Source organism: Adiantum capillus-veneris, chromosome 7, assembly GCF_014529385.1.
Source record: "Adiantum capillus-veneris isolate H3 chromosome 7, ASM1452938v2, whole genome shotgun sequence".
In the NCBI taxonomy this organism is placed as follows: domain Eukaryota; kingdom Viridiplantae; phylum Streptophyta; class Polypodiopsida; order Polypodiales; family Pteridaceae; genus Adiantum; species Adiantum capillus-veneris.
This window is the reverse complement of record NC_140937.1, coordinates 11927828-12072006: the sequence shown is the minus strand read 5'-3', so window position 1 is coordinate 12072006 and position 144179 is coordinate 11927828. Positions and strand designations below refer to the sequence as shown.

General features: G+C 44.2%; 1 protein-coding gene and 1 pseudogene across 1 annotated transcript; one reads left to right on the top strand and one right to left on the bottom strand.

Moving 5' to 3' along the window:
* The first annotated feature begins 28607 nt into the window (after positions 1-28607).
* Positions 28608-138625, top strand: GATB (GLU-ADT subunit B). The gene is made up of 9 exons (XM_086515621.1): positions 28608-28941; positions 29369-29892; positions 83572-83781; positions 83984-84124; positions 84208-84411; positions 84508-84705; positions 84787-84855; positions 137908-138024; positions 138107-138625. The coding sequence occupies exons 1-9, from the start codon at positions 28770-28772 to the stop codon at positions 138182-138184; spliced, it is 1713 nt and encodes a 570-aa protein (XP_086371747.1). The 5' UTR covers positions 28608-28769; the 3' UTR covers positions 138185-138625.
* On the bottom strand, positions 40452-43271 carry LOC147453442 (uncharacterized; annotated as a pseudogene).
* Positions 138626-144179: the final 5554 nt, after the last annotated feature.

Below are 144179 nucleotides of genomic sequence, written 5' to 3'. Positions count from 1 at the left end.
ATTTCTTGAATCTTCACTGAGGACTTATTCTTCTCACCATGGTCTTGAGCTTTCTCTTTGCCTTTTTCTGCTTTCCATTCTCTGCAGTCTCTTTTCATGTGACCCTTCTTGCCACAATGGTAGCATTCTATGTCACTCTTGCCTTTAGCACTGCGGGACTTGCTACGAGACTGATTCCTCTTTCCACCTTTGTACTTTTCTTTGGTCCTTCCCCTGACAGCTAAGGCTGTTCCTTTGCCTTTGTCCATTGTCTTTCTATTGGTTTCTTCAGTAAGCACACTTCCTTCTACACCTGCTATGTTCAAACCATCTGGAGGTGCAGAATTACTCAAAGCTGTGCGAAAAGTGTCCCAGCTTTCCGACAATGTGATCAACAGGAACATAGCTCTAACACGTTCATCAAACTTGACACCTTGAGCTGACAACTGACTATAGATTGTGTTGAATTCATTCAGATGATTGGACATAGGTGTCCCTTCTTTCATCTTCAAGTCAACAAGCTTCTTAAGCCAGTATACCTGTGAAGCTGCACTCTGCTTCTCATAAAGATCACTCAACTTTAACCATGCTTGATAAGCCGACATCTCGTCTGCTACATTGAAGTAAACGTTTTCTGCCAAAGTCAGCATAATGGTAGAAAGTTCCAATTCATCCATTTCGCTCCATTCATCTTCGTCCATATCTTCTGGTTTTATCCCTTTGAGCTTTATAGGTTTTATCTGCTTCTTTTGTACCAACACGTGCCAAATCTGCTTCTTCCACAATGGGAAATTGGTTCCATCCAGCTTCTTGATATTGTAAGAGCAGTGTCCTGTGATCCAGCCATAGCTACGCTTCACAGTGGTTTACTTTCCTGGGAAAAATTCGGCAGAGTTTCCCCTGTAAACTGACCTCTGAACCAATATCAACCTGTCAAATGAACCAAAAAAGCTTCAGATTCTGCATAAATTTTGGCAGAGTCTCCTTTGTAAAATGGCTCTGGTGTACTCAAAAACAGACCAAAAAACAGCTCAAAAACACTGTCTCTCTGACACTGTAAGCTGCGGGTAAACCTGTCCTGCACCTGTACTCTCTCTGACTGTCCTGTCACTGTCCTGTAAGCATAGACTACGACAATGCCTCAACGGTAGTAAAGCAAAGATGCAATCCCAACTGTCTAACTCACAGTCAATACATCCTAGTTGCCTATCTAAGGGTGCTCGAGGGATCGCTCCAAGACCTGTATCACCGAAAGGATCTCAACATTCGAGAATCCCCCAGCTCAATAAAACCTCACTCGACCCTCAACAAAGGCTGCAGTAAATCTGACAGTACATAGACTTCCCACAAAGTCATACATCCACAAATTTCCCACTGTATGATGTAACCGCTGTGGCGGTTGTTTGCTGCGTGACTCACAGCCAGCAAACCCTCAACAGACATACATCATCTCTGACAATACATCCCATGTGGAAGTACCTGCAATGTCAGGATGAAATCTGGAATATCAAGCAGCAAACACAAGCTACCTGATGAACTAGTGGATGTCGACTACAGTCTGTGTGTAGATGCGTCCGTGTCGTATGTGACACGCCTCCAAGAACTGTGAGCCGTCCTTTGATGTGTAGACAACTACAAATCAACACTCTGGGAGTGTTGATATCCTCAGCACCTGCAGTCGTAGGCCGAAAACCCCAAATTTGCAGAGTCGGACCTGCACCCGCCGAGACTACGTAGTCGAAAATGGCCTGCGCAGACCTTTGTCGAAGCCGAACGGTGATCGAGATGACCTCAGAATGAAATTCTGAGCACACCAAGGCCTTCGAGTCGTCCCACGAGATTTGGGGCCATGTCTTCGCCTGTCGAATTTCACTCCAATCTGAGTTGGTGACTCTAGCCTCCTGCAGTGCTGCCCCGAGCCTCGATCTGAGCTCTGATACCAGTTGAAGGAGTACGAGTGGAAGTGCGAGGCGAGAGAGAGAGTGCGAGAAGAAGAGCATGACGATATGGTGAACTCGCTCTTCTATAATGTGTAGAGCATAGTGAGTTCTTATTAGGTTTTTACAAAAGAATATGTGTACATACCTGGCGGCCCGCCCACTTACCTGGGCGACCACATTGGGCTTTATACCCCAACAAGAAACACGCCCACTAGAGGGAAGAGTGGGAGGAGAACCGGCGGCAATGGGCGGTGGTGGTAGGAGGACGAGTGGTAGATGGTGGTAGTGAGCTAACACCACCAACCACCGGTGGTGGACTAGGGTGTTGGTTGTCATGGGTGGTAAGGGGTGGCAATGGGCAGCAATGGGAGGTAGAGGTGGTGGAAAGGAAAAAACAAAAAGCTCGCTCCATAACCACCCCCCCATGATATCTAGGAGTAGAGTATCATGTTGCCCCAGCATTGACACATGCAAGGTCAAGCTCAATGATGGTATTGTGGAAGAGGGGGTCCCTAATGCATAGCAGCAAGCCTTGTATAAAGCAGGCTACATCATGTAGTCGATCAAAATACCCCAACCGCATGAGATCTTCATGCCAAGTAGCAACAATGTCCTGCATCATATGAGTCAAAGTATTTCAAGCACTCACCTTTTTAGAAAATTGATCTTGGTTAGCTTGTGAGCTGCCAAGACCATTAGTGTGTGTAGGTAACTTTCAATAGAGGGAGCATGCATTATGATATCCTTACAAAGTATAGTAAATGAATTCTCAAAGAAGAAGAGATACGTCCATTAAGGTTGGCAATTACAATAGAGTACTCTAAGAGAATTTGTGTGCAAAATATAGAAAGCTCCACAAATGATACATGCATCCATTATGCGACAAGGACATGTTAGTACTTAACTCATAGACCGTAGGTGTCTTGTAAGTGTTGAGATGTCGAGCTCTACATCTTGAGGTGGCATCCACTACGGGTCTTGGCCACTTACGGCATTTACTCACTGGCGCATTAGGTGACCGACACGGAGGGTCTCTGCCAGCGATTCTACAGTTGGACTACACTTATAGTGCCAGCCTAGTATGCTTCTAGCGAGTTCACACTTAGTGACCGCATGTACATATGTGCTACTTTTCAGCTTTAGCACTTAGTCATTTTGTACTCTCTTTTCTGTGAGAAGAAGAAGAAGCTTTCCATCTCTGTGTGCTTTGTGCTTGTCTTGTCTAGCTCTCTTGCATCCTCATTCTTTACATGGTATCAGAGCCTGGTGTAGGCAAGAGAGGCTAAGAGAGCAAGAGCAGTACACGGAGATTTACTGTACAAGTACAGTGGTTGTATGTACGCTTGATTGTGGACACTCGTTGAGTGTAGAAAGCGTTACAGGTACCACGATAGCAGGTTCAGCAGATTTGCAGGTTTTTGCAGATTGCAGCTATTTTGTCTTAGTGCTTCAAGATGTCTGACGGTTTCAATCAGATTTTTACTGAGAAGCTTGAGAAAAATAACTACCCTGCATGGAAGTTCAGAATAACTAATTTCCTAAAAGGAAAAGGTTATTGGGACTATGTAGAAGGAGACAATGAAAAGGAACCAGAGATTCCCGAGCCAAATGCTACAACAGAACAAAGAAAAGATTTGAGGGACTGGCAACAAGGCCAAAGCAAAGTGATGTATTGGCTTTCTATGAGCATCACAGATGGCATGATGGGCTACCTACAGGATGCTGAAACCCCCGCCATTGCATGGAAAAACTTAGGCAGAGTGTTCGAGGTGAACACCAAGGCCAGGAAGCTTCAACTAAAGTCGGAGCTAAATCAGGTTAAGAGGAACAACCTCTCCATCAATGATTATGCCTTGAAGATCAAGAGTATCATTGAGGCTCTTGGATCTATTAAAGTCTCAATGGAAGACGATGACATTGTCCGTGCATGCTTGGATGGCCTAGTAGATGAGTATGTACATTTCAGGTCTTCCATGAATACAAGAGACGACATCCCTGTGTTCCAAGATATGATTTCTATGCTTATTCTTGACGAGAAGAACCTTGACACATCTTCTTCTCATGGAAGAAATAATTCTGAACAAGCCTTCTATTCTAACTCCAACAGAGGTAGAGGTAGAGGTCATGGTCGAGGCCCAAGTGGTTGCAGGGGCCAATTTCGAGAAGGTCAATCAAATCAAAACAATACAGGTGGCAGGGGAAACCAGTCTCAAGGCAGGGGGAGTCAAAGAGGTCGTGGTGCAGGATCAAGCAGGCAGAAACATACTGCAGATAGCAGAGAATGTTGGACTTGTGGTGAAAGAGGTCACATGTCACGTGACTGTCCAAAGGGAAAAGCAAGTGGAAAGAGAGAATAGGGAAACTATGCATCTACTAGCAGAGATGCAGATGATAGCAAAAGCGAGCACATGTTTGTTATGCAGCATGTAATGAATACAATGACTGCAGAGAATTCCACCCAAGATGATGTTTGGTATGTGGATCCAGGTGCCTCTAATCACATGACATCTCATGGAGAGTGGTTTAGAGATATGCGCAAACAAGATGTGTCAGGCTATGTGCAGACAGGAGATGACACAGCTCACCCCATTGCTCATTTAGGGGACATATCCCTAAATACAAAGAGTGGGAAATCAAAGTACTTAGCAGATGTACTTCATGTCCCAAACATTACAAAGAATCTTGTTTCTGTTGGTGGACAAATGGTTGAGCAGGGTTTGCAGGTTCGCTTCAATCCGAATGGTTGTTATGTAGATGATTTCCAGAATGGTTGTAAGCTGATCACAGAGGGCAAATGTGTGGGCAGAATGTTTACGTTGAATGTAGACATGCCTGAGGTAAAAGCTGCATTATTTGCACAGGGCACAGGTGTTGTGGCTGATGTTGACATTTGGAACAAACGCATTGGCCATGTCAATGAGCAGAGATTACGCAACATGCAATCAAAAAAGATTGTAAAAGGTTTGTCCAAATTCAAGGTGGATGGTATGCATAAAGTGTGTGCAGCATGCCAGTTTGGAAAACAGTCAAAGGGCTCATTTCCACATGAGCGCAATGTATGTAAAAAGCCACTTGAGGTGGTGCACACAGATGTTTGGGGTCCAACCGATACTGCAAGTATACATGGTTGCAGGCATTATGTCTCTTTCATTGATGACCATACAAGGAAATTATGGGTCTACTTCATGCGTAACAAAAGTGAAGTGTTTGTTCACTTTCAGGACTTCAAAGTCATGAGAAGGAGACAGATATGCAAATCAAGACATTGAGGTCAGTATACGCAGGCAGTTTACATGCAGATATACTCCACGGCAGAATGGGGTCGCAGAAAGGAAAAACAGGCACATTGCAGAGGTTGCACGTGCATTGATGAATGAGAAGAACATGCCTCATCATTTCTGGGCTGAAGCTGTAAATACAGTTGTGTACATTATGAACAGGACACCTACAGCTGCGGTGCATGATTTAACACCTGAGGAAAAGTTTACAGGTACAAAGCCTGATTTGGCACACTTGAAAGTGTTTGGCTGCATAGCAGAGAAATGTATTCTTGTGGGATATTCCCTTGAACAAAAGGGGTACAGGTGCTACAATCCTACTACACGAGAATTACGAGTGAGCGAGATGTAGTCTTTGATGAGATGAGCAGCTGGTACAGTAATGCACCTGGCACTATTGGGGCTGATGTAAAAGATGATGTGGTTGTACAAAATGTGAGGCCACAGTTACAGGTTTTGAGTGGACCACAAGAGTCCTCTTCTCGTGGCTCTGTTGAGAAGCCATGGAATGGTAGACTACGTACGCACGTCACTCCACCAGTAGGTACAGGGAATGTATCACGAAAAGGGAAGGAAAAGGTTGATGAACCTCCCTTTATGGCTTATGCATCATCAGGTTTTTCACATGTAGACATGGATTCAGATGGTTCTGAACAAAGTCTTGATGAGGAATTTGGAATTCCGGCCGTCGAGACACCTGGTGTAAGGAAAGTACAAGAAGATGCTAGAGGGCAAAGGAGTGACCCAGGACCGCGCAGATCTAACAGAGTCAAAAATCCACTTCAGAAATTGACTTATGATTGGTATCTAGCGCATCACCAAGCCTACATGGCTAAGGTGATACAGGATGTGGAGCCCACATGTTTTGAGGATGCAGTTGGAAATGTGTATTGGGATTATGCAATGAATGAAGAGATGGCTGCATTGGAAGCAAACGACACATGGGAGTTGGTGCCATTGCCAAGTGGCAAGAAAGCTATTGGCTGTAAATGGGTGTATAAAACCAAGCATAAGGCTGATGGTAATATTGAGCGTCACAAGGCAAGACTGGTCACAAAGGGTTATGCACAGACATATGGCATAGACTATGAGGAGACCTTTGCTCCAGTGGCAAAGATGACGACTGTGAGAGCTGTCATAGCAGTGGCTGCATCTAGAGGATGGATTATGCATCAAATGGATGTAAAGAATGCCGTCTTGAATGGTGAGTTGCAAGAGGAAGTGTATATGGATCATCCACGTGGTTATGTCAATCCAGGTTACCCAGATTATGTATGCAAGCTTCTCAAAGCCTTGTATGGTTTGAAGCAGGGCTCTAGAGCATGGTATGACAGGATTGCCAAGTATCTTGTTAGTATTGGTTTTAGGAGAGCTCATGCTGATCATTCACTCTATGTACGTGAGAGTGATATGGGGATTGTGGTCATTACCATATATGTAGATGACCTTATTATTGTGGGTGACAATGCTATGGAGATTGACCATGTGAAGGGTCTTCTCAAACAGGAGTTTGAAATGAAAGATTTGGGCGAGTTGCGCTACTTTCTTGGCATTGAGGTGATCAGGACTCCAGAGGGTGTATGGCTGTCATCACAGAGACAGTATGCTTTGGACATGTTGTCAAAGTATGGTATGGATGATTGTAAGCCAATTTCTATTCCTTTGGATGTGAATGCAAAGCTGAGTGCAGAGAAGGGTGATGTTGTTGAGGATGTCAAGATGTACAGGAAGATTGTGGGTAGTCTAATCTACTTGACTATCACGAAGCCATACTTGAGCTACACAGTAGGCTTGGAGAGTCAGTTCATGCAGCTTCCGAGGAAGCCATATTTGGATGGAGTATGATGCACACTTCAGTATGTGCAAGGGACTCTTGATTACGCATTGTTCTATGCAGCAGATGCTCCATTAGCATTGTATGGGTATACAGATGCAGATTGGGCAAGTAGCATTGTTGATAGGAGATCTATGAGTGGCTTCATGTTCTCTTTTGGGAGTGTTGTTGTTAATTGAGCAGCAAAAATCAGCCTACGGTTGCTTTATCGAGCACAGAGGCCGAGTACAGAGGTGCAGCAGTTGCGGCGTGCGAGGTAGCTTGGCTACGCACATTACTTGAGGACTTGGGAGTGCAGGTGGACCAACAGATTGTCATCCATTGTGACAACCTCAGCAGCATGCAGTTGGCTAGGAACTCACTGTTCCATGCCAGGACCAAGCACATAGAGGTCCATTACCACTACGTTCGAGAGCGAGTGTTGGCGGGCGACATTGACTTGGTCTACGTCAGCACAGAGGAGCAGATAGCGGATATCTTTACCAAGGCCCTCGGAGCTGAGAAGCTTCGACGTTTTCGGACTATGCTTGGACTCTGCAACATGCACAGCTCGAGGGGGAGTGTTGAGATGTCGAGCTCTACATCTTGAGCTAGCATCCACTACGGGTCTTGGCCGCTTATTACGGCATTTACTCACTCGCGCGTTAGGTGACCGACACGGAGGATCTCTGCCAGTGATTCTACAGCTGGACTACACTTATAGTGCCAGCCTAGTATGCTTCTAGCGAGTTCACACTTAGTGACCGCATGTACATATGTGCTACTTTTCAGCTTTAGCAATTTTGTACTCTCTTTTCTGTGAGAAGAAGAAGAAGCTTTCCATCTCTGTGTGCTTTGTGCTTGTCCTATGTAGCTCTCTTGCGTCCTCATTCTTTACAGTAAGTGGGGCACTTGTTATTGATATCAACTATATGCCGTACACAAATAAAAGAAACAATACTCCTATGGCCCATAACCTGAGTGGAAAGGTCCATGTAAAACTGGTTGGTGCAGTATGGTGCAATGAGAAAGTCTTGCAAGTTGAAGGCCTCTAATTCAAAGACCACCACCTTCATATAAATTTGAAGGTGCTCCATGAGAGAGAGAGAGAGAGAGAGAGAGAGAGAGAAAGAGTAGGCGGGATTATTTTAGTATTCAAAGTGGGGTTGTGAGGGAGTGGGGAGGTGGGGAAGGTGGAGGGTCTACAAGAAGTTGTTTCTTGATAGCACACGCCATGCATGGCTTGAGTCAACTTAGTGGGATAGTAGACTCATGTAAGGCAATACATTGATATCGCCACCCACCTTTAATTGCACGAAAGTTTTCCGCGTCACAGTGTGTGGGAAAATCCTTGTTAATAAAAGTGTGTGCATTGTGAGTCAAAGGCTTTGCATGATTTCTTTTTAGCTCTATGTTTGTTGGAATTGCCATGGGAAGAATTTTGAGCATTGGTTTTCCCCTTTGCATCATTTTTATCTTTGTTTTCCATGGGCTTGACATTCCGTCTAGCCCCTTGTTGGAAATTGATGCAAGAAGCAACCATGGCATGGTGGATTACTTCGGTGATAGAACCAGGCCGTTGGGAGTTGACATACTCGGCCATCTCTTCAAGTAATCCCACACAAAATTGTTGCTTTTTTGTGGCAAAGTCTATCTTTTGGAAGACAGTAGCCTTGAGATGTAAGTCCCAAAACTTGTCCACATATTTATGAATAGACTCATGGGAGAGAAGCTTTAAACTGCGCCATTCGGTAAGCACTTTGTCCTTTGCATCGCTTGCAAGGAATTGCTTTATGATGGAAACTCGTAGAGTCTTCCATGTCTTTGGGGCTTCGTTGTTGCCACAAAGGCTAGCCCACCATTGACAAGCCAATTTCTAGAAGTGCATAGCTACATGGCGTAGCTTGGAGGACTCTGTGAAGCCCTCATCTCCAAAGGCCGCATCAAATTGTTGGATGAAGGCCAATACTTTGTTAGTGGCACCAAAGGTGCCATCATAGGTGAGAAAAGAGATACTCTTTCCTTTCTCTTTGAACTTCTTGAGCTTTTGTGAACTTCGCCATGCAAGGTATGATTTGTGATGTCCTCCCCTCTTGTATTCTCTAGGAGAATATCCATAGCTTTCGTCAGAAGAGGAGGAAGGTGAAGAAGAAGGAGAATAGGGTGACCTCTTTCTTGCCCTTTTTTTTCTTTGTTTCCTCTCTTCCCTTTCGGAATGACGAGGAGAAGGACCGTGGGTTGATCGTTTCCTCTTGGGAGGAGTTGGCGATCGTCTGGACCGCCATCTTCATGGAGCTACATCTTCAAAGGAACTTAAAGTTTCATTACTTTCTTGCTCTTTGGATTCCTCCACTCGTATGGGAGAGAGTCTTCTTTTGGGTGTCTCTTCAAGAGTCCTCCTAAGCTCTCTCTCTCTCTCCTCTTGGAGAGGAAGGGTAATCCTATAAGTGCGAAGTTGTTGAGTAACTTCGGCTTGCAAAGTAGGGTTGACCATAGCTTGCTGCAACCTAGTAACAAGATAATTGACAAACATGGGGGCATCATCATTAGCACATTCATGTGCAAAATCAAAGTTATAAATGTTCATTCTACTCTCTTCGTTATTGTCAGCCATGTTAACAAAATTTGTGTACTTACTTCGTGTATGCTTTGGCAATTTAAAACCTTAGTTGCTACTCCTCTCAGCCTTTGAAAATCATCACTTAAGTATCTACACCCACGGCTCGAATTGGTTAATTATAAAGAGTAGTATAGTGGGTCTAATATTGCAGAGTTGCCAAGGGATAGCTCCTTTCAGACTTCTTATGGCTCAATAATGGTAAAGCCGTAGGAAAGTCTAAAAAGACTCCATTATTAAGACCAAAGCCCCCGAGTTGTGCACCATATACCACATAGTGGACTCAACAAAACTGATAATAGATCCCACTCCCACTTACCATAATATAATAAACAAAATAAACCATTAATAGGCTACTTAAGGACCTCTTTTCTCAAGCAAGAAAAGAGAAACCAAATGCTATGATACCAATGTAATGGAAATGGCCTATGAACTTTGAGAGTAGAAAAATTAGAAATTAAAGGAAGCACTTTTGTGAGAATACTTTGAGATCATAGAGGGTGAACTTAATTGATGGTAGCAACATAAACATAGTATTTAGTTAACTTGACATGAACAATACTTTTGCAAGAGAGAGAGTTTAGAGAACATGACAACAATTGAGAATCGGATTTATGTGGAGCCGGTCCCCCCTCCAATAGGCATTTGTATTATAGTTTCTCCCATCAAGAGAGACTTGGTACAATACAATCTTTGTGTTCCTTGTGACCTAGGTGGTGCTATGAAGATGGAAAGCTTCATGCATCACAAGCTTACATGAACTTTGCAAAAAGCATTAACTATCCCAAGCCTCAGTCCCAAGGCCTCAAACACCTTCGAAGGTGGAGAGAGCTAGCTGGGAATGAGGGTAGGGAAGAGGAAGAAGAAACATTCCATAGGAGAAAGAAAAAGTTCACACAATGAGAGTGTGTGTGAGTGCGTGTGGAAGAGTATACCTCCAAGCTAGCCCCCCTCCTTGCTTTGGTCGACCCCCCCTTGTAGCTCAAGCTTGAATCTCATTGGACCCCTGCAAGACTAGCCAATCACATGCAGGATGCACTACAAGCAACAAGGGTACTCTTGCGACAAGTGTCCCCCTTTTCCCTTTGAGAGAGAGGACTTGATAAATGCAAAACAAATTTAATTAAATCTACTTAATTATCATTGGACCCCTTGGGAGGCTAACCAATAGGTTTTAGGTACACCATGAGGGAAACATGACGAGGAACTTGACAAGTGTCCTATATGCTTTCTTTGTACCAAGCTTGCCCTGTGTGAGAGTGAGTGTTCTCTCTCTAGCCCCCTCCTTGTAGGGATAGTTGTTGACTTTTTGGAACACCTTACCCTCAAGCACCTTAGTCAGCAAGCATGACAAAGCACCTCAATATTGGGTAATGTTCCCACAAGCATCTCAAGCTCCCTAGTCGGCAAGCACGACAAGCATCTCAAGCACCTTAGTCAACAAGCACGACAAGCACCTTAGTCATCAAGCATGACGACAAGCACCTCAAGCTTGGGCCGGGTTTCCACCTCAAGCTCATCCCTAGCTTACCTAAGGTCAAAGGACTTTTTAACACTAACCTTTGGAGGTCTTCAATGATGCTAACCCTAAGGTCTTTTAAGCTCCATTGGGTAGCTTTGCTCTTTGACATACCATCTCTGATTTGGACCCCTTTACCATTGGTCTCATGGTGAGATAGAGTTGTAAGCACATGTCTATATTCTAACCCTTGTTCTCGTTTATTCTCCCACATTAAATGATCAGTTTAATATGAGAAAATCATTTGGGTTGCTTAGATATTAGATTTTATGACATTACCTCTCTCTTGAAATCATAGTCGTCCTCGACTATTGGGTAGAAGAGATAAAGACTTAGTCATTATTCAATCTTGCTTAGCAGTTAGAGGATCCCTTTTTACCCTACAACATCTTTCCAAGATGGATGACTAATCCATTTGGTGCTTGGGAGACATAGCTACCGCAAGCATGTCTGCTCTTTAGTCCATTTCATTCTCCCAAGTAGTGACAAGTTATACTTGGTGTTTGAGAGACGTCGTCATCACAAACTTGATTCTAAGTATGTATACTACTTAAATTTGTGCACAATAAAAAGAGAGAACTAGTCTTATAAGACAAAAACATTGATCGTCCAAAAGAAATTTGTACATTTGCTTACTCTAATGTAGCATTGTAAGCATTGACAAGGTTCATACTATCCTTAAGCTGTATTCCTTGCATCCATCTAGCATCGTCAAAAGGATAATTTTTGAACTTAATAAGATACCGTCGGATAATCTTACCATGTCCTAATACCTTGTCTTCATACCGAAGGATAGCTTTGGGTTGTAGAACCTCTTCTTGGTCTTCAATTTCAGGAGGGTCTTCAATAATTGGTTCACTTGGTGGCTCTCCTTTGTAGGGCTTAAGTAGGATCACATGAAAAGCATTGCGTATGAGCCAATGGTTGGGCAACTTGAGTTTATAAGTCATCTCATTGATGAACTTCAAGATTTGGAAAGGACCATAGTATCTTTTTTCTAGCTTAGCATAATACTTTTGATGGCCCATAGGATTTTTGCTTGTTGTTTGCCTCAATCGAGCCTTGGGAAACTTAAGTGAGACCCAATCATTTTCTTTGAATGTTAAGGCCCTTATGTGCTTGTCAACGACATCTTTTTGCCTTTGTTGAGAGATGGATATAGCCTCTTGAATCTTTTGAAAAGATTCTTGTAGGTCACGGCTATACTCATCGGCAGTGAAGATCTTCCCATGTACTTTGAGTAACAAGGGACTTTTAGGTCTTCCCTCAATGATTTCAAAAGGTGCTTTTCCCATAGAAGTATGTACAATATTATTGTACGCAATTCTACAAGAGGTAAGTACTTTTCCTATTGTGAGCAATGATCCACTTTGCTAACATAAGTCTTTAGTAGATTGAGTATCGTAAGATTGGCTATCTCACTTTGGCCATCCGTTTGTGGGTGATAGGCCGAAGAGAAATTCAATCTTGTTTTGAGATTTTCAAAGAGACCTTTCCAGACATTACGGGTCATTCTAGGATCTCTATCTGATATGATGGATGTTGGCAATCCATGGTGTTTGAAAATCTATGATATGAAGAGAGTTGCCATTTGGTATGCTTTAATAGTCTTTTTGACAGGAATAAAGTGTGCTTGCTTGCTAAACGTGTCGACTATAGTCCATATTCCCATGGATAGACTTGGGTAATCCAAAGATGAAATCCATGGATATACTCTCCCATGGTGAATTTGGGATAGACAATGGCTGGAGTAATCTAGGTTGCTTCCCTCTATCATACTTGGTCTTTTGGCATACTACACATTTTTAAGTTCAACGGCAAGAACTACCAACACTGGAAGATGCAGATTGAAGGCTATCTCTACCAGAAGGACCTTTATTTGCCACTAGGCGGTCTTGCAAAGAAGCCCGCAACGATGTCAAATGAAGCCTGGATTGTCCTTGACCAAAAGGCACTGGGAACAATCTGGTTAAGATTGGCGTCAACGGTGGCCTTCAATGTTTTAGAGATGAAGACCACGGAGAACCTTATGAAGTCACTTGACGGCCTCTATGAGAAACCATCGACATCCAACAAGGTCGTTCTCATGAAGTGCTTGTTCAATTTAAAGATGGCAGAGAATGGTTCAGTTGTAGAACATCTAAATGACTTTAACACAAATATAAGTCAACTTCAATCGGTGAAAATCAATTTCGATAACGAAGTGCGAGCTCTCCTTATACTATCATCTCTACCAGATAGTTGGGATAGCCTTTTGATGGCTGTAAGTAATTCTTTCTCTGGCACAAATACTCTTAAGTTTGATGATGTTGTGGGTGTTCTCCTAAGCGAGGAAATGCAAACGAGAAGCACATGAGAATCATCAAGTGCTGCACTGTCAGTGGAAACAAGAGGAAGGCCTAAGGAGAGGTTCAAAAAAAATAAAATCGTGATCGCTCAAGGAGGAGCAAATCACACACAAAATCAATTCTCAAATGTTGGAACTGCGGCAAGAAGGGCCACATAAAGAAGGATTGCTGGTCCAAGAAGAAGAAGGAGTCAGAGTCTCAAGACAACAAGCCAATATTGGAGGCCATTGTGGAGGGTAAAATAAAGCAAGATGCTGTAATTCTCTCATTAGACAATGTGTCTAATTCCTGGATAGTCTTCATCAACATCGTAGAAGCAACATTTCCAAGATTACACCAAAGGTAATTTTGGATATGTATACTTGGGAGATGATGAAGCTTGTGAAATTGTTGGCAAAGGTACAACTTGTGTCAAAACTGCTAACGGATATGAATGGAAGCTTAAAGATGTAAGGAACGTTCCTTCTCTTTGCAAAAATTTGATCTCGACAAGACAATGGGGCGATGAAGGTCACAACATTGTGTTCGGAAACAAGCATTGGAAGATCTCAAAGGGATCTTTGGTGGTTGCCAAAGGAGAAAAGGTGTATACTGTTAGCACACTACTTTCAACTTGTGCAATGGCTATAGAAGTTGATAGTCCGGTGTGCAACTATCGGCTTGGGTATATGAGTGCCAAAGGAATGAAAATCCTTCAATGAAAAAATTAAAAAACTTGAGTTGGTTCATTCTGATGTTTGGGGTCTTGCAAGTACACCATCCCTTGGTGTACTTGCAAGTACACCATCCCTTGGTGGCTCATATGTAACATCCATAGATGATGCAACTAGGAAAACATGGGTTTAGGTGATGAAGAATAAATCCAATGTGTTTTCCATATTTCAAAGGTGGAAAGCCTTTGGGGAGAATGAAGCAGGTACCAAAGTTAAATTCCTCAGATCCGACAATGGAGGCGAGTATTGCAGCCAAGCTTTTGAAATCTTTTGTGCTAGCAATGGCATTTAGAGGCAAAGGACAACCCCAAGGACACCTTAACAAAATGGAATTTCCAAAAGGATGAAAAGAACAATCATGGAGCGAGCACAAAGCATGAGGCTACATGCAGGCTTATCACTTGAGCTTTGGGCAGAAGCAGTAAGTACGTCATTTCTCAAAGTGTTTGGGTGTGAGGCTTTCATGACATAGATAGAAGCCTAAGATCCAAGCTAGATGCAAAGTCCAAAAAGTGTTTTTTCATTGGCTATGGAGAAGGCGACTTTGGGTATTGCCTATAGAATCCTGAAGATGGTAAAATCTTTAGAAGTAGGGATGAGATTTTCAATGAACAAAATTTGTACAAAGATTACTTGGAAAGAAAACAAACAAAAGAAACAGGTGATGAGAGTACATGGAGCTTGAGGACGGTGAAGACTCAAGGAGTGCAAACAGTGACAACGTACAACAACGTCAACCAAGAGGAGCCTCAAGCTATTCCCCGAAGATCTACAAGAGCAGGTAGACCTCTAGAAAGGATTATTCCTTCATTCAACCATCTCTTGATCTTAGATTTTGGACAGCCAGAATCTTACGAAGAAGGTATGCATCACGATCCAAAGAAGAATGGATGAAGAGCATGCAAGTGGAAATGGACTCATTACGTTCGCAACCAATCATGGGAGTTGGTTGAGTTGCCTAAAGGTAAGCGGGCACTGCAAAACAAATGGGTGTATAAGCTGAAGGAAGAAGAAGGTGGGAAGAAAAGGTACAAGTCTAAGCTTGTGGTAAAAGGGTTTTCTCAAAAGAAAGGTATTGACTTAAATGAAATATTTTCTCCTGTTGTAAAAATGAGCTCAATTAGGCTTGTCTTAAGCCTTATAGCTGCTAATGATTTAAATCTTGAGCAAATGGATGTAAATACGGCATTCTCTCACGGTGACTTAGAGGAGAAAATTTACATGATTCAACCAAAGGGGTATGAAGTAAAAGGTAAGGATGTAGCAGGCTACAATGTCACTTTCACAGGACACACAGTCAGTACAGTTGGTCCGGTCTGGTTCACATTGGATGGACTCTCTGGGCTGGGGAGTGACACGTGGAAGGGATACGGACGGTGGTCTAGTGGACATCGTGGCTAGGTCACCACCACCAGTCAGTTTGGAGATAGACTTAGATGGCTAACATTTATGAGCCGTTGGTGGCTCTTATGGTGGGACACATGAGTAGTAGTTGTTGGGTCATCATTATCATCTTCTTCATATATGGTCCAGCGTCGTTGTCTAGAGTAGAGAGTCTATACACACAACAAGTCTGCACCATCCCTGCACATTTGAGCCTCGACACCCCCAATGTACCTGTGAGTTCTGGGCTGGAGCTGAGTGTGCTGTCATGCCAGAGTTTGTTCTCGCTCCTTTGAGATAGTTGAGTCCATATGTTCTGGTATGCTGCTGTGTCACTATGTTGATTTGTTGTTATCTCCTGTTTCCTGTGTTTTCATTCTGTTTTGAGTGAGATGTCACACACATTGCACTGAGGAGCACCCACTGTAGAGAGCACGACACACTATCTGTGCTACAAAGGAGAAAATGGTTTGCAGATTAAAGAAGAGCTTGTATGGTTTAAAGCAAGCATAAAGACAATGGCACTTGAAGTTTGATTGATGGATGTTGGATCATGGATTCACAAGATGCAACTCAGATCATTGCGTCTACACAAATAATTTAGTTCATCATCCTAATGTTGTATGTTGATGACATGATGATTGCAAGTGCTAACATGCAGGACATCAAAGACCTAAAAGAGGATTTTTCTTTAAAAAAATTAATGAAAGATTTAGGTACTGCAAAGTGGATACTTGGTATGAAGATATCAAGGGACAGGATGAAGAAGACAATAAAGATATCTCAAGAGGATTACATCAAGAAAGGTTTGCAATGCAAAATGCAAAAATGGTTTCTACACCTTTGGCTGATCACTTTAAAACTAACCAAGGATATGTGTCCAAAGACACAAGAGGAGATAGCCTATATGTCTAAAGTTCCATATGTTGCAACGGTAGGTTCTCTAATGTATGCTATCGTCTGGACAAGGCCAGATATTGCACATGCAGTGGGAGTTGTGAGTAGGTTCATGGACAAACCAGGTAAAGAGCATTGGCAAGTTGTGAAGTGGTTACTTAGGTATCTAAAAGGAACAACAACAAATGCTTTGTTTTTCGGAGGCAGTGATATTTTCTTGCAAGTGTATGCTGATGCAAATATGACAGGTGACAAAGATACTCGAAGGAGCACTACTGACTATGTATTCATAGTTGGAGGTACAACAATAAGTTGGGCTTCAAAGCTGGAGAAAGTGGTCTCACTTTCTACCACGGAAGTAGAATATGTAGCAATAACAGGGGCAAGCAAAGAAATTTTGTGGCTTCACAGATTCTTAGAAGATCTTGGATTCAAACAAAACAATTGTGTCTTGTACAGTGATAGCCAAAGTGCTATCCATCTTGCAAAGAACACAGCCTTTCATTCAAGGACAAAGCACATTGAGGTGAGATATCACTTCATACGTACACTTTTGGAAGAGCTTCCACCATCGAAGCTAGAGAGAGAGAGAGAGAGAGAGAGAGAGAGAGAGAGAGAGAGAGAGAGAGAGAGAGAGCACACGATATACGTGGTTCACCCAATGTGGGCTAAAATCCACGGGAAAGCAACCACTCAATGGCTTTAGTAATTCAAACAAGAAGTAGGTTACAAAGGGATTATACCCTTAATAGCGCTCCCTCCTTGCTTCACTCTCACCACCTCACACCCACCTTGTTGCATCAACTTCACACTGTAAAATGTGTGTAGTAAAGGCCTCCTTTTATAGGCCAAAAGCTGGGGTGAAAATGTATATATACATATAATACAGGTAGAAAATGACCATGATCATATACTTGATGCCCATGAGTGCCCGACAATGTGCAAACTGCTCTGAAGGTAATCCCTTTGTTAGAAGATCAGCAAGATTCTCAATGGTGTGAATCTTGGCAAGCTGCAATCACTTGTCCTCAAGCACCTCATGAATGAAGTGATACTTCACATCCACATGCTTTGTCTTTGCATGAAACACTGGATTCTTTGCCAATTGTATAGCTCTTTGGCTGTCACAATGTAACACAAGCATTTCAACATTATTCCCAAGTCTCCCACCAGCCGACCAAGCCATATAGCTTCCTTGCAAGCTTCTGAAGCTGCAACATATTCAGCCTCTGTAGTACACAAGGTAACACAATCTTGCAAACAAGATCGCCATGATACTACACCTCCAGTGAATTCAAAAACATAGCCTGAAGTGGACCTTCTCTTGTCAAAGTCTCCTGCATAATCTGCATCCGTGTAACCCATTACACATGCTTCCTTTCTTCCAAAGCAAATGCACATGTCTTTTGTACCATTCAAATATTGCATAACCCCTTTCACTGCCTCCCAATGTTTCTTACATGGATTTGACATATATCTGCTAACAACTCCCACTGCAAAAGCAATATCAGGACGTGTAGCAATCATAGCATACATCAAACTCCCAACTGCAGATGAATAAGGCACTTGTGCCATTTCAACCTTTTCCTCTTCAGACTTAGGGCAATCGTTTTAGAAAGTTTCACATATGAAGGCAATGGAGTACTCTATGCCTTCCCCCTCTCCATATTGAAACGCTTGAGCACTTAAGCAATATAATGTACTCAGATTGAGAAAAATAGACCAATTTCTTGCATTTGTCTCGCTTAATGTGCATGCCAAGGATATGGCTTGCTTCACCCATGTATTTCATTTCAAAGTTTGCATGTAACTCTAACTTCAAGGCTGAGATCTCATCCCTGCATTTCCTGGCAATTAACATATCATCCACATAAAGGACCAAAATCAGCAAACTACCATCTTTAGCTCGCTTAGTGTAGAGATAATGGTCCATATCGCTACGTTTGTAGCCTTGAGAGAGCATGAACGAGTAGACCTTATGATACCACTCCCTTGATGACTGTTTTAGACCATAAAGTGTCTTTTCTAATTGGCACATCAAGTCTTCATTGCCCTTCTCAACAAAACCTTCTGACTGCTACATATAAACTTCTTCTTGAAGATCACCATGCAAGAACGCCGTCTTGACATCCATCTGGTCAAGTTCCATGTCATCTTTAGCAACCAACACAAGTACACACCACAGAGTAGTCATCTTGACAACCGGAGAAAAGATCTCATCAAAGTCAATACTCTGATCCTGCTTAAATCCTTTAGCAACAAGTCGTGCCTTGTACTTGGGTTTATTATCATGAGGTATAATTTTCTGCTTGTACACCCGTTTGCATGGTAATGCCTTTTTACCTTTAGGCAACCTAACCAACTTCCAAGTTTAATTCTTATGCAATGAGTCCATTTCTAATTGCATAGCTTTCTCCCACTTCACCTTGTCATCCATTGACATGGCTTCCTTATATAGCAGGAAGGCTCTCCGCAATCTGTCAACATAATGTAGTCCACTGAGGGAGTAAATCTAAGAGGAGGCCTTGAAACTCTTGTAGACCTTTTAATAACTGCTTGAGCCGGTTGTCCCTCAGCAACACCTTGTATTATAGGAGGATTTTGTCCTTGTTGTCTGAATTAGGCACTTCATCCCTATTGTGGACAATTCCATCTTCTTGGAAGATAACTCCCTTCCCCCCTCCAATAGGCATTTGTATTATAGTTTCTCACATCAAGAGAGACTTTGCACAATACAATCTTTGTGTTCCTTGTAACCTAGGTGATGCTATGAAGATGGAAAGCTTCATGCATCACGAGCATAAATGAACTTTGAAAAAAGCATAAACTATCCCAAGCCTCACTCCCAAGGCCTCAAACACCTTCGAATGTGGAGAGAGCTAGCAGGGAATGAGGGTAGGGAAGAGGAAGAAGAAACATTCCATAGGAGAAAGAAATAGTTCCTCACTTATCATCACTCTTCTTGCTAGCATACTAAATAGCATAGTAATGAAGATGGAGAAGATGGCAAACTTAAGCATCGAAGCATGTCTCTTGGTTGGTTTTGCATTCCATAGCCAAGAGTGTTGGTGTAGGCTCTCAACTTCTCTACTAGCTTGGAGAAGGAGATGGAGCTCTTGCACCTTAGTCGGCAAGCACAACAAGCACCTTAGTCATCAAGCACGACAAGCACCTCAAGCTTGGGTCCGGTTCCCACCTCAAGCTCAGCCCTAGCTAACCTAAGGTTAAAGGACTTTTTAACACTAACCTTTGGAGGTCTTCGATGAAGCTAATCCTAAGGTCTTTTAAGCTCCATTGGGTAGCCTTGCTCTTTGACATACTATCTCTCATTTCAACCCCTTTATTATTGTCACCATGGTGAGATAGATCTGTAGGCACGTGTCTATATTATAACCCTTGTTCTTGTTAATTCTCTCACATCAAATGATTAGTTTAATATGAGAAAATCATTTGGGTTGGTTAGATATTAGAATCTATGACACATGGCATTTACTCGGGCTCATTTTCTTTTGTTGATTTCTGGCGACCGTAACGCAGCAGTGCTGCTTGCCTTTCTCTGCTTGTCGACCAACCCCGTAGAGTTGTCATTCTATTGATACCACATTGCTCATTGTATACTTCTCTATGCCTCTCCCCCATAACTTCTTCGTATGGGTCCGGTCTGCAGCTCTATAGTTCTCATGAGGCCTTTTGATCTCAATAAAAAACTTTTGAAATATTTATCTTTAAACCACTCACTTTTGAAAGGATAAATGAAAGATGGTGGGTTTACTTTTAAAGACACCTTATTGGGTTACTTCAGATTTTAAATAAGAATTAAAATTGATTCTAAATAAAGCTCTGTTTACACTTGGATTAGAAGGGGTGATGGCCTTCTTATCTTAAAACATTTGGGAAAGTATGGCTTTTAGGTTTCAAGCCACTTACTTCTGTAGGGTAGGGTATTGATCCTTGGCACTATGAGGCCCTCTAAGTTATTTAAAGGATGGTAGGTTTAAGTTAAAAAACAATTAAGTAGGACATTGATAACAATTGATGGGTTCGTTGACACCTGTAATACATATTCAAAGCTAACGAACGTGTTGTCTTGTTTATATGGATGCACGTGAGAATTCTATCTTTACTTAGAAAATTTGTTGGTTAGATATTGTTCGTCACTGAAGAACTAGGCCTCCTCTTCCTGGTGGACCTCCACAACTCATTAGCTTATTGTTTAAGATTATTGAAATCATGCCTCATTTTTATTATATTGTACAAAAATGAATCTAAGATTGAGTCGTTTTTGTACAAATCTCTATCAAGTTATCTAAATCCAGTTGTCTTTTGAACGTTATGTTCTTTTGTGTATACATATTAAGTTTAATACGACACACACATCCTAAACGTAAGGTCCTCCTAAGTTGTCGGGAGGACGGGGACGCTGACTTTAGATTAATTTTTGTATGTAGGGATTGATTGACCCATTGTCTATAATTCCTTGTTAGGTTGACAGGTGGTAGCGGTCTTTCATTGTCAAAGATTAGGTTCCTTCTCATAGCTAATGTAGTCTTTGACTGCAGATTAATCCAAAGTTACTTACCCATGTTTATTCGGTTTTTTTATATTTCAAGAACATATTACCTTTAAGCATATTGCTCTTGTGAGGGTTATCTCTGAACCTGAGAGACACGCAAAAAATATGAGAAACATCCACGATTGATTAATCTACACTAGTTTCTACTAGCTGGCAAAGCCTTAAGACTCCTATCGGAGTCCAACCTTCTCTAATGACATTATCACATATTATTCTGTTAAGATTTTCTTAACTTTGGACTTCTTGATGTGGTGCATAGCTTTGAAAAAATAAACTTTATTATTTTACTCTCATCAACTTGATGTGGTAGTACATCCATACTCACTGGGCCTACTATCTTTGCATTGAGTATGGTGCCTGGGTAAGGGTGGGCGCACACACACACACACACACACACACACACACACACACACACACACACACACACACATGCACATATTGGTGAGTGCTTATGAAGTATTTCCCCTAAAAATTCCTCTAGCGTCCACTTACACTTTTTGATATATTTTCATCTCACTGACTTCTTCCCTGTAATAGCTTAAATTTTTGAGATGGCACATATACACAGATAGTAACTATGTATCTTGCGGCTTGATGTGGGTCATATGCACCATGAGATTGATTGAGCAATATGCTCCTTCTCTTTTATCTCTGGTTTAATTAAACTATGGGGGGAATTGCCTTCTTTTACTTTAAATAGCTGGTCCTGACCTAAAACTATTGTCCTACAAAACTAGAGCTATCTATTGAGGATGATTTGTTGTAGTTCATTACTTTTTTAAAAAAACCTTGGAAAAATATTATTTTGACTTGTTTTGGCCCTTTGAAAATAGACACATTCTGCCATTTTTCATGATACAGACTATGCCCTATAAACGTGTGACATGTTCTACCTTGAGGTTGTTTAGGTTCTGGCCTTTTGGGTACACTTACTCCCATGAGTGATATTACTTGGGATGGCTGGCCTTCCTACGATAAACCTTTTTAACTGATAGCTTCAGCTCTTGGGCTTAAACCTACTTTATGTTAGATTTTGCACAGCCTGGTTGGTGCTAGTTTGTATCAAGGTAAGATAAATCTCTAACCTAATTCACAATGGTATCTTATAAACAAAGCCGTATCAAATGGGCTTCTAGAATTTTTAAGGTTGTGATTGTGTGGCACTTTTTAGATTAACTACTTATGTTGAATATTTGTTCAAAACACTTGCTTCAAATGGGGTAATGTCCTTTTGAAGTCCTTAAAGTGGGTGAATAATTAAAAAAGATACTTTTTATTTTGGCTAATTCACACTTCAAAAAAATAATGGGACAACACGTGGATGAGAAGGGGTGATGGCGTTCTGATCACAATAAAAAGCTTTTGAAATATTTATCTTTAAACCACTCACTTTTGAAAGGATAAATGAAAAATGGTGGGTTTACTTTTAAAGACACCTTATTGGGTTACTTCACATTTTAGATAAGAAGTAAAAATTAATTCTAAATAAAGCTACGTTTACACTTGGATTAGAAGGGGTGATGAACTTCTTATCTTAAACCATTTGGAAAAATATGTCTTTTAGGTTTCAAACCACTTACTTCTGCAAGGTATTGATACTTGGCACTATGAGACACTCTAAGTAATTTAAAGGATGGTAGATTTAAGTTTAAAACTTTTTAAGTAGGACATGTATAACAAATGATGGGTTCATTGACACCTATAATACGTACTCAAAGCTAATGAACATGTTGTCTTGTTTATCTGGATGCACGTGAGATTTTATCTTTACTTGGGAATTTTTTTTCTTAGTTAGTGTCAATCACTAAAGAACCAGGCTTCCTCTCTCTGGTGGACCTCCACAACTCATTAGTTTTTTGTATAAGATTATTGGAATGATGTCTCATTTTTATTATATTGTACAAAAATGAATCTAAGACTTAGTCGTTTTTGTACAAATCCCTATCCAGTTATCTAAAGCCAGTTGTCTTTTGAACATTATGTTCTTTAGTGTATACGTATTAAGTTTAATACAACAACACACATGTCCTAAACACAAGGTCCTCCTACGTTATTGGGAGAGCCGGAATGAATTTTTGTCTATAGGCTTTGATTGACCCACTATCTAACTCCTTGTTAGGTTGACAGGTGTTAGGTGGTCTTTCATTTTCTATAGATTGGGTTTTTGCTCATAGCTAATGTAGTCTTTGACTTTGTTGGTTTTAGGTTTCAAGTTAATCCAAAGTTACTTACCCATGTTAATTTGATTTTTTTAATTTCAGGAACATATTACCTTTAAACAGATCGCTCTTGTGAGGGTTATCCATGAACCTGAGAAACAAGAAAAAATTTATGAAAAACATCCATGATTGATTACGTGTGACATCTATACTAGTTTCTACTGGCTGACAAAGCCTTAAAACTCCAATCAAAGTACTTTAATGACATTATCAAATATTATTTTGTTAATGTTTGCTTAACTTTGGACTTCTTGATGTTATGTATAGCTGTGAAGTTTCATACTTGATTATTTTACTCTCATCAACTTGATGTGGCAATACGCCCATACTCAATGGGCATACTATCTTCACATTGAGTATGGTGCCTAGGTAAGGGTGGACACACACACACACACACACACACACACACACACACACACACACACACACACACACACACACTTTGTCACTTCAATCTAGACAAGGAAGGAGGACAATTGAACCCAAAGAAGTGTCAATTGGCACAACTGTGGGCTCAATTGTTGGGCCATGTGGATGAGTTTCCTCATCCAGCTACACACACACACACTCACATTTGTGACTGCTTATGATGTATTTCCTCTGAAAATTCCTCTATCTTCCACTTACATTTTTTGATATATTTGCACCTTATCTCATTAAATTCTTCCCTGTAATAGCTTAAGTTTTTGATTTGGCACATACACACACATAATAATGATTGGCAGGATCTATCTCACAAACTCATAAAAACACACACCGACACACACACACACACACACACACACATTGGTCACTTTGATGAGCCATTTCCTTGGAATAAATTCTCTTAAAACCGGGATTATCTAGGTTTTATAACTCCATACAATTTGTGGGAGTACTTAGGGTCTCTTACCCGATTTCATAAAAACCTTGGATCTTGAGTTTTTCCTCCCCTTATGTGTGACCCTCCCGTTAAAGTGTTTAATTATTCTGCTTGGCATGGCATTTACTCGGGCTCATTTCCTTTTGTTTATTTTTGGAAACCACAACATAGCAGCGCTACGTGCCCTTCTCTACTGGTCCGCCAACAATGTTGAGTTGTCATTCTACTGATACCCCCCCCCCCCCTTCCCCCTTTTCTGTCCCTCATTGTATCCTTTTATGTGCCTCTCCCCCTGTAAGTTCGTATGGGTCGGGGGTCTGCAGCTCTATGGTTCTTATGAGGCTCTAGCCCTTGTCGCCTGAGATTGCCTCGTGATTCTCTATTGAACGCAGTGATAACTTTGATAGGGGTGGATGTCGACGTGCTCTACCAATACCTATATAAACAGGTGAGGGTCGTTTCTTCCCTCGCTTAGCCTTGAATCACTGTATTATTTTTTCAATTATCAAAGAGGGTAGCTAAGTTTGCTTGTTGTCCTACAATAGTGAGCTGGTTGAGAAATCGCAAGCTTCATAGGTTGATGCCAAACCGCCTGTAGGGATTTTTTGTTTTAAAAAACTACTCTGGTTGTGTTGATTAATCTGGTATCTTTGATCATTTTCATATAAACCAATGTAGGGATTCGCCTGATATTTTTAACTATTTAAGTTAAAATACTTTGGGGGCTTTACTTGTAATTCTTTGAGGATTGACAATAGCATCTGCCTAATAAAGTCCTGGTGCTATAAATGATTGTTATCTCTGGCATAGCTATTTATTTGGTATCAAAGTGGTGAAATTATATCGGGAATCGATGAGGTGCATTGGGAGTCTAGAATATTGTAGTTTAGTCCCTCTATTGGCCTCGATATTGCGTCTATCTATCGTTATTGTGGACTCTACGTTACAGCTTTATTTGGGTCCTATGCACCATGAGATTGATTGAGCAACATGCTCCTTCTCTTTTATCTCTGATTTAATTAAACTCTGGGGGGAACTGCCTTCTTGTACTTTAAATCTACTGCTAACTTGTATAGCTGCGACGGCTTGGTGTGGTTGGTCCTGCCCTAACACTATTGTCCTATAGAACTAGAGCTATCTATTGAGGATGATTTCTTGCACTTCATTATTGGTTTTTCTCTTTTTTAACATATGAAAAATATTATTTTGACTTGTACTGGCCATTTGAAACTAGACACATTCTGGCATTTTTCATTATCAAAGTATGCATACACTTGTGACTGCTTATGAAGTATTTCCCATGAAAATTTCCTCTATCTTCCACTTTCATTTTTTGATATATTTGCACCTTATCTCATTAACTTCTTCCTTGTAATAGCTTAAATTTTTGATTTGGCACATACACACACATAGTAACTATTGGCATGATCTATCTCCCAAACTCTCTCTCTCTCTCTCTCTCTCTCTCTCTCTCACACACACACACACACACACACACACACACACACACACACACACACACACACACACACACACATTGGCCACTTTGATACGCCATTTCCTTGGGATAATTTCTCTTAACACCTGGATTATTGAGGTCTTGTAATTTTGGACCTTGCAAGCAATCATCATTAGGAAATAGTTGAAGGTAAATTCAACTCACCGAGAGGAGACATTCTAGAAATGCAAGATGTGATCATAGTATTTACTTGTGTTGATGAGCAAAGCCGCTCCTCAAGGATGTTGAAGCTATGGATCTTGCAAGTCTATGGGATACTAGAGACTCACAATGGAGAGAGAAGAGCATGTGAGGATATGGCATATGGAAACAAGAGGCAATAGATAGTGGCTTGTAGACCAGATTGCGCATAGCATGGGCTAGTAGGGAAACCATTACTTGCAGCTAAGAAGCCAACATTGACAACATTTTACTTGTGTTGAACATAATCTTGAGGTGTTAGACGCCTCCTCTTTTGTCCATAAGGAGGCCGATTGTTAGCATCATTGTCAATCAACACTGAGAGAGACCCTCCTATTGGATGGGAAGAACCTTTCTAGTGTCTCGTTTTCTTTTTAGCACTATGAGCTTTACTTGAAATTTTGTTTCTTTTTTTTTGTGGAGAGAGAGAGAGAGAGAGAGAGAGAGAGAGAGTATTCTCATCATCTTGTGATAGCTATTTGTATCACTTTTTAGCGAACTTTGTACGATGCTGATGGCTATTTTGTATAGGTTGAGAGAGATTGAAGAAATCCTTCATTGCTTCCCTTGTAAAATTCGAGTGCCAAAGTAGTAAAACATTTAATTAGCTAAAGCTTGGAGATTTGATGATCACAGTCATGGACCCCTCAAAAGTCTATATAGTCTTGAGGCAATCTTAACCATGGTGGAAATGCCAACCAAAATAATGAGAGTTCTCAGTTGATGGCTGAGCTTGCATGATGCTTCTGTAATAACTATTTTGTATAATGTTTTGATGACTTTTACGAGCTTTTTAACAAACTTTGTATAATGTCGATGGCTGTTTTGTATGGGTTGAGAGAGATGCTTCCCCTGTAAAATTTGAGTGGCGAAGTAGCAAAACATTTGCATTTAATTACACAAAGCTTGTAGCATTGGACTAGGGTAGAAGGGCCAATAGCGAGACATTTAACATGCGCACAACATATTTTCAACATCCATGGACAATTTTGGGGTGCAGGGGGCACAAAAGATACACAGTGAGCAATGCTTTCAAATGAGCGCACATCATATTTTCAACATCTATGGACAATTTTGGGTCGCAAGGGGCGCAAAGGATGCGCAGTGAGCAGTGCTTTCAAATGACATAGGGGTTATTGCAGCACAAAGCATGTGTGATAGGTTAGCATCTATATGTATTCTATAACAGTAGTCCGAGTATCCTTTACACGTGTCAACATTGCGAGCTGAAGGCTAAATGCCAAGCACATGAGAGAGAGAGAGAGAGAGAGAGAGAGAGAGAGAGAGAGAGAGAGGCCGCCTTTGGCAGAGAGAGAGAGAGAAAGAAAGAAAGAAAGAAAGATTTTTAACGTCTATGTCAGGCCGAAATCGGCCTATGAGACAAATCAAATGTACATTGTGTGTATGTCATCCGTCTATCGGAAAGACAAATGAAACCAAATTGATACAAAACTGAGCTGAAAGTAGGTAGTGGAGTATCTGAGGAGGGATGGAGCTCTATCTCTAGGGGTATATGCATGTCTGTATGCTCAAGGTAGTACAATCATGAGAATGCATCAAGCTATCTAGCTCCATCCTGTACTAATGGGGGGGTGTAAGATGTGGTACATGGGTGGGTCTGGTGCCAAGGCTACCCGGATGAAAGCGGTCGGGTCAGCCCTCATCTGAGCCACTCGCTCCTCAGTGGCACGGCGCTCCCGGGCTCGGATCTCCTCGATCTGTCGGTGGTGGGAGCTCGCGCCCCTGTAGCCTGTGACTCGTGGTCGTCGTCTAGCTCGGTTCACCTCCGCCTGTGGGAGTGTCACTCCCCTCTGAGTGTCTGGTGAGGGGGGGGCGGAAATCCTCTGAAAGAAGTCTGTGAGCTGCGATTGTCTCCCCTCTGTCTGTGTAGCTGTGTGTGGCTGTAGTAGTGTGTCCCGATGGCTCTGTATCTCTAGTAAGAAACGTCCGAGCTGTCTCTGATCTCGAGATTCCATGATCTCTCGGAGAGTGGGCTGTCCTCTAAATAGGGCCTCATACCTGCCTCTGATCTCAGTGTATGCTCTGCATCTACATACAAAGTGCTCCTCACTCTCCACCTCCTCTGTGCAGGCTCTGCAGATTCGCTCCCCCCTCGGAACACCAGTATGTCTCCCGATCTCAATCTCTAACCTGTGTGAAGCCACTCTCAGCTGACCAATCGCCACCCGTGAGCTATGTGGCATATATGTGTCCATGTAGCGTGGTCTCTGTATGAACCCCCCAGGTAATATGGTGAGAAACTGGTCTCTGTAATCTGACATCCTCGTCCCCAAGCTAGGTGCCGCCCAGACTCTCCTAGTGTATAGCTGCCACAGATCCTGTCTCAATACCAAGTTCCTCTCACTGCGAGAGAGGTGAACATATGGTGAGTGGGGGTCGTACTGGAATGGTGGTAGGCTCTCCATGTCAAGACCGTGTCCCTCAAACCATGCTCTGACCTGTGAGTACCATGCTCTCTCATGTCCACTCTCTGATAGCTGTATAGCTGCCTCAAATGCTCTACGGGTAAGTCTGTCAGGAGGTAGCTCTCTCATCCTCTGGATGAAGCAAACTGTCTGGAATAGTGCCTCTACAACCATAGGTGGTGTGGCGAGCTCGGCTCTAATAATGTCGTGTGGCACTGTGAGAGAGAGAGAGAGAGAGAGAGAGAGAGGCCGCCTTTGGCAGCTGGCCGTACTCGTGATATTCAACGCAAAGAGGGGTCATGAAGACAACAACAGGCCATTACCTCCGCAATCCAGATTTGAACAACAGGTTTCAACGAATGGTAGGGTCCCACGTCAGTTCCCGTAGGCCAACAATCCGAGCTGTTCCTGCCTAGTTGGGGGGTTCTACCTAGTTCATATAGGATCGAGGCACTCTTAACCATGATGGAAATGCCAACTAAAGTAACGAGAGCTCTCAGCTGATGGCTGAGCTTGCGAGATGCCTCTGCTCTTTGCCAGCCAACTTCAAAGCGAGGCATTCCTGGCACGCCGTGACGCGCTTGTCCCTCTCTTCTTTGCTAAAGCTAAGGAGTCCATCGTCTTCATGCTTTTCCTCGGGCTCATGCCTCCTATCCACCCTCAGCGCTGCGCCTGGTAAGCATATTTCTTACCTCATCCTACGTGTTGTTTTGAGTTTGAGTAGCACTGGATGCATTTACCAATGGATATTTGTGCTATGGTGCTACATCCTTTTAGCTGACAGCGGTTCAAGATAAAAACTACGGTGATGCAGTTGCAGTTGGAAATTTGCTTTAATGGGCATATTGTTTAGCTCAATGAAATTTCGAGGCTGATATACCCTCAACCTGCAGTTCTCAACAACGTTGCTATCTGCTCTTATTTTTATGGGATACCCCTCTTTTGATAACTTGGTCCATGCACACAGGGATCGTTCTGTACGACTTTATTTAAATGATATGTTGTGTGTTGCCAAGCAATTTGCACAGAAGTTGGTGCTGGGTTCAATCAAATTACAAGGTCAACAAATCATGTACTGAATGGTTGGACTTCAAAAATGCAGGAGGGAGGCAGCCAAAGGTTCGAGCACAAGTTTCCACAACTGATATTCGAAGGACAATTGCCGATGATGCTCTTTTGCAACAGTTTGAGGCAGTAATTGGCATCGAAACTCATGTGCAGCTTTCAACTGCAACTAAGGCCTTTTGTTCTTGTCCCTCGCGATATGGGGCTGATCCCAATGCAAATATTTGCCCTATTTGCATGGGCCTACCTGGGTGCTTGCCAGTGCTTAATGTCAAAGTTGTTGAGTGTGCTGTGAAGCTGGGACTTGCCTTGGGTGCAGATATAACTCTTAATTCTAAGTTCGATCGCAAGCAATATTTCTATGCAGACCTTCCGAAAGGTTACCAGATCTCGCAATTTGATATTCCAATCTTCAAGAATGGAGCCATTGATGTGGATTTGCCTGTGGAATTTGGTGGGGGGCATCGACGCTTTGGTATTACTAGAGTTCACATGGAGGAGGATGCTGGAAAACTTGTCCATGCAGGAGGGGACCGCTTGTCAGGATCGCCATATTCTCAGGTGCGATCGTGTATGTATAGTTGGTATGTAATAAAACTCATTACAAGCTTGTTTCAATAACTCATGAGACATGGTTTGAACATTGTAGAGGCATGTATTACATTGTTTAAACTTTAAATAACTCTTAATAGTTTTTTGTTTACACAAGGCCATTGGTTTTGGGAATGTTCGTTGCTCTTCTTTGTTGGAATTAGGATTTTCAAAATGGACACACAAAGCTTGAAGAAGAAGAAGAAGAAGAAGCTCAAGGACACACACCACATGAAGTTTTATTTCTTAGTGTGCAAGTACAAAAGATGACGAGCATATATACAACGCACCAGAAAAAAAATCTCTCGTAATGTGGGAAAAAAGTTCCTTGGTGTTCTTAATGTTATACACATCACCACCTAAGAAAGGTCATTGCTGCAAAAGCTACCTTATAATCTCCCTCACAACTAGAGTAGCCACATTATGCTGCTTGTGGCCCTCATGCTCCACCAATCCACCCCAAGTTCGCTCGCGCACCGTTCCAGCAGTTGCATCACATTTTGCCATGGACATAGATTTTTCCCCTCTGCAATCCTCGTTTGCACCTCCCTCACACACTCCTCCTCTCCCGCCTGCGTTGCGCTTGCATCTCTACTTGGTTCTCCTTCCCATCCGGTTGTTCCCTCTCCCATCTCCACCTTTACGTTATGCTTTGCCCTGCCCCAAGACGCACGTTCTTCGCTCATTCACTTTCTGCTGTTGCCTCTCCATCTCCACCTCTACTTTATGCTTTGTCACGCCCCAAGATGCACGTTCTTCGCTCTTTCATGGTTAACGTCCCTCCCACACGTCATTTCTTGCGTACAGAACACAGTGGGGATTGTTCTTGTCCTATGATGGTATATCGTGCGTAGAAGCCACAATCCTTGCTAGGTAGTTTATAGAGCCCCATGCTCTCTTTATTACTACCTTTCATGGGCTTAGAGACATGGGCAGAGATTTCAGTCATGGACTTTAGTGTTCACCATACTTTGGCCGGATAGATTCCTCCATGTCTTGTTACTGAGTTGGTTACATAGTGCAGGGGAGTAGTCCAATGGTTAGTGACAGAGAGCCGCTATTGTTTGCCGATTATTATTTTCGTGGATTGAACTGCATAGTTTCCTCGCACCATGGGAGTATGGTAGCAGTAGGCAGCTATTGAGGCTTTGTGCTATCCCGAGGACTAATATTGTTAGAGTATACTGCGACTTCATGTTTGGTCCAAGACACCGCCTTTGACCTTTACCTCTCGATGTAGGTTGTAACAACTGCTGACGTGGCAAAACCCTAAAGAATGGAGCCAACTTACATATGCCGGCCGAGGGGCCTAAACCCTAAGAAGAACAAGTAACAGAAGAAGTCCTACCGACTTATGGGGACCAGAGTTACCCGGAACACGGAACGGGAACGGCGACGAGGACCCCCGCGGAACGAGGGAACGGCCAGGGTCCGGAACGGGAACGATGCGGAACGGGAGGCATAAAAAACTCCCAAATAATGCAATTTTTAGCGTTTGAAATTTGAATACAAGTAGTATTAGAGTCCCTTGACTCTAATACTCACAAAAAACTCGATTTGAAGACCCTTAGGCCATGGATGGTGCGAGAGGGAGAGGGAGAGACTCGAGAGGGAGGGAGAGGAAGAGAGCTTGAGAGAGAGAGAGAGGGAGAGAGCTTAAGAGTGAGAGGGAGAGACTCAAGAGAGGGAGAGAGCTTATGAAAAGAGAGAGGGAGAGCTTGAGTCGAGAGAGCTTAAGGCTTAAGCCTTAGACCTTGAAAGTTGAGGGCATGTGGATTTGCTTGAGAAGGGAATGGGTGTGAGGGGGTGCATTTTGAGTCCTTGCACACTCAAAAAAACACCTAATGTTCACTACAAATTTGCAAAAAACTGCCTATTTCTTTCCATTTGAGAGTTGGCCGTTCCGGTATCAAGTGGTCACCCGGAACGGCAAAACGTTCCGGGACGTTCGATGGGGCCCCAAGTGACAAAGGATTAAAATAAAGCAAGATCCTGACACACGCCAAAAACTGATGACGTGGCAGATTTTCGAAAATTGCGCTAGCATGATGACGTGGCAGGCTGTATGGATTTTCGTAAATTGCATTGGCAGCTTTTGGCATTGCTTTTTGGACCAGAAGCTTTTGAGTTTTGAAGGCTTTTCACTGTAACTGCTTTTTAGGCCAAAGGCCTTTAAATATGAGGCTAGGGCTCATTCTCTGGCATGCTTCCTGGAGAAGGTGTAGAGTCTGGAGTACCGGCTTGTACTGTGTTGATACAATATAAAGAAATACCGAAAGGGGCGCCAAGGTTTGGGGCCAATACTCTCTGGGGTGGAATTCCGCCGCTCCGTGTCCCGTGTGGTCTCTCTCTTTCAGTTCAGTTGTTATCGAAGTGCTAAAAGTCTGTCCAGTCTGTTCTTTTCTATTGGCACGTGGTGCCCGTCTTGTGAAAGTGGTATCAGAGCATCAGGCGTGTGCTTTTCTGAAAGCATACCGGTCCTACAAAAGAGCAGGAGCAGACAGAGCTATTCGAATTTTTATTTGAGTTATCTTCGCACTCCAACCCGGACTTATTAGCCAGTCCCACCCTTACTTCATCGCGCATCGGGCGTGCTCCCGTCTTCACCGCTCATGTCTTACAAGGCATAAGCCAATTAAGATCACTTGCAAGAGAAGGATCCATATTTGTTTCAAGTCACTGTTTTTCTCAGAAGCAGTGCCATGGAGATGTTGATGTCTACAACTACCAAGCAACATACTCCAACGACTTGGCAAGCTTTCAAGAATTTTTTTGCCCGAAGTTGTATGGTTTCTAGCATCTTCCTTCGGAGTGCAACTTTTGGTAGAGTGGGGTATCCTGAAATGCTTGCCATTGAAACCTTAGCAGATTATATCTTGAAATTTCTCGACATCTCTCAGTAGATGTCTCTTCTCGAGTTGATAACCTTGGAAGTTTGGTGCGATTGCTATCTTGGGACTACCATCGCCGCCAAAGAAACATTGTCTGTCCAAGAGCTAATGGACCATGCTGTGCTCGGCTACGACCTTACGGAATGAACCTAACCCTAATTTTTGGTGCATGTTCTAGGATGGAAAGTCGGTCGACTTTTTGAGCTCGATCGATGTTGAGATTGCTTTTTAAGTTTGAGTTCTGTTTGATCTTGTTTGGTTATCCTGTTTGGAATTTCTTTGAAATGGATGGTATCTGTTTTGAACCTGTCTTGGTGCCGATTTGGATTGTTTGACTCTAGTTTTAATAGTGGTTTCAATGATTGGTGATTTTACTCTCGGGTGGAGTAGTGAGAAAAGATGTTTGAGAATGCTTGTTCATACTCATGGCCCGGACCCTTGTGGTTATTTGCGGGGGGAGTATTGAATGATTGAAAAGAGTTGTTTTTACTCATGGCCCGGACCCTTGTGGTTATTTATGGGGGGAGTATTGTTGTTGTTACTCATGGCCCGGACCTGCATGGTGATTTACGGGGTTAGTATTAAGAAGTCTGAGCAGTGGTTACTCTCAGCACCCCCAAACAACGCAGGCTGCGGTCTGGGGGCGTTCGGTTGTAAAAGGCCTCTATATCTCATGGCATGGACCTTTTTAGGTTATTTGCGGGAGGAGTGATGAGGGAGTCGTTGAACAGCTCATGGCCCGAACCTGGATGGTTACTTGCGGGGGGAGTGTTCATTGGCGGCTTTACGTTTCTATGTCTTGTAACATGCATATGTGAGCATTTGTGTTGCATTGTGATGTGCCAATTTCTGAATATTCTTGATTGGATGAGATTACCTGGGTATGTAATTTTTTAGTGCATCAAGACACCCGTGGAAGATCAGTACGGTCTTGGTGTGATGGCTAATTTTACTACGCCGGAATATCAAGAGTTCCGATCGGGACGAAAGGAGAAGCTAACTCCTTGATCAAAAGAGCAGAAAGGAGAAGCTAACTCCTTGATCAAAAGAGCAGAAAGGAGAAGCTAACTCCTTGATCAAAAGAGCAGAAAGGAGAAGCTAACTCCTAATAAAAAGAGCAAACTGATTGTCCCTCGGAATTTTTTTTTGAGCTAACTTGAGTTGTTTTGCAGATATGCTGTAATCGCGGACGATTACTCTCTTTCAAGAAGGGGAGATGTAACAAATTGCTGATGTGGCAAAACCCTAAAGAATGGAGCCAACTTACATATGCCGGCCGAGGGGCCTAAACCCTAAGAAGAACAAGTAACAGAAGAAGAAGTCCTACCGACTTATGGGGACCCCGTTCGATGGGGCCCCAAGTGACAAAGGATTAAAATAAAGCACGATCCGGACACACGTCAAAAACTGATGACGTGGCAGATTTCTGAAAATCGCGCTGGCAGCTTTTGGCATTGATTTTTGGACCAGAAGCGTTTGAATTTTGAAGGCTTTTCACTGTAACTGCTTTTCAGGCCAAGGGCCTTTAAATGTGAGGCTAGGGCTCATTCTCTGGCATGCTTCCTGGAGAAGGTGCAGAGTCTGGAGTATCGGCTTGTACTGCGTTGATGCAATATAAAGAAACACCGAAAGGGGCGCCAAGGTTTGGGGCCAATACTCTCTGGGGTGGAATTTCGCCGCTCCGTGTCCCGTGTCGTCTCTTTCTTTCAGTTCAGTTGTTATCGAAGTGCTAAAAGTCTGTTCAGTCTGCTCTTTTCTATTGGCACGTGGTGCACGTCTTGTGACATAGGTTCGCTTCGTTGGTTTCTTTGACCCTACGGCTTGGGGCCAAGCGACCTCTAGTCAGATGTATGACTGTGGTTCTCAGTTGATTGCCGGTGTATTACTTTGTGGTTGTTGGTCATTTTGGCTAGTTGATATTGATTTACACATTGTCACATGGAATGCCAATGGTTCATAGTAATAGGGAACGTACGGAACGGGGGTCAATGTACCGAAACGGCGTTCTAGCTGGCTTAACCTGTCGAAATGATGACGAGAATGTCGGAACGTTCCGGATGCGGAACGTAACATGGGAACGGGCGGCAGTTTGAAATATGAAAAAAAAAAAAAAACGGCTGGCTGCCGGAGCCGTTTCGCCACGCCGTTTGGGGGATTTTCAAAGTTTAATTTGAACTTCAAGTTTAGGGTTGCAAGACTCCCAAGGGGGGGGAGGGGGGTCCATTTTTCTTTAAAAGCTAACCCTCACCCTCACTTGACCATGTCCCTCTCTCTCTCAAGCTTGAGCCTTGAAGCCACTCTCACTCTCATTCTCACCCTCTCTCAAGCTTGAAGCTTGAAGCCTTCAAGCCACTCTCACCCTCTCTCTCAAGCTTGAAGCCACATTGCACAAGCTCTCAAGCTCCATCCCTCTCGCAAGGAACAGGGGGAGGATATACTCGTTCCAGATCAGATATTAGATAGAAAATTATGGATGAACTAGCATTATTTTCCTTTATGAACTTATGAAATAGGACTTTTTGAAGATGACTTTGATTTAAGTATGATCCAAATGTTTTATGAAAGATCGTGCTATTTGTAAACGGATAACAAGATTAAGAATGTGTAAGGTGTAGCGGAAGTGAATGTTGAACTTTGCTCAAGATGAGTGCTCCGAACTGTGCTCAAGGTTCCTTTTACTTAGGGAAGGGAGAGCCTTCCGTTCTTTAATGAGAGTACAATGGACACAAACAAAGTGAATGGACACTGTGCGTGAAGGTGCATGAGACCGAGAGATAGAGAGAGAAGAGAACACAACACCTGGAAGTTGTCAAACCCTCCTCCAAGGGCCCCACTCTCGATGACGAGAGTGGTCTACTGTTGATTGCACAATGTGGTACAATGGCTGATGCAACGAGTCTAAATGCTTGCTATGTCGAGGTCGACGGTGTGGACGACGAGGACGAGTCTAAGGCTGAAAACTGAGTGCTGTAAATCGGTAACCGTTGCACCAAGCAGGGGGCTGATCTGCTAACTTGTTGGCTGAAAGAAACGCTGGTTCATGCTACTACAAAAACGTTGGTCATAGGCTGAATTTGCTGCTGCCCAATCGCTGTTCTGCTACCATGTAAAACGCTGATCTATGGCTGTTTTCAAACGCTAGATCTGCTAGCAAAAATGCTGGCATGCACTGTTGGAAAACGCCAAGTAGGCTGGCGGAAAATCGCTGAGCAACAGGTCCAAAAACGCTGCCCTGCTGAGTCTTGCAAGGGATGAAAAACGCTGGCCTAGCTGAGGGAAAAAGGCCATGTTGAAGGGGTCCTTGTTCTTGCTTGAGAATTGGCCTGTTGAGCAATGCTCCTGTTGCCTCTTCTGCCAGAGAGTGCTAACTCTGGTTTGCTTTTATATTATCTTAGCAAAATTGCCCTACCTAGTTCTCAACAAAAGTCACTTATTAAATAAGTGAAAAATGTCAAAAATAGGGAAAATAGGTTTAATGCACTGGAAAATTCCCCCGATGGATTCCGATGGTAATGCTGATGATCATGCTGTGTGCAACCGGAAGATATGCATCTACTCTACTTGACTGGTCATGCACGGTCTGCGAACAGACTCACAAAAGTGTCAGATTACTTCCTATTCTAGATTGACTGAACCTTGGTCATGCTGTAGCTTTTCTACGGACACATAGGGTTGGATGTGTCACGTGACATCCCCTCCTTTTCAAAGTGAGGTATTGGTACCAAACTGTATGGTGTCGAGGGAGATCGCCATCTATAACCGGCCTGTACAACGTAGAGGGCGGTACTATTTCAATTACCTGTTATCTTTACACAGAGCACTGAGAAGGGAAGAGAACACAGTTGCGTCCAACGACTAGAATGTCACTGTGCACACGAGACCGACACCCTGCAGGCCCCAAAGACTGGCGCCCCTTTCGGTATTTCTTTATTCAAATTAAGATAAACGATCCGAACACTTCGCACAAGCTTTCACAAAGCTGTCCAAACCTGGCGAGGGCTGAAAACGCAGGTTTTCGACCTGATTTTGGCAGCATAATGACGCAAAAACCCTTGTAGGTCAAAAGCACCTGTCTAGGATGGATTCCCTCGCTATCTGGAAGCTTTCTGGTGAGCTGTCACAGAAATTCAGCGGACTGTAGTTCCCTGTTTTTCACTGCCGGGTGCCCAAAAGCCTGTACACGCATCCCATGGCTCTCACGAGGCTACCCCGGGGTTCCCTTGCAGTTTAGGTGCGAAACCCTAAACCTGCAGAAAAACACAGCAGGCTGTAATTCGCTGTTTCGGATCGTTTTTAGCGGAGCGAACACGCCTACGCGTGTCCCGAGGGCTCCCGCACACAATGGGACAGTTCCCTTGTGAATTGGACGAGTTTTCACGCGAGAAAACTCTCCGAACTCGCAATCTTTCGCGATGGAATTGTGCGTACCTGTGGGGGATTAGCAATTAGCTAATCCGGTTCCTGTTCAGAAGGCTCTTGCCTTGGCAAACGCGCATAAACCCCCAGAACTGTACATGTTCATCTGAGTAGCCCAACTAGTGGGGCATTACCATATGTGCCAAAGGGGAGAGAGAGATACACGAGAGCAAGTCATCGCGCTACATGAGACAGAGGAGAAGGCAAGCTTTCCATTAAAGCTGTAGACTTGCACCCACTACTCACACACACACTGTAGCTCACTTATCATAAAAAATCAGCCTCCTCTCTCAAACTGGGTGCCCCCTCTTCAGCTGGAAGTAGAAAACTCCCCAGAAGCCGCCATGTGTCCAGTTTGCCCCTTTTGAGTTAATTTTCTAGTTCCCACTGACTTATAAAGTTAAAAGTGACTTTCTGAGTGGCCCAGACTTCATTTGGCGCACATAGGCTTCCATACTCATCAGAATTCAATGCTAATTGGCCCGACCAGTCCCAGATTGACCGACCCAGACTCCTGCTGTGAGAAACCTATTCGGCCACAGCCGTTTCACACTGGCCATGCAATGTCCACTTGCTCCTTTTCAAGGGTTCTGGGGAAAACAAGTAAAAATAAAAATAAATAAAAATACCTAGTACTTATTTACGGAAGGCAACAGGAAAAATACACCTCCTGGTGACACCAACAACATCCGGAATCCTTGAAAGGACTCTTCGTCAGTCCACTCTGAGGTGTGGGTCGTGCGATACTTGAACTTCATAAAGGTCTGCAACGCTTGCTTCTTTGGGCCGCGCCGAAAGCGACACAAAGTCTGCTGTGGCTCCTTCAACGCTTCAACTTCGTCTAGAGTCATGCTTCTTCCTTCTTCAAGAATCTCCATGGCTGAAAATTCCTGAAACCACTTCCAACACAAAAACATGAACATACCTATTCCATGTAAAGTGACTGGAAAAAATATTATCTTTCTCAAAGACTGTGTATGCAATGCAGATGAACATAGAGACGGAGTGCCAAACCGTTCATCAAACACACGCAAACAATGGGGTCGAATCTTGACTTTTTGATCTAAATCAATCAACTGTGGCAAATCACAACGGAAATGCCCATGCTTGGTGCTCATACTTTCTTGTGCTCGTTCTATGAAGGTGTCATGCCAAGGAAGAGACATGGAATGTGACTTTTCCTTGAATGCATACTTTTCAGCTTTTCATGAATCCGCATACATCTGTGCTCATTCATGAGTGAAACGTGCTCAACGTACAATGTCATGCCTAGGAAAAGGGATCACATAAAGAAGCTGACTAAAATACAAGAAACAATCACGAATGAAACACTCGAACAATGCGTGTTGACTCATCAGTCGAACACATAGTACTTCTGTGAGGGTTCTTTGGACCTAGGCTCGAGAGTCAAGATCGGTTCGTCGTGTTTGATCAAATCTGCCTGGGGGGGCGCTATGGACCTCGAATCGAAAGCCAAGATCGATTCTTCGTGATTGATCGAATCTGCGATGAGGTTAGCTTCACTAGAAAAAGCATCAACTAACCCATCATCCTTGTGAACAATCACATCGTGATTATACAAATCATCATGCTTGTGAGAAATCACATCTTGATCATCATGCAAATCATCATGCTTGTCATTGTCATCCAAACCATCATGCTCATCGTTATCATTCAAATCATCATGCTCATCATTATCATGTAAATCCTGTGTGTCATGCTTGGGAGAGGAAGAGACTTAGAGAGTCTCCTTTTCTCGAATCTCTTGCATCTGTGCCTGAACTTGAGAAAAGAGTCGCAACATTTCTTTCACGTGTCGGTCGTTCATTGCTTGTCTTGCTTTGTTCTCGTGATCAAATGCTGCTTCGCGCTCACGTGCTATGGCTGCCATTCTGTCTTCGTATTAACGCTCAATTTTTGCTTTTCTTGCTTCGCGTTCTAACTTGCTGTCCATAAACATCTGCTCCAACTCCTCCATAGGAGTTAGTGCAATCCTTGGCGTAGATGGGGAAGGGGGAGGGTCAGAAAAACCTCCTAGTGGGGAAAATTCTTCTTCGCCTCTCTCATGCTCATCACCTCCAAGCAAAGTATCCATTCCGCTTCGAGCGATGACCATCCAGTGAAGTCGTGGGTTCTTGTGGTTTCGGGTTCTGAAGTTCACAAGGAATTTGGTTCTTGGGTTCTTGGTTCTTGGGGTTCTTGAGTGCTTGAGGTTCTTGAGAGTCTTGAGGTTCTTGCGGTTCTTCTTTCGCTTGCAATCTGTGTTAGAGAAGGATCTTCTCTTCATCGGAGTTGATTGGCTGGCTGCTAAGTGCACGGTCCGCTCTCAATGAGTGAGAAGAGGCACAAGGGGAGGCTGGACAAGCCCTTCTTTCTTGGGTTTCCTGTCACTCTTCAAAAACATGATGAGTAATCGACACGCCCAAGTGGACTTGGGTTACGTGCGACCGCAACAAGCAACGATGGATGAAGGTCGAATATGTTTTGACCTGGACAAAAGAACGCAAAGATTTTTCTCCACACTCATGCCGATTGCTTTTTTCAGAGGGCCTGTCAGGCGAGCTACCACCCGCTCGTCCTAAAGATCATACTATTGATCTGATACCAAGGTGGAAAGGTACGTAAGGTACGGTACGTGTTTGGTACGTACTGTACGTAGTACCGAATGGATTGAGTGGTAAGGTACGTAAAATTCGTAAGGTTTTTTTCGAAAACGTCAAAAACCTACAATACGGTCCGTACTTGATAATAAATTCATAAGTATCACTTCTAGGATATTAGCTCACTGTTCTACTATCCAAGGCTGTCATAAATAGACAATCCAAGGCGAGTCATGACCACTTTCTCGACATTCAATATTCACAAACAAATACAATTCAAAGCTTCAGTTCTCTCTCAAATATACTTCAACAAACTTCAAATTTCAAACTACAGAGAACTTCATATTCATCATGATTTGCACACTGTATAGTATTCGAAAAACGAGACTTGAAACTTGAGAGGCAATACAATTCATAAAGTACTGAAATGACACAGAATCATAGATGGTAGACCGTAATCTCATCAAAATACCAAGAAGAATCATGATAGAATCCATACAAAAAAAATGACATCTAATAAACCATAATCCACAAAGAAAGCCACAAGTCCCGACTCAACAAAACTACGAAGCATGCTAGCAGTTGCACTGCTGCAAAGTACATATTACTAACTGAATGAGAATCAAAAATCCACATCAGACTCTGAAGATGAGGAGTCCATGTTTCCATATGTCAAGACATTGCCCTCCTCATCAAACTCTGGCTCAGTAGTGGTGGGATCTCTTGAAGCACCCGGCTCCAGCTCAAGTGGGTCGTCCTCCTCTGAAGTCTGAATGAGACGCACTGCCTCATTTGCTCAAACACGGCTACTACGCACAGGCAGCTTCCCTCGCCGAATGCTCTCCCGTCGTGCTCTCTCTGGATCTCCAGTCTCCAGGCGAAGAGGGATGTTGTGAGATCGTGCTCGGGACCGAGTGACCCGCCGATCCACACTCTCAAGCTCTCTATGGAGCTCTCGTAGGATCTCCTCTTGCTCATCTCTGATCCGGCACTGCATCTCCTCCGCAGTAGGGTCTGGAACCATCTTGATTTCAGTCGGATCTACCTGCTCATAAGTACAAGTAGCCAAGCGTCAACTCACAAGTTGAGAGTCTACTAACCAAGTAACATCAATCTTTTAAAACTTACCTGCTTGGGTGATCCCAAAGCATGAAAGCTATGCACGAGCTTCATGTTCGCTCGGCAGTAGACCAACTTCTCCAATTGCGTAGTGCTCAAGCGGTTTCGAATCTTTGTGTGCACAAGAGAGTATGCGCTCCAATTGCGCTCACAAGCGCCAGCTGAGCAGTCCTATGGACAATGGACATTCACACGAGAAATGGGAACATTCAACATATGAACATTGCCAAATGAGCATTGAAAACCACGAAAACATCCAAGAGATTATAATACCTGTGAGAGAATGCGTAGTGCAAGCGTGGCCAAATTTGGATGACCGGCTCTTCCATAGTTTTGCCACCAACTGAGTGGAAGCTTGGTAGCTTCCCGTCTCAAGGACACACTCCTCAAGAAAGACGGTCCCAAATTGTTCATGTAGCTGCTCATCTCATTGTCGATCTCCAGTTGCTCATCTTCAGTGAACATAATGTCCATATACCCTGATCGTAATGTAAGCAAACTACTCTCTGTAAAAAGCTGTGGAGTCTTGTAGAGAGGATGGCGTATAGCAGCCATCCCATGAATGGGACGACGCATATATATCCATCGGGTCTCCACAATGGCAAGAATGTCATCCCGCCTGCAACTCAGAAGTGACAATACTTCAGAGTTAAGATTTAAAACAAATACTTGTTCCAAAGATCAAGGTTGAGCCAAAATATGATACATGACACGAAGACTTACCGCTCTGATGTCAAGGAGGCACATGCTGCTATGTGCTGCTTCATCTGCATAAACAGATGATACACAAGGCAAAGAGTGGATCCCTCCATGTCTGTCACACGCAAGAGAACGTAGAGAGGCTGGAGAGCCACTGCCAAGGAGTGCACCTGTGCCCAAAAGCTCTCATCCAGAACTTTCCTCTGTATGTACTTGGTAGGCTCAGTCTGTGAATGGTGCATCAATCGCCACTTAGGGTCCACGACTGTCTGCAACAGTGGATCCCTCAATCTGTAAAGCCTCTGAAGTACTAGGTACATGTATGCAAACCTAGTCCTCGAGGGACGCACCATGTCTAGTGTACTGTGACTCCTGAATATAGCAAGTGCCTGATGTTTTTTGCGAAAGAAAGTAGTCATCTTCGCCGCATCAAAAACAATAGGCTGTACCCAAGACAGCTTGCCAATATCCTCCATGAGCAAGTCGAGGCAATGTGCAGCACATGGAGTCCAAACTATGTGAGGGAACTCCGCCTCAACCATCTCCCCCATAGACTTGCAGTTGGACGCATTGTCCGTGACAACCTGCAAAACCATACGAACAAGGTGGCTTATTACTTACAAGATACAACTACTAAATAGTAAAAAGCAAAAGAGTGAAGACTGATTAGAGATAGCGTATACGAAGTGAGAGAGAGCCATGGATTGTGGAATACCTGCACCACATTATCCTTCCCGACCTCCTTGATGGCCGTCTGAATGTGCCCAAAAATGAACTCCGCATCAATGCGCTCACTAGCCTTGCCCGCGTCCACGGCACGTAGGAAGTATGTACCAAGGCAAGAGGAAACAAGAATGTTGATAATGTGGCGTCTGCGAATATCACTCCACCCGTCAGAGATGATGGTACAACCAAACTGCTACCACCCAGCTTTCACTGGGACCAATGCTCTGTCAATGATCTCTCGCTGCTCATCTAACATGGATGTGCGCATCTTTTGATAATCCAAGCCACTCCAAGAATCTGTGGCACCAACTTGTGCAATGGCTCGAACCATTCGCTTCCATTGCTCTGTCCGCAAGACATTAAATGCAATGTTGCACTCTATGAGAGTGCGAGCAATCTCTGTCTCTGCAATCTTTTGCCGCTCTTTTACCCAAGACTGTGCATGGACACGTGAAGGCAAAGTAGACTGTGTATACACACGCGTCTCTTGATCTGTATCCTCATCTACATCTTGAGAACAACGAGCCCTTTTCCTGCTAGTGTCCTTTTCTTGCTGTGTCCCTGTATCTGACAAATCTGTAAACAATGCATCCTGCAAGGCATCCTGTGTTGCCTGATTTGCTTTCTTACCCTTGGACGAGGGAAGACCCCCTCCCGGGAAGTGCTCCAACCTCAAAGCATCCTTTATCGCTGGCGGAATAAGCTTGCACCCTCCGCACTGGCCAGTAGTGCCGATGCCAGTAAGGTGCCTCAACACACGCGTCACCGTACTTGTCTTCTGTTTTCCACAATATTTGCAGGCCCAAGTACGTGTTCTTGATCCTGCTTGCCCTCCTGTATTTACCACCGCAATGACAGTGGTGTGTGCGCTCCAGACCGGGTTGGGTTTGCGAGGCATGGTGTACCTACAGATTGGTGAACAAAAACATTGATGCTATCGCGAGAAACACACAAGGTATGCGCGAGGGAGACGGGAGAGACTCGCGAGGACGAGCACTTACCTTTACCGCGCACAAGGTTGCTCTGCAGGTGAGTTTGCAGAGCTCTGTCTGCAATAAACAGGCGCCCAAACTCTCTCTGTAGTACTTTGTAGTCAATAGTTTGCAATAAACAGGCGCCCAAACTCACTCTGTCTCAATAACAAGGCGGCCAAACCCCCAAAACAGAGGCGAAATTAAATCAGAAAACGTGAAGGGGAAATTCGTTTTTTTTTTTTTTTTGGTTACAGTACGGATCCGTACGGTACCGTACCGTACTGTACGGACGTATGGTACCGTACGGATCCTACCTTATCTGATACCATGAAGCACACCACCGAACCGGCCACCTTATCGTGTGAGCTGAGGCGAGAACGAAGAGATTATGAACCAATTGAAAGACCTCTTGGAAAAGGGTCTTGTCCAGCCTAGTACTTCATCGTATTGCTCTCCAGTGTTGTTGGTTTTGAAGAAAGACGGATCTTGGAGAATGTGCATCGATTATAGAGCCCTAAACAAAATCACCATCAAGAACAGATTTCCGATTCCTATGATCGATGATATACTCGACAGATTACAGGGATCCTCGTGCTTTAGCAGGATTGATTTGACGAGTGGATATCATCCGATCCGAATCACGTCGGGAGACGTCTATAAGACAGCTTTTCGGACGACTTCTGGGTTATTTGAGTTTTTGGTGATGCCTTTTGGCTTAACCAATGCTCCTGCGACACTTAACCGGATGATGGACATGATTTTTTGAGAGTACAGGCTATTTGTTGGCACTTTCTTTGACGATATCATTGATTTCTCCAAGAATGAGGCTGAACATAGAGATCATCTGCTTCAGGTCTTTCAAGCATTACGAGATCACAAGTTGGTGATTAATGCAAAGAAAAGTGAATTTTTCCTACCAAATACACTTTTTGGGACACATTGTGTCAGCAGCACAGCAGGAGTGCAAATAGATCCGGCCAAGATAGAGACTATCCGTGATTGGCCCAATTTGAAGAATGTCCATGAAGTTAGAAGCTTCTTGGGACTGTGTTCGTACTATAGGCATTCGAAAGTTTGCAGAGGTTGCTTCCCCTTTGCATGTCTTGACAGAGAAAGGAGTCCTTTTCTCGTGGGGACCCACAGAAGTGACTGCCTTTCAGGAATTGAAACAAAATTTGACTATAGGACCAGTTATTGACTTTGCCAGATTTACAGAAGTCGTTTGAAGTGTATTGTGATACTTGTGGTCGTAGTCTGGATGCGGTCCTAATGCAAGAAGGTCAATGCCATTGCCTATAAGAGCCGATTGTTTTCAAGGCCGGAATTGACAGTACAGATGTAACAAACTTGGACACTCCATGTCAAGAATCAACCGCGACAGCACCAAATAACCACTTCAAAACAATTCACAGATCACAATAGATTTGCACTGGCCCGGCGGAGTTCCGTGCCTAGAGATATTGGCCCCAAAGACTGGCGCCCCTTTCGGTATTTCTTTTTGTATTAATCAATCATCAAAGTACAAGAGAGCGGTTAGGGTTTCACTCTCAGACTCTGCGTCCAGATGCTCTGAGAAGTGAGGCCCTCACCACTAATTTAAAGGTTACAAGGGATGCCCAAAAGCAGAGCCCCAAAAGCTTTTAAAATCAAAAGCATCAGTTCTCTCTCTCTCTCTTGAGAGTCTTTTCTCTTTTGTTATATAAAAAAAAAGCAAAAGCAAAATTCGCGTCGCTCATCATTTTCCAAAAAAATAAAATAAAAATATTTTTATTTATTTTTAATAATCCGCCTCCGCGATTTCCGGAATTTAGGGTTTTTGGCAAAAATTAGGGTTTGCAGGAATTTTAGGGTTTTTGGCAGAAATTAGGGTTTCTGTTGTCCGCCACGTCATCACTTTGTGACATACCCCCCTCTTGAAAGCATTGTAATCGACCGCGATTACGCCTGCAAAACCGACAAAAGCCATAAACTGTCTTAGCAGACACTGACTGTTAGTACCTACGTACTAGGAACACACATCTAGCACATGTACAAAATCGACAGTCACATCACACGACATCACAGGACATCGCCAGACATCATAGGACATCACATGACTTTCAACATTCATTCGGATCTTAGACCATGATTTATCGGCAATGTAGCTAGCAATCACATCTAGGTCCAATCGGGACCTCATCGATGTCCGATTGACTAACCCCTATTGCAACCATGTCTATTCGAGATCAATCAGACCAAAATGCTGCAGTCATTTCGGCTATCAGTTCCTGCACTCACAAGAAGTCAAGAACAAATCAGTATCATAATCAGGAATTCGATTTCATAAAGTCATCCAGCAGAATACTGTCAGCTCTCAGTATCCCTGAAGCTCAAAGAGACATCAGTGACTTTAGTATCAAAATCGAGGCATCTGTTGACAAAGGAGTGGAGTGACTCCCCTCTTGTGCATCCCACTGCACCAGATCTCCGGCCAAGCTGAATTCTGGGTTCCGTTTGGAGTAGACTATGCTAAACCAAAACATCGAGGTAAAGTTTCACAATCCGAGGAGTATCTGCTAGGTCCTCCTCCTCCATCCACTTCGCATCAAATGCAGGAAAGTTCTTGAACTTAACCAAGAACCGCCTTTGGACTTTACCTTTCTTCGTATCATTATGTGCCAAAATCTGTTCAGGAACAAGGATCTCCTCGTTTTCTTCCACTTTGGGTTGCTCATCAGGCTCCCCATCATCAGGCACATCACCCTTAACAGGTTTCAAGAGACTCACATGCAATGCATTGTGAATCCTCTGGCAGTTTCAATCGGAAGGAGACATCATTTATCTTGTCAGTAATCTAGAAAGGTCCGTAGTATCACATACTAAGCTTTGGAAAAAGCCTCTCCTTTCCCTGTTTCTTTCTTAGGCGTGCCTTCTCAAAAGTAAGAGCACCCAATCATCCTCCTTCAGTTTCCAGTCGCGACGATGGCGATCCGCTGCCTTTTTCTGTCGTTCTTGAGACTCCTGCAAAGTCTCGCGAACCTTGGCAAAAGCCGTATCCAAATCTCGCGAATATTCATCCGCTTCAAATTTCTAATCTTTCGTGCTCAGGAAGGATGGAACCTTCGCAGCAGTTTCAACAATCTCACATGGCATCTTCCTCGTCGAAGAGTGTATCGTGTTATTGTAGGCAAATTCCACCAAAGGTAAGTTCTTTTCCCATTGAGTCTTCTGATGCGAGATACAAGACTTCAATAAATCTAAAATCACTGAATTGGCAATCTCAGATTGCCCGTCAGTCTGCAAGTGGAACGATGACGAGAACTGCAACCACGTGCCAATGTTCTCCCAAATTGCCTTCCAAAACAAACTCATAAATCTGGGGTCTCTGTCGGAGACAATCGTCTCAGGTGTGCCATGTAATCGGAAAATCATCGTGATCATTCTGTATTCTCGGGAGATAAAAAAAAATGAAATCCATTTCAATATTTTCCCAGGGGCGGGTGGGTATGGGTAAAGGCTGTAACAATCCCTGTGCCTTATGCCTGTCAAACTTGACCTTCTGGCATACCAAGCAACTGCGCACAAACTCTTCCATATCCTGCTTCAGTCTCCGCCAAAAGAAATCTCTCTCTACCCCTCTCATGTCGGTAGCAATGCCGCGGTGACCCATAAAAGGTGGACAGTGGCAATCAGTCATAACCTTTTCCCTCAACGGCTGTGTAACTCACAACATAGTCTTTTTCATCAAGTAGCCTTCCCGAAGGGTGTATCCACCTACTGTCTCCCCATCCCGTATCCGTGTGAAAATATCTGCAAAACCTGTATCTGTGGCATACTGATCGACCATATCCTCGAAGCTCCTATGATGTATCGTGGAAATAGCCAGAACCAACGGTTTTCGAGACAAAGCATTTGCCACCACATTCTTCTGTCCCTGCACATGGACAATCTGGAAGTGGAACTGTGACAAGATGTTCACCCACCGCATCTGCTTTTCCGAAAGCTGCTTCTGTGACAAGAAGTAGCGCAAACTCTGATGGTCAGTAAAGACAGTAAAATCCGCTCCGAGTAGGTAATGCCGCCATTGAGTAAGAGCGTGGATAACCGCCAAAAGCTCTTTCCCATAGATCTGTGCTGTCATCTCCGGCCTAGAGAACAAACGGCTCTCGTAAGCTATGACATGGCCTTCTTGCATCAAGACCGCACCCAGACTACGACCACAAGCATCACAATATACTTCAAATGACTTCTACAAGTCCGGCAAAGTCAAAATAGGTCCCGTAGTCAATTTCTCTTTCAATGTCCGAAAGGCAGTTACCTCTGTGGGTCCCCACGAAAAAGGTACTCCTTTCTGTGTCAAGGTAGGCAAAGGGGAAGCAACCTCTGCAAACTTTCGTATGAACCGCCTGTAGTACGAACACAGTCCCAAGAAGCTTCTAACTTCATGGACATTCCTCAAATCGGGCCAATCATGGATAGTCTCTATCTTGGCCGGGTCCATTCGCACTCCTGCTGCTGACACAATGTGTCCCAAAAAGTGTATCTCTAGTAGGAAAAATTCACTTTTCTTTGCACTAATCACTAACGTGTGATCTCGTAATGCCTGAAAGACTTGAAGCAGATGATCTCTGTGTTCTGCCTCATTCTTGGAGAAAACAATGATGTCGTCAAAGAAAGTGCCAACAAATAGTTTGTACTCTCGAAAAATCCTGTCCATCATCCGGTTAAATGTCGCAGGAGCATTGGTTAAGCCAAAAGGCATCACCAAAAACTCAAATAACCCAAAAGTCGTCCGAAAAGCTGTCTTGTAGACATCTCCTGGTGCTATCCTGATCTGATGATATCCACTCTTCAAGTCAATCCTGCTAAAGCACAAGGATCCCTGTAACCTGTCGAGTATATCATCGATCCTAGGAATCGGAAATCTGTTCTTGATGGTGATTTCGTTGAGAGTGCTATAATCGATGCACATTCTCCAAGATCCGTCTTTCTTCAAAACCAACAACACTGGAGAGCAATACGGTGAAGTACTAGGCTGGACAAGACCCTTTTCCAAGAGGTCTTTCACTGAGTTCATAATCTTTTCATTCTGTACTCGGCTCACACGATAAGGTGGCCGATTCGGTGGCGTGCTTCCAGATATCAGATCAATGGTATGATCTTCAAGCCCTCTCAAAAGCAATCGGCATGAGCGTGGAGGAAAAAAAATCTTGGCGTTCTTTTCTTCAAGTCAAAACATATTCAACCTTTATCCATCGTTCAGTTCTCCCAAAAGAATGAGTAAGAAAACTGAAGTTCATCAAGTACAATCTCTAAGCCCTTCATTTATCAAAGTCGCTTTCTCGGCCCGGTAGTCAACCACGGCGTAGTTCTTGTGGTACCAAGGGATCCCGAGTAGAACGTCACTCACGTGCCCTGAACACCCCTGTCATTGCAAACGAAGTTTGCCAATGCTTGGTGTAATGGCAACATCCCATCCGGGTGCCAGTCGAACTACCTCCGCCTGTGGCGTCAGTCTGTCGGGCGTAGTTCCAAATCGAGCCGCCAATTCCAAGTGAAAAGAAGTTGGCCTTGGCTCCTTCAAAAGAGCTTCCTGATCCTTCGCTTTGCCCCAAAAAAAACGGCAAAGTTTGTACTTTCATTCATTTGATTCGGTGCAAGTCCCACGCCATGTGGTACCAGTTCTGCTTTTCTATCTGCCTTTTCTGCCACATTCCTCAGTTGCTCTCGAACTCTCAGACCTGTCGTTGTTTTTATCATGCTGTTCTTTCTGTGCCGTATCAGGGCACTTCGCGGAAATATGTCCATGTTCCCCGCATCCAAAGCACTTCCCCTCTCTGATGAAGCGAGCTCTCTGCTCAGGAGTAAGCTTGGGTCGTGCATCCTTTTTTTTCTCTGGGTTGCTCTTTTTCTTTGTACTTTCATTCCCAGAAGTCTGTTCGGCTCGTTGTGTCATGGCCTCATCTGTGGGGTAGGTCAGACTGCCAGAGTGAATGGCAAAGCCCCGCTTCGCATGACTCATCAACTCCTGAAAAGAAGCTGACTTCTGTTGTGGACCACCAAGTACGAGCATTCCCCTTAAAGTAAGAGGCAGCTCTCCGAATCTTGGAGTGCTCTGAATAGCGTCCTCCCGCGAAAGCGATGTCAAAGACACAGCCTTCGAAGCATCTGAGTATCCTGAAAAGTATCAAACTTGATCGAGTGGCCACCTTCCTTAAACTCTCGGACTTTCTTGCTTTTATCTTCGAGAAAGTCATACTGGTTGGCTTTGTAAAAATTCTTCTTGTTCGCATAAAACTTTCCGTCATCGGAACCTGAGCTGTCTGTAGACGAGTCCTCAGTAGAACTGTTAGTCTCTGGGCGAGATGTAGCCTTCTTTGCCTTTTTCTTGCCCTTTCCGAAGCTTTGTGTCTTGCTTCGCTTTTTGCTTTTTCTGTCTTCTTCGCTCTAATCCGAGGAGCTAGAAGAACTGTCAGAAGAAGAAGAAGAAGAACTGGGTACTCCTTCAAATCGAACACGCTTCTTCCGTTTCTTTGCCTTGTCAAATGTCAACTGACGACCCAAATATCCCGGGAAGTCAGTGCCTTTCTTCTGCTTTTTGGCTTTCTTTTGCGTGTCAAAAAGCTGAGCAATCCGTGCATCAACCACGTTCTTCAGTTCCTTCTCCGTATATTTCTTGGAGGCAGAAGGTTTCTTGAGAGCGGGTTTCGGGAGTGGTGTTGTGGTTCTCTGCCACTCCATCTGTACCTCTTTCAAAGAGGTCTGGTTCATATATTTTGCCATCTTCGGGTCCTTGGCAAAATTGAGCATCATCTTTGTTGCATCGCCAATCAATTGACGACGCTCCATCTTTCTTTGCTCCACCTGAGTAGGCCGAGGCGGGCCATACTCTCTGCCTGAATCTTCGTTGTGATCCCAGCCCGCATCTCCAGATGCAGAGGGAGTCGACTGATCATTGCTTGAAGCCATAGGTGCCGCGGAAAAAAAATTCGGGGATCGGATTTCCCGTAGAAGAGAAATCGGCCGTGCTCTGATACCACTGTAACAGACTTGGACACTCCAAGTCAAGAATCAACCGCGACAGCACCAAATAACCACTTCAAAACAATTCGCAGATCACAATAGATTTGCACTTGCCCGGCGGAGTTCCGTGCCTAGAGATATTGGCCCCAAAGACTGGCGCCCCTTTCGGTATTTCTTTTTGTATTAATCAATCATCAAAGTGCAAGAGAGCGGTTAGGGTTTCACTCTCAGACTCTGCGTCCAGATGCTCTGAGAAGTGAGGCCCTCACCACTAATTTAAAGGTTACAAGGGATGCCCAAAAGCAGAGCCCCAAAAGCTTTTAAAATCAAAAGCATCAGTTCTCTCTCTCTCTCTTGAGAGTCTTTTCTCTTTTTTTTAATAAAAAAAAAGCAAAAGCAAAATTCGCGTCGCTCATCATTTTCCAAAAAAATAAAATAAAATTATTTTTATTTTTTTTTTAATAATCCGCCTTCGCGATTTCCAGAATTTAGGGTTTTTGGCAAAAATTAGGGTTTGCAGGAATTTTAGGGTTTCTGGCAGAAATTAGGGTTTCTGTTGTCCGCCACGTCATCACTTTTTGACAACAGATATGTGAGAAAGCTTTTGGCGGCTATTCATGCTCTTATTCAGTGGCGACATTACGTACTCGGAGCCCATTTTTCGGTTTTCATAAATGATGGGAGTTTACGCTACTTCTTGTCACAGAAGTAGCGATCGAAAAAGCAGATGCGGTGGGCAAACATCTTGTCACAGTTAACTTGCAGATTGTCCATGTTCAGGGACATAAGAAATTGGTGGCAAATACTTTGTCCCGAAAGCCGTTGGTTCTGGCTATTTCTGCGATACATCATAGGAACTTCGAGGATATGGTCGGTCAGTACGCCACAGAACAGATTTTGCAGATGTATTCAGTTGAATACAGAAAGGGGAGATAGTAGCGGACTATTCCATTCGGGATTGCTACTTGATGAAGAAAACCATGTTGTGCGTTACACAGCCGTTGGGGGAAAAGGTTATGACCGAATGCCACTGTCCGCCTTTTACGAGTCACAGCAGAATTGCTACCACCTTGAAAGGGGTAGAGAGATACTTCTTTTGGCCAAGACTCAAGAAGGATGTGGACGAGTTTGTGTGTAGTTGCTTGGTATGCCAGAAGGTCAAGTTTGACAGGCATAAAGCACAGGGATTGTTACAGTCTTTACCCATACCCACCCGCCCCTGGGAAAGTATTGCAATGGATTTCATCTCCCGAGAACACAGTGTGGGCACGATTGTTTATTGCCCAAGTCTTCAGATTACATGGCATGCCTGAGACGATTGTCTCCGATAGGGACCCCAGGTTCACGAATTTGTTTCGGACGGCTATTTGGGAGAACATAGGCAGCGGTTGCAGTTCTCGTCATCGTTCCACCCGCAGACTGACGGGCAACTAGAGATTGCTAATTTAGTGGTATTGGATCTGTTGAAGTCTTCTTTGTTGGATCAGAAGTCTACTTGGGAAAGGGTTTTACCTTTGGTGGAATATGCCTACAGAAACACGATTAACTCTTTGATAGGGAAGGTACCATTTGAGATTCTTGAATTTGCTACGAATGTAAGGTGCAACGGAATGAATGTTTGAACTTTGCTCAAGATGAGTGCCCTGTACTGTGCTCAAGGTTCCTTTTGTTCTTATGGAAGGGAGAGCCTTCCGTTCTTAATGAGAGGGTGCCATGATCACAAACAAGTGAATGCACATTGTGCGTGAAAGTGTATGAGACTGAGAGATAGAGAGAGAGGAGAATAATACGACACCAAAGACGTTGTAAAACCCTCCTCCGAATTCCCCACTCTCTATGGAGAGAGCGGTCTACTTATGATTGCACAAATCTCTACAATGCTTGGACTTGCTGATGATGTTGATGACGAGACGGGCTGAAATCTGAAAACGCTAATGGCTGAAATCTACAAATCTTCTATCTGCTGAATTCTGACTCTATGTCGGTGACGATGTCTACGACTACGGTACGACGACGACGCGCTGAAAACGCAGATGCTGAAATCTGCGTTTTCCGGGCTGAAACTGTAAGCCTTGCGGAAACTGACCGTGCGGCGAGGAACTGCTGCGGGAAGGTGAGATCTGCGAGGTTCGGGACTTGATCTGCGGTGTCTAAGGCCTGAAAACTGAAAACGTTGATATTCCTTGAGTTTCTGTCGCGTAGAATCTGCAAAAGGCTAGGGTTGGATGCAGATGCAAAAACGCTAGGGCTGAAAATCTACAAATCTGTCGCCGGTTGTCTTGCTAGGCAAAACGCTAGGCTGGTCTGATGTTCTGTTGTCGCCGGAATCTGCAAGTGCAATCGCTGGCTGATTTGGTGTTGAAACCGCTAGGTAGTGGATCTGCTCCAACGCTAGGTCTCTTGGGGGTTTCTGCTGAGAAGGTGCCTGTTGAGCGTGTGCTCCTGCTGCCTCTTCTGCTAATTAGTGCTAGTCTAGGTTTGCTTATCTACAAACTTACTCAATTTGCCCTACCTACTTTCCAACAAAAGTCACTTAAAAATAATAAGTGAAAAATATCAAAAATAGGTAAAAGAGGCTAAATGCACTGGAAAATTCCCCTGAAGGATTCTGATGGATTCTGATGGGAATGCTTATGATCATGCTGTGTGTAACCAGAGGATATGCATCTACACTCTACACTAAGTGTCTGGACATGCATGGTTCTGCAAACAGACTCACAAAAGTGCCAGATCACTTCTAAATCTAGACTGACTGGACTGACTGAACCCTTGTCGTGCTGTAGCTTGTCCACGGATACATAGCCTATAGGGTTGGATGTGTCACGTGACATCCCCTCCTTTTCAGAGTGAGGTACTGGTACCGAACTGTATGGCATCGAGGGAGATCGCCAATAGCATCCGGAATCCTGTAAGGGACTCTTCGCCGGCCCACTCTGATGTGTGGGTCGTGCGGTACTTGAACTTCATAAAGGTCTGCAACGCTTGCTTCTTTGGGCCGCGCCGAAAGCGACACAAAGTCTTCTGTGGCTCCTTCAATGCTTCAACTTCGTAGAGAGTCATGCTTCTTTCTTCTTCAAGAATCTCCATGGCTGAAAATTCCAGAAACCATTTCCAACACAAAACCATGAACATACCTATTCCATGTAAAGTGACTGGAAAAAATCTTGTCGTCCTCAAAGATTGTGCATGTGTCACAAATTGATGACGTGGCGGACAGCAGAAACCCTAATTTCTGCCAGAAACCCTAAAATTCCTGCAAACCCTAATTTTTGCCAAAAACCCTAATTTCCGGAAATCGCGGAGGCTTTATTTTTTATTTTTTATTTTTTTTGAAATGATGAGCGACGCGAAGTTTGCTTTTTTTTATATAAAAAAAGAAAAGACTCTCTAAAGAGAGAGAGAGGACTACTGCTTTTGATTTTAAAAGCTTTTGGGGCTCTGCTTTTGGGCATCCCTTGTAACCTTTAAATAAGTGGTGAGGGTCTCACTTCTGAGAGCATCTGGACTCAGAGTCTGAGAGTGAAACCCTAACCGCTCTCTTGTACTTTGATGATTGATTAATACAAAAAGAAATACCGAAAGGGGCGCCAGTCTTTGGGGCCAATATCTCTAGGCACGGAACTCCGCCGGGCCAGTGCAAATCTATTGTGATTTGTGAATTGTTTTGAAGTGGTTATTTGGTGCTGTCGCGGTTGATTCTTGACTTGGAGTGTCCAAGTCTATTACAGTGGTATCAGAGCACGACCGATTTCTCTTCTACGGGAAATCCGATCCGCGATTTTTTTTTTCCGCGGCACCTATGGCTTCAGGCAATGATCAGTCGACTCCCTCTGCATCTGGAGATGCGGGCTGGGATCACAACGAAGATTCAGACAGAGAGTATGGCCCGCCTCGGCCTACTCAGGCGGAGCAAAGAGAGATGGAGCGTCGTCAATTGATTGGCGATGCAACAAAGATGATGCTCAATTTTGCAGTCAATTGATTGGCGATGCAACAAAGATGATGCTCAATTTTGCCAAGGACCCGAAGATGGCAAAATATATGCCTCTTTGGAAGGTACAGATGGAGTGGCAAAGAACCACAACACCACTCCCGAAACCCGCTCTCAAGAAACCTTCTGCCTCCAAGAAATATACGGAGAAGGAACTGGAGAACGTGGTTGATGCACGGATTGCTCAGCTTTTCGACGTGCAAAAGAAAGACAAAAAGCACGGCAAAAAAAGCAGAAGAAAGGCATTGACTTCCCGGGATATTTGGGTCGACGGTCGACATTCGACAAGGCAAAGAAACTGAAGAAGCGCGTCAAGTTTGAAGGCCTACCCAGTTCTTCTTCTTCTTCTTCTGACAGTTCTTCTAGCTCTTCAGACTCGAGCGAAGAAGACAGGAAAAGCAAAAAGGCGAAGCAAGAAACAACGCTTCGGAAAGGGCAAGAAAAAGGCAAGGAACTCTAAGTCTCGCCCAGTGAGTGACACTTCTACAGAGGACTCGTCTACGGACAGTTCAGACTCTGACAACGGAAACTTTTATGCGAACAAGAAGAATTTTTATAAAGCCAACCAGTATGACTTTCTCGAGGATAAAAGCAAGAAAGTCCGAGAGTTTAAGGAAGGTGGCCACTTGATCAAGTTTGATACTTTTTCAGGATACTCAGATGCTTCGAAGGCTGTGTCTTTTATATAGCAGTTTGACATTCGCGGGAGGACGCTATTTAGAGCACTCCAAGATTCGGAGAGCTGCCTCTTACTTTAAGGGGAATGCTCGTACTTGGTGGTCCACGCTTCTTTTAAACAAGACTGTGCCAGTTAAATGGCTGAAATTTAAGAGGCTTTTTATTTCTTCTTGGTTGACTCAAGAGTTTGAGCGAGATATACGAGCTGCTTGGAACCATCTGCGGATGACCAAGAAAGATACAATCAATGCTTATTGTGAAAGATTCTGGAGCTCTTTTCTACCCGCCTCTTCATTCAAGAAGATCTCGTTCAGAGAACAGATTGAGCGGTTTACCTTGGGTCTACCTATAGAGATCCGAGATCCCTGCTTGGAAGAGAAGTGAGCTTCTATTCAGGAGTTGATGAGTCATGTGAAGCGTGGCTTTGCCATTCACTCTGGCAGTCTGACCTAACCCACAGATGAGGCTATGACACAACGAGCCGAATAGACTTCTGGGAATGAAAGTAGAAAGAAAAAAGAGCAACCAAGAGAAAAATGATGCACGACCCAAGCTTATTCCTGAGGAGAGAGCTCGCTTCATCAGAGAGGGGAAGTGCTTTGGATGCGGGGAACAAGGACATATCTCCGCGAAGTGCCCTAATATGGCACTGAAAGAACAGAATGATCAAGAACGACAACAAGTCTGAGAGTTCGAGAGCAGCTGAGGCATGTGGCAGAAAAGGCAGATAGAAAAGCAGAACTGGTACCACATGGCGTGGGACTTGCACCGAATCAAATGAATGAAAGTACAAACTTTGCCGTTTTTTTTGGGGCAAAGCGAAGGATCAGGAAGCTCTTTTGAAGGAGCCAAGGCCAACTTCTTTTCACTTGGAATTGGTGGCTCGATTTGGAATTACGCCCGACAGACTGACGCCATAGGAGGAGGTAGTGCGACTGGCACCCGGATGGGATGTTGCCATTACACCGAGCATTGGCAAACTTCGTTTGCAATGACAGAGGTGTTCAGGGCACGCGAGTGACGTTCTACTCAGGATCCCTTGGTACCACAAGAACTACGCCCTGGTTGACTACCGGGCCCAGAAAGCGACTTTGATAAATGAAGGGCTTAGAGATTGTACTTGATGAACTTCAGTTTCTTACTCATTCTTTGGGAGAGAACTGAACGCTGGATAAAGGTTGAATATGTTTTGACCTGATCAAAAGAACGCCAAGATTTTTCTCCACACTCATGCCGATTGCTTTTCAGAGGGCCTGAAGATCAAACCATTGATCTGATACCTGGAAGCACGCCACCGAATCGGCCACCTTACCGTGTGAGCCGAGTACAGAATGAAAAGATTATGAACCCAGTGAAAGACCTCTTGGAAAAGGGTCTTGTTCAGCCTAGTACTTCACCGTATTGCTCTCCAGTGTTGTTGGTTTTGAAGAAAGACGGACCTTGGAGAATGTGCATCGATTATAGCACTCTCAACGAAATCACCATCAAGAACAGATTTCCGATTCCTAGGATCGATGATATACTCGACAAGTTACAGGGATCCTCGTGCTTTAGCAGGATTGACTTGAAGAGTGGATATCATCAGATCAGGATAGCGCCAGGAGATGTCTACAAGACAGCTTTTTGGACGACCTTTGGATTATTTGAGTTTTTGGTGATGCCTTTTGGCTTAACCAATGCTCGTGCGACATTTAACCGGATGATGGACTGGATTTTTCGAGAGTACAGGCTATTTGTTGGCACTTTCTTTGACGACATCATTGTTTTCTCCAAGAATGAGGTTGACACAGAGATCATCTGCTTCAAGTCTTTCAGGCATTACGAGATCACAAGTTAGTGATTAATGCAAAGAAAAGTGAATTTTTCCTACCAGAGATACACTTTTTGGGACACATTGTGTCAGCAGGAGTGCAAATGGACCCGGCCAAGATAGAGACTATCCGTGATTGGCCCGATTTGAGGAATGTCCATGAAGTTAGAAGCTTCTTGGGATTGTGTTCGTACTACAGGCAGTTCATGCAGAAATTGCTTCCCCTTTGCATACCTTGACACAGAAAGGAGCACCTTTTTCGTGGGGATCCACAGAGGTGACTGCCTCTCGGACATTGAAAGAGAAATTGACTACGGGACCTATTTTGACTTTGCCGGACTTGCAGAAGTCATTTGAAGTATATTGTGATGCTTGTGGTCGTAGTCTGGGTGCGGTCTTGATGCAAGAAGGCCATGTCATAGCTTACGAGAGCCGTTTGTTCTCTAGGCCGGAGATGACAGCACGGATCTATGAGAAAGAGCTTTTGGCGGTTATCCATGCTCTTACTCAGTGGCGGCATTACCTACTCGGAGCGGATTTTACTGTCTTTACAGACCATCAGAGTTTGCGCTACTTCTTCTCACAGAAGCAGCTTTCGGAAAAGCAGATGCAGTGGGCGAACAACTTGTCACAGTTCCACTTCCAGATTGTCCATGTGCAGGGACAGAAGAATGTGGTGGCAGATGCTTTGTCTCGGAAACCGTTGGTTCTGGTTGTTTCCGCGATACATCATAGGAGCTTCGAGGATATGGTCGATTAGTATGCCACAGATACATATTTTGCAGATATTTTCATACGGATACGGGATGGGGAGACAATAGCTGGATACTCCCTTCGGGAAGGCTACTTGATGAAAAAGACTATGTTGTGCGTTACACAGCCGTTGAGGGATAAGGTTATGACTGAATGCCACTATCCACCTTTTACGGGTCACCGCGGCATTGCTACCACCATGAAAGGGGTAGAGAGATACTTCTTTTGGCCGTGACTCAAGAAGGATGTGGAAGAGTTTGTGCGCAGTTGCTTGGTATGCTAGAAGGTAAAGTTTGACAGGCATAAGGCACAGGGATTGTTACAGCCTTTACCCATACCCACCCACCCCTGGGAAAGTATTGCAATGGATTTTATTTTTGATCTCCGAAGAAAACAGAATGATCACGATGATTTTCCGATTACATGGCATGTCTGAGACGATTGTCTCCGACAGAGACCCCAGATTTATGAGTTTGTTTTGGAAGGCAATTTGGGAGAACATTGGCACGAAGTTGCAGTTCTCGTCATCGTTCCACTTGCAGACTGACGGGCAATTTGAGATTGCCAATTCAGTGATTTTAGATTTATTGAAGTCTTGTATCTCGGATCAGAAGACTCATTGGGAAAAGAACTTACCTTTGGTGGAATTTGCCTACAATAACACGATACACTCTTCGACGGGGAAGACGCCATGTGAGATTGTTGAAAATGCTGCGAAGGTTCCATCCTTTCTGAGCACGAAAGATTAGATATTGGAAGCGGATGAATATTCGTGAGATTTGGATACGGCTTTTGCCAAGGTTCGTGAGACTTTGCAGGAGTCTCAAGAACGACAGAAAAAGGCAGCGGATCGCCATCGTCGCGACTTGAAATTGAAGGAGGATGATTGGGTGCTCTTACTTTTGAGAAGGCACGCCTACGAAAGAAAAAGGGAAAGGAGAGGCTTTTTCCAAAGCTTAGTATGCGATACTATGGACCTTTCCAGATGACTGACAAGATAAATGATGTCTCTTCCGATTGAAACTGCCAGATACTTGGAGGATTCATAATGCATTGCATGTGAGTCTCTTGAACCCTGTTAAGGGTGATGTGCCTGATGATGGGGAGCCTGATGAGCAACCCGAAGTGGAAGAAAACGAGGAGATCCTTGTTCTTGAACAGATTTTGGGACATAACGATACGAAGAAAGGTAAAGTCCGAAGGCGGTTCTTGGTTTAGTTCAAGAACTTTCCTGCATTTGATGCGAAGTGGATGGAGGAGGAGGACCTAGCAGATACTCCTCGGATTGTGAAACTTTACCTCGATGTTTTGGTTTAGCATAGTCTACTCCAAACGGAACCCAGAAACTCAGCTTGGCCGAAGATCTGGTGCAGTGGGATGCACAAGAGAGGAGTTACTCCGCTCCTTTGTCAACAGATGCCTCGTTTTTGATACTAAAGTCACTGATGTCTCTTTGAGCTTCAGGGATACTGAGAGCTGACAGTATTCTGCTGGATGACTTTATGAAATGGAATTCCTGATTATGATACTGGTTTGTTCTTGACTTCTTGTGAGTGCAGGAATTGATAGCCGAAATGGCTGCAGCATTTTGGTTTGATTGATCTCGAATAGACATGGTTGCAATAGGGGTTAGTCAATCGGACATCGATGAGGTCCCAATTGGACCTAGATGTGATTGCTAGCTACATTGCCGATAAATCATGGTCTAAGATCCGAATGAATGTTGAATGTCATGTGATGTTTTGTGATGTCTGGTGATGTCGTGTGATGTGACTGTCGATTTTGTACATGTGCTAGATGTGTGTTCCTAGTATGTAGGTACTAACAGTCAGTGTCTGCTAAGACGGTTTATGGCTTTTGTCGGTTTTGCAGGCGTAATCGCGGTTGATTACAATGCTTTCAAGAGGGGGGTATGTCACAAAGTGATGACGTGGCGGACAACAGAAACCCTAATTTCTGCCAAAAACCCTAAAATTCCTGCAAACCCCAATTTCTACCAAAAACCCTAATTTCCGCAAATCGCGGAGGCTTTTTTTTTTTTGAAATGATGAGCGACGCGAATTTTGCTTTTTTTTATATAAAAAAAGAAAAGACTCTCTAAAGAGAGAGAGGACACTACTGCTTTTGATTTTAAAAGCTTTTGTGGCTCTGCTTTTGGGCATCCCTTGTAACCTTTAAATAAGTGGTGAGGGTCTTACTTCTGAGAGCATCTGGACGCAGAGTCTGAGAGTGAAACCTTAACCGCTCTCTTGTACTTTGAGGATTGATTAATACAAAAAGAAATACCGAAAGGGGCGCCAGTCTTTGGGGCCAATATCTCTAGGCACGGAACTACGCCGGGCCAGTGCAAATCTATTGTGATCTGTGAATTGTTTTGAAGTGGTTATTTGGTGCTGTCGCGGTTGATTCTTGACTTGGAGTGTTCAAGTCTGTTACAGCATGCAATGTAGATGAACAAAGAGACGGATTGCCAACCCATTCATCCAAGACATGCAAACAATGAGATCGAATTTTTCCTTTCTGATCTAAATCAATCAACTGTGGCAATTCACAACGGAAATGCCCATGCTTGGTGCTCATACTTTCATGTGCTCTTTCTACAACTGTGTCGTGCCAAGGAAGAGACATGGAATGTGAGTTCCTTGAATGCATACTTTTCAGCTTTTCATGAATAATCCGCATACATCCGTTCTCATTCATGCGTGAAACGTGTTGAACGTACAATATTTCATGCCTAAGAAAAGGGATCACATATAGATGCGAACCAAAATATAGGAAACGATCACGAATGAAACACTCGAACAATGCGTGCGTATGAATCATGCGAACACATAATACTTTCTGTAAGGGGTCTTTGGACCTAGGCTCGAGAGCCAAGATCGGTTCTTCCTGAAGGGGTGCTTTGGACCTAGGCTCGAGAGCCAAGATCGATCCTTCGCGATTGATTGAATCTGCAACGAGGTTAGCTTCGCTAGAAAAAGCATCAACTAACACATCATCCTTGTGAACAATCACATCATCTTCATGCAAATCATCATGCTTGTGAGAAATCACATCTTGATCATGCAAATCATCATGCTCATCATTATAATCCAATTCATCATGCAAATCATTGGCATTCAAATCATCATGCTTATCATCATGCAAATCCTGTGTGTCATGCTTTGGAAAAGAAGAGACTGAGAGAGTCCCCTTTTCTTGATTCTGTTCAAAGTGCGCATGCACTTGAGAAAAAAGTCGCAAGAATTCTTTCATGTGTTGGTCGCTCTTCTCTTGTCTTGCTTTGTTCTCGCGGTCATATTCTGGTTGTCTTTCGTTGTTCTCGCGATCAAATTGTGCTTCTCTTTCTTTGTTCTCGCGATCCAATTTGGCTTGACTTTCTTTTTCTTCCAAGTCGTACTGACGCTCTATGGCTGCCATTTCTTCTTTGTAGGCCTTTTTGTCTGCTTCTCTTTGTGCTTTTCGTGCTTCGCGGTCTAACTTCATGTCCATCACCATCTTGTCGAAAGCCTCCATAGGAGTTAGTGCAATCCTTGACGTAGATGGGGAAGGAGGAGGGTCGGAAAAATCTCTTGGTGGGAAAATTCTTCTTCGCCTCTCTCATGCTCATCACCTCCAAGCGAAGTATCCATTCTGCTTCGAGTGATGACCATTCTGAAGTCGTGGGTTCTTGTTGTCTTGGGTTCTTAAGTTCACGAGGAACTTGGGTTCTTGGGGTTCTTGAGTTCTTGAGGTTCTTCTTTCGCTTGCAATCTGTGTTCGAGAAGGATCTTCTCTTCACCCGAGTTATGCTCTTTTCCGCGGGTGCACCCCTTGGCGGCCTTGCGCTCACACCAAGGTTTCTTTTTCTCACCTCACGTCGATTGGCCGGCCGCTAAGTGCACGGTCCGCTCTCAATGAGTGAAAAGAGGCACAAGGGGAGGTTGGACAAGCTCTTCTTTCTTGGGTTTCCTGTCACTCTTCAAAAACACGATCAGTAATCGACACGCCCAAGTGAACTTGGGTTCGTGCGACCTCAACAAGCAAAAAAAATTCTATGGTTCTTGTGGTTCTTTCCTTGAGTGATACAGAACACTGCCAAAGCTTTGATACCAATGTTAGGTGCAGCGGAATGAATGTTTGAACTTTGCTCAAGATGAGTGCTCCGTACTGTGCTCAAGGTTCCTTTTGTTCTTATGGAAGGGAGAGCCTTCCGTTCTTAATGAGAGAGTGCTATGATCACAAACAAGTGAATGGACACTGTGCGTGAAAGTGTATGAGATTGAGAGATAGAGAGAGAGGAGAATAATATGACACCAGAGACGTAAAACCCTCCTCCGAAGGCCCCACTCTCTATGGCGAGAGCGGTCTACTTATGATTGCACAAATCTCTATAATGCTTGGACTTGCCGACGATGTCGACGACGACAAGGAAAACGCTAATGGCTGAAATCTGCAAATCTTCTATCTGCTGAATTCTAACTCTATGTCGGTGACGATGTCGAAGACGACGGTACGACGACGACGCGCTGAAAACACAGATGCTGAAATCTGCGTTTTCCGGGCTGAAACTGTAAACCTTGCGGAAACTGACCGTGAGGCGAGGAACTGCTGCGGGAAGGTGAGATCTGCGAGGTTCGTGACTGATCTGCGGTGTCTAAGGGCTGAAAACTGAAAACGCTGATGTTCCTTGAGTTTCCATTGCAGAGAATCTGCAAAACGCTAGGGTTGGATGCAGATGCAAAAACGCTAGGGCTGAAAATCAGCAAATCTGTCGCCGGTTGTCTTGCTAGGCAAAATGCTAGGCTGGTCTGATGTTCTGTTGTTGCCGGAATCTGTAAGTGAAAATCGCTGGCTGAGTTGGTGTTGAAAACGCTAGGTACTGGATCTGCTCCAAAAATGCTAGGTCTCTTGGGGGGTTCTGCTGAGAAGGCGCCTGTTGAGCGTGTGCTCCTGCTGCCTCTTCTGCCAATTAGTGATAGTCTAGGTTTGCTTATATACAAACTTACTCAATTTGCCCTACCTACTTTCCAACAAAAGTCACTTAGAAATAATAAGTGAAAAATGTCAAAAATAGGTAAAATAGGCTAAATGCACTGGAAAATTCCCCTGAAGGATTTTGATGGGAATGCTTATGATGATGCTGTGTGCTTCCAGAGGATATGCATCTACACTAAGTGTCTGGACATGCACGGTCTGCGAACAGATTCACAAAAGTGCTAGATCACTTCTAAATCTAGATTGACTTGACTGACTGAACCCTTGTCGTGCTGTAGCTTGTCCACGGTCACATAGGGTTGGATGTGTCACATGACATCGAAGGTTCCATCCTTCCTTAGCACAAAAGATAAGATTTTTTCTTTGAAGACGACCAGTTCACGAGGGATAGGTCCGAAAGGCTTTACAGAAATTTCAAGAAAGACAGAAAAAGGCAGCAGATCGCCATTGTTGCGATTTGAAATTGAAGGAGAATGATTTTGTGCTCTTACATTATGAGAAGGCACTCCTGAGAAAGAAAAAAAGGGGAAATGAGCGGCTTCTTTGAAAGCTTAGCATGAGATACTACGGACCTTTCGAGATCTTCGGAAAGATGAATGATATCTCCTTTGGACTGAAGCTGCCAGAATACTTGCAGGATTCACAATGTTTTTCATGTGAGTCTCTTACAGCCTTTTGAAGGCGATGTGCCGGATGATGGGAAGCTAGATGTGCAGCCAGAATTGGACGAAAACGAGCAGATACTCGTTCCAGAACAGAAATTGACACACAAAGAAAGAAAGAAGGTAAAGCAAACTGACGGTTCTTGGTTAAATTCAAGAACTATCCTGCATTGGATGCGAAGTGGATGGAGGAGGAGGACCTAGCAGATACTCCTCAGATTGTGAAACTTTACCTCGAAGCTTTTGGTTTAGCATAGCCTACTCCAAATGGAACTCAAAATTCGGCTTGGCCGCAGATCTGGTGTAGTGGGATTCAGGGATACTGAGAGCTGACAGTATTCTGTTGTATGACTTTATGAAATGGAATTCCGGAATATGAAACTGATTTGTTCTTGACTTGTTTTTAAGTGCAGGAACTGATAGACGAAATGACTGCAGCATTTTGGTCTAATTGATCTCGAATAGACATGATTGCAATAGGGGTTAGTCAATTGGACATCTATGAGGTCCCAACTGGATCTAGATGTGATTGCTAGCTACATTGCCGATAAATCATGGTCTAAGATCCGGAAGTAGGCTTGACGAGGCGATTGATCAACCAAGGTAAGAGAGAACACCTTACTCCAGAGAATGCTTTCCAAATGCAACTAATTCCCATTTGTTTGCTGCCTACCATGCCAGTAGAGATGATCCGTAACCACTTTCCAAGCAGAGAGCAAGCTAGAGGTGAATAAGCAACCAGGAACATAGCCATCCATCTTGCCAAACACAATCTCCCAAAGGAAAGTCTGCCAATGACCAAAAGCGGGAGTGGCAACGTGCTGACATAGATCAGCAACCATAACTGTCCACGGCTGAGATTGCCGCACAAGAGTAGGCTATAACATTGCCTTCCTCGCCAATGCATGTCGTCGAAGGTCCAAAATATTCAGCCCCCTAAGACGCTTCGGAGTGCAAAGCTTCTCCATTGCTAACAAACGGAGGCCTTTCTTATGAGAACTAGTGCGCCATAAGTGAGATACAATATTAGACATAAGCAATGAGAGACGGGAGCGAGGCCAGTGCAACAACGGCAAGTAAAATTGACATATGCCACCATATACTTTGCACAATATGAAGTCGAACATGTAGCGGCCATGTAGACAGTTTCCAATAGTGCAATTTGACATTCAAGCGTTGCATGACCCAATCAATTTGCTGTGTATGTATTAGTTACTTGCCAGCCGATAGGGTATCCCAAGGGCCTGACCACCACATGCGGATCAAGAATCTCGCCAAGCCACAAAAGATGATGCCAGCCACAAACATCTTGAGGCAAGAGTTTGGATTTGTGAAAGTTAACCTTAAGGCCTGCAGCCAAGCCAAATGTATCCAATGCCTGCATTATTTCACGCACATCATCGTGGTTATTGCGGGGCATGAACAACGAATCATCAGCATAGGCCTGCCCTGCGAAGTCTTTCCCATAGGTAATTTCAGCCCATGAAGACGACCGAGCGAAGTCAAATGATCCAAATACAAAAACAAGGGGTGAGTGGCAATGGCATACAACAAGGTGCTAAGCGGGCAACCCTGTCTCACAGAGCATCCAAGAGGCCAAGGTTCTGTCAGCTCCCCATCAAGGAGGCCTGAAGGTATACTGTGAGCATACAAGAAGTATACCACATTGACCATCTTAGGACCAAATCCAAGGGCCCACATCGTGGCAGCAATGAAATTCCATTGTACCGTACCGAAAGCCTTTTCAATGTCTACCTGCATCACAAGAACATCCTGCTGGAATCCTTTGCTACAGAGGCTACATTTCAGTTTTGGATGTGGCCGCAGTGTCCAAAGAGGGTCGGATGACCTAGAAAGATACAATGGCAACATCTCCTAAAATTTAGGGAATTGCTATTTTGGGACCTGAAAATGTGTTGACGTCATTACCTCCGGATGACAAGGGGAACATTTTCTTACTCTGCCGTGAAGTCAAGTGGGCAACCGGTTGGGATATTTTTAGATGGCAACCCCGAAACGGGAAAATGCTTATAAATGTGCCAAGTGGCACCTTCTGGTGCACTTGCCTCATGCAACAAGAAGTGGCGCTGAATTTAGGAGGGGGAGAGCCTCATTTTCAGATTTGTCACAGGTTAAGAGCTATGGAGTGCTTGCTTTCCCTCTTATGCACAGTGCGGTGCCAGGAGTGATGCCCTGCACGCTACGCACTGCCCTCTCTCTCCCCTTTGGCAGTATGTTATGCCCCTCTAGTGGGCTCTTCATTTGACCAATGTACAGTTGTGTGGGTTCATGCGCGATTGCCGAGGCAAGAGCCTCTTGCACAGGTACTGGATTAGCTAGCGGCTAATCCCTCCGCAGGTACAGGTGAATTCGGAGAGGTTTCACGCTAGAAATCTCGTCCGATTCAAAGGGCAAGTAGCCCTACAAGTGTGGGAGCTCGAGGACTTGCTACGGATGCGACCGGCACGCGAAACGGAGCCCGAAACAGTAAATTACAGCCTGCTGTGTATTTTTTGCAGGTTTAGGGTTTTGGCCCTAAACGGACCCTAATACCCCCAGGAGGTTTGGGGACGCAAGGGGACCGCTGTACAGGTGATCTGGCGCATTTTCAGGGCTGAAAACAGAGAATTCAGCGTGCTGCAGATTCTCGCCAGGTTTTGCAAAGTGCCCGTATGCGTCGGGAAAGTCAGTCAATACGTGGGAATATTGACTGTGAAGGGTCCTAGTACAGTTATGCTGCCGAAATCAGGCCGGAACAGTTGAAATTCAGCCAAATTTGTGCGGGGCAGCTTGTAGGGATCCACAGCATTTATTCCCTCTTTTAAAGAATAAAGAAATACCGAAAGGGGCGCCTAAGTTAGGGGCCAATTTGGTGTCGGTCTTCTCATACAGGTGCATTCTAGCATCTGTATCCCATTCCCCTCTCTTGTGTCACTATAGCGGAGGTAAAATAGACGACTAATAATGGGTGAAAGCTAAATCAAGGTTTGAAGTAAAGTCTACCGCCCTTTTTGGATTGAACAGGCCGGTTTCATGGTTCCATCGACGGGATTAAATCACTTTTTCCCATAGAAGTGAGCCTTGGTCAGATTGGGCTTGAAGACACAGGGAATCATAGACCAAACTCAGGGAATTGCAATTATGGCTGACAGACCAGCTGATGTGACTGAAGAGGTTTCCTCTTCACAGGGTCAACAGACACATGAAGTGGGTGAGTCCTCAAGACCACCACAGACAGATGAAGATATATTCAGGACCCAGTTGGCTACTGCTGTGGCTATGTTCACACAAGTAATGCAGAACCCGAGGTTTTTAGCCTTTCTGCAACCTCCTGTTCCATCTCAGCAAGTTGGGTCACTGGATCATATTCAAAAGCCTGTTAAGGCTCGAGCACAGGTGATTCATACCGCACAGTCAATGGAAACACCTGTACACTTGACGGAGAACATGCAGTCTCCACAACCTATGCCTAAGGTGCAAGAACAGGTGGCTGAGATGCCAGTCTTTCAAGCTGTACCAGTTCAGCCCGCCACCTTTCAGCAGCCTATAGCTGGTTCTAATGGGCAGGGAAGCAACCTACAGGCTATGCAACAGGTCTTCCCACCACCTTCAGTACACCCTGGCTATTTTGGAGGTGGATCCGTATTCCAGAGCATGGCTGGTCATGCACCTGGAAATCAGTTTTACACGCCAGGAACAGTGTTTGGGGATGCTCAAACGATGATGCCTAACCCCATGTACAGTGTCATGGGTATGCAACCAGGGTTTCAGAGCACTCAGGGCCAATTTGGGATGCCACAGGCAAATTTTGGTATGGCTGGAATTACAAATCAGCAGCCAAATATGGCATTTCCAGGTCAAGTTAATAGCGGCCAAGGAACACAGATGAACCCTAATAGTGTTCCCATGTTTCAGTCACTTCCATATGACAAATTTAACGCCGCTGGAGAGGCCAACTCCGTACAAAGAAGGTGGCAAAGGTGTGTCATTCACGACCTTTACAGGGTTTGATGACAGGAAGAAGGCTCTCTCATTCCTCCAGCAGTTTGACAAGGCCTATGCAGGGGGAAACTTTACAGAGGCTTCAAAGGTCCGCAAGGCAGCCACTTTCTTGACAGGGAATGCGGGACAATGGTGGACAACTTTATTGCTTCAAGGGCAAGCTCCGTCCACATGGATTTACTTCAAGCAGATTTTTGCAGCAGCATGGTTATCTGATGACTTTGAAGCAGATGTCATGACAGAATGGCACCAGCTAAATGCTGCCACTTGCAGAAATCTGGATGATTACAATCGGAAGTTTTGGAAAGCTCTACTTCCAGTAACTTCCTATAGGTTTGTGCCATTGACAGAACAGATTGAAAAATACTGTTGTGGCCTACCCAAAGGATTGAGAAAATACTGCACAAAGACAAAAGTCACTACTTTGACGCAGCTCATCGAGGTAGCAAACACTGGCAATGGTTTGCTCAAGGGAGAAGATTGTGAATTTAACACTGGCGTCAAGGCAGGATCAGGCAAGAAAAATTCAGCCAAGAAGCACGTTCCCAATGAGGCTCCTAAAGGGACTCAGGAGTCAGCCAACGCAGGGAAAGATAAAGCTACGGCTGAATCAGAAAAAGGACCAGCAAAGAAATGGAAAAGACGTTTTCCTCGCAAGTTAGAAGAGCAAAAGAAGGTCCTGAGGACAGAGAACAAATGCTTTATATGTGAGCAGCCTGGCCACATTGCTTACAACTGTCCTACAAAGAAAAGGCCAGCTGATTCTGATGACAAGGAGGATAGGAAAGGAAAGAAGCCCATGGTTGGTCTAGTGCCAGATATGGTGGGCGACGAGCCAAATTCAGATGCAAGTGAGCTTTGCAGAGCATGGGGAAAGGTCAGGGATCAAACAGTGCTTATCTTCTTTGATCCAGGTGCCAAAGCCAACTTCATTTCCCCAGAATTGGCTTCAAAGTTGGGAATCAGACCTGAAGAGATGGGGTATATAGCAAAGGCAGGTTTGGCATGTCCTTGCCATACAGAGGCTGTGACACCCATCATTGGAAAATTGCGTCTACATATCCAGTCCTATGTAGATGCTGAAGAATTTTACATCATGCCACTGGACGGATGTGATGTGTTGTTAGGTATTCCTTGGTTATTTCGTGTACAGGGAATCATGGATGCCTACAACAAAAAGATCACTGTACAGAGCAGGGGAAAGACTCACATTCTGGATGTAAAGCTTAAAGGGGAGTCTATTCCTACTGTATCAGCTTCTGCTATTACTTCTGTAATGAAAAAGCATCTTTCTGCGTACTTGGTTTTTGCACGTGAAGTGTCAGATTGTGATGAATCAAATTTATCTGTGCTAGATAAAGAAAGGTCAATGTTTTTACAACAGTATAGTGACTGCTTTTCCGATTCATTACCGTCTCAATTACCGCCAGAGAGACCCGAGGACCATGCGATAGATTTGGTGCCAGGCAGTAGCCCACCAAATAAGCCTCCGTACAGGGTTAGTGCGGCTCAGCAGAAAGAGATAATGGGCCAAGTACAGGAGTTATTAGAAAAGGGGCTGATTCAGCCCAGTTCATCTCCATTCTGTTCTCCAGTGTCGTTGGTGCAGAAAAAGGATGGCTCATGGCGTATGTGCATCGACTACCGTGCACTGAACAAGAATACCATCAAGAATAGGTTCCCCATACCTAGAATTGATGATATTATGGACAAATTAGAAGGAGCAGCTATGTTTAGCAGGATAGATCTAAAGAGTGGGTACCATCAGATCCGCATTAGATCAGAGGATGTGCACAAGACTGCTTTTAGAACGACGTTTGGCCTTTACGAATTTTTAGTGATGCCCTTTGGTCTCACAAATGCTCCTGCTACGTTCAATAGGATGATGGACAGAATTTTCCGTCCACACCAGCAGTTTGTTGGTACATTCTTTGATGACATGATAGTCTACTCAAAGAATGAAGAGGAGCATAGGCATCACTTGGCCATTGTGTTCAAAGAGCTACGCAGTCATAGGTTGCTCATCAATGCAAAGAAAAGTGAGTTTTTTCTAGAAGAGATTCACTTTCTGGGACACATTGTCTCAAAGGATGGTGTCAGAATGGATCCTGCAAAAGTTGAAGCGATCAAGTCATGGCCAAATTTGAAGACGGTGCATGATGTCCGAAGCTTTTTGGGACTATGCTCCTATTACAGAAGGTTTATCCGAAATTTCGCTGAGATTGCTTCACCTTTACATGCTCTTCAAAAGAAGGCAGTCACCTTTAGATGGACACAAAAAGAGATTTCAGCTTTTAATCTCTTAAAGGAAAAGATGACTTCAGATCCAGTCATTGTGTTGCCAGATCTTAGGAAGTCATTTGTGGTCCAGTGTGATGCCTGCGGTAGTAGCATTGGTGCAGTGCTAATGCAAGATGGCAGGGTAGTAGCCTATGAGAGCAGAATTTTGCAAGGGCCAGAGATGACCATGCAGGTCTATGAGAAAGAGTTACTGGCTGTGATTCATGCGCTCTTAAGTTGGAAACACTACTTGCTAGGTGCAGACTTTGTTGTCCAAACGGACCATCAGACCTTGGGGTACTTCTTGACACAGACAAAGTTATCTGAGAAGCATATGCTATGGGCAAATATCTTCTCCATGTTCCATTTTCATATTGTGCATGTGGAAGGCAAGAAGAATGTTGTGGCTGATGCCTTGTCAAGGAAGCCACAAATTTCAGTTGTGTCAATTCCTTATCATCATGAACTTGATGATATGAGAGAACAATATGAAAATGAAGAAGATTTTGCAAGGGTCTTCGAGCAGCTAATGGATGGACAACGTCACGAACACTATCTTCTCAAAGATGGGTTCATGATGATGCATGGCAGATTGTGTGTCACAAAGCCATTGCGATGCAAATTGATGGAAGAGAGTCATGTCCCACCGTATGCAGGGCATCGTGGTATCGATGCTACAGTTAAAGCGGTTGAGACATTCTTCTATTGGCCTACATTGAGAAGGGATGTGGATGCCTTTGTGCGAGAATGCCTAATATGCCAAAAGGTCAAGTTTGACAGGCAAAAGGCACCGGGGTTATTGCAACCACTACCTATTCCAGGTAAACCATGGGAAAGTATTGCTATGGATTTTATCTTTGATCTTTCGAGAACGCAGACAAGAAACGATGGTATTTGGACCATTATTTGCAGATTCAGCAAACATGCTCATTTTCTTCCTGTCAGGAAGAAGATAAAGCCAGATCAGATGGCACGCTTGTTTATGAGCAATATTTTCAAGTATCATGGCATGCCACAGTCGATTGTTAGCGATCGTGATCCACGCATGACAAGTTTGTTATGGAGAGGCTTGTTTGAGAATATGGGCACCACGCTCAAATTCTCTTCGTCATTTCATCCTCAAACAGATGGGCAGTCAGAAGAGGCAAATTCTATTGTCCTAGATCTGCTGAAGTGTTATGTGTCAGAGCATAAAGGAAAGTGGGAGCAGTATTTGCCATTGGTGGAGTATGCATACAATAATACAGTGCATTCATCAACTAGCAAGGCACCCTTTGAGATAGTTGAAGGTGGCAAGAAAGTTCCTCCCATACTGCATACAAAAGACAAGATATTTGAAGCAGATAAGTATGTTCAGGACATGGATGAAATGTACAAGAAGGTCAAAGTGGCCTTAGAAAGGACTCAGGCAAAACAAAAGAAAGCAGCTGATCGTCACCGTCGTGAAGTGGTATAGTCACTTGGTGATTGGGTGCTTTTACGCTTTGAAAAGGCAAGGTTAAAGAAGATGAAGGGCAAGGAAAGACTGTTTCCAAAGCTCAGCATGCGTTACTATGGGCCTTTTCAAGTATGCGACATAATCAGTGATGTTGCATATAGGCTGAAATTGCCTGACAGTTGGAAGATTCACAATGCATTTCATGTGAGTCTTCTCAGACCCTATGTGGGTGATGTGCCAGAAGATATGCCAGCTGAAGATCAGCCGGAAGTCGAGGAACTTGACGAGATCTTGGTCCCTGAACAGATTTTGGCACACAAAGAAAGGAAAGTGAAAGGCAAGGTTGCTAGGCGTTACTTGGTAAAGTTCAGAAACTATCCACCAATGGATGCTAAGTGGATGGAAGAAGGTGAACTTGCAGAGTCACCAACTGTGTTATCACTTTACCTGGAAGCCTTCGATTTGCAACCTACCTTGACCCCTTGAGTTTCAAAGCTAAATGGATTGTCAGTGTGACAATGGCTTCTGAAACAAATGATGTACATGGTATTTAGAGTGAGCTCAAATCAAATACCTGTTACATGAATGTTAGAGCTGTACAGATTGTCAGTTTGGCAATTGCTCTTATGGAATGTCCAAAAGTTTGGTTAGTGCTATAGAAGTGAGTATTTCTTGTCAGTTTGTCAAGGATACAGTGATTGCTTCTATTGAAGAGTACATGTGTAACTGCATTCTTAAACTGTCGGTTTGGGTATGCTCGAAAGTGTTACGGGATCCAACGTGTACTATAAGACAGTGACAAAATGTGCAGCTACCATTTTGTCATTGGAAAGTTAGTGACTCAAAGCAATGGCAGAGTGCGAAGCTACCACTATGTATGTCATTGGGACAGGGTTCACACGCAAGCAATACATGAGTCGACGAGGTGTTGAATACACCAGGGTTGACAATGAGCATGTATGTGTCGTACATGTGTCAACAGGTGTTGAATATATCAGTGTTGACTAGGAGCATGAACGACATAGATGCAAACGAGGACGTTTGAGATTTCAAGAGGGGGGTATGTCACCAGCGTGTGACTACTATCTATCCTTTTTGTTGATTTCTTTCTTATTATCTATTTACTTTCACTTTTTGGAAACACCCCTCGGGAAATCTAACTGCCCTGCATTGCATAGCTAGTGTGGAACTGTCCAAAGGGAGTCCGGGCCTGAGGGCAAGAGAGCACTAAGGTTGGACAAAGACTATGGTTAGCCAAAGTGGGGTCATTGACTAGCCAAAGTGGAATCCTTTGCTATAGAGGCTACATTTCAGTTCTGGATGTGGCCGTAGTGTATAAAGAGGGTCGGATGACCTAGAAAGATACAATGGCAGCATCTCCTAAAATTTAGGGAACTGCTATTTTGGGACCTGAAAATGTGTTGACGTCATTACCTCCGGAATGACAAGGGGAACATTTTCTTACTCTACCGTGAAGTCAAGTGGGCAACCGGTTGGGATATTTTTAGACGGCAACCCCGAAACGGGAAAATGCTTATAAATGTGCCAAGTGGCACCTTCTGGTGCACTTGCCTCATGCAACAAGAAGTGGCGCTGAATTTAGGAGGGGGAGAGCCTCATTTTCAGATTTGTCACAGGTTAAGAGCTATGGAGTGCTTGCTTTCCCTCTTATGCACAGTGCGGTGCCAGGAGTGATGCCCTGCACGCTACGCACTGCCCTCTCTCTCCCCTTTGGCAGTATGTTATGCCCCTCTAGTGGGCTCTTCATTTGACCAATGTACAGTTGTGTGGGTTCATGCGCGATTGCCGAGGCAAGAGCCTCTTGCACAGGTACTGGATTAGCTAGCGGCTAATCCCCCCGCAGGTACAGGTGAATTCGGAGAGGTTTCATGCCAGAAATCTCGTCCGATTCAAAGGGCAAGTAGCCCTACAGGTGCGGGAGCTCGAGGACTTGCTACGGATGCGACCGGCACGCGAAACGGAGCCCGAAACAGTAAATTACAGCCTGCTGTGTATTTTTTGCAGGTTTAGGGTTTTGGCCCTAAACGGACCCTAATACCCCCAGGAGGCTCGGGGACGCAAGGGGACCGCTGTACAGGTGATCTGGCGCATTTTCAGGGCTGAAAACAGAGAATTCAGCATGCTGCAGATTCTCGCCAGGTTTTGCAAAGTGCCCGTATGCGTCGGGAAAGTCAGTCAATGCGTCGGAATACTGACTGTGAAGGGTCCTAGTACAGTTATGTTGCTGAAATCAGGCCGGAATAGTTGAAATTCAGCCAAATTTGTGCGGGGCAGCTTGTAGGGATCCACAGCATTTATTCCCTCTTTTAAAGATTAAAGAAATACCGAAAGGGGCGCCTAAGTTAGGGGCCAATCTGGTGTCGGTCTTCTCATACAGGTGCATTCTAGCATCTGTATCCCATTCCCCTCTCTTGTGTCACTATAGCGCAGGTAAAATAGACGACTAATAATGGGTTAAAGCTAAATCAAGGTTTGAAGTAAAGTCTACCGCCCTTTTTGGATTGAACAGGCCGGTTTCACCAGGTCGGAACATAACCCGCTTAATAGTTTGAGAAGCCCTTGAATGATGCAAGTGCTTAAAAAACTGTTTCGAGGCACATCTCTAGTCCACAAATGCTCGATGGCGAGCACGAGTCTACCATTTAACCAATTTTCGTTTATCATTATGCTGGAAACGCACCCGAGCCTTCAATTCACTTTCCAACAACAAACGTGTGTCAGCAAGAGTTGAAGCTGTTGATACATATGTTTGGCCTCCTCAACATCGCCACGTAATTGAAACATGTATTGCTTGCCATAGTCCTGAATTACACTCTGCACGCGTACAACAAAGCGCACCCAAGCAACATCAGGATCAAGATACATTTTTGCAACCAAAGGGTGAATAACATCATAAATCATCTCGCGGAGTGCTTCATGTGGAAGATAAGCATTGTTAATGTGCAGCAGGCGTTTCTTAGAAAGAGGCTGATTAGAATGCAGTTGCCCATAGCACAACAACATCACAACGGGAGTTTGATCAGATAAAAGCAAAGAATGGCTATGCGCATTTCGCATACAAACTCACCAAATTGTTGCATGCCGAGGATGTACCACCGATCTAATCTTGCACGATATGAAGAAAAAGCATTATGTTGAAATGTGTACCCTGAAACATTGGGATGCAATAGGGTCCACAAGTCCAACATCTGTGTGCATGCAACAAGATCTGACCAAGTTTGCAATTCTATGTTCATCATGTGGGAGTTGCCTGTGGTGTTATCCGATAAAGCAGGCACATTGTTAAAATCACCACAAAGCAGGGCATTGGAAAGCCATGGATAAGAAGATATCTCACGCGACAAAGCAGCTCGTCTCTCGAGGCCGTATACGCATAGACACCACCAAATTCATAAATCTGGCCATTAATCATGCATTGGATCACCATCCAACGACCCTTTGCATCATTATACGCCAGAATTGGTTGCAACTCATGCCTAACCATAATCAAAACACCCGAAAAACCCGACAAACTTGCATATGCTATCAAATATCCTGTGAGTATACAAGAAGTATACCACATTGACCATCTTAGGACCAAATCCAAGGGCCCACATCGTGGCAGCAATGAATTCCATTGTACCGTACCGAAAGCCTTTTCAATGTCTACCTGCATCACAAGAACATCCTGCTGGGTATACTTTTGCATATTCCATTCCAATCAATACATTAGCCAGATTATCCAAAATCTGGCGATGAGGAATAAAGCCATATTGCGCGGAATGGATACCAGCCATAAGAGGTTCCTTGATACGGTTCACAATGATTTTAGCCAGGATTTTATATATAACCGGCATAAGAGTTATCGGCCGCCAATGCGAGAACTGCTCACAAAGCGCTTGTTTGGGCAATAACTTCAGCAAACCCTTTTTCCAAGACATTGGCAAACACTGTTTCGCCCATGCAATGCTCATCATGTAAAGCAAAGGTTCTTTCAGAGGCTCCTAGAAGGAGATGAAAAATTCCACAGTGAGCCCGTCCCCAGCGCGGTGAACACCATCTTCCAAGAGCAAGCAATGCTGAGTGCAATTCATTTTCTGTAAAATCCGCCTCCATGGCCAAAGCATGATGAGGCAAGACAATCGAATGCACTGTAGATAACAAAATTTTGCGTGCATTAATAATTCCAGTAGATGCTGCAGGGGGGGCGGCGAAAACATTCCTAAAATGTGACACCATGGCATCCGCAAGCTCGCGCTTTGAGGTTGTCCAGGCTCCAGGTCGGAACATAACCCGCTTAATAGTTTGAGAAGCCCTTGAATGATGCAAGTGCTTAAAAAACTGTTTCGAGGCACATCCCTAGTCCACAAATGCTCGATGGCGAGCACGAGTCTACCATTTAACCAATTTTCGTTTATCATTATGCTGCAAACGCACCCGAGCCTTCAATTCACTTTCCAACAACAAACGTGTGTCAGCAAGAGTTGAAGCTGTTGATACATATGTTTGGCCTCCTCAACATCGCCACGTAATTGAAATATGTACTGCTTGCCATAGTCCCGAATTACACTCTGCACGCGTACAACAAAGTGCACCCAAGCAACATCAGGATCAAGATACATTTCTGCAACCAAAGGGGGAATAACATCATAAATCATCTCGCGGAATGCTTCATGTGGAAGATAAGCATTGTTAATGTGCAGCAGGCGTTTCTTAGAAAGAGGCTGATTAGAATGCAGTTGCCCATAGCACAACAACATCACAACGGGAGTTTGATCATATAAAAGCAAAGAATGGTCTATGCGCATTTCGCATACAAACTCACCAAATTGTTGCATGCCGAGGATGTACCACTGATCTAATCTTGCACGATATGTAGAAAAAGCATTATGTTGAAATGTGTACCCTGAAACATTGGGATGCAATAGGGTCCACAAGTCCAACATCTGTGTGCATGCAACAAGATCTGATCAAGTTTGCAATTCTATGTTCATCATGTGGGAGTGTCCTGTGGTGTTATCCGATAAAGCAGGCACATTGTTAAAATCACCACAAAGCAGGACATTGGAAAGCCATGGATAAGAAGATATCTCACGCCACAAAGCAGCTCGTGTCTCGAGGCCGTATACGCATAGACACCACCAAATTCATAAATCTGGCCATTAATTATGCATTGGATCACCATCCAACGACCCTTTGGATCATTATACGCTAGAATTGGTTGCAACTCATGCCTAACCATAATCAAAACACCCGAAAAACCCGACAAACTAGCATATGCTATCAAATATCCTGCAAAATACGAGCATTGCCCAACATATTCATGCTGATTATGCTCTTGCAAAACCACAACGTTTGCCTTACATGTATGTACATAGTGCCATGTTAATCTCCATTTGTCAGGGTTACATAACCCACCATTATATAAAATGCATTTAACACAACTATGCGTTCAAGAGGTATGTACAGAGGCAAAGTAAGGAAGGGACTAGGTTGACGTGCCCATAAGCACATCAACATCAGCAGCCCACGACTCAACCACAGTATTCTGCATGCCTTAGACACAGACTTTCCTTTACCCTGAGGATTGGGGGAAACAACAGATTTGGCCTTGCCTTTATCGACTGATAAAGCATCAGGCAATGTAGAAGCCGCAACAGCGGCAGATCTGGGATTAGGGACATCTCTCCCAGTAGAAACCACAAGCTGCGGGACAATTGAAGGAGGGGGTTGCAAAATAGGCTCAGAGCATTTAGATTGTATATGTCCAAATTTTCCACAACAAAAACATGGATTCGCAAATTTTCCCCACTGAGCTTAAAAGGGCGTTTCCCAATGAGTGGGTCTCCCGAATTGACAGTAATACCTTCAGGAGTGGGAACATCCGTATCCCAAAGCACACAGAAGCGATTTGTATTGGTATCAAGCTTGGGAGGAAAAATGACTTTTCCCAAACGTGAGGCGAGCATAGGAAGAAAGTGGCGCCAAGTGCGTGGGAAATGGAGGATTTCCACCCATACCGGACACTTATGATGGATTAAACTTTGATAGTCCTTGGTAAGGGCCCACGACAGTACATGTGTCATTTGAGTACCGAAGAACAAAGGAGATAACTCAAGCAACATATTACGGGCATTAGTGTCTGCTAACAGAACTTCATAAACTCCTCTGGCACAAAAGTAAACACCGCAAACCACCTGGCGTTTAAGAAGGAAGTCTACCCACTGACCCACATCTTGTGCAGTCGGCATCTTGCCCAATAAGAACAAAATAACAACATTCAAAGCATATTGCGCCACTGGGTCCATCAAAGCTTGAACAGGAATGAGCACAGCATTCCGAGCACCTTAAAAATATTTTAACAAACAAGCTCGGATTTCACCCATTTCCGAAGACACAGGTGCCATCTGTTTTCTGCGTTTGTATGAGCTGATAAAGGACACATCGGAATCTGACATACACTGAGAGCAGCGTTTATGTACTGTTGACTACTGGAAGCCAAAAAAAAACACCAATTTCTGTACATTGCCACAATACTGTACCCAAAAAAAGTGTTCGTACACAAGCCTATTTACTGAAACTGAATTGTAGCTTAATTGGAGAGATAATCAGACATTGTCTGTGTTACACACGAGCACCAAACCTGAACAGAGGACCAGACGAGCTGAATGCAAATTCGCAAATCACTGGTGGTATAAGGGATATGAGCAGAAGTCCAGAGGACACAAGCGCTGGCGCCCCCCCCCCCCCCCCCCCCCCCCCCCCCCACACACACACACACACACACACACAGTTAGGTGCAGCGGAATGATTGTTTGCGCTTTGCTCAAGATGAGTGCTCCAAACTGTGCTCAAGGTTCCTTTTAGTTCTTATGGAAGGGAGAGCCTTCCGTTCGTAATGGAAAGTGCTATGATCACAAACAAAGTTAATGGACACTGTGCGTGCACGTGTATGAGACTGAGAGATAGAGAGAGAAGAGAGATACGACACCAGAGACGTTGTAAAACCCTCCTTCGAAGGCCCCACTCTCGTAGGCGAGAGTGGTCTACTTATTGATTGCACAAAGTGGTACAATGACGATGCAATGGACTGATGCAACCTGTGACTATGTCGGTGACGACGACGGTGATGATGACGACGATGTCAGGGCTGAAATCTGTGGTCTTCTAATAGCTGAATTTCTGCTAATCTTTGGGCTGTTTCGGGTGGCTGAAAATGACTGTTTTGCTGCATTTTTAATGGCTGAAAATGAAGATATCTGCAATGCTTCTAGGGCTGAATCTGCTGTCGAGTCTAATGCTGAAAAACGCTGAACATCTGCAGCAAAGAGGCTGAAAATGAAAAACGCTGGCTGACTGCTTAGCGTTAGTAAAAAACGCTGGTCCTTGAGGATTTGCTGGCGATCATGGGAACTGGAAAACGGCAGGCAGAGGTTGGTGTTGGTGAAGACCAAAACGTTGGGGCTGAAGTCTATGGCGAGGATGGAGACCAAAAACGCCAAGGGTGCTGATGGGGGTTCTTGCTGAGAAGGTGTCTGTTGAGCGTGAAGCTCCTGCTGCCTCTTCTGCCAGAAAGAGCTAACTTGGGTTTGCTTATATATTTACTTAGCAAAGTTGCCCTACCTACTTTTGTTGGAAAGTCACTTAAAAATAATAAGTGAAAAATACAAAAAATAGGCTAAATGCACTGGAAAATTCCCCTGACTGAATCTGATGGATTCTGAAGGGAATATTGATGATCATGCTGTGTGCAACCAGAGGATATGCATCTATACCAAGTGATTGGGCATGCACGGTCTACGAATAGACTCACAAAAGTGCCAGATCACTGCTAAATCTAGACTGACTGGACTGACTGAACCGTGATCATTTTGTAGCTTGTCCATGGACACGTAGGGTTGGATGTGTCACGTGACATCCCCTCCTTTTCAAAGTGAGGTACTGGTACCGAACTGTATGGAGTCGAGGGAGATGACCAATAGCATCCGGAATCCTGGAAGGGACTCTTTGCCGGCCCACTCTGATGTGTGGGTCGTGCGGTACTTGAACTTCCTAAAGGTCTGCAAAGCTTGCTTCTTTGGGCCGCGCCGAAAGCGACAAAGTCTTCTGTGGCTCCTTCGATGCTTCATCTTCGTCTAGAGTCGTGCTTCTTCCATCTTCAAGAATCTCCATGGCTGAAAGTTCCCAAAACCACTTCCAACACAAAAACATGAACATATCCATTCCACGTAAAGTGAGTGGAAAAAATCTTGTCTTCGCTAAAGACTGTGTATGCAATGTAGATGAACAGAGAGACGGAGCGACAACCCGTTCATCAAACACATGCAAACAATGAGATCGAATCTTTCTCTTATGATCTAGAGCAATCAACGGTGGCAAAACACAATGGAAATGCTCATGCTTGGTGCTCATACTTTCATATGCTCGTTCTACGAATGTGTCATGCCAAGGAAGAGACATGGAATGTAACTTCCTTACATACATACTTTTCAACTTTTCATAAATAATCCGCATACATCCGTGCTCATTCATGAGTGAAACGTGGTCAACATACAATATGTCATGCCTAAGAAAAGGGATCACATAAAGACGCTGACCAAAATACAGGAAACGATCACGAATGAAACACTTGAACAATGCGTGCGTATCAATCATGCGAACACATATACTTCTTGTGAGGGTTCTTGAGACCTAGGCTCGAGAGCCAAGATCGCCTCTTCCTGAATGACCGAATCGTCTTGTGGGGGTTCATTGGACCTCGACTCGAAAGCCAAGATCGGTTCTTTGTGATTAATCGAATCTCAACGAGGTTAGCTTGGCTAGAAAAAGCATCCACTAACACATCATCCTGGTGAACAATCACATCTTCATGCAACTCATCATGCTTGTGAGAAATCACATCGTGATCATGCAAATCATCATGCTTATCTTTGTCATCCAAATCATCATGCTTATCATTGTCAATCAAATCATCATGCTTCTCATAATCATGCAAATTCTGTGTATCATGCTGTGGAGAAAAAGAGACTGAGAGAGTCTCCTTCTCGAGAATCCTTTCAATCTTGTCCTGCATATTAGCAATGAGAGATGAGAATGAACAGTGTCCTTTCCATGAATGACAATAGGAGAATCACTGTCGGCATTGAGAGTTATAGTGTTAGCTGAAAAATTCATGAGAGCGTCATTATATTATCACGAACCCATCGAATGCCCAAAATCATATCACATCTTGAGAGAGGAGAAACAACAAATCATCTAGTGAAGGCAGCTTGTTGAATTCCAAAAAACACATCAAGGCACTCCTCCGTGAGGAGAGCGTCCATACCGGGAACAAAGCCAGAGACCTCGATAGGAGATCTCGGACTAACTTCGAGGCGGGCTCTCTCAACAAGAGAGGAACTGATCACATCATGCATACTACTTGGGTCAAACAATATGACAAAACGGTGCCCCGACGTACGACCATAACATTTAATGAGAGAATCATCAATGGGAGGGTCGGGAGAAACGTGGGGCACACTCGTGTTATCATTGATTGCATTGACAAAGGAAGTGGGTTTTGTGGGTTCTTTAGATTCATTCGTTTCAAGCTTAGGACATGTTTTTTTTATGTGACCCTTAATGTGACAATGAAAACAACGACCTTCCTTAGAATAAGTGCTTTGCTCTTATGACGTGATGTATCCTCCTACAATTCCTTGTGCTACCTTTTCATCTGGAGTAAGCTTAGGTTTAGCAATTGTGTTAGCCTTACCCTTAGATTCATTGGAAGAATTCTTTTCTGAGAGACTGTTGGAAGATTGGTTAGAAGAGTTACCATTTTTACCGTTCTTATTGTTCTTACCGTTCTGAGGGTTCTGAGAAGTCTGCGAGGTACTTGTGGAAGTCTTGTTCTTCTTAGGCTTTCCCTTGTTGTGCTTCATCTCCTGTGCGAGAGCAATCGCTACCGCCTTGTTGAGATCGATTGGATCGAGCACCTCGACATCGTACTTGATATACTCGTCCAATCCAAAGAGAAAAGCCTCTTTGCGCTCATCATCCGATTTTCGTAATTGAGTACCTAGCTGCAAAACACGATTAGAAAAACACATAACCGGCATACCATTTTGCTTGAGAGAGCGCCAATCGTCCTTCAATCGTGCAAGGTACTGAGGTGGCATAAACCGCGCCTTGAGCTTGTCTTGTAAATCAGCCCAATTGAAGGAAAGGGGCGTGGCTTCCTCTAGGTGCGCGGCTAGCTATGCGTTTTGCCATGCGTGGTACCAATTGATGGCATCACCGGCAAGGTACATAGCTGCTGTCAAAACTTTGCTATTTTCTGTCTTCTTAGTTGTCGCAAAATAAGCACTAAATTGATGCAACCAAGAATGAATAACCGTAGCATCCATCTTACCATCATACTTATTGAAAGTAAACTTCTCTGTGACTGGATGGTTGGAACCCGCGTCGTGGCTTGCGCCACTTGAGGAACTCCCACGATCTTTGGGTGGTTCGGTCTTCGAGGCTAGCACTTGTTGAAGCAACTCTTGAGTGCGTAGCGCTCTTTGAGCTTCGCTCGGTCTCCAAAGCCAATCTTTGAGCTGCACGCTCGGTCTCCAAGGCCGCGCTTCTTGCCACCTCTTCCGCCTTTCTTTGTTGTTTTCGTTCTTTGCGTGCGTCGTGCTCGCGTTCTAAAGCAAGGCGATTGTCTTCTTGTTGTGCGGCAAGTCTTGCGTCTCTTTCGTCGCGCTCACAGTCCTTAGCAAGGCGATTTGCTTCTTGTTTGTCCATCATGGCCATCATCTGCTTGACCATCATCTCCATAGGAGTTAGTACAATGCTTGGCGTAGATGGCGAAGGGGGAGGGTCGAAAAAGTCGCTTGGTGGGGAAAATCCTTCGTCGCCTCTCTCATGCTCATCACCTGTATGCGAAGTATCCATTCCGCTTCGGGTGACGACCATGCACTATGATCTTTGGTTCTTAAGTTCAGGAGGAACTTGGGTTCTTGAGGTCTTGGGCTCTTGGGTTCTTGAGGATCTTGAGGTTCTTGAGGTTTTCTTTCGCTTGCAAATCGCGTTTGAGAAGGATCTTCTCTTCACCCGAGTTCTACTCTTTTCGGCGGGCGCACCCCTTGGTGGCCTTGAGCTCACACCAAGGTTGCTTTTTCCCACCTCACGTCGATTGGCTGGCCGCTAAGTGCACGGTCCGCTCTCAATGAGTGAAAAGAGACACAAGGGGAGGCTGGACAAGCCCTTCTTTCTTGGGATTCCTGTCACTCTTCAACAAAACACGATTAGGAATCGACACGCCCAAGCGAACTTGAGTTCGTGTGACCTCAACAAGCAAAAAAATTCTTGTGGTTCTTTCCTTGAGTGATACAGAACACTGCCAAAGCTCTGATACCAATGTTAGGTGCAGCGGAATGATTGTTTGCGCTTTGCTCAAGATGAGTGCTCCGAACTGTGCTCAAGGTTCCTTTTAGTTCTTATCAAAGGGAGAGCCTTCCGTTCGTAATGGAAAGTGCTATGATCACAAACAAAGTTAATGGACACTGTGTGTGCACGTGTATGAGACTGAGAGATAGAGAGAGAAGAGAGATACGACACCAGAGACATAAAACCCTCCTCCGAAGGCCCCACTCTTGTCGGCAAGAGTGGTCTACTAATTGATTGCACAAAGTGGTACAATGACGATGCAATGGACTGATGCAACCTGTGACTATGTCGGTGACGACGATGGTGATGACAACGACGACTTTAGGGCTGAAATCTGTGGTCTTCTAACAGCTGAATTTCTGCTAATCTTTGGGCTGTTTCGGGTGGCTGAAAATGACTGTTTTGCTGCGTTTTTAATGGCTGAAAATGAAGATATCTGCAATGCTTCTAGGGTTGAATCTGCTGTCGAGTCTAATGCTGAAAAACTCTGAACATCTGCAGCAAAGGGGCTGAAAATGAAAAACGCTGGCTGACTGCTTAGCGTTAGTAAAAAACGCTGGTCCTTGAGGATTTGTTGGCGATCATGGGAACTGGAAAACGGCAGGCAGAGGTTGGTGTTGGTGAAGACCAAAACGCTGGGGCTGAAGTCTATGGCGAGGATGGAGACAAAAACGCCAAGGGTGCTGATGGGGGTTCCTGCTGAGAAGGTGCCTGTTGAGCGGGAAGCTCCTGCTGCCTCTTCTGCCAGAAAGTGCTAACTTGGGTTTGCTTATATATTTACTTAGCAAAGTTGCCCTACCTACTTTTGTTGGAAAGTCACTTAAAAATAATAAGTGAAAAATACAAAAAATAGGGAAAATAGGCTAAATGCACTGGAAAATTCCCCTGACTGAATCTGATGGATTCTGAAGGGAATATTGATGATCATGCTGTGTGCAACCAGAGGATATGCATCTATACCAAGTGATTGGGCATGCACGGTCTACGAATAGACTCACAAAAGTGCCAGATCACTGCTAAATCTAGATTGACTGAACTGACTGAACCCTGATCATGTTGTAGCTTGTCCACGGACACATAGGGTTGGATGTGTCACGTGACACACACACACACACACACACACACACACACACAGAGAGAGAGAGAGAGAGAGAGAGAGAGAGAGAGAGAGAGAGAGAGAGAGAGAGAGAGAGAGAGAATCAGCAATGTTACCCAGGTGGATTTGAATAGAGCAGGAGTTCCTTTGCTTGAAGTGGTCTCTGAGCCAGATATGCGCAGTGGTTTGGAAGCAGCTGAATATGCAGCTGAGTTACAGAGGCTGGTGCGTTATGTTGGGATCAGTAATGGCAATATGCAGGAGGGATCTATGCGATGCGATGTGAACATCTCTGTTAGGAAGAAGGGTGATGAAAAGTTTGGGACAAAGGTGGGTGTTCACAGATTTTTGCAAGTGACATTCAGCTTTTTTGAGTTTACATGGGCAGCTTGATTCCTATGGTTTGATGCTGTTAATCTACCAGCAGTGGCATAAATCTAGATACTCTTCTACAGCTTCATATATAAATTGTGTTAATTTGATTTGCTTTTCATCTTTCAAGCCAATTACTGAGTCTTTCTGATAATGGCAGGTTGAAATAAAAAATATGAATTCTTTTTCAGCAATGCAGCGTGCAATAGAGTTCGAGATATCAAGACAGGTCTCATTACATGGAGAAGGGCAACCTGCAAAAATTGTTCAGGAGACACGGCTATGGGAAGAAGGATCACAAGTATGCAGTTTTGTAAAGCCTAGCAGTTTGAGATAGTGCTGAGCTAACCATCTTAAAATGACTGCTTTCTTGATGGTGCACAGCGCACTATCACCATGCGGCTCAAAGAAGGTCTAGCAGATTATCGATACTTTCCAGAGCCAGATCTTCCCGAGGTAGTTCTAGAGCAATCATTTGTGGATGAAGTACGTGCAAACCTGCCAGAACTTCCTGAACAAAAAAGGAGGCGGTATGAAGGCATGGGTTTAAGCATGCAAGATGTGCTCGTTTTGGCCAATGACTATGATGTATGTGCCTACTAGGACAAATGCACTGCCACTTTTTACAGTGTAGCATTACAAATCTCAGGAGACATTGTTAATTTATTTGCCTATCTTTTGCAGGTATCCAACTTTTTTGATATGGTCTTGGTAGCTGGAGGCGATGTAAAGTTGGCTGCAAACTGGATTATGGGTGACGTTGCTGCCTTCCTAAAAAATGAGAAGCTGACGATTAAAGATGTGAAATTGAGCCCAGGAGCCTTAGCTGAGTTGATCTCTTTGATTCAAGATGGAACCATCAGTGGAAAAATCGGCAAAGAGGTACTGTTAGCATTTAAAGCTGTTGTTTAGGAAGCATTTTGTTGAAGGCTGTTTACAGTCAGTTGAGCATCTTGTTATCAGGTGTTGGTAAGTCTGTTACAAGATGGAGGAACTGCTAAGAATATCGTTGAGGCGAAAGGGCTGCTTCAGGTAGCTATCTTAAAAATGATCCTAGTTATGTATGACTCAGATTCTATATGATTGTCTAGGTGCATGTGTGCATGCGATTGTGAAACTAGGGGACACCATCTTTCTTGGCCATTTTCTTGGATCTGAGACAGTCCAGCACTTTTCTACCTCAAAAGTTTTCTGCCTCCGCATGTATGAAGTTTGCAGCACATTATTAGTATTATTTTTGCATGTTATATATGGGCGACCACACTGCTGCCATTTATTTGTGAGGCTTACCATCTTGTCAATCCATGCAACTACTTGACAATTATGGTGGCCCTACAAATCAGTAATGATAGTAAAATGTAGAGCTTGGATTAGGCCAGTTTTCTTCTGGCACACTCCACTGAATATCATAATCCAAAGGGTGGAAACACAAACAGAGATTTTTTGTTGCGTTCTGGACTAAATGGTGACTCACATGACAAGATTTTGCAGAAATTGTGCCATCAAAGAGTGACAAGGGAATTGTTGTTCCATTTAATGGTGATGGTCGTATGTGATGCACAGAAGAAACATGTAATAAACTTGCCAGCACCTTTGTTGTCAACAGAACGTGGAATGATTGAACAAGGAAGACAACAGAACTTAGAATGGTTGAACAAGAAAGAAAGAAAGAAAGAATGATAGAAAAGAAACCAGTGATTGGAAAAATCAACAATGCTATGGAAATATGCAACACTTCAATAATCTTATCTCACCATTTGTGATAAATTAGAGTGAACAAGAGAGTGAAGGGGGAGAGAGAAGATGGGAGGGTCTTGCACAAGGGACTTGGTGGCTCCTGATGGTTGTATCTGTATTGATCAAGTTTGTAGGTACGACTTTGTAGTGTATGTGTTCCTCCAGGGAAAGTGTTCTCCTCGCTGACTCTACTAACCTCTTGCGAGCTGGTGTGTGCAGAATGAGACCCTATGGGAGGCTTTTATAGAGTGCGACAAACAAGATGCTTTTAGAGCCCTAAAGTTAGCATACAAAAAGCATTGATTTTATTAACGTGTTTGAAAGGCCAAACTCAGCCTATGAGACAAATTAATGTACATGTGTGGTATATCCTCTGTCATCCCAGAGGGAAAACCCAACTGAAAATGAAAGACTACAACTAACTCTTAAGCTGGTGCTCAGACTCAAATCTGAAGTTACAATGAGTGGGAAGTGGGTACTTTTTGCGAGGACCGTAATGAATGGAGGATGGAGCTCTACTGCTAGGGGCTCGTAATGCAAGCCTATATGCATAAGGTATACAAGTATGATATGCAATCTAGCTAGCTCCATCTTGTTCTAAACGGGGGGTGTAGTATGGTGTACATCCGTGAACAGGGTGTCAGCAGCTCCTGAAAGAATATGCCTCGATTTGATCTGAGCTGGACCAGTCACTTTGCAGCATAGTTACCCGGAACGCGGAACGGGAACGGCAACGGGATCCCCGCGGAACGGGGGAACGGCTAGGGGTCCGGAACGGGAACGTCGCGGAACGGGAGGTATAAAAAACACCCAAATAGTGCAATTTTTAGCTCCTTGTGTTTAAATACAAGGAGTATTAGAGTGCTTTGACTCTAGTACTCACAAAAAACTCGTTTTGAAGACCATTCAACCTTGCTATGACTAGATGAAGAGAGAGAGAGAGAGAGAGAGAGAGAGAGAGAGAGAGATTTGAGAGGGTGGGAGGGACAGGAAGAGAGCTTGAAGGTTTGAAGCCTTGAGCCTTGAGAGAGTGAGTCTTGAGAGGGAGAGATCTTGAGAGTGAGAGGGAGAGAGCTTGAGCCTTGAGGATTAGCTTGTGAAGAGAAAGGGGAAGGGGGGTGCATTTTATGAGTCCTTGAGGCCTTGCACACTTTCAAAAGAAGCCCAAACATTTACTTTAATTTTTTCAATTTTTGCCAAATTTATTTGTAGCCGTTGGCCGTTCCAAGGGCATTCCGGAACGGTGCGGGGGCGTTTCAGAACGTTCCGGAACGGCCGTTCCAGTTTGCATTAGCCACCCGGAATGTCAGACATTCCGGGACGTTCCGGAACGTTCGGGAAGGGAACTGCCCCCCGGAACGCCGGAACGGGGGCTAGGGGGCGTTCCCCGGTAACTATGCTTTGCAGTCTCTTGGTGGGATTGGTCTTTGGTCTCTGATCTCTTGCTCATAGAGACGGGGAGTCCGAAAACCCTTGACCTCCTGCAAGAGTGACTATAGCCTGGCTCCTGCCTTGCCTTGAGGTGTGAACAGCCATGACCTTGGTTGTCCCAAGGTTCATTGTTACAGGCTTGGACACTCCAAGCGAGAAATCAATAGCAACACAAGACTAGAAATTGCAAAATCACTGAACTTGAAAAAAGAGAGAGAGAGAGAGAGAGAGAGAGAGAGAGAGAGAGAGAGAGAGAGAGAGAGAGAGAGAGAGAGAGAGTGTCACGGCGGAGTTCCGAGGCAAGACGCACTGGCCCCAAAGAGTGGTGCCCCTTCCAATAATTTCTTTACTATTATGCTCGCAAAGTACAACTCCGAGGGTCCAACTCTCTCCAAGACTTTGCGTCCAAATGCTCTCAAAGAGTGACCCTAGGGGCACTTTTAAACTTACATGGGGTGCCCAAAAGCATTAGGTCTAAAAGTGCTTAAGCCCAAAAGCTTAGCTCTCAAAAGCTGGCGCGTAAAAGCTACCCAAAACAGCTTGTGCAAATCGTGGAGATTCGTACAGTAGTGCCACCTGGCAGCCAGCGTGATTTACGGAAATCAGCCTCAGAGTTTAAGCTTTCGATTTTTAGGTTTTAGCCCCCTCCGCCAGTGCTCATAGGTTCTTTTAAGTTGGTAGGGGTTAGGTACCCGTTTTAGGCCTCTGGCCTAAAATCTTTAGGGTTTAGAACTTCTTTAGTTCTTTTGGGGTTCAATTTCTCTCGTCTACTTGGCCATTTCTCTTCTAGTTGGGCACGCCACGTCATCACTTTGTGACATTCCCCCCTCTTGAAAGAATTGTAATTGCCCTCGAGTATGCTCGCAAAAAAAGCCAAAGGACGCTGACTCTATGTACTCATGCACCAGTCTCCACCATCCAACACTTCTACAAAGACATCAGTCACTGATCGATCACATTTCTGTCGAGGGTCTCAAATACAAGCATGATCATTGTAACCATTTAGCAATCACATGGAGACCTGTTAGAGTTCAGGCATCTGTCTGGATCGTCCAGTTGGTCCCAGTTTCTCCCAGGGACAGGTGTTACGGAGTGAGTTGTTTTGTGGCTATGCCTGGCCAGTGTGAGGTAGGTTTCTTATGCTGGGTTGTGTTTAGCCATGTTTAGCCTTAGGTTTTGGCTTGGTTCCACAGCAAAATACAGGTTTTGCAAATGATGTATTAAGGTGTGGGAATACTTTTACTAAGTCCCCGCTACCCGAAAACCTTGAAATTGCCGAAAAACAACCCCTAAAACAGGTGTTTTAAGCAAATTTCAGATTGACGCAGGTTCTTGCAAGTGTTTTTATGGTGCGATTACATTGGGGAAAGTGCAAATAGATGCAATCCACGCACATTTGACAAATTTTGTCGATGTACGTCCATCTGTGGCTCAATTTCATGCAATTTTGATGCTACAAATTGGGGCTTTTGCGCTTACATGCTTCTAAAGGCTGTGTATTAGCCTTATGTATGTCTTCTGAGGTTAAAAACAACTAAATTTGTTGTTTTTGAGCACAAATTCGCTCATTGAAATTTCCTGCGCATAAATTTCAGAAATTGAATTTTGTGCCCAAATCGACCTATTTTGCCCTAAATTGCTCCTGTGACCATTTGGAGATGTAGTGCACATCTCTCTGAGGCTATACTCCGATTTTTGCGCATTTTGCCCAAAAATTCAACGTATTATCTCTCTTATTTCGTGCAACTATGGCCTCATCTTCTTCGGATGTGAAGAACCTCTTCGAGATTAGGAGGTTCGATGGAACAGGTTTTGATCTTTGGAAAGATAGGATTCAGGGAATCCTATTCTTAAGGATTACGAAGGGGCACTTAAACAGGTGAAGCCACAGAATATGACAGATGAAGCATGGGTTAGCATGAACAGGAAAGCCGTTACATACATTAAAATTAGCCATGACAGATGAGACCGTCATTGATGTGAAAGGTCTCACGATTGCTTTTGATGTATGGGAGAAGTTAAAGGGAATGTATGAAAATACAACGCCTGTCAACCAGGTGCACTTGATGCGAAAACTTGTTGGCATGCAACTAGATGAGTCCAAGAGCGCGGCAGAGCACTTGTCATTGTTCGTAGGTACTTTGTCGCAGTTACAGGATTCTGGCTTGCCCCCTTTTGATGATAAGCTGAAAGCTATCTTCTTGCTTATGACCTTACTTGAGTCATGGGAAACTTTGGTGGTTTCGTTGTCCAATAACCCCAATTTGACCTTTGATGGTGTTAGGGGTTCTATTTGAATGAAGAAATCAGGAGGAAAGCAAGTGGAGAGGGAGGCAACTCTGCCAACATGGTTAGAGGCAGGACAGAAAAGAAGAATGCTTATGCACAAAGGAGTAAGAGTAAGAGTAAAGAAAGGGGAAATGCAAGCAAAGGCAAGGGTGATGTGACTTGCTATCAATGTGGCAGGAAAGGTCACAAGAAACCCGATTGCAGGTACTATAAAGCTGAGTTAGAAAGGAAAAAGAATGGCGGAGACAAAAAGAAAGAGAAGAAGGAAGTCAAGGCAGATGCACAGGATAGCTCAAAGGACAAAGAGAAGGCCAATGTGGCTTCTAGTGTCGTGATTTAGGAGCTGTCAGATGTAGAGGACATCTTGTGTGCCACTTTGTCAGATGATGATGCTTATGACTTTGAAGCCTCTCTAAATGTTCATTCACAGGACATGCAGATCACCAAAAGCAACCTTATTGATGCTTTGTTGACTTTCAATGATGCATTGTCCCAGACTTGGATTGTTGATTCCGGTGCTTCATTTCATGTGACTCCTATCAAGGAGTGTTTCTCTACTTTTGATGTAGGCAAGCGTGGCCACGTATACCTTGGAAACAATCATGCATGTTCCATTGAGGGTATTGGCACTGTGCATCTCTCCATAGATGGCACAAATGAGCTTGTCTTGCATGATGTTAGATATGTGCCGGGAATCAAGAAGAGTCTACTTTTTGTTGGTCAGATGGATATGCATGGTTACAGCATCTTGTTTGAGAGAGGATCATGGAAAATGACCAAAGGCTCAAGCCTGATTGTAAAGGGCACAAAGAAAGGGACACTTTACTGCATGCATGGAAAGGCCATGTTGGGCAAGTTTATTGCATTGGCTGAAATTAACTCTCACATGGAGTTGTGGCATAAGAGGCTTGGCCGTATGAGCGAAAAGGGCCTTTCTAAGCTTTGTACTTTGAAAAAGCTTGATGCTAAAGGCACAAAGCTTGATTTTTGTAATGAATGTCAATATGGCAAGCTAGTAAAGCGTTCTTATTACTCTGGTGCCTCTCGTAAATCTTTTGTGCTTGATGTTGTACATTCTGATGTATGTAGCATGCCTACTAAGTCTATGGGTGGTGCATGTTATTTTGTCTCCTTTGTTGATGATCATTCTAAGAAAATTTGGGTTTATTTGCTTAAGTCTAAGGATGAAACCTTTGCTGCGTTTAAGAGATTTCATGCATTTGTGACCACCCAAACTGGTAGAAAGCTAAAATGCTTGCGTACAGACAATGGGGGGGAGTACACAAGTGCTGAATTTAACAAGTTTTGTGAAAATTTGGGCATTAAGAGGGAGCTTACTGTGCCATACAACTCCTCTTCTAATGGTGTGGCTGAAAGATTCAATAGGACACTTTGTGAGAGGGTGAGATGCATGCTGTCCACAGCTAATCTTTCTCATGGATTTTGGGGAGAAGCTTTGAAAACTGCAGTGCATATATGCAATCGATCCCCTCACATGTCTTTGAAAGGTGACATCCCTGGAGAGGTTTGGTCTGGCAAGCTTGCTTCATACGATCACTTACGCATTTTTGGTTGCGAAGCTTTTGTGCATGTTAGACCTGAGTTGAGGAGTAAACTAGATACGAAGTCCATTAAAGGCCTCTTCATGGGATATGGTGAAGAAGGCGAAATGGGTTACAGGATTTGGTTACCTCAGCTCAAAAGGGTTGTACGCAGCCGGGATGTTGTTTTAATGAGGCAAGGCTGCTTCAAAACAATTGTGCCTCAAAGCATGACCATAAAAGGGTGAAATTTCAGCATGACCAGCCACCTGTTAGGCCTATTTTTGACCCTCAGGATGCACCACAAATGGCTGAAAATGTAGATGGTGTTTGAGCCAGATGATGTTGGACAGCAAATTGAGGCTTCTGAAGGGCATTTGCAGCCAAGAAACAATGCTGAAAATGATGTACAGCAGCCCATTGTTGATGATTATGTAGTGCCATCTGATGTAAACCCATTGCCGGATAATGTGGATCATTGGGTGAGGCGGTCTACTCGTCAAAGACGGCGTGTGAGTCGATATGACACCTCTTTGGCAAGAGTCGTTTGAGGAGTCTTTAGGAGTTCAAGGTATTTTTACCCTTTGGAAGTTTGTTATCCTCAAGAAAGCTTCTTTGAAATTAGCATCTTGCTCTCGGAACGTTTCTTTAGGAAGGAATAGCTTATCTTCTTCTGATCGTGATGCTCTTAGGAAATTTCATTGCGACTTTGTAATCTCTTATGTAGATAAGTGCTCTAATAACTTTGTTGTTACGTGCAAAAAGTTCTATTTAGAATGCTTGTTAGGTGAAGTAAACTCTCAGACTTACAATGATTGTGATCTTTCAATGCAAGAGGTTATCTTGAAACCATAGTAATAGGGAATGGCCGTTTTCAGGTCTCCGTTCCCCGTTCCCATTCCAAGTTCCCATTCCAAATCCCCGTTCCGTGTTTCAAACGTGAGTACCCGTAACAGGGAATGGCATTTTGTTCCGCGTTCCCGTTCCGGTTTCCCGTTCCTGGTAACTATGCTTGAAACATCAAGACTTTTGTAAGTCTTTTGGTTTCAAGTGCCAGCCTAAATTACCTTTTTTATATACCGTTTGGAAGTTCCACAAGACCCTATAAAGCCTAGATTTATAGCTGCTTCTTGTAACACCTCTTTGACTGAGGTTTCCAAATGGCTTAGTTATTGTTTCAAAGCCATTTTACCTAGCGTAAATGAATTGTGGAAAAGTATGCTAAAGGAAGCAGACGTACCTACCGATTCAAGTTGGATTTTAAATGATTCAGTAGGTGTGATTCCTCTTTTAAAGTTTTTGAACTCTTCAAGAAGCCTCAAGGAGAAATCTTCTCCTTTATGTCTCCAAACTTTTGACTTTACAACGCTATACACGAAGCTAAATTTGGAGGACTTAAATTTAGAGTCAAGTCTCTTATTTTAAAAGTTTTTGCATACAAGCTTGAGAAGGATAGGTACAAGGCATTGCTAGTAGAAAAGTCAGCCTTGAACTTTGACTTCTTATGGCTGAAAAATAAGAATGTAGATGTAGACAAAGGAAGAAAGAGATTCACCAGGATTGTAGATGACATTGACATCATATCTTGGTTAGATTTTCTTTTGGACAATTTATATATAACCATCGGCGACTCTCTTTTCAAGCGAACAATTGGTATGCCTATGGGTACCAATTGTGCTGTTTTTCTTGCTAATTTCTATCTTTTTACTTATGAGTTTGATTTGATGGAGCGTCTTGTCCTTGCTAACACTTGCCCAATATTTTTACACAAGTTATGCAATGTAATACGCTTTGTAGATGATCTTTTTGTCCTTGACGTTCCTTCTTTTCAAGATTTTATATACTTGAATTCGAGTTCTTTAGGCGGAGGAATTTATCCCAAGGAGTTTTGTGAACTTAACTGTACCACAAATAGTGATTGTTGTGCCTTTTTAGACCTTAAGATTTTTCAGACTCCCTTGGGATTAGAAGTAGATATTTATGATAAGCGTCTTGAACGAGAATATGCCAATCTAAAAATCATCCGTATGCCTCACATTTCTTTGAACATTTCTCTTTTAGCTAAGTACGGTGTCATTTGCTCTTAACTATTTAGATTTTCTCGTCTTTGTTCTAGTAAGTCTACTTTTGTTGTTCAATCTTGTCATCTTATTTCTTTACTAGTTGAAAAAGGATACTCATTCAAAAGAATCATGAAAAACGTTCGTTCATTTTTGCATAGCAGTAAGTTTATTTTTAATGTTTCTTTCTTTGGAATGTTAAAGATACTCAGTACTAAATTCAATAGAAGTGCGGAGCTAAAAAGCCGACTTATTGTTTGACTTAATAACACCTTATGTTGTTGTTTTGATCTTTAGCGCTTCTAGTATTTTTAATATAGCTTGACAAATGCTAGCCTTTATCATGGCTGAGTATGCCCATCACCTCCGGAGGGTGATAGAAACTCAGCTCGTTGGTTTTGTAGAGTACATTCAAAGCATGAATGACCTCTATATAAACCTGCACCTACTCTTGGGCACTGACGACGTGAGTAGGGATGTCATAGCTATTGTCCAAGCTATGCATGATAAAGGTGATAATCTTATTCTTCCTGTTTGGACAAGCAGTGAAGTTGAGATCACATATTGTCAAGTTTGGTTCTTTGCTCTTCGTAGGTTTGTAGTAGTATTCATTTTTCGACTTCGTATTTAGCTTACCTGAGGACTTAAGAATGTGTTTCGTTAGAAGTTGTTGTGTGAAGTTTGATTTCTAGGATTAAGTTCTTAAGATGTCTTATCCTTTTTTTTTGGCTTAAAGTTGAGTACTTGTTTTAAGCCAAATACGTTGCGTCAACTTATTTTACACATGCCTTTTCTAAAAACATTTTTAAGTTAATAATGTTTTGTTTTATCTAGTTTTGTTTTGTAGCAAACAAAGTGATTTAGTTTGTTTGTTTGTTTTTGTTTTTCTTTTCTTTTTTTGTGTCCCTTGCTTTTATAGTTTTATGAGTGCTTTATTCCCTCTTATAATTCGTGAGTTCAGACTATTCTGAACTTATGAAGGTATATTACATTATGTTGACAGATGAGGGAGAGCCTCTTACGTATAAAGAGGCAAAGACATGTGAGCACAGCGACAAGTGGGAGCTTGCTATGCAGGAAGAGATTAAAGCTTTGCATGCTAATCATACTTGGGATTTGGTTGAATTGCCCAAAGGAAGGAAGGCTATTCCTAACAAATGGGTGTATAAAATCAAAACTGTTGATGCAAAACCCAAGTATAAGGCAAGGCTTGTGGCAAAAGGATATGTTCAAACCAAGGGCATAGACTTTCAGGAATTGTTCTCTCCTGTTGTGAAGATGACCACGTTGCGTGTATTGTTTGCCATTGTGGCTGCTCTTGATTTGGAAATGGACCAAATGGATGTACATACCGCTTTCTTGCATGGTGATGTGGGAAAGAGCTTTACATGAAGCAACCCGAGGGTTTTGTCATCCCTGGCAAGGAACATTTGGGCTCAATAGAGGCTTGTATGGGCTGAAACAATCATGTAGACAGTGGTACAAGAAGTTTGATCGCTTCATGCTTAAACATGGTTACAAAAGAAGCCATGCAGACCATTGTTTGTATACCAAACGTGATGAGGATGGCAGCCCTATCATTCTTGTGCTCTATGTAGACGATATGTTGATAGTTGCAAAGAAAAGAAGCACTGTTGATACTCTTAAAGGGCAGCTGAAATAGGCTTGTGGCAAAAGGATATGTTCAAACCAAGGGCATAGACTTTCAGGAAGTGTTCTCTCCTGTTGTGAAGATGACCACGTTGCGTGTATTGTTTGCCATTGTGGCTTCTCTTGATTTGGAAATGGACCAAATGGATGTACATACCGCTTTCTTGCATGGTGATGTGGGAAAGAGCTTTACATGAAGCAACCCGAGGGTTTTGTCATTCCTGGCAAGGAACATTTGGGCTCAATAGAAGCTTGTATGGGCTGAAACAATCATGTAGACAGTGGTACAAGAAGTTTGATCGCTTCATGCTTAAACATGGTTACAAAAGAAGCCATGCAGACCATTGTTTGTATACCAAACGTGATGAGGATGGCAGCCCTATCATTCTTGTGCTCTATGTAGATGATATGTTGATAGCTGCAAAGAAAAGCACTGTTGATGCTCTTAAAGGGCAGCTGAAATCTGCGTTTTCAATGAAAGATCTTGGGGCAGCTGAACATATACTTGGAGTGCGTGTTACACGGCAAAGAGACAAGCGCCTATTGTATTTGTCGCAAGAAAAGTACATTGAAAAGGTGCTGGACAGATTTAACATGGCTGAAGCAAAGCCTCTTGGTGTGCCATTACAGCCATATGTTAAAATCTCCAAGGATGATTGTCCTAAGTCAAAGGAAGAAGCCAATGACATGCAAAGCGTGCCTTATGCTTCAGCTTGTGGTACTTATGTATGCTATGGTTGCTACTAGGCCTGACATAGCCCATGCAGTGGGAGTTGTTAGCGGATTTACGGCTAATCCAGGCAGGTTGCATTGGGATGCAGTGAAGTCCATTATGAGGTACTTGAAAGGGACTAAAAACAAATGCCTCTGCTATGGTAAAGGACCAATGGAATTGAAGGGATTTTGTGACTCTGATATGGCTGGTGATGTGGATACACGGAAGTCCACAAGTGGCTATGTATTTACTCTTGCGGGAGGTGCTGTTTCATGGTGTTCTAGATTGCAAAAGATTGTTGCATTGTCTACGACAGAGGCTGAATATATTTCAGCCACTGAGGCTTCCAAAGAAGCTATTTGGTTAGCACGCCTATGCAGTGAGTTTGGTTTGCTTGCCAAGGCACCTATGCTTGGTTGTGATAGCCAGAGTGCTATATGTCTGGCAAAGAACGCCATGTTTCATGCACGCACAAAGCATATTGATGTGTGGTATCACTTCATACGAGAAGTGCTTGAGGATGGCCTTATTACATTAGTTAAGGTCCATACATCACAAAATCCAGCCGATGCTCTCACGAAGTGCTTACCCAAAGCACAACATCATCTATGCATAGAGATGGTGGGAGTCACGTAGCTTGAAGGCGCCATTTATGCTTTTGAGTGGGAGGTTGTTGGGTTAAAGGCCCAAATGGCCCTCTTTTAATGTATATTTTAAAGGTACTAACCTTTGGCCAAGTTCACATTGAACTTGGCCACTAACTTATTAAATTGGTCCTTATACAATAATAAAGGGATAGTGAGTTTTAGAAACTCACTCACTTATCCCCTTACAAAACTTACGTGCTCTCTCTCTCCCTCTTTCGATCTGCTAGCGCCCTCCTTGCTTGCTGCACTCGCCCCTCTCCAAGGTGCACTCCCTGCACATTCTCGCGTGCTCTTTCACTTGCACACACCGCCACACGCTCATCAGTTAGCTTCGCTAGAAAAAGCATCCACTAACACATCATCCTTGTGAACAATCACATCATCTTCATGCAACTCATCATGCTTGTGAGAAATCACATCTTGATCATCATGCAAATCATCACGCTTGTGAGAAATCACATCTTGATCATGCAAATCATCATGCTTGTCAGTGTCATCCAAATCATCATGCTTATCATCATGCAAATCATTGTGCTTATCATTGTCAATCAAATCATCATCATGCTTCACATAATCATGCAAATCCTGTGTATCATGCGTTGGAGAAGAAGAGACTGAGAGAGTCTCCTTTTCCCAAATCTCTTGCATCTGTGCCTAAACTTGAGAAAAGAGTCGCAAGAATTCTTTCATGTGTTGGTCGCTCTTTTCTTTGAGGGCTTTGTTCTCGCGATCAAATTTGGCTTGTATTTCTTTGGCCTCCAAGCGTGCTTGCTCGTGCTCACGCTCTATGGCTGCCCTTCGTTCTTCGTAAGCCTTTCTTTCTGCTTCTCTTTCTGCTTCGCGTTCTAACTTCCTTTCCATAAACATCTGCTCCAACTCCTCCATAGGAGTAAGCGCAATCCTTGACGTAGATGGGGAAGGGGGAGGGTCGGAAAAACCTCTTGGTGGGGAAAATTCTTCTTCGCCTCTCTCATGCTCACCACCTGTAAGCGAAGTATCCATTCCGCTTCGAGTGATGACCATTCTGAAGTCTTGGGTTCTCGTGGGTTCTGGTGGTCTTGGGTTCTTAAGTTCACGAGGAACTTGGGTTCTTGAGGGTCTTGAGGTTCTTGAGGTTTTCTTTCGCTTGCAAACCGTGTTTGAGAAGGATCTTCTCTTCACCCGAGTTCTACTCCTTTCCGCGGGCGCACCCCTTGGCGGCCTTGTGCTCACACCAAGGTTGCTTTTTCCCACCTCACGTCGATTGGCCGGCCGCTAAGTGCACGGTCCGCTCTCAATGAGTGAAAAGAGACACAAGGGGAGGCTGGACAAGCCCTTCTTTTTTGGGATTCCTGTCACTCTTCAAAAGCACGATTAGGAATCGACACGCCCAAGCGAACTTGGGTTCGTGCGACCGCAACAAGCAAAAAAATTTCTTGTGATTCTTGTGGTTCTTTCCTTGAGTGATACAGAACACTGCCAAAGCTCTGATACCAATGTTAGGTGCAGCGGAATGATTGTTTGCGCTTTGCTCAAGATGAGTGCTCCGAACTGTGCTCAAGGTTCCTTTTAGTTCTTATGGAAGGAAGAGCCTTCGGTTCTTAATGGAAAGTGCTATGATCACGAACAAAGTGAATGGACACTGTGCGTGCGAGTGTATGAGACTGAGAGATAGAGAGAGAAGAGAGATACGACACCAGAGACGTTGTAAAAACCTCCTCCGAAGGCCCCACTTTCGTCGGCGAGAGTGGTCTACTTATGATTGCACAATCTGGTACAAATGAATGCAAGTGACTGATGCAAGTCTAGGCTATGTCGACGATGACGACGGTGATGACGAAGTCGACCTAAGGCTGAAATCTGCAATCTTTCTACTGCTGTCCAAAAACGCTATGGGCTGAAATCTCCAAATCTTGTATCTGCTGAATTCTGACTCTATGTCGATGACGATGTTGATGGTGACGATGCGACGACGCGCTGAAAACGCAGATGCTGAAATCTGCGTTTTCCGGGCTGAAACTGTAAACCTTGCGGAAACTGAACGTGCGGCGAGGAACTCCTGCGGGAAGGTGAGATCTGCGAGGTTCGGGACTTGATCTGCGAAGTCTAACCGCTGAAAACTGAAAACGCTGATCCTAGGGCTGATTCTGTCGCGATAGATCTGCAAAACGCTGAGGTTACAGGCAGATGCAAAAACGCTAGGGCTGAAAATGGAGTTTCTGTCACCGGGATTCTGCGGATGCAAAAACGCCAGGCTGATCTGCTGTCGTCTTGTTGCCGTGGCTTTGCAAATGCAAAACATTGGCTGATCTGCGGTGTCTTGTCCAAAAACGCTAGCCAAGATGCTGTGGAGCAAAAACGCTAGAAGCCTTTGGGGTCCTGCTGAGAAGGTGCCTGTTGAGCGGTGCTCCTGCTGCCTCTTCTGCGATTTAGTGCTAACTTGGGTTTGCTTATATATTAACTTAGCAAAATTGCCCTACCTACTTTTGTTGGAAAGTCACTTAAAAATAATAAGTGAAAAATGCCAAAAATAGGTAAAATAGGCTAAATGCACTGGAAAATTCCCCTAACTGATTCTAATGGATTCTGATGATCATGCTGTGTGCAACCAGAGGATATGCATCTATGCTAAGTGACTGGGCATGCATGGTCTACGAATAGACTCACAAAAGTGCCAGATCACTCCTAATCTAGACTGACTGGACTGACTGAACCCTGATCATGCTGTAGCTTGTCCACGGACACATAGGGTTGGATGTGTCACGTGACACTGGGTAGGGCAATTTAGCCAAGGCAGTACATGTAACATTTAATGGCCTAATAACTTATGTGTAGCGGAAATTAGCATGAACATAGTGGGCATTTCATTAGAATAGATTCCTAATGAGAATTACAAGAGTGCTTGGGTGGAGAGAGCAACAAAAAGCATAACACCTAGTTAGATAGCATCAACAATACTTTCAAAAGAGAGAGAAATTAAGCTATTGACAACAGTTGAGGACCGGATTTGCATGGAGCCGGTCCCCCCTCCAAAAGGCTTTGTATTATGGTTTCTCCCATCAAGAGAGACATTGTACAATACAATTCTTTGTGTTCCTTCAAGACTAGCGAGTGCAATGAAGATGGAAGCTTCATGCACTAAGCAAAACACTTAATCAAACACAACTTGAATTATCCCCGTTCTCAGACCCAAGACCTCACACACCTTCGAAGATGGTGAGAGCTAGCAGGGTATGAGAGTAGATTGAGAGGAAGAAGGAGTATCTTACGAGAAAGATGTACATCTCCTCACATAATCACTCATATTAGCATAGCTTAGCTTAGTAATTAGCTTGGTAGAGAAGATGAGCATGCATTGAAGCTTGGCTCTTGGTTGGATTTGCATCCACATGCCAAGAGAGTGTTGATGTAGGCTTCTATCTCACAAGCTTGGAGTAGGTGATGAGCTCTCCATTAAAGCTTGGGAGGAGATAGAGTATTCTTTCTTCACACATGGTCAAGTGTGAGTGTGTGTGTCAATACCAAGCAAAAATCAGCCCCCCCTCTCTCTTGGGCGAGCCCTTCCCGCTAAATTGGTCTGGCTTTTGCCTCATTGGACCTCCCCAAGTCAAGCCAATGGGTGTTAAGCAGCATAAGTGATAGCCTGCTGACATGTGTCCCCCTTTCCCCTTTTGTGAGAGCTTTAGGTAATTAAATAAGTAAACTAAACTCTCATTGGACCCCTTTGCCTCCTGGCCAATAGGAATCAGGCAAGCCATTGGGCTCCTGAATGCTCATTGGACCCCTTGGGAGACTGCCCAATAGTCTTCTAGGAGACTTAATTCTCATTGGTTTCTTTTATTAAATGTTTTTAAATTAATTAAACTAGATTTACTCTAGCTTAATTCTCATTGGTCCACTTCAAGGGTCTTCCAATAGGAATTGGGCACCCCTTGTGGGCATCTGGCCTAGGGAGCTGACATGTGTCCCTAATTCCCTTTGTGTAAAGGGAGCCTGTGTGTGTGTGTGTGTGGCTTTCTCTCTCATCCCCTACTAAATGGGCTCGCCCCCTCCTTTGTAGGCTTTGAAGAAGACTTTTGTACACACACTAAGCATCCAATTTTCAGTAGGGTTGACCTTTTGGACACAACCTTTGAATTTTGGAACCTTAGCATTTTGGAAGTCTTAATGGGCTGAACCTTAGGGTCTTTTTAGCCCATCGTTGCACATGGCTCTTTTGCAGATGGCCCCCCCTTTGGATCCCTATTTTCCCTCCTTTGGATCCCTACTGTGGCCGGTCTGCTAGCTTAACCAATATTCTAGCTTTTTCTCCCCTGGCCTTCCCCACATTAAATGATCAGTTTAATATGAGAAAATCATGTAGGAGAATTAGATATTGATTATTATGACATTACCTCTCTCTTGAAGTCATAGTCGTCCTCGACTATGGTGTAGAGAAGATAAAGCATCTTCATGAGTCCTTTTCTTAGCGGGTAGAGGATCCCTATGTTACCCTACGACATCATTCCATAATGGATGACTAGTCTATTTGGCGCTTGAGAGCCTGAGGCTGCCGCTGCCGCAAGCATGTCTGCACATCAGTCCTATCAGTCTTCCATAGTAGAGTGACAAGCTCTACTTGGTGTTTGGGAGACGTCGTCTCCACAAACTTGATCTAAGCATGCATACTACTTCATTTTTGTGCACAAATAAAGAAAAAGAGAGTCTTATAAGACAAAAATTTTGTTCATTTTTAACATTTTGTACATTTGCTTACTCTTGGGAAGCATTGTAAGCATTGACAAGGTTAGGTTATCCTTTAATTGTATGCCTTGCATCCATCTAGCATCTTCAAAAGGATAATTCTTAAATTTAATAAGATATCGTCGGATAGTCTTACCGCCTCTTAATACCTTGTCTTCATGTCGGAGAATGGACTCGGGCTGCAGCACCTCCTCTTGGTCCTTGATCTCCGGTGGGTCTTCAATAGTTGGTTCTTGAGGTGTCTCTCCTTTGTAAGGCTTTAATAGGCTCACATGAAAAGCATTGTGTATGAGCCAATGATTGGGCAACTTAAGTTGATAGGCCATGTCATTGATTGGCCTAAGAATCTGGAAGGGACCATAGTACCTTTTTGCTAGTTTAGCACAGTACTTTTGGTGGCCCGTAGGATTCTTGCCCGTCGTGTGCCTTAATCGAGCCTTGGGAAACTTTAACAAGACCCAATCGTTTTCTTTAAAGGCTTGGGCTCTTCTGTGCTTGTCAGCAGCAGCCTTTTGCCTTTGCTGTGAGATAGAGATAGCATCTTTAATCTTTTGAAAAGATTCTTGTAGGTCTCGGCTATACTCATTTGCAGCGAAGATCTTCCCATGTACCTTAAGTAGCAAGGGACTTTTTGATCTTCCCTCAATTACCTCGAAAGGTGCTTTTCCCGTGGAAGTATGTACAGTGTTATTGTAAGCATACTCCACTAAGGGTAAGTACTTCTCCCATTGGGATCTTTGATCTACTTCCGTTACATAGGCTTTTAGTAGATCGAGAATTGTTAGATTAGCTATTTCACTTTGGCCATCCGTTTGTGGATGATAGGCCGAAGAGAAATTTAGCCTTGTCCCTAAATTCTCAAAGAGACCCTTCCAAAAATTACTGGTCATTCTAGGATCTCTATCCGAGACTATGGACATTGGCAAGCCATGGTATTTGAAAATTTGTGAAATGAAGAGGGTTGCCATTTGATGGGCTTTGATAGTCTTTTTGACAGGTATAAAATGAGTTTGTTTATTGAACCTGTCTACTATCGTCCATATTCCCGTATTCCCATGGATAGACTTAGGCAATCCAAAGATAAAATCCATGGATATGCTCTCCCATGGTGAATTAGGGATTGGCAAGGGTTGAAGCAATCGAGGTTGCTTCCCTCTATCAAATTTTGTCTTTTGACATACCACACATTTGGAAACATACTCTTGTATGTTCACTTTCATGGTAGGCCAATAGAAATATGTTTCAATTCCCTTTAAGGTAGACTGAATCCCTCTATGCCCCGCATACGGGGGAGCATGAGATTCATACATTACTTTCTCACGTAGGGAGTTAGTAACGCATAGTCTATTGCCATAGAGAAGATAACCATCTTGTAAAGTAAATGGTTCTTCTTTCTTCCCTAATGTAAGGGCTGAAATCACATCTCTAAAATCGGGATCAATAGCATACTCATCTATCATTGAAGATAGATCATTGTGAGTGGCTATGGAAACCGCATTCACTCTCGGCCGTCTTGAGAGTGCATCGGCTACTTGATTATGCTTGCCAGCAATGTGAGCAATATGAAAATGAAATTGCGAAAGGAAATTTGCCCACCTCATTTGTTTGTCGGAGAGCTTGGTCTGCGTCATGAAGTACTTAAGACTTTGGTGATCCGTTCGCAGAATGAAAGGAGTCCCCAATAAATAGTGCTTCCATGAGTCTAATGCATGTAGAACTGAAAGGAGTTCCTTTTCGTATATGCCTAGAGCTTGCTCAACAGGGTCGAGCCTTCGGCTCTCATAGCCTATGGCGTGCCCTTCTTGGAGCAAAACAGCTCCAAGGCAATCACCACAAGCATCACATTGGACCTCAAATGGTTTTGAGAGATCCGGTAGTGTAAGCACAGGTTGAGAGATAAGCTTTTCTTTAAGCTTTTCAAAAGCATTGTTCTCCTTAGCAGACCATGTATACCTAACGCTTTTCTTTGTTAGGTCATGTAATGGTCCCGCAATTTGTGAGAACTTTTCTATGAAGCGTCTATAGTATGCGCACATACCTATAAAGCTTCTTAGTTCATGAAGATTCCTTGGTTTAGGCCATCCTTTTATTACCTCTAACTTGGATGGATCCATTTGGATGCCATCTTGAGAGATAATGTGACCTAAATACTGAATCTCTTGCAAGAAAAATTCACTTTTCTTTCGATTAACATAAAGTTTATTCTCTCTTAAAACTTGAAATATTACCTGGAGGTGTTGCTTGTGTTCCTCCAATGAAGTAGAGTAGATGATAATATCATCAAAGAACACTCCAGTGAAGGTTCGATGAGGCTTGAACAGCTTCTCCATCAAGCGGTTGAATGTGGCTGGTGCATTGGTCAAGCCAAAAGGCATGGCAATGTATTCGTAAAGACCAAATGTAGTGCGAAACGCGGTCTTTACAATGTCTTGATCAACTATCTCCTTATTTGATGATAGCCACTCTTTAGGTCAACCCTACTTTAGGTTTTCAGATTTCAGCCCGTCTCGTCGCCGTTCTCATCGTCATCGACATCGTCGGCAAGTCCATAGCATTGTAGAGATTTGTGCAATCCATAGTAGACCGCCCTCGCCATAGAGAGTGGGGCCTTCGGAGGAGGGTTTGACAACTGTTCTGGTGTCGTATTCTTCTCTCTCTATCTCTCAATCTTAGCAGCTTCATTCACAGTGTTTACCACTTTGTTGTGATCATTTGCACTCTCTCACTAAAGGAACGGAAGGCTCTCCCTTCCGTAATTAAAAGGAACCCTTGAGCACAGTTCGGAGCACTCATCTTGAGCAAAGTTCAACATTCACTTCCGCTGCAACCTTACATCGGTATCAGAGCTTTGGCAGTGTTCTGTATCACTCAAGGAAAGAACCACATAATTTTTTTTTTTGCTTGTTGCGGTTGCACGTAATCCAAGTCCACTTGGGCGTGTCGATTTCTAATCGTGTTTTTGAAGAGTGACAGGAAACCCAAGAAAGAAGGGCTTGTCCAGTCTCCCCTTGTTTCTCTTTTCACTCATTGAGAGCGGATTGTGCACTTAGCAACCGGCCAATTGACGTGGTGGAAAAAAGAAACCTTGGTGTGAGCGCAAGGCCGCCAAGGGGTGCGTCCGCGGGAAAGAGAAGAGCTTGGGTAAGAGAAGATCTTGCTCTAACACAGATTGCAAGCTAAAAAGAAGAACCTCAAGAACCTCAAGAACCAAGAACCACAAGAACCCAAGTCCCTCGGGAACTTAAGAACCCAAGACTTCACGGTATGGTCATCACCCGAAGCGGAATGGATACTTCGCATTGACTCCAAGGATTGTACCAAATTCTATGGAGGCTTTGATCAAGATGATGATGGACAGGAAGTTACAACGAGAAGTGCAACGCGCCGCCTTGGAGAGCAAGCGCGAGGAGAGAAAAGCAGAAAGAATGTCAGCCATAGAGCGTGAAAGAATGAAAGAATAGCCGAACTGGATCGCGAGCGTGAAGAAAGACGGCTGGAGCGTGAAGTGCAGAGAGACCAACACATGCAAGAGTTAGTCCCACTATTTTCTAATGTGCAGGCGCAGATTGAAGAGAATCAGGAGAAGGAGACTCTCTCAGTCTTTTCTTCTCCAAAGCACGACACACATGATTTGTATGATCAAGATGTGATTATTCACGAGCATGATGATTTGCATGATAAAGATGTGATTATTCACAAACATGATGCTTTGCAGGATCATGATGTGATTGTTCACAAGGATGATGGTTTAGTTGATGCTTTTTCTAGTGAAGCTAACCTCATTGCAGATTCGATCAATCACGAAGAACGGATCTTGGCTCTTGAGTCGAGGTTCAAAGAACCCCACAGGAAGTATTCAATGTTCAAATGATTAGTCAACACGCATTGTTCGAGTGTTTCATTCGTGATGCTTTCCTGTATTTTAGTCACCGTCCCTATGTGATCCCTTTTCACATGCATGCCATATTGTACGATGAACACGTTTCACTCATAGATGAGCACGGATGTATGCGGATTACTCATGGAACTAGTTTGCCTTGATTGATGCACTGTGGAAATGGTGTGAATTAAAGAAAACGAGCACTGTTGTACCTTTCACCTTATATCGTCTCTTATTTTGGAGGTTTTGTAGCATCTCCTCGAAGCTTTTACCAAAAGCTCCACGACCTCGCAAGACAAATGAAATTTGGCATTAACGGATGTGTGGAGGAGGAAATTTGCAAATAGTAAATTTCAAAGATGAAAGAAAATGCATTTCGTGCATTGGGATGCTTGTGCCCATAAAAAAAAAGAAAACCATACATACGTATGGTGTGGAGTTGGCACCGTTCTCCACATTTATAATAATACCATAGGGAATGTGCCCTTCCCCCGCCACTTTTATCCCCTCTAGTGTTGAAGGGGGACTTATGCTTCTCCTCAAGTGTTTGAGGGACTCTCTTATGGTAAAAAATACCGCATTTGCACCAAGAAGAACTCATTACCGATAACATGTATCATCCTAGGTTGCCATGCCGTGGTGTAATCCCCATGTGTCTCTTTGTCAGACATCACATAAGTTCTTCAGTCCTTGTCACCTTCATCTACAATGTTTTCAATAAAACTGATGTAAATTCATTGCTTTAATGTGCACATGATGCTTTTGAGATAACTTAAACGAAATCGAAATACGGAATATAAATGTACCTTTGATATTGGTCATTTGCATCAAAGCAAAATCTTGGAAGGATCGGCTCCTAAACCTTCCTTACGCTGTTGCACCACTTTGCCTGTAGTATGTGTTTTGCGTCATTGTTTCTGTGATATCTATGGCATCCATGGCCAAACCTGTAACTTGCAGACCGAGTGAGTTTCCTAGGCAAGATTACCGCCACCAAATACACCATGACTCAAACAGTATATACGCTCTCTCTCAAAATGCACTTGCCTGATTGTTGCAAATTTCTACTGCAGGAAGTCTCCATTCCAATAGACGCTATTCCAAACAAGAAGCTTCTCAAGCACTTTTTGTGCTTTTTGAAGCCCACCACATTTGGCATACAAATCGACCAAGACAGTGCCAAGGCTCAAGCACGACATCTTTTTCAAGAGCTTCTGACTAACAATATAATTGTGAATTTTTGTGCCCATATCAGCACCTTGCATAGATTTATATACCTTCAAGATGCATGCATAGGTGATTGCATTTGGAGAGAGGTCCTCGCTTTGCATCTGTTGAAAACAGACTAGAGCTTTCTGGCCCTGTCCTTGTGGGGAAAATCATGCAAGTAGTGCTTTCCAAGAGTCCACACTCTAGACAGGAAGCTCCTCAAGCACTTTTTGTGCTCTCTGAAGTGCACCACATTTAGCGAACATGTCAACCAAGGCATTGCCAAGCACGACATCTTTTTTCAACAGCCCCTGACTAACAATATTAGTGTGAATTTTTATGCCCATATCAGCATCTTGTGTAGAGCCACATGCCTTCAAGATGCACGCGTATGTGATTGCATCTGGAGAAAGGCGTCACTTTGCATATGTTGAAAACAGCCTAGAGCTTTCTGTCGTGCTCCTGTTGCACGAATCTCGAAATCAATGCACTCCAAGAGACGACAATCTAGACAGGAAGCTCCTCAAGCACGTTTTGTGCTTTTTGAAGTGCACCACATTTGGCATACATATCAACCAAGGCATTGCCAAGCACAACATGTAACAGACTTGGACACTCCAAGTCAAGAATCAACCGCGACAACACCAAATAATCACTTCAAAACAATTCACAGATCACAATAGATTTGCACTGGCCCGGAGGAGTTCCGTGCCTAGAGATATTGGCCCCAAAGACTGGCGCCCCTTTCGGTATTTCTTTTTGTATTAATCAATCATCAAAGTATAAGAGAGTGGTTAGGGTTTCACTCTCAAACTCTGCGTCCAGATGCTCTGAGAAGTGAAGCCCTCACCACTAATTTAAAGGTTACAAGGGATGCCCAAAAGCAGAGCCCCAAAAGCTTGAAAGCAAAAGCAGATTCTCTCTCTCTCAATGAGAGTCAGTAAAAAGCAAGTTCTCTTTTTCTCTTTCTTTCTCCCAAATCAAAGCGAAAAGTTGAGATTTTTTTTTTTACAAAAAATATTCCGCCTCCGCGATTTCCGGAAATTAGGGTTTTTGGCAGAAATTAGGGTTTGCAGGAATTTTAGGGTTTCTGGCAGAAATTAGGGTTTCTGTTGTCCGCCACGTCATCACTTTGTGACATACCCCCCGCTTGAAAGCATTGTAATCGACCGCGATTACGCCTGCAAAACCGACAAAAGCCATAAACCGTCTTAGCAGACACTGACTGTTAGTACCTACGTACTAGGAACACACATCTAGCACATGTACAAAATCGACAGTCACATCACACGACATCACAGGACATCACCAGACATCACAGGACATCACATGACATTCAACATTCATTCGGATCTTAGACCATGATTTATCGGCAATGTAGCTAGCAATCACATCTAGGTCCAATCAAGACCTCAACGATGTCCGATTGTCTAACCCCTATTGCAACCATGTCTATTCGAGATTAATCAAACCAAAATGCTGTAGTCATTTCGGCTATCAGTTCCTGCACTCACAAGAAGTCAAGAACAAATCAGTATCATAATCAGGAATTCCATTTCATAAAGTACTCCAGCAGAATACTGTCAGCTCTCAGTATCCCTGAAGCTCAAAGAGACATCAGTGACTTTAGTATCAAAATCGAGGCATCTGTTGACAAAGGAGTGGAGTAACTCCCCTCTTGTGCATCCCACTGCACCAGATCTCCGGCCAAGCTGAATTCTGGGTTCCGTTTGGAGTAGACTATGCTAAACCAAAGCATCGAGGTAAAGTTTCACAATCCGAGGAGTATCTGCTAGGTCCTCCTCCTCCTCCTCCATCCACTTCGCATCAAATGCAGGAAAGTTCTTGAACTAAACCAAGAACCGCCTTCGGACTTTACCTTTCTTCGTATCATTATGTGCCAAAATCTGTTCAAGAACAAGGATCTCCTCATTTTCTTTCATTGCGGGTTGCTCATCAGGCACATCACCCTTAACAGGGTTCAAGAGACTCACATGCAATGCATTATGAATCCTCCAAGTATCTGGCAGTTCCAATTGGAAGGAGACATCATTTATCTTGTCAGTGATCTGGAAAGGTCCGTAGTATCACATACTAAGCTTTGGAAAAAGCCTCTCCTTTCCCTTTTTCTTTTGCAGGCGTGCCTTCCCAAAAGTAAGAGCACCCAATTATCCTCCTTCAATTTCAAGTCGCGACGATGGCGATCTGCTACCTTTTTCTGTTGTTCTTGAGACTCCTGTAAAGTCTCGCGAACCTTGGCAAAAGCCGTATCCAAATCTCGCGAATATTCATCCGCTTCCAATATCTAATCTTTCGTGCTCAGGAACGATGGAACCTTCGCAGCACTTTCAACAATCTCACATGGCGTCTTCCTCGTCGAAGAGTGTATCGTGTTATTGTAGGCAAATTCCACCAAAGGTAAGTTCTTTTCCCATTGAGTCTTCTGATCCGAGATACAAGACTTCAATAAATCTAAAATCACTGAATTGGCAATCTCAAATTGCCCGTCAGTCTGCAAGTGGAACGATGATGAGAACTGCAACTGCGTGCCAATGTTCTCCCAAATTGCCTTCCAAAACAAACTCATAAATCTGGGGTCTCTGTCGGAGACAATCGTCTCAGACGTGCCATGTAATCGGGATCATTCTGTGTTCTCGGGAGATCAAAAATGAAATCCATTGCAATACTTTCCCAGGGGTGGGTGGGTAAAGGCTGTAACAATGCTTGTGCCTTATGCTTGTCAAACTTGACCTTCTGGCATACCAAGCAACTGTGCACAAACTCTTTCACATCCTTTTTGAGTCTCGGCCCAAAGAAGTATCTCTCTACCCCCTTCATGGTGGTAGCAATGCCGCGGTGACCCGTAAAAGGTGGACAGTGGCATTCAGTCATAACCTTATCCCTCAACGGTTGTGTAACGCACAACATAGTCTTTTTCATCAAGTAGCCTTCCCGAAGGGAGTCTCCAGCTACTGTCTCCCCATCCCGTAGCCGTGTGAAAATATCTGCAAAATCTGTATCTGTGGCATACTGATCGACCATATCCTCGAAGCTCCTATGATGTATCGCGGAAATAGCCAGAACCAACGGTTTCCGAGACAAAGCATCTGCCACCACTTTCTTTTGTCCCTGCACATGGACCATCTGGAAGTGGAACTGTGACAAGATGTTCGCCTACCGCATCTGCTTTTCCGAAAGCTGCTTCTGTGACAAGAAGTAGCGCAAACTCTGATGGTCTGTAAAGACAGTGAAATCCGCTCCGAGTAGGTAATGCCGCCACCGAGCAAGAGCATGGATAACCGCCAAAAGCTCTTTCTCATAGATCTGTGCTGTCATCTCCGGCCTAGAGAACAAACGGCTCTCGTAAGCTATGACATGGCCTTCTTGCATCAAGACCGCACCCAGACTACAACCACAAGCATCACAATATACTTCAAATGACTTCTGCAAGTCCGGCAAAGTCAAAATAGGTCCCGTAGTCAATTTCTCTTTCAATGTTCGAAAGGCAGTCACCTCTGTGGGTCCCCACGAAAAAGGTACTCCTTTCTGAGTCAAGGTATGCAAAGGGGAAGCAACCTCTGCAAACTTTCGTATGAACCGCTTGTAGTACGAACATAGTCCCAAGAAGCTTCTAACTTCATGGACATTCCTCAAATCGGACCAATCACGGATAGTCTCTATCTTGGCCGGGTCCATTTGCACTGCTGTTGCTGCTGACACAATGTGTGCCAAAAAAAAAATGTATCTCTGGTAGAAAAAATTCACTGTTCTTTGCATTAATCACTAACGTGTGATCTCGTAATGCCTGAAAGATTTGAAGCAGATGATCTCTGTGTTTTGCCTCATTCTTGGAGAAAACAATGATGTCGTCAAAGAAAGTGCCAACAAATAGCGTGTACTCTCGAAGAATCCTGTCCATCATCTGGTTAAATGTCGCAAGAGCATTGGTTAAGCCAAAAGGCATCACCAAAAACTCAAATAACCCAAAAGTCGCCCGAATAGTTGTCTTGTAGACATCTCCTGGCGCTATCCTGATCTGATGATATCCACTCTTCAAGTCAATCCTGCTAAAGCACGAGGATCCCTGTAACCTGTCGAGTATATCATCGATCCTAGGAATCGGAAATCTGTTCTTGATGGTGATTTCGTTGAGAGTGCTATAATCGATGCACATTCTCCAAGATCCGTCTTTCTTCAAAACCAACAACACTGGAGAGCAATACGGTGAAGTACTAGGCTGGACAAGACGCTTTTCCAAGAGGTCTTTCACTGGGTTCATAATCTTTTCATTCTGTACTCGGCTCACACGGTAAGGTGGCCGATTCGGTGGCGTGCTTCCAAGTATCAGATCAATGGTTTGATCTTCACGCCCTCTGAAAAGCAATCGGCATGAGTGTGGAGAAAAAATTTGGCGTTCTTTTGATCAGGTCAAAACATATTCAACCTTTATCCATCGTTCAGTTCTCTTCCAAAAGAATGAGTAAGAAACTGAAGTTCATCAAGTACAATCTCTAAGCCCTTCATTTATCAAAGTCGCTTTCTGGGCCCGGTAGTCAACCACGGCGTAGTTCTTGTGGTACCAAGGGATCCTGAGTAGAACGTCACTCACGTGCCCTGAACACCCCTGTCATTGCAAACGAAGTTTGGCAATGCTCGGTGTAATGGCAACATCCCATCCGGGTGCCAGTCGAACTACCTCCGCCTATGGCGTCAGTCTGTCGGGCGTAATTCCAAATCGAGCCGCCAATTCCAAGTGAAAAGAAGTTAGCCTTGGCTCCTTCAAAAGAGCTTTCTGATCCTTCACTTTGCCCCAAAAGCGGCAAAGTTTGTACTTTCATTCATTAGATTCGGTGTAGGTCCCACGCCATGTGGTACCAGTTCTTCTTTTCTATCTACCTTTTCTGCCACATTCCTCAACTGCTCTCGAACTCTCAGACCTGTCGTCGTCTTTATCATTCTGTTCTTTCTGTGGCTTTTTAGGACACTTCGCGGAGATATGTCCATGTTCCCCGCATCCAAAGCACTTCCCCTCTCTGATGAAGCGTGCTCTCTTCTCAGGAGTAAGCTTGGGTCGTGCATCCTTTTTCTCTGGGTTGCTCTTTTTTCTTTGTACTTTCATTCCCAGAAGTCTGTTCGGCTCGTTGTGTCATGGCGTTATCTGTGGGGTAGGTTAGACTGCCAGAGTGAATGGCAAAGCCCCGCTTCGCATGACTCATCAACTCCTGAATAGAAGCTGACTTCTGTTCCAAGCAGTGATCTCGGATCTCTGTAGGTAGACCCAAGGTAAACCGCTCAATTTGTTCTCTGAACGAGATCTTCTTGAATGAAGAGGCGGGTAGAAAAGAGCTCCAGAATCTTTCACAATAAGAATTCACTGTATCGCTCTTGGTCATCCGGAGATGGTTCCAAGCAGCTCGTATATCTCGCTCAAACTCTTGAGTCAACCAAGAAGAAATAAAAAGCCTCTTGAATTTCAGCCATGTAACTGGCACAGTCTTGCTTAATAGAAGCGTGGACCACAAGGTACGAGCATTCCCCTCAGAGTAAGAGGCAGCTCTCCGAATCTTGGAGTGCTCTGAATAGCGTCCTCCCGCGAAAGCGATGTCAAACTGTTGTATAAGAGACAAAGCCTTCGAAGCATCTGAGTATCCTGAAAAGTATCAAACTTGATCGAGTGGCCACCTTCCTTAAACTCTCGGACTTTCTTGCTTTCATCTTCGAGAAAGTCATACTGGTTGGATTTGTAAAAATTCTTCTTGTTCGCATAAAACTTTCCGTCATCGGAATCTGAACTGTCTGTAGATGAGTCTTCAGTAGAACTGTCAGTCTCTGGGCAAGATGTAGCCTTCTTTGCCTTTTTCTTGCCCTTTCCGAAGCTTTGTTTCTTGCTTCGCTTTTTGCTTTTCCTGTCTTCTTCGCTCGAATCCGAGGAGCTAGAAGAACTGTCAGAAGAAGAAGAAGAAGAACTGGGTAGGCCTTCAAACTTGACGCGCTTCTTCAATTTCTTTGCCTTGTCAAATGTCGACTGACAACCCAAAAATCCCGGGAAGTCAGTGCTTTTCTTCTGCTTTTTGCCGTGCTTTTTGCCTTTCTTTTGCACGTCGAAAAGCTGAGCAATCCGTGCATCAACCACGTTCTCCAGTTCCTTCTCCGTATATTCCTTGGAGGCAGAAGGTTTCTTGAGAGCGGGTTTCGGGAGTGGTGTTGTGGTTCTCTGCCACTCCATCTGTACCTCTTCCAAAGAGGTCTGGTTCATATATTTTGCCATCTTCGGGTCCTTGGCAAAATTGAGCATCATCTTTGTTGCATCGCCGATCAACTGGCGACGCTCAATCTCTCGCTGCTCCGCCTAAGTTGGCCAAGGCGGGCCATACTCTCTGCCTGAATCTTCGTTGTGATCCCAGCCCGCATCTCCAGATGCAGAGGGAGTCGATTGATCATTGCCTGAAGCCATAGGTGCCGCGGAAAAAAAAATATATCGGGGATCGGATTTCCCGTAGAAGAGAAATCGGCCGTGCTCTGATACCACTGTAACAGACTTGGACACTCCAAGTCAAGAATCAACCGCGATAGCACCAAATAACCACTTCAAAACAATTCACAGATCACAATAGATTTGCACTGGCCCGGCGGAGTTCCGTGCCTAGAGATATTGGCCCCAAAGACTGGCGCCCCTTTCGGTATTTCTTTTTGTATTAATCAATCATCAAAGTACAAGAGAGTGGTTAGGGTTTCACTCTCAGACTCTGCGTCGAGATGCTCTCAGAAGTGAGGCCCTCACCACTAATTTAAAGGTTACAAGGGATGCCCAAAAGCAGAGCCCCAAAAGCTTGAAAGCAAAAGCAGATTCTCTCTCTCTCTCAATGAGAGTCAGTAAAAAGCAAGTTCTCTTTTTCTCTTTCTTTCTCCCAAATCAAAGCGAAAAGCTGAGATTTTTTTTTTTTTAATAATATTCCGCCTCCGCGATTTCCGGAAATTAGGGTTTGCAGGAATTTTAGGGTTTCTGGCAGAAATTAGGGTTTCTGCTGTCCGCCACGTCATCACTTTGTGACACAACATATTTTTCCAACAGCCCCTAACTAACAATATTAGAGTGAATTTTTAAGCCCATAATAGCATCTTGCGTAGAGCCACATGCGTGAATTTTTATACCCATCCATATGAGCATCTTGCGCAAAGCCACATGCCTTCAAGATGCACGCATATGTGATTGCATATTGAAAGAGGTCCTTGCTTTGCATCCGCTGAAATCAGCGTAGAGCTTTCTGGCCGTGCGCGTATCCCTAATCAATGCAGTCCAAGAGACGACATTCCGGACAAGAAGCTCCTCAAGCACGTTTTGTGCTTTTTGAAGTGCACCACATTTGGCATACATATCAACCACAGCATTCCCAAGCACGACATTCTTTTGCAACAACCCCTAACTAACAATATCAGAGTGAATTTTCAAGCCCACATCAACATCTTGCGTAGAGCTACATGCCTTCAAGATGCACGCATAGGTAATTGCTTCTCATTTGCTGAAAACAACACAGAGCTTCCTGGCCACGATCAAGGAATTCGAAGAGATGACAAGAAGCCCCTCAAGCACTTGTTGTGCTTTATATAGTACACCACATTTGGCATACATGTCAACAAAGGCAGTGCTAAGTACGGCATCTCTTTTCAACAGCCTCTGAATTTTTGTGCCCATATCAGCATCTTGCGTAGAGGCACATCCCTACAAGATGCACGCGTAGGTACATGCCTGCAAGATGCGAGCGTAGGTGATTGTGTCTGGGGAGAGGCTCTCGCTTCGCATTTGCTGAAAACAGTGCAATGCTTCCTGGCCAAGTAGCACTCTCTCTCTCTCTCTCTCTCTCTCTCTCTCTCTCTCTCTCTCTCTCTCTCTCTCTCCTGGCTAAGTATAGCTTTGATTCACTTTGCGCACCAAAATTAACTTGCTCAAATCAACGGATGCCAAGTGGCATGCCTCCTCTTGCTTCGTTCCAGAAATTGGTATTAGATAATCAAGGTAAAGATGAAATGTTTGCATTCAAGGAATTCACATTCCGTGTCTCTTCCTTGGCATGACACAGTATCCGAAAGAGCACAAGAAGGATCAATGAAACCGCGAAACGCGTTTCAGCAGGCCTGAAACCCGAAACGGGTGAAACGGCCGAAAAGTTTCACCTGTAGGGTGAAACGCCTTTTAAAAGAAAATCCCTTTTGAGAATTTGGGCATTAAACACTTATTTATTTATTATGTATATGCTATTTCAAGGTTAACATAGCATGTGTCTCTACTCACTGCACTATGAACACCTATTTTGTCTACACATAACACTATATATACACAAAATTGGCGTTTCGGTCTGACTTTTCAGCGAGGCCTTAGCCTAGAGTGAAACGTTTGGGGGTGAAATGCCACGTTTTGGGGTGAAACATTTCGGGTCTGAAACGTTTCGCGGTTACGCCGAGAAGGATTGAGCATCAAGCATCGGCATTTCCATTATGATTTGCCACAGTTGATTGATTCAGATTAGAAAGTCAAGATTTGACCCCTTTGTTTGCGTGTTTTTGGTGAATGGTTTGACACTCTGTCACTTTGTTCATCTCCATTGCATGTACAGTCTTTGAAGAAGACTATAATTTTTCCAATCACTTTACATGAAATGACGCATGACTATAGACGAAGTTGAAGCATTGTGTCGCTTTCGGCGCGGTCCAAAGAAGCAAGCATTGCAGACCTTTATGAAGTTCAAGTATCGCATGACCCACGCATCAGAATGGGCCGGCGAAGCGTCCTTCCTAGGATTCCAGACGCTGTTGGCAATCTCCCTCGACGCCATACAATTCGGTACCAGTATCTCATTTTGAAAAGGAGGGGATGTCACGTGCACATCTAACCCTATTTGTACATGGACAAGTTACTTCATGACAAGGGTTCAATTCAATTCAATTAGCTTAGGAAGTGTTCTGGCACTTTTGTGAGTTTGTTTGCAGACCGTGCATGTCCAGACACTTAGAGTAGATGCATATCCTCTGGTTGCATACAACATGATCATCAGATTACCATCAGAACCCATCAGGAGCATTTTTAAAGTGCACAGACCTATTTTCCCTATTTTAGCCATTTTTCACTTATTATTAATAAGTGACTTTGTTGGGAAACTGGGTAGGGCAATTTAGCCAAATTCAGCCTAGCGTTTTGCAGATTCCCGGCGACAAACCCACTTTTTGCATCAGCGTTTTCAGCTTTCAGCGTATAGACTCCGCACCGTAGCCCCCAAACCTCGTAGATGTCAGCATGGTGTCGTATTCTTCTCTCTATCTCTCAGTCTCAGCACCTTCATTCACAGTGTTTACCACTTTGATGTGATCATTTGCACTCTCTCACTAAAGGAACGAAAGGCTCTCCCTTCCGTAATTAAAAGGAACCCTTGAGACTCAAGCAAAGCAGAAAAGGGCTGCTGATCGTCACCGTCGTGAATTACTATTTTCACCCGGTGAATGGATACTTCTACAGTTTGAAAAGGCAAGGTTAAAGAAGATGAAGGGCAAGGAAAGGTTATTTCCGAAGCTCAGCATGCGTTACCATGGGCCTTTTCAAGTGCTTGATAAGATCAACGATGTTGCTTTTAGGCTGAAATTGCCTGACGCTTGGAAGATTCATAATGTGTTTCACGTGAGTCTTTTAAGACCCTTCGTGGGTGATGTGCCAGAAGATATGCCAGATGAGGACCAACCTGAAGTTGAGGAACTTAATGAAATTTTGAATCCTGAGCAGATTTTGGCACATAAGGAAAGAAAAGTTAAGGGACAGGTTGCAAGACGCTATTTGGTGAAGTTCAAGAACTATCCACCTATGGATGGAAAGTGGATGAAAGAGCATGAGTTGTCAGAGTCACCAAATGTATTTCAGCTTTACCTTGAGGCCTTTGGGTTACAGCCTACGTATGCCCCAACACAACGTGTGCAAAGGAGGGGTAATGACAGAGCTAGTACATCAAATATACATATGGATTCAGTGTAATAGAAGTGTGCATTGCTCTTTAAGTGTTAAACATATAATGTTCACTTCTATCATAGATGGAAATGACAAAAGTATGAAGGTCTCATTAAGTCATTTGTATCAATGTCTTATCATCTTTCTTGCGGATACATGCAATGATAAAAGAGTGCTAACAACACAAGATCATCAATGGCATGCATTTATGGTATGCAATCAAGGACGTTTGCGATTTCAAGAGGGGGGTATGTCATGAGGACGTGGCAACCGCTAACCTTAGTTGTTGGTTTCTTTCCGATGATTTTTGTTTAATTTTTGGGACCCTCTTTTTGAAGTTGCAAATGGCCGGACATTGTATGACCAATGTGAAACGGTAGTTTCACCCATAGACGAGAAGTTGGTCGGCACTAGAATTCCAGCAGTAAAAGGGTGTCTAGGCTCTAGTCAAAGTCATCTAGGTCCCCTTGCCGCACTTAATAAGTTGGTGGATACTAGTAAATTAACTCCATAGAGACACATTGACAAGGTGGGGTCACCCAGAGAAAATCAACCTAGAATTGGGCTACATTACATTTTTTGGACGTGGGCCTATTGGTAAAAGATGGAGAGATGACTAGTGAGAGTCGAATGGAAGCATCTCCTAAAATTTAGGGAACTGCTATTTTGCAAAGTTGCTCGGACAAGAACGGGGAACGGGAACGGGAGGGTCCGGAACGGGGAGGAGGGGGGCCCGGAATGGGAACGGGGCTGGAACGATCAACTAAAGGAAGGCTTGAATTACCTCCATTCACCTTAGTCTCAAATCAACCCCAAATCTGTCCCCAAATCTGCCTTCAAACTACCCCAAATAGTTCCGAATCTGTCCCCAAATGCCTAAGTTCTTTCCCCCAAATACCTACTTTTGCCCGTTCCGCCTCCCATTCCCCCTCGTTTCGGAACACCGTTCTGGTTACACCTCGTTTCGGAACGGTGTTCCGTTCTCGAATCTATTTCGGAAACGGGACTCGTCTGGAACGCTGTTTTGGAACGTTTGGTGTAACAGACTTGGACACTCCAAGTCGAGAATCTACCGCGGCACCACAATAAATCACTTCAAAACAGTTCACAGTTCACAATTGATTCGCCGGTGGAGTTCCGTGCCTAGAGATATTGGCCCCAGAGACTCTCGCCCCTTTCGGTATTTCTTTTTGTATTAATCTGCAACTCAAAGTACAAGCGAGTGGGAGGCTTTCACTCTCAGACTCTGCGTCCATATGCTCCGAGAAGTGGGAATCGTGCCCACTTATATAAAGATTACAAGGGATGCTAAAAGCAAAGTCCAAAAGCTTCCAAAAATCAAAAGCAGGTTCTCCCACTCTCAAGCTCTCTTGAGCCAAAATAAAGCAAAACAGCTTCTCTCTCTCTCTCTCTCTCTCTCTCTCTCTCTCTCTCTCTCTCTCTCTCTCTCTCTCTCTCTCATTTGCGTAGCTGGAAAAGCAAAACAAAAACTGCCGCAAACTGCCCATGCGAAAAGCTGTATGAATTTCCGTAAGATGCGCCGCAAAAAGCGGGCCTGTTCGTACGGTGACTGCCACGTCAACAATTTTCGGAGGTCATTTCTAGGGGCTGTCCAAGCGGGGAGGGTGTGTGTGTACAGAGGCCACGTCACCAGTTTGTGACATATCCCCTCTTGAAAGCATTGTAATCGCCCTCGATTACGCCTGCAAAATAGTCAGAAGCCATAAATTGTCTTAGCAGACATTGATTGTTAAATCACATTCAACATTCATTCGGATCTTAGACCATGCTTTATCGGCAATGCAATCAGGAATCGCATCTAGATCCACTCAGGATCTCATAGATGCCTGATTGACTAATCCCTATTGCAACCATGTCTATCGAGATCATTCAGACCAAAATGCTGTAGTCATTTCGTCTATCAGTTCTTGCACTTAAACAAGTCAAGAACAAGTAAGTTTCATATTTTCCGGAGTTCCATTTCATAAAGTCATACAGCAGAATACTGTCAGCTCTCGGTATCTTTGAAGCTCAAGGAGACATCAGTGACTCTAGTATCAAAAATCGAGGCATCTGTTGACAAAGGAGCGGAGTAACTCCCCTCTTGTGCAAACCCACTGCACCAGATATCCGGCCAAGCTGAATTCGGGGTTCCATTTGGAGTAGACTATGCTAAACCAAAGGATTCAAGGTAAAGTTTCACAATCTGAGGCGTATCTGCTAGGTCCTCCTCCTCCATCCACTTCGCATCCAATGCAGGATAGTTCTTGAATTTAACCAAGAACCGTCTTCTCACTTTACCCTTAAATCTTTCTGTCCTTATGTGCCAATATCTGTTCTAGAACAAGGATCTCCTTGTTTTCTTCCACTTCGGGTTGCTGATCAGGCTCCCCGTCTTCAGGCACTTCACCTTTAAAAGGCTTCAAGAGACTCACATGAAATGCATTGTGAATCCTCCAAGTGTCGGACAGCTTCAGTCGCAAGGAGACATCATTGATCTTTTCAGAGGTCTGGAAAGGTCCGTAATATCGCATACTAAGCTTTGGAAAAAGCCTCTCCTTTCTCTTTTTCTTTCTTAGGCGTGCCTTCTCAAAACATAAGAGCACCCAATCATTCTCCTTCAATTTCAAATTGCAACGATGGCGATCTCCTGCCTTTTTCTGTCTTTCCTGAGATTTCTGCAAAGCCTCGCGGACCTTGGCAAAAGCCGTGTCCAAGTCTCGCGTGTACTAATCGTCTTCAAAAATCTTATCTTTCGTGCTTAGGAAGGGTGGAACCTTCGCAGCACCTTCAATAATCTCAAATGGCGCCTTCCCCGTCGAAGAGTGTACTTGTTGTTGTAGGAAAATTCCACCAAAGGTAAGTACTTTTCCCATTGAGTCTTCTGATTCGAGATGTAAGACTTCAACAAATTTAGTACCACTAAATTAGCAATCTCAGATTGCCCGTCAGTCTGCGGGTGGAAAGATGACGAGAACTACAACCGCGCGCCAATGTTGTCCCAAATAGCCTTTCAAAACAAACTCGTGAATCTGGGGTTCTTGTCGGAGACAATCGTCTCGGGCATGCCATGTAATATAAAGATCTGGGCCACAAACAATCTCGTTAAGTGATCCGGCTTGACTGTTTTCTTTAGTGGAATGAAATGAGCCTGCTTGCTAAATCTGTCAATAACAGTCCAGATACCATCGTGACCTCTCTTTGTTTTGGGAGATCAAAAATGAAATCCATTGGAATACTTTCCCAGGGGCGAGTGGGTATGGGAAAAGGTTGTAACAATCCCTGTGCTTTATGCTTGTCAAAGTTGACCTTCTGGCATACCAAGCAAGTGCGCACAAACTCGTTCACATCCTTCTTGAGTCTCGGCCAAAAGAAGTATTTCTCTACCCCTTGCAAGGTGGTAGCAATGCCGCAGTGACCCGTAAAAGGTGGACCGTGGCATTCGGTCATAACCTTTTCCCTCAACGACTGTGTAACGCACAACATGGTTTTCCTCAACAAGTAGCCATCACGAATGGAATATCCCGCTATTGTCTCGCCATCTCGTATCCGTGTGAAAATGCTTGCACAATCTGTATCTGTGGCATACTAATCGACCATATCCTCGAAGCTCCTATGATGTATCGCGGAAATAGCCAGAACCAACGGCTTCCGAGACAAAGCATCTGTCACCAAATTCTTCTATCCTTGCACATGGACAATCTGGAAGTGAAACTGTGACAAGATGTTCGCCCACCGCATTTGCTTTTCAAATAGCTGCTTTTGTGACAAGAAGTAGAGTAAACTCTGATGGTCTGTAAAGACAGTAAAATCCACTCCGAGAAGGTAATGCCGTCACTGAGTAAGAACATGGATAACCGCCAAAGGTTCTTTCTCATAAATCTGTGCTCTCAATTCCAGCCTTCAGAACAATTGGCTCTCGTAGGCAATGACATGGCCTTCTTGCATTAAGACCGTGCCCAGACTACGACCACAAGTATCACAATATACTTCAAATGACTTTTGCAAGTCCGGCAAAGTCAAAACTGGTCCCGTAGTCAATTTCTCTTTAAAGGTAGTACCTCTGTGGGTCCCCACGAGAAAGGGACTCCTTTCTGTGTCAAGATATGCGAAGGGGAAGCAATCTCTGCAAACTTTGTAATGAACCGCCTGTAGTACGAACACAATCCCAAGAAGCTTCTGACTTCATGGACATTCTTCAAATCGGGTGTCACAAAGTGATGACGTGGCGGACAGCAGAAACCCTAATTTCTGCCAGAAACCCTAAAATTCCTGCAAACCCTAATTTTTGCCAAAAACCCTAAATTCCGGAAATAGCGGAGGCGGATTTTTTGGAAAATGATGAGTGACGCGAATTTTGCTTTTGCTTTTTTTTTATAAAAAAAAAAGAGAAAAGACTCTCTAAGAGAGAGAGAACTGATGCTTTTGATTTTAAAAGCTTTTGGGGCTCTGCTTTTGGGCATCCCTTGTAACCTTTAAATTAGTGGTGAGGGCCTCACTTCTCAGAGCATCTGGACGCAGAGTCTGAGAGTGAAACCCTAACCGCTCTCTTGTACTTTGATGATTGATTAATACAAAAAGAAATACCGAAAGGGGCGCCAGTCTTTGGGGCCAATATCTCTAGGCACGGAACTCCGCCGGGCCAGTGCAAATCTATTGTGATCTGTGAATTGTTTTGAAGTGGTTATTTGGTGCTGTCGCGGTTGATTCTTGACTTGGAGTGTCCAAGTTTGTTACAGTGGTATCAGAGCACGGCCGATTTCTCTTCTACGGGAAATCCGATCCCCGAATTTTTTTTTTCCGCGGCACCTATGGCTTCAGGCAATGATCAGTCGACTCCCTCTGCATCTGGAGATGCGGGCTGGGATCACAACGAAGATTCAGACAGAGAGTATGGCCCGCCTCGGCCTACTCAGGCGGAGCAAACAGAGATGGAGCGTCGTCAATTGATTGGCGATGCAACAAAGATGATGCTCAATTTTGCCAAGGACCCGAAGATGGTAAAATATATGAACCAGACCTCTTTGAAAGAGGTACAGATGGAGTGGCAGAGAACCACAACACCACTCCCGAAACCCGCTCTCAAGAAACCTTCTACCTCCAAGAAATATACGGAGAAGGAACTGGAGAACGTGGTTGATGCACGGATTGCTCAGCTTTTCGACGTGCAAAAGAAAGGCAAAAAGCACGGCAAAAAGCACGGCAAAAAGCAGAACAAAGGTACTGACTTCCCGGGATATTTGGGTCGTCAGTCGACATTCGACAAAGCAAAGAAACGGAAGAAGCGTGTTCGATTTGAAGGAGTACCCAGTTCTTCTTCTTCTTCTTCTGACAGTTCTTCTAGCTCCTCGGATTAGAGCGAAGAAGACAGAAAAAAAGCAAAAAGCGAAGCAAGACACAAAGCTTCGGAACGGGCAAGAAAAAGGCAAAGAAGGCTACATCTCGCCCAGAGACTGACAGTTCTACTGAGGACTCGTCTACAGACAGCTCAGATTCCGATGACGGAAAGTTTTATGCGAACAAGAAGAATTTTTACAAAGCCAACCAGTATGACTTTCTCGAAGATAACAGCAAGAAAGTCCGAGAGTTTAAGGAAGGTGGCCACTCGATCAAGTTTGATACTTTTCAGGATACTCAGATGCTTCGAAGGCTTTGTCTCTTATACAACAGTTTGACATCGCTTTCGCGGGAGGACGCTATTCAGAGCACTCCAAGATTCGGAGAGCTGCCTCTTACTCTGAGGGGAATGCTCGTACCTTGTGGTCCACGCTTCTATTAAGCAAGACTGTGCCAGTTACATGGCTGAAATTCAAGAGGCTTTTTATTTCTTCTTGGTTGACTCAAGAGTTTGAGCGAGATATACGAGCTGCTTGGAACCATCTCCGGATGACCAAGAGCGATACAGTGAATTCTTATTGTGAAAGATTCTGGAGCTCTTTTCTACCCGCCTCTTCATTCAAGAAGATCTCGTTCAGAGAACAAATTGAGCGGTTTACCTTGGGTCTACCTACAGAGATCCGAGATCACTGCTTGGAACAGAAGTCAGCTTCTATTCAGGAGTTGATGAGTCATGCGAAGCGGGGCTTTGCCATTCACTCTGGCAGTCTGACCTACCCCACAGATGAGGCCATGACACAACGAGCCAAACAGACTTCTGGGAATGAAAGTAGAATGAAAAAGAGCAACCCAGAGAAAAAAAAAAGGATGCACGACCCAAGCTTACTCCTGAGGAGAGAGCTCGCTTCATCAGAGAGGGGAAGTGCTTTGGATGCGGGAAACATGGACATATTTCCGCAAAGTGCCCTGATAAGGCACAGAAAGAACAGAATGATAAAGACGACGACAGGTCTGAGAGTTCGAGAGCAGCTGAGGACACATGGCGTGGGACTTGCACCGAATCAAATGAATGAAAGTACAAACTTTGCCGTTTTTTTTTGGGGCAAAGTGAAGGATCAAGAAGCTCTTTTGAAGGAGCCAAGGCCAACTTCTTTTCACTTGGAATTGGCGGCTCGATTTGGAACTGCGCCCGACAGACTGACGCCACTGGCGGAGGTAGTTCGACTGGCACCCGGATGGGATGTTGCCATTACACCGAGCATTGGCAAACTTCGTTTGCAATGACAGGGGTGTTCAGGGCACGTGAGTGACGTTCTACTCGGGATCCCTTGGTACCACAAGAACTACGCCATGGTTGACTACCGGGCCGAGAAAGCGACTTTGATAAATGAAGGGCTTACAGATTGTACTTGATGAACTTCAGTTTTCTTACTCATTCTTTTGGGAGAACTGAACCATGGATAAAAGTTGAATATGTTTTGACCTGAAGAAAAGAACGCCAAGATTTTTTTTTCTCCACGCTCATGCCGATTGCTTTTGAGAGGGCCTGAAGATCATACCATTGATCTGATATCTGGAAGCACACCACCGAATCGGCCACCTTATTGTGTGAGCCGAGTATAGAATGAAAAGATTATGAACTCAGTGAAAGACCTCTTGGAAAAGGGTCTTGTCCAGCTTAGTACTTCACCGTATTGCTCTCCAGTGTTGTTGATTTTGAAGAAAGACAGATCTTGGAGAATGTGCATCGATTATAGCACTCTCAACGAAATCACCATCAAGAACAGATTTCCGATTCCTAGGATCGATGATATACTCGACAGGTTACAGGGATCCTCGTGCTTTAGCAGGATTGACTTGAAGAGTGGATATCATCAGATCAGGATAGCGCCAGGAGATGTCTACAAGACAGCTTTTCGGACGACTTTTGGGTTATTTGAGTTTTTGGTGATGCCTTTTGGCTTAACCAATGCTCCTGCGACATTTAACCGGATGATGGACAGGATTTTTCGAGAGTACAGGCTATTTGTTGGCACTTTCTTTGACGACATCATTGTTTTCTCGAAGAATGAGGCAGAACACAGAGATCATCTGCTTCAAGTCTTTTAGGCATTACGAGATCACACGCTAGTGATTAATGCAAAGAAAAGTGAATTTTTTCCTACCATGGATACACTTTTTGGGACACATTGTGTCAGCAACACAACAGGAGTGCAAATGGACCCGGCCAAGATAGAGACTATCCGTGATTGGCCCGATTTGAGGAATGTCCATGAAGTTAGAAGCTTCTTGGGACTGTGTTCGTACTACAGGCGGTTCATACGAAAGTTTGCAGAGGTTGCTTCCCCTTTGCATACCTTGACACAGAAAGGAGTACCTTTTTCGTGGGGACCCACAGAGGTGACTGCCTTTCGGACATTGAAAGAGAAATTGACTACAGGACCAGATTTGACTTTGTCGGACTTGCAGAAGTCATTTGAAGTATTTTGTGATGCTTGTGGTCGTAGTCTGGGTGCGGTCTTGATGCAAGAAGGCCATGTGATAGCTTACGAGAGCCGTTTGTTCTCTAGGCCGGAGATGACAGCACAGATCTATGGGAAAGAGCTTTTGGCGGTTATCCACGCTCTTACTCAGTGGCGGCATTACCTACTCGAAGCGGATTTTACTGTCTTTACAGACCATCAGAGTTTGCGCTACTTCTTGTCACAGAAGCAGCGTTCGGAAAAACAGATGCGATGGGCGAACATCTTGTCACAGTTCCACTTCCAGATTGTCCATGTGCAGGGACAGAAGAATGTGGTGGCAGATGCTTTGTCTCGGAAACCGTTGGTTCTGGCTATTTCCGCGATACATCATAGAAGCTTCGAGGATATGGTCGATCAGTGTGCCACAGATACAGATTTTGCAGATATTTTCACACGGATACGGGATGGGGAGACAGTAGCTGGATACTCCCTTCGGGAAGGCTACTTGATGAAAAAGACTATGTTGTGCGTTACACAGCCGTTGAGGGAAAAGGTTATGATTAATTGCCACTGTCCACCTTTTACGGGTCACCGCGGCATTGCTACCACCATGAAAGGGGTAGAGAGAGATTTCTTTTGGCAGAGACTGAAGAAGGATGTGGAAGAGTTTGTGCGCAGTTGCTTGGTATGCCAGAAGGTCAAGTTTGACAGGCATAAGGCACAGGGATTGTTACAGCCTTTACCCATACCCACCCGCCCTTGGGAAAATATTGAAATGGATTTCATTTTTTTTTGATCTCCAGAGAATACAGAATGATCACGATGATTTTCCGATTACATGGCACGCCTGAGACGGTTGTCTCCGACAGAGACCCCAGATTTATGAGTTTGTTTTGGAAGGCAATTTGGGAGAACATTGGCACGCGGTTGCAGTTCTCGTCATCGTTCCACTTGTAGACTGACGGGCAATCTGAGATTGCCAATTCAGTGATTTTAGATTTATTGAAGTCTTGTATCTCGCATCAGAAGACTCAATGGGAAAAGAACTTACCTTTGCTGGAATTTGCCTACAATAACACGATACACTCTTCGACGGGGAAGATTCCATGTGAGATTGTTGAAACTGCTGCGAAGGTTCCATCCTTCCTGAGCACGAAAGATTAGAAATTTGAAGCGGATGAATATTCGCGAGACTTGGATACGGCTTTTGCCAAGGTTCGCGAGACTTTGCAGGAGTCTCAAGAACGACAGAAAAAGGTAGCGGATCGCCATCGTCGCGACTGGAAACTGAAGGAGGATGATTGGGTGCTCTTACTTTTGAGAAGGCACGCCTAAGAAAGAAAAAGGGAAAGGAGAGGCTTTTTCCAAAGCTTAGTATGCGATACTACGGACCTTTCCAGATCACTGACAAAATAAATGATGTCTCCTTCCAATTGAAACTGCCAGATACTTGGAGGATTCACAATGCATTGCATGTGAGTCTCTTGAACCCTGTTAAGGGTGATGTGCCTGATGATGGGGAGCCTGATGAGCAACCCAAAGTGGAAGAAAACGAGGAGATCCTTGTTCCTGAACAGATTTTGGCACATAATGATACGAAGAAAGGTAAAGTCCGAAGGCGGTTCTTGGTTAAGTTCAAGAACTTTCCTGCATTTGATGCGAAGTGGATGGAGGAGGAGGACCTAGCAGATACTCCTCGGATTGTGAAACTTTACCTCGATGTTTTGGTTTAGCATAGTCTACTCCAAACGGAACCCAGAAACTCAGCTTGGCCGAAGATCTGGTGCAGTGGGATGCACAAGAGGGGAGTCGCTCCACTCCTTTGTCAACAGATGCCTCGATTTTGATACTAAAGTCACTGATGTCTCTTTGAGCTTCAGGGATACTGAGAGCTGACAGTATTCTGCTGGATGACTTTATGAAATGGAATTCCTGATTATGATACTGATTTGTTCTTGACTTCTTGTGAGTGCAGGAACTGATAGCCGAAATGACTGCAGCATTTTGGTTTGATTGATCTCGAATAGACATGGTTGCAATAGGGGTTAGTCAATCGGACATCGATGAGGTCCCGATTGGACCTAGATGTGATTGCTAGCTACATTGCCGATAAATCATGGTCTAAGATCCGAATGAATGTTGAATGTCATGTGATGTCCTGTGATGTCTGGTGATGTCCTGTGATGTCATGTGATGTGACTGTCGATTTTGTACATGTGCTAGATGTGTGTTCCTAGTACGTAGGTACTAACAGTCAGTGTCTGCTAAGACGGTTTATGGCTTTTGTCGGTTTTGCAGGCGTAATCGCGGTCGATTACAATGCTTTCAAGAGGGGGGTATGTCACAAAGTGATGACGTGGCGGACAGCAGAAACCCTAATTTCTGCCAGAAACCCTAAAATTCCTGCAAACCCTAATTTTTGCCAAAAACCCTAAATTCCGGAAATCGCGGAGACGGATTATTTAAAATAATTTTTTTTTTTTTTTTTTTGGAAAATGATGAGCGACGCGAATTTTGCTTTTGCTTTTTTTTTTTATAAAAAAAAAAGAGAAAAGACTCTCTAAGAGAGAGAGAGAACTGATGCTTTTGATTTTAAAAGCTTTTGGGGCTCTGCTTTTGGGCATCCCTTGTAACCTTTAAATTAGTGGTGAGGGCCTCACTTCTCAGAGCATCTGGACGCAGAGTCTGAGAGTGAAACCCTAACCGCTCTCTTGTACTTTGATGATTGATTAATACAAAAAGAAATACCGAAAGGGGCGCCAGTCTTTGGGGCCAATATCTCTAGGCACGGAACTCCGCCGGGCCAGTGCAAATCTATTGTGATCTGTGAATTGTTTTGAAGTGGTTATTTGGTGCTGTCGCGGTTGATTCTTGACTTGGAGTGTCCAAGTTTGTTACATCGGGCCAATCACGAATAGTCTCTATCTTGGCCGGGTCCATCTGCACTCCAATGTGTCCCAAAAAGTGTATCTCTGGTAGGAAATATTCACTTTTCTTCGCATTAATCACCAACTTGTGATCTCGTAATGCCTGAAGAACCTGAAGCAGACGTTCTCTATGTTCCGCCTCATCCTTGGAGAAAACAATGATGTCGTCAAAGAAAGTGCCAACAAATAGTCTATACTCTCGAAAAATCCTGTCCATCATCCGGTTAAATGTCGTAGGAGCATTGGTTAGGCCAAAAGGCATCACCAAAAACTCAAATAACCCAAAAGTCGTCCGAAAGGCTGTCTTGTAGACATCTCTCGGCGCGATTGGGATCTGATGATATCCACTTTTCAAGTCGATCCTGCTAAAGCACGAGGATCCCTTAAGTCGGTCAAGTATATCATCGATTCTAGGAATCGGAAATCTGTTCTTGATGGTGATTTTGTTGAAAGCCCTTGCACTTTCTCCAAGATCCGTCTTTCTTCAAAACCAACAACACTGGAGAGCAGTAGGGTGAAGTACTAGGTTGGACAAGACCCTTTTCCAAGAGGTCTTTCACTTGGTTCATAATTTCTTCGTTCTGGGCTCGGCTCACACGGTAAGGTGGCCGGTTCGGTGTTGTGCTTCCATGTATCAGATCAATGGTATGATCTCCAGGACGCGGGTGGTAACTTGCCTGGCAGGCCCTCTGAGCAGCAATCGACATGAGTGTGGAGAAAATCTTGGCGTTCTTTATCAAGTTCAGACCTATTCATCATTCATGTATGTCTAGAAGATCTTCATTTGTTGACAGATGGGACATCTTGCGAAGGCCTATCCACGGAGGAGGCCTCGACCTACACCACAGACTCAGCCCCAGCCTGCAAGGGCTGGCCAACAGCCAGAGATAGAGACACAACGTACACATGCAGAGCCATCCTCTGAGCCTGGGGCTCTAGGGGAGGATGGATGACGGCAGGTTCGTGGTCGACGACGGCAGGGGCCACAGCGTGACAGCCTGGCAGTCAGAGTGGCCCTCAGGCGCCTACCCGGCAGCAGTGGGTTCCTACGGGAAACCGGTTCAGTCCTCTCGAGTAGGATGAGGTCCCTGCTCCAGCCCCCACCCTAGATTCACCCTCGACAGCCCCTCCTCCCCAAGAGTTCCCCCCCTCCTCATCATCCTCCCCCCCGCCTACTGCTCTCGCCGCCTCATTCCCCCGCCCCTCTACCTCTGTCGCTCCCCGCCGCCCCTCTTCTCCACCTCTTCCCCCTGCTCCTACTCCCCCCCCTCCCGCTCCAGTTCCACAGTCGACCAAGGGGGCAGGGCCATCTCTGGCTGCTAGGAGATCTCTTGGCAGCGCCTTTGCTACGAGTCGCTTTGCGAGAGAGGGACAGCCCTTCTTGCGACCCCCTCTACAGGTACAGACGTCTCCCCTTGCAGCTATCCCTCGTGGTCTGACGAGCATCGACATCCGGCGCCGATGGGACTTATTCGACTACGACTTTACTCGTTTTCTCGGCGACCCCTCAGCAAACCATGAAGCAGCCTGCTTTAGGGTCCATGTTCTGTTCCTTGCAGCTAGGGGGACAGAGGCCTTGGACTCAGCGGTTGGCTTCTCCTTTCCCCTTTGCGGTAGGGACCAGACTGAGTGGACTCTCGACTCAGTGTTGGGATGGCTGCACACACAGGTCCTAGAGTTCTCTCACCACATGGGAGAACTAGGAGTTAAAAATATGCCTTAAACTTTGTGGCCATTGGCCAAGTTTGCGGTGACACCTCCAGATACAGCAGGATGTAGACACATTGTGGTTTACTTCTTTGCCGATACACAATGCTTGCCATGCTATGCACACATTCATGAGGAATCCTGGATAGAGGAGGTTGCGTTACGTACGGCTCGCTCTTCTTGGGCTTGGGCAAGGCACTCGTTGCAGTCACGCCTATCTAGAGGACGCTCGGATGCGGATTACTCCCGATCCAAGCCAGCCTCGAAGATAGCTCGTCTTGCTGCTGCGGCAGCATCTGTTCTCTCTTGCTCCCCATGAGGATCGTCTCATGGAACGTGCAGGGACTTGGTGGGCCCCAGTTTCAGCGTCAGCGGGGCCGACTGCGTCAGGAGCTTCATCGCTGCCTTGTGGGAGGAGAGATTGATCTCCTTATGCTTCAGGAGCACCATCTGTGTGAGAGGCGCATTAGACGTCGTGGTCAGCTCTTGCGTGGACGATATGATACTTTTTGGTCAGCTGCTTTTGGACCTGGAGGCATCCAGGGTGGGGTATGTATGACTATTGCGGATTCTTTGTAGCATGCCATTGTGGGTTGAGGGATTATTGTGCCAGGCAGGGCTCAGTGGATTACTATGCAGGTTCAGGGTTGCCTTGTGGGCTTCCTGAACATCTATGCGCCCAATGTGGCGAGTGCTCGAGCTGAGTTTTGGTCACAGATAGTTGAGTCTCTGTCGCAGGCAGAACACTCGTGCATAGGGAGGGACTTCAACATGTTGGAGGACCCTTCTGACAGGATTGGTGGTAGCCATGCTACTGTGCCTGGAGTTGAGCTGGCAGCTTGGGAGAGGTTTTGTATGACTCTGAGGGTCTCGGATGTTTGGCAGCACTCTAGTTTTGTGAGGTCCCCCAGACAGCCTTGCCTTCTCTCGTTCGGACCGCAGAGTGGGAGGAGTGAATCTATCGCGAATAGATCGCTTCTACACTAGTGACCATTTCAGTGACTTAGAAGGGACAATTGGCATTCTGGCAGGGACTTCCTTCTCGGACCATGCACCAGTGATCCTCACAATGGCAGACATGCAGAGGAGAGGGAGCACGATGCTTCGCATCCCAAAGAGGGTCTTGTTGGACTCTGCATCTGGACAAAGAGATTGGAGAGGCAGGATTCTCTTGCTGACAGAGTGGCCTCAGGACTAGCTCAGATTAGTCGTTTCTTTCTCCAGGAGTCTTTGGCTCGCTGGGCTGCAGCGAGAGAGGAGGAGCAGGGTCTCAGACGGGGCATTGCTTCATTGTAGAGGATGCAGGAGCAGCATCCAGACAGTCCTTGGTTGGAGGAGCAGCTACAGGCTCGCTAGGAGCTTGTTAGCACAGAGGAGCAGTGACATGAGTTTGCTTTCCATCGACAGGCATCTCTGTGGACACAGGTGGGCGACAGAGTGACTGGTGCTTTCTTCGAGGCAGTGGGACCTCGGCATTCGCATGCCAAGGTCAGTTAGTTGAGGAGGCTCGACGGGTCAGTTGCTTCTGAGCCCGAGGATATGCGTGCAGTTGCTGCTGACGTTTACCATGAGTTACTGTCTGCAGAGCCTTAGTCAGAGCGTCAGGATGCATGCAGGGAGCAGGTGTGGGCACAGATGTCTTGCCTTGTGACTGAGGAGATGCGTCAGAGGCTTGAGTTGCCACTTCAGCTTGAGGAGTTGCACATGGCTCTGAGTGCCCTCCCTCGTGGTAGCTGTCCAGGTGAGGATGGGTTGACTCCCAGTTTTTTCTTGGAGTACTGGGACTTGCTTGGCCCAGATCTCTGTAGTGCTTTTCAGTACATCTTGCACATAGGAGTGATGCTTGACAGCATGAGTGAGGGCTTGATCTACCTCATTCCCAAGGAGGGTGGCTCCTTGGATGAGATTCGACAGTGACGCCCCATCACCATCCTCAACTTAGCCTACAAATGTCTTGCCAAGGCTCTGAGTTTGAGGATCCAGCCACTTCTAGAGAGCCTTATACATGGGACTTAGACAGGTTTTGTCAAGGAACACAGTATCCTTGACAACATCTTTACTTTTTGGGAGGCTTCTGTCCTAGCGCGGCTCCATGGTGAGGACGTGGTGATTCTTCTTCTCGATTTTGAGAAGGCATACGACAAAGTTGACTGGGACTTTCTAGAGGGCACTCTACGCAGGATGGGCTTCTCAGATGCTTGGATCAGAGGGGTGTCAGCTTTGTACAGACAGGCTCACAGTCAGGTACTTTTGGCAGGAGGTAGAGGTGATCGCTTCGTGCTCACACGTTCTGTCAGACAGGGTTATCCTCTTGCCCGATTCTTCTTTCTGTTCTATGCGGAGGCGATGAACAGGTTTTTGGTGTCGTAGTAGGTTGGTCTACGGGGCTTAGCACTCCCTATTCGGGGAGAGGAGCTACTGGACGCTGAGTTTTCCGACGACTCAGCCTTGTACTTAGATGGCCAGGAGGCCAACCTTCATAGGTGTGAGCAGGCTTTGGAGACCTTCTTTGTATGGCGCACTGATCAACTGGAGAAAGAAAGTGGCTTTCTCGGTTGGTAGTGCTCCTGTGCCCGATTGGATGCCAGGAGAGGGTTTTAGGTGGATCCCCCCAGGGACTACAGTTCGGTACTTGGGCTGTTAGGTTGGTTTGGACTTGTCTCCCGAGCAGCAGATTGCTCCCCTCCTCCTGTCTATCAGGAGGAAGTTGTTATACTGGAGCTCAGCACGTCTTTCTTTGGCTGGCAGAGTAGTAGTGGCCAACCAGGTGTTGACTATGTGGTACATCACTTCTTGCTGGATCTTCTCGAGTTCTTGTATCAGTCAGGTAGAGAGGCTGATCAGGAACTTCCTTTGGTCAGGACGTGACACTCAGATAGCCCGAGCCACAGTGGCTTGGCAGGTCATTACTCTTCCTTGTTCACAGGGAGGTCTTGGGATCATTGACCCAGCACAGCAGAGCAGAGCCCTTCTTGGGAAGTTCATAGTCAGAGGACTTCTTCCAGGTGAGGAGCCCTGGAAGGAGTTCTTGCTACAGCGACTTCGTGCTAGGGTGCCTCAGGCTGGAGGCCCCTGGTGACCTTCGACCAGATGGATCTTCACAGAGATGCGCAGAGTTGGTTTGAGTAGGAGACTGGAGGACCGCTTCGCTGTGAGTTTGCTTCGATCTTGGGAGCACTTGCGGCGAGGCGTGGAGCAGCGATAGCCTACTTGCACGGAGTAGCGCCTACGACAGCCCCTTGTTTGGAACCCCATGGTTAGCACTGAGAGAGGCCACTTGGTTGGTAGTCGGCCTTATGTTTCCTGGGGTCCCATGGCAGCGGGCCCAACGCGCTCTTTAGGTGACTGGTTAGAGTTTTCAGGCTTGTCAGAGGAGGTGCAGGGTTTCCAGCCTCTACAGGGCATGAGAGGGGTGCAGAGCATGCGCTAGGACATCTCAGAGGCAGTTCCAGCTGAGTAGTTCACACCTCTCGAGCCAGTAGCGCCCAGGTGGATGGGAGCCTTCACACGACTGGAGGTTCTCATCTCAGTCCGGGCTTGCTCAAAGACTGTTCCATCCTTTTTCTTCGAGCTACAGGGTGAGGGATGCTTACAGCGAGTTGCAGTAGAGGCCCCGCAGGTGGCAGAGTGTTGTTTTCAGAGGATCCGAGTGGTGGGCATCTGGGGGAGGACTTGTGTCATCGATCCTGACCCAGGAGCTCTTGAGACTGGACATTGGAGGCTATGGGCTTGGGAGTGCTGTCCACTGGCACGAGTACAGTCACCAGTGGGATCCTGGTGAGTGGCTTTGGAGGGACCCTTTCTCTTCTGCAGACCACCCAGGTGTCCCTTTCTTTCAGTACACTGTTCGATTGGGACGTCACATACTAGCAGCACAGAGAGAGGCTCGCCCCACTGCAGCACCTCATTGGCAGGAGGAGGGTCTCATAGCTGAGTGCTTGGCAGCCTTCTGGGAGAGGTTGTGGGACTCCAGACAGCCGAGGGGAGTCACCTTGTTTCAGTGGCTCCTTGCTTCAGTGGGCTGGTCGCACACAGAGCTACAGCAGTTGGGAGTTGGCTAGTGCATAGTGGCCACTCGGCCGCATGTGCAGCTTGTGACCATCTTGTGGAGAGTCAGCGTCACTGTCTTTGGGACTGTCCTTTGGCAGAGCAGGTGTGGCTTCGAGTTCTTCGGCTGATGCCTGCTCTTTCCACGGCTCGACAGTACACTTGGGGAGCAGCGGCTTGGTCCACCCTCACTGGCCCGACACTTCAGTTTGAGTTATCTTCCACCGGCAGGATGATAGTGATGTAGGACGGGCGACCTACACTCCAGCTTGCCACATAGCTTACTCCACAGGAGTGGTGCAGTGAGAGAGAGGAGTGTTCGGAGCTCATCAGTGGCCTGACACTCTGGTTCATCTGGCGGGCCCGTTGCTTCCGCATCTTTGAGGCTTGCCCTGTGCCACCAGCAGAGACTGTTCGCGATCTTTGGTTAGAGCTGATCCACACTCTCAAAGGACAGCTCAAGAGACTACAGGGCAGCTCCGACCGCATGTAGGAGCGCAAAGAGGCTTTCCTTCGACTATGGCGTCCTGGGCCTTTCTACACCATGGTCCAGGGTGTACTTCGATGGCACTACCGACCACTTGTGTGGCTTTTCCCTCCCCCCATCTCTTGATTTAGCCCCATTTTACATATGCTGGTTTTTCATTGGGAGAGTCTCCCCATCATGGTTGTAGTAGCCCTCTCTTGAAGAGGTGGTTGTAGCCCTATGGGCAGTTTCATTAACTAATAGAAGGATCTTTTCCTCGGAAAAAAAAAAAGAAGATCGAGTAAACAAACAGACTAGATTTCCTTAATTTTGAAACGGCCGAAGCCGATACAATAGGGACAGACTCGCCCTTAAGTTTTACATCGAGTACAATGGTTCTGCCCTTCTCCGTAGTCAAAGTCGCTTTTCTCGCCTGATAGTCAACCACGGCGTTGTTCTTGTGGTACCAAGGAATTCCCAAGAGGACATCACAACCTTCCAAAGGCATTATGTAGAAGTCCTTATGCCCCAAATACCCCTGACAATGCAACTGAAGTTTGCCAATGATAGGTGTAATGGCTACGTCCTATCGGGTGCCGCTAGAACTGCCTCTGCTAGTGGTCCCATCCGATCGGGTGTGATCTCGAGCTGCGCCGCCAATTCAGGTGAAATGAAGTTGGCCTTGGCTCCTCCATCAAAGAAGATCAGGGCTTCTTGGTCTTTTACTTTGGCCCAAGCTCGACAAAATTATGTATTCTCGTCCATCGTGCTGGGGTCAGTATCCAGGCAATAACCAGTCCTGTTTTCATCTCGCCTTTTCGTCCACATTCCTCGGCTGCTCTCGAACTCTCAGGCCTCTCATTGTCCTTGTCGTTCTGTTCTTTCTGTGCCTTTTTAGGGCACTTCGCGAAGATATGTCTAGTTTCCCTGCATCCAAAGCACTTCCCCTCCTTGATGTAGAGAGCCCTCTTTTCAGGAGTGAGTTTGGGTCGTGCGTCCTTTTCTTTCTTTATGGGTTGCTCTTTCTCTTTCTACTTTCATTTTTCGAAGTCTGTTCGGCCCTTTGCGTCATGATTTCATCTGTGGGGTAGGTCAAACTGCCCGAGTGAATGGCAAAACCCCGTTTCGCATGAGTCATCAGCTCTTGAATGGAAGCTGACTTTTGTTCTAAGCATTGATCTCGGATCTCTGTAGGAAGACCCAAGGTAAACCGCTCAATCTAGAAAGTCATACTGGTTGGCTTTATAAAAATTCTTCTTCTTTGCGTAGAAGTTGCTGTCATCAGAGTCCGAACTATCCGAAGACGAGTCCTCTGTAGAACTGTCAACAACTGGGAGACTTAGGCTTCTTGCCCTTTCCAAAGCTTTGCTTTTTTCTTCGCTTTTTGCCTTTTCTGTCTTCTTCGCTCGAGTCAGAGGAGCTAGAAGAACTTTTAGAAGAAGAGGAAGAAGAAGAAGAAGAAGAATTGGGTACTCCTTCAAATCGAACACGCTTCTTTTGTTTTCTTGCCGACTCAAATGTAGACTGATGACCCAAATAGCCCAGGAAGTCAGCGCCTTTCTTCTGCTTTTTGTCATGCTTTTAGCTTTGTTCTGTGTGTCAAAAAGCTGAGCAATTCGTGCATCAACCACCTCTTCTAATTCTTGCTCTGTGTACATCCTTGGAGCAGGAGGTTTCTTCAGTGCCGGTTTGAGGGGTGGTTCTGTGGTCTGCCGCCACTGTGAGTGCACCTCGTCGAAGGAGGTCTGGCTCATAAATTTTGCAAATTTCGGGTCCTTCGCAAAATTTAGCATCATCTTTGTTGCATCACCGGTCAATCGTCGTCGAGGCTCCATCTCTTCGATCTCCGCCTGAGTAGGCCTAGGCGGGCCGTACTCCTCTGCAAGGCGCACAAGGATGGTTTGCCAACCATTCATGACTTGTTTGTCCTTCCATTGGTTCCCTTACTAGAATTGTGGATCCACTACATAAGCCGCCACATGAAGAGGAGAATGGTAAGCATTCCACCTTGACACACACAATTCTTGGATCTCCTCGTACCTACATTATACATGGTACATGGCACATGCATAAAGCTTGTGTAACAAACTTGGACACTCCAAGTCGAGAATCTACCGCGACACCACAATTAATCACTTCAAAACAGTTCACAGTTCACGATTGATTTGACACTGGCCCGGCGGAGTTCCGTGCCTAGAGATATTGGCCCAAGAGACTGGCGCCCCTTTTTGTATTTTGTTTTGTATTAATCTGTGTTCAAAGTACAAGAGAGTAGGCAGGCGCTCACTCTCAGACTCTGCGTCCAGATGCTCTGCAGAGTGGGAGGCCAGCCCATGTATTTAAAGAGTTTACAAGGGATGCCAAAAGATGAGCCCAAAAGCTTCAAAATCAAAGGCTTTAAAAACATAAAGCAAAAGAGTGTCTCTCTCTCTCTCTCTCTCTCTCTCTCTCTCTCTCTCTCTCTCTCTCTCTCTCTCTCTCTCTCTCTCTCTCTCTCTCTCGATTTGCGTAGCCAGCAAAAAAAACAAGCTGATTTGTGTAGTTGGAAAATTGCCGTAAAACGTTGTCCCGTCAGCAGTACGGTCCCCCATGATCTGTGCCGGATTTTATGGGATGCCACGTCAGCAGCAGTACGGACTTTCCGGATTTTGCGGGTCTGTAGTGCCACATCAGAAGTTTAGCAGGATCCCCAATTCGGCCAGCCACGTATCATTTCTGCTCGGGGGAGTCCTTGCCAGAGGGTGTGTGTGTGTACTGGGCAGCCACGTCACCGAGTTGTGACAACTTGAATTAAGATTCAAAACAAACTCAAGAGAGTCAACTTGCAAGGATAGGGAAAAGTGACTCGTGACTACCTATCGGGGTCGGTCACAAGTTTTTCAAGAGAGGCAATCATGGTGTCCATGGCCTCATATATCTTACGGATGCAAGGTTTCATGGAATCCAACACTCGTAGGAGGTGGATGATAGGCTACCATTTTGGGGATTGTCTTCACTTCCACCATTCTGACATGTCGGCCCGTGCTGGCATGCCACTCCATTGATACTTTTTGCCTCGGGCATTGCAAAGAACTCATCACTAATGAAGAGTCCCCTCAATGCCCCGCTACATACTCTCAAGCGATAGAGCATAATTGAAGTTGATTGCGAAGCGAGTCTCTGAGTATTTGAGAAGAGCTAGCGTTGACCTCTTTGAAAATTCAGCCCTCACCTATTTAGAAAATTCAACATTAAAAATCAGAATTGGCATCCCATATTGAAATTAGATTCAAATTGAAATGAGATTGGTTAACACTAAATGCTTACCTTCTAATGATTGTTGACAAAAGTCACCATTGTATTTGCATGCTCAATGACGGGGGAAATCCATTTCAAGGCACCTATATGTTTGAGAAGATTGTTGAGGCAATGAGCCATGCAACATGTGACCGTGGTTTTTGGATAAAGGGACTCGATGATGGCTCCGGCGGCACGATTGCTATTTTCTTCATCGGTGACGATGGCAATGAAATCATCCTTTTCCACCTTCTCAATGGTAAGCGTCCACTCCGATGCAAGTACTTGCGCACTCTTGCCGGTCCCCGATACATCATGGGAGTCAATGAAATACATCTCCCTCGAGAATATGCCACCATGCTATGAATGGAGCAATGACGGGTATCACACCACCCATCCACAATGAGCGATACTCCATTCTTCTTCCATGAAGCCCTTGTGGATGCACATGCCGCCTCCACAATCATCTTCTCCCTATCAAGAAGAGTGGCGTGCAAGCTCTCCAAAGAGGGCACATATGTGGGTCCAAACTCCTCGATCTTCCGTGCTATTTCTTTAAAATAAGGAGACCTATTGTCAAAAAAAAGTGTACATTAGTGATGTACATTGTACATACTAAAGATTAAAGCTTAAGCTTCATAAGTTATAGTCTATAGAGCTTATCGTGCCGCATTGATAGCAATATGGTCGTGGTAGAAAAATCTTGCCATGGCCACATCTACCTCTTCTTTCAAGGCGGGTTTCCAACTCTCTTGCCGCTTGGGTGGACAAGAATGAGGAAAAGACGAGGATGAAGGGTTGGTAGAGGGTGGAGGTGGGCGGTACCACGAGGGTGGAGGTGTGCCCTACCTGTCTGGAAAAACCCCACGATCCTAAAACTGTTTAAAAGCGCTAATAAATATGTAACTCACTTAAAGTAAACTGAGACACATATTTCGTAGCACAATTGCAGAAGACTCGAGACTCTGACCCTGGGAACGGGGGTCCTGCCTCATGCTAGCCTACTAGGTGGGCAACGCCGTGGAGTGCATCGTTGAGAAAAGGTATGTCTACCTCAAATACGGCTGGGCATATCCACAAAACAGCCCTCACTCCCTAAACAGCTTTTGGGAGATAATGGAGCACCATTGGACATGAATTTGAACTCATGTGTGCACATATTAATAACAACTAGTACGTTAAGTTTGAATATTTGTATGACATTTATTGTACGGTATGGGAAGTCTGATAATTACACGGTTGGAATGCAATCTTGGCACTTACAAAGATTCCCTTATTGGTTCCTGCTCTAACTTTGAACCTCTTTTGGTGCATGTTCTTTGTTTATGGTCCGCAATGTTTTGGCCCAAGCCTCTGTCTCTTCCCTCTTTGCTCCATTGTCTCATTTCTATCGCTTACTTTGACAAGGTCCATCCGTTAATCAGAGCAAATGACCGTGCTATAACTTTGCCGTTGGAAAGGAGTATGGCACGTTCAGCTGACCTGAAATGCGCTCATTTTTGGTGGTCTGACATTGTCATCCATGGGTGCAGAAAATATTTTTGATGATCATAGGGTGGGTTATCAACCTATCTCTAAGACCAACTGCAGCCATATGGTTCGAGGCTGTCTAATTTGTGTGCACTCTTTTAAATCTATAATTGTTCCATGCCTTTTCCGTACTTCTAAATTGATCTTTTGACAGCTTGTAGGCTGATGTTAAACACACTTCTTGAATGTGCTCCATCTTGTACTGCTTATAGTGTAGGCCAGATAATGGCCAAAAATAGAGGACAGGTAGGGGCTCTTTTGGTTCGATTTAGTTTGTGTGAGAGGATTAAAGATTGTCGGCTCAACAAATGCACGATGTCGGTCCTTCGTGGAAAAAGGAGTCGGGCTAGGCAGTTGGAGTTGAAATTTATGCAGTTGGAGGCCCTTTTTTCCCGCTTCTCTTCAAAGTGTTGATGTTACTATTGCTGTAATCATTGAGGTTTTTATAAACCTTTGACAGATTTCGGACCCATCAACGATAGCAGCTATGGTGGACAAAGTACTGGCAGAGAATGCTAAACAAGTCGAGCAATACAGAAGTGGAAAAACCAAGCTACAAGGGTTTTTTGGTGGGCAGGTACCAATTGATTTAAGCCTCATCTTAACTAACCTCTTTTGTCTCAAGTTTACAAGCCTTTCTGTATCTTATGATTTTGCAGCTTATGAAGGCCTCGGGAGGGAAAATCAATCCGACAGTAATGAACAAAATTCTGGTGGAAAAGCTGAATGCGGAGTGAATCGACCATCTGATTAGTGTTGAAAGTTAGTAGAACATTGTTACCAATTGATCTTCTATGATAGGCCTAGCCAGTCGCGGCATCAAATGGAGTTTTAACTGCAGAGTTTTGCAGATTCTTACTTAGGCTACTGAAGTACGGGAATTTTTTGGAGTCCCTAATTTTTGAAAAGAGCTAATGAGAGAGTCCAATTGTTGAAGAATCCCACTATTTTCTGTGGTGGAGTTCTTGATTTATTTATCAATGGGCAAGAGGCATCGGCCTCATAAGTTGACAACATTTGCCTGAGGGGGACTTACAACAGATATAATTGTTCTCTATACCATTGCGAAGGTCCTTGAGGTGGTGAAACCACAGGCTCATATGTTTGAGGCTCAAATACACTCCTGTTGGTTGTAAACTAGATTCTTCTAATAAGGTGCATGTTGGAGCTCTTCACAAGTTGTTTTAGCACATCTTTCACTCATCGAATCATTTTGCAGCACTGAAGATTGGAGATGGTGAGCATCCATATCTTCTGAACACCTCCACCACATGGAAGTGTTTCCGAAAGGAAGAACAGATCCTTCATTTCAAGCATTTTCTCGAGCAGAGGTGGTAAGATTGACAAGCCAACAGGGATCAAAGCTATGTCAGTAGTACTATGATGACATGACTAAGAAAAAGGTTCATAGGTTGCCCTTTGTCGCTATAGAAGTGAAGGCTTTTCACAAATGAATGTTCAAGAGTTTCAACATTTTATTTATGTCTTGGAAAGATGTCAATTCATGCTAGTGAATTGCCCAAGTGTGGTAGATTGGTTATCCCAATTCCCTCTTGAGTAACAGGTCTTGAGTTCATGGATAGATCTTTGAAGTCTCTCTGGGATTGTTCCTAAGACGTTAAAATCTCTCTCTCTCTCTCTCTCTCTCTCTCTCTCTCTCTCTCTCATATGATGGCACATATGATATGCAGCTAACCTTCAACACATCATGATATTGTCCGAGCCAAGCTGCACCACCCATGATGGTGGTGGCCATATTTCAGGCCATATGCATTCTAGACAGATTCATAGAGATGCCACTTGATCAATTAGCATAAAGAGTATGTGAGGCTTCCAGGTAGTTGGTTGAGGCAAGGGACAAAGCATCACTGTATGCCTAGGTTACATAGTGGTTCTCACAGCAGGGACTTTCAAAAAAGATAAAAGACACATCACACATCCACCTGACAAAGTCAAAGGAGCAGTCTTGAGGCAATATTCTTGACAGTTATATATATGAGAGTTTTGGATACTGTCCATGCAGTCCCTACCTTTGAAGATGACTTTGTATCCATGAGCAAGTCGGAGGATGGATTCATACAAACCAAGGTACATGAGGAATTGTTACCACATGATTCTAGGGTGGCGATTGGTCAGGTCAGGGCTTCATCACGTTGCCTTGAGATAGAGATTGCTAGAGGAGCTCAGATATGTAGACTATGAAGGGAGGAGGTGGCTTGCTATGCAGGGATTGGAGTGAAGTGGTTATTTGAAACATTTCCGTGATCTATGTCTACGCCCATCATTTGGTGCTAGCTGGCCGATAGAGAGAGCTCTTGGTGTCATTGAATGCCAAGTACATTGAATCTAAGAGTTGAGGAAAGGAATGTCTCTCTCTCAAGAGGCTGAGGGATGTATCCCTGGTAGCGCACTAGGCCTCGCAATCATGTTCATAATGTCCATCCTCCACCTCCCGTTCCTCACCACCAGTCATTGTTTAGAGGGTAGAGATACTCATGGCAAGTAGTGTGTAGAGAGAACCGAGTTTTCAAATACCTTGTCACTACCAGAAGATATGGCAGAGATGAAAGGACTAGTTCCTTTGGGGGCTTGTTGAGTGCCTAACTTAACTTATATTATATCTGGGTATATTCTTCAAGGAGTTGTTGACACCTCCCTTTTTGGCTTACACCATACGACACCCCAGTTTAGTACAAGATGGAGCTAGCTAGTGCAACCAATATTTCCTTTTGTTGTATGCTCTGTTTATGCTAGATATTGTGTAACTTATGTTGTTTTCCCTTAGCATATCATGCTATATACTTTATACACTTAGTCTTGCACTTGAAGCCCATAGTAGTATAGCTCCATTCTCCATCCATCATGGTCACCAACAAGTGCACACTCAAACAAAGGAAGGTTGTAATGCTCATGATTATAATTTCCTTAGCCTTGGTCAAATGTTTAGGATCACTTGATCCCAGACTTTTGGTAAAGGGCTCAATTTGTCCTTTTGATGACTATAACGGGGAATCGATAATATGTCATTCAGATTTTTTTGGAGGAAAAAGAACGTGGTGATAACTTGCTTTGCAAAATGCACACAACACTAATGGAAGTTGCTATTGATAGTGATGTGGCATTACTTTGAATAAATACTCAGGTCGGAACATTCTTGAATATAATTTCCTTCTTCCTTGTCAAATAGTTAGTGTCACTTGGTCTCACATTGTTGATCAAGGGCCACATTAGATTGATTGTATGTCTGTCTGTAGATATTATAGAAGAGTTGTTGAATCAGTTTTGTTTTTCTTGATAGAAGAGTGTAAGTGCTTTTAGATTTCTCTACTTAGAAATGGCCATTAGTTGGAAGTTGATGTCAATAATGGCATTAGTCTCAACTACACATGCAATGCTATTTTGCATTCTATTCTTGAGTGTCCGAGCCCTATATTTTTCTTTTTGGGCTAATTAATCATATCATTCAAAAGATCTTGTAGTTTTTGATTGATTTTGTCAAAAACTCATGAGTAATAAGGTATCGATTGCTCTAATGTCAACCTCTATTGGTTTATCAAAGCTTCTTACTTGGATAATCATTATGAAGCAGTCTTGTTCATGTCCTCAAAAGAATTTATGCATTGAATATGATCAAGTATCATAAAGTGTTCACATTCAATGCTAGTTAAAGATTGAGAATAAGTAAAGCGTCAATAGAAGTTCTGACTAGTTTTGCTATCGATATTGACATAGTCTTTTCTTTAGAGGCCTACAAAGAATAAACATCTACATGGTTTAGTGTTCAAAAATCTCTTTCTGAAATGTAAAGAATTTGATGTAAAGTGCATTGCATTTCCTGTTGCTTTTCTAACTAAGATTTATTTTTTGACACTCAGCAAAATAATTTTTCCGTTTATGTATCAAACTTCTATTGCACTTGCTTTTGTAGCTTGTTTGATAGAAGCTCATGAGCTGATCTATATCTATTCATCTTCACATGCAACGTACTCATTGTTCTCTTTCTCTCTCTTTCTCATTTTGTTATGGAAATACAATTTTGCTAGTAGTTTTGAATGTTTCTAATAATGATGTCCGATAAAGCTTTCTTGCCGTGTATTGATTTTTTTGCGCTACATGTTGGGTATGGGACTATGTCTTGCCACGAGAACATATTCTAGCCTAGAGAAGATGAACATCATGTGAGTGCAATAATGATGGAGCCAAGAGAAGTCTTTGTAGAGTCCCTAATTGTGCAATTCAAGACTTACCTACACTCTCACATGATTTTTTACGGAAAGGGTCTAATTATGTTTTAACTATTGGTCTTCTTGAACTATTCATGCTTTAAGACATTCTCGATCATATTTCTTAAAGTGTCCTATATTATTGGGTCAAGCTACTCTAGATGCACTAGCAAGCCTCCTTTGCAGCTACAAGCTTCTATTTTAGCAAATTCAAAATTTCCAACAAATAGGATTTGCGCATCTATACATGTAGGCGATACAACTCATTTACCAAGGCCAACCGGCAAAGTGCCAAGTTTTCGTCTACCAAAAGCGGTTATTGTATTGTCTAAGAGCCTCGTCACATGATATCTAGAAAATATTGCATAAAATCCTTTTGCAAACCTTAAAATATGCACGCCAAACTATCTTCAAAAATCTATAATCTTTCACTTTTGAGGACAACCTCATAAGGAACTATAGTGAAAAGTACACTCATAAGGAACTACATTCATGAAAAGTACTTGCACAAAGCAGCAATTGGGGTCTCTTTAAAGTGTAGCCCTTAGTCTTGGTAAAGATGATTAGGCTGCATGAAATATCCATGTTAGCTACTTATGTATGTGAGTCATAGTTTTGCAAGTTTCGTGTAAAATAAAATTCTTTTCTAACTACAATTAAATATTTGAAGTTGTATGGGTCTGCTATGCAAATTTTTTGGATGTGATTAATGGAAAAGTAAAACGCTACTTTCATGTAGCATCACATTTGATTATACTACATATGTACTCATTCTACCAAGTTAGTACTTAAGAAGATAAGCTTGAAATCTTGTGTCAAATCTTGAAAATTGTGCATGTTGATCTATAATTTTTAGTTCGTGTGGTGATTAGCCTTAAAATTGAGTGAGACTTTGAATTTTTTTCTCGTACTGGTTACGTTTATAAATACATACTTCATGTGGATGCAATTGGGGAGTGTATGATCACATTTTTGTGGGAGTTTATAAGAATGTTGGTTTTGTAAGCAATTTTACAATGCTAATTTCCTAAAAGGGGTTTGATTTACGAGTTGTGTGTGAGTTTGAAACCTTTGTTTTTGACCTATAGATCAAATTTGAACCTTAAATTTTACAACATAACCTCATCATGGTAGTGAAAGAATCTTCAAAAAGCCAATTTTTTCTTGTTTTGAACATTTTCAACATTCGGGATTTTTGTTTATAGCACATATTTGGGATAATAAATAATTTGTCAAGCTTAATTGCTAGTGATAAGAAGAGTGTTTTGTTCCACAAATCTTAAGATGAATGCAAAAAAATATGTTTATGAGTATAGGAATTTTGTCCCTGGTTTGTTTTAACTCCTCTACTAGGTCTGTCTGTTCACATTCCTTCCTAACTTTCATGCGTGCCTTCTTGGCTTTCCTGGTGTTTTGTTGACTTTTGTGTTCACCCAAACTGTATCTACCTTCTCCTGTAGCATAAGCTGCTATTGGTGGTACAACATTCCCAATCATGCTCCAAGGTTCCGGTGCTTTTGGCTCTTTGGGTGTACAGTATGTTAAACTAGCCTCGTAATCACTTTGCTCTTTGTAATACACAGCATAGGTGCACTAATACTCGTTCTTTCAATTCCTCTAAAGTGGGTGTATACCTAATGCCCACTAGTCAATCCTGGCAGAGGTGGTTCTTGCCCCAAAATTGGTTGTGGCCGCTCAACCCCTCCTTGTCCTGGCAAATTTGCTACCATATACCTAGGCATTGGTGGTACCTAAGGAGGTTCTACTTGGGCTGGTGGGACATACTAATGCTCTCTCACATACCCCTTGTAGTAGTAACACTCTTCCATAGCATGATTTGTCCATCTTTGCTCAATGGCACACCACTTAGGTTGCTTAGCATGTGGCTTAGCAAACAGGCTTATCCTTTTGAGAACTTCCTCAACAAATTTCTATTGATTTATCATTACCTCGCTCTTTTGTGTTGAATTTGTAGACTTAGCTCTACTTTGTTGTGATGATGAGTCATCATCTAAGTCTTTGTAGTCGCCTTCCTTGTAGACAAACAATTGTTTACTAGGTATAGAGCCTCCTTGGCCAACTCATTTAGAGTTGAGCTCTTCTTCATATGCAAATCCTTTTGAAGATTTACATTTCTCAGTCCTTGGATAAACATCAGCATGAGTCAAGACTGAGTTGCTACTTCTTCCACACAGAAAATTTTTACGTAATGTGTCAACCTTAAGGTTGCCTTTCTAACGGATTCTCCCTCTTTCTGCCTGAACTTATGGATTTGCGAAACTGTATTATGAGCTATCTCTCTTTGAGAGAATTCATTGATAAACTTGTCAAATATGAAGGAGTACGAGCGGAAGTGCGACGCGAGAGAGAGTGCGAGAAGAAGAGCATGACGTATGGTGAATTCGCTCTACTGTAATGTGTAGAGCATAGTGAGTTCTTATTAGGTTTTTAGAAAAGAATATGTGTACATACCTGGCAGCCCGCCCACTTACCTGGGCGACCACATTGG

Coding starts and splice junctions, on each gene's coding strand:
- GATB (XM_086515621.1), top strand. CDS start 28,770: ATGGCTGAGCTTGCGAGATGCCTCTGCTCTTTGCCAGCCAACTTCAAA. Junction 84,412..84,507: donor TTTTGGCCAATGACTATGAT/GTATGTGCCTAC, acceptor TATCTTTTGCAG/GTATCCAACTTTTTTGATAT. Junction 84,856..137,907: donor AGGCGAAAGGGCTGCTTCAG/GTAGCTATCTTA, acceptor AACCTTTGACAG/ATTTCGGACCCATCAACGAT.